General features: G+C 43.3%; 1 protein-coding gene across 3 annotated transcripts; it reads right to left on the reverse strand.

Annotated features, from left to right (window-relative positions):
- Positions 1-28,668: 28,668 nt before the first annotated feature.
- YTHDF3 (YTH N6-methyladenosine RNA binding protein F3) lies at positions 28,669-79,809 on the reverse strand. 3 transcript variants are annotated; one of them, XM_078687245.1, is made up of 6 exons: positions 79,427-79,809; positions 79,149-79,176; positions 76,656-76,721; positions 76,230-76,315; positions 53,313-54,896; positions 28,669-29,588 (listed from the first exon to the last, which is right to left on the reverse strand). In XM_078687245.1, exons 1-6 carry the CDS (start codon positions 79,448-79,450, stop codon positions 29,565-29,567), a joined length of 1,812 nt encoding a protein of 603 aa, XP_078543371.1. In that variant the 5' UTR covers positions 79,451-79,809; the 3' UTR covers positions 28,669-29,564. The 3 variants fall into 3 exon arrangements, with proteins under 3 accessions (XP_078543371.1, XP_078543373.1, XP_078543372.1); XM_078687247.1 differs by having other exon boundaries at positions 79,134-79,176; positions 79,427-79,673; XM_078687246.1 differs by lacking the exon at positions 76,656-76,721 and having other exon boundaries at positions 79,427-79,734.
- Positions 79,810-144,179: the final 64,370 nt, after the last annotated feature.

Below are 144,179 nucleotides of genomic sequence, written 5' to 3' on the forward strand. Positions count from 1 at the left end.
TGTTGACGACCTCTACCACCCTGTCGCTTCTGGAAGGGCCGCCTGTACTGCTGCTGCTGCTGCTGCTGTTGATGTTGTCCAGCAGACTGCCCCCTTCCACGACCCTGCGACCCAAACCGACGTTGGTACTGTCGGAAGGGTTTCTTTTCCTTGGGCTTCTCCAAGCCCACTGCCGTCAGGGTCTCCGCTTCGGCCTTCATCCTGGCCATCTCATCATCCGCGTGTTTCCCGAAGAGGGTATCTCCGGAAAACGGGAGATTCGCCATGCGTTGCTGTGCTTCCGGTTTCAATGACGTCAACCTGAGCCAAGCATGGCGTCTCTGGTGAATCCCGTGGCAATATCCGTGCGCGGACAGCAATGATATGTCCGCTGCGGCGCCGATGGCCTGATTAGAGACCAGCATCCCCTCCTTGACGATCTCCACAAAGTCCTCCTTGCGGTCTCGAGGGACGAGGTCTGCGAACTGCTCCATCGATTCCCACAGGGACCGGTCGTAACGTCCCAGCAAAGCCGAGTCACTGGCGGCCTTCATGGACGAGGCGGATGTCCCACACGCCTTGCGACCAGCAGAATCGATCCACCGGCTCTCCTTGTCCGGAGGCACCGTGGACGCAGGGGAGGTGGCATGAAGCTTCCGAGCAGCAGTCACGATGACTGAATCCGGTACCGGGTCCTTCCTCAAGAAGGCTGGGTCTGAGTCCGGAGCCCTGTACTTTTTTAGGATCCTGGAAGGCACAGATTTCACCGTTGCCGGCGTCAGGAATAGCTGTTCGGCGGGCTCAAGGAGCCCCGGCACCAGAGGTAACAGGGGGCGAGACAAGTGCCTTTTGCGTAAAGTCTCAAATATCACCGAGGTAGAAGCCGTAGGTGCTTCAACCTCAATGCCCAACTTCGCCGCACCACGCAGGAGAACCTCCTGAAATGTGCTTATATCGTCTATCGGAGACACCCTAGTCTCCGGCGAATCGGACAGCGTGGGCGAGTAGGAACGGGTCCCAGATGGAGAACGTGACCTGGACCGACGTCTCTTGTGATGACGCCTGGATCGTGAGGAAGATCCACGGCCACTCCTTGATCTGTCCCGTCTCCCCGAGCGAGACCTCGACCTCTTGGGCCTCGGACGCTCCTTCGGCCTCCCAGGGTCAGGAGCTCTAGGCTTCTTAGGAGTCTTCTTCGGAGGCGTCGGAAACTTAGGCATCGACACCGCCCTCGGTGGGATCGGGGGTGGAGGAGCAACCGGACGCGGGTCCCGCGGAGCCGGCTTCGGAGGTGGGGTAGGGGCCTTCGGAGGAGGACCCTTCGGCACAGCAGGCCGCGGAGGAGGTGTAGACGGCTTCATCGGAGTATCCACCCCGGAATGCGCCGGACCCGGCGAGCCACCATCTCTTCCAGAGCGTGGGGAGCCCCCCACAGTCCCGGGCCTGTCCTTAGGACCTCCAGACGTTGAAGACCGGTGTCCAGACGACGACCGATGTCCCCTCGACGTCGAACGGTCCTTCGGCGTCGACCGAATCACACTTCTCGACGTCGAACCGTGTCTCCGTCTCGACGTCGACCCCGACCAGATCGACGAGCCACGAAACCTCGACGACGGGCGATGGTGCCTCGACGGCGACCTCGACCTCTTCGCCGGCCTCGACGTCGACTTCTTGGATCGCTTCGACGTCGACCCTTTGGACCTTCTCGACGTCGACCTCTCTGACCTTCTCGACGTCGATCTCCTTGACCGTCTCGACGTCGGTCTTTTGGAAGGCTTCGACGTCGACCTCTTCGGCGCCGGAGACGCCTTCCGTCTCGACGGCGACCTCGACGACGAGGATCCCCTCGACGACGATGTCCTCGACGGCGAACGGCGGTGTCGCCTCGACGGCGAGCGCCGACGCCGGGCCCTCCGATGTCCACATGGGAAGAGGGAAGGCAGAGAATACAGACCTCATGGGAGTCTGACCTGGCCTTCTTTCTTGAGCACTCAGGGCATTTATCGAATAATGCAGGCATTATGGACAAAAAAAGAGTGCAGAAACACAGAAAGAAAGTCACCAAAGTACTTTAAAAGTACCAAAATCCGAAATCAGTGTAAAACACCAACAAAAACCCTTGAAAAGGGAGAGCTCAATGCTCCAGGGTCCTGCTTGCAGGAGCCGGAAAAAAGAACTGAGGCTAAGTTGGACCTGCTATGCATTCTGGGATACTGAGAGAAGGTTCTGGAAGGTTCCTTAAAGGCACAGTATCCTAATTAAGCCACATAATGGCAGCCTATGGGGCTTGTCTGTCCAGGTTCTTCTCTCTATCATTCCTGAGGGATTTTGCTGTTAAGCAAGGGAAATCTGTACAGGCTTTGCAGTTTTGTGGATTTTATGGTGGAATTTCTAGTTGAAGTACTGGACAGTGTAGCCTTTTGGCTGCATTATCTGTCTTTAAATTCTCTCTTAAGTGTCTATGCATTTTCTGCATTTTTTGACACTGTAAGAGATTATTTTTGATTGCTCCGGGGTCCACGCACATGGGCGGGACTATTCACTAGATTATGACTATACACAGAGATCCCCTACTACAGAACTCAATTATACTCTCTAAATTAATTGATAATAACCCAAACTCATGTTGCCACTTAGTCTCCCAAACCGAGAGATCATCCTCAGTCTTCTCTATGTGCAACTGATATAGAGACCCCATTTTAGACCTTTGTTTATTGCCTCCAGGAATTCAATCCGATTACATATGATCAGGTTTTGGGTTATTTTCTGTTCAAAAAAACTTGGAGCCTGAAGGAATTTAAAAAAATCTAAACGGGGTAATTTATATCTTGACTGCAAAAAATCAAAAGAAACTACCTGATTCCCCTAAAAAAAGATCTCCCACCTTGCAGATTCCGGCTCGATACCATATGGCCATGACCTGGTCTCTAAATACTTCTGGAAGTAGCAGGAAGTTATTTAAAGGGGTATAGAAGTTTAAATTAGAACTTATACCAATTCTCCTCTTAATCTTCCTCCATATTTCAAAGGCGGTCGAGACAACTTTAAACTTTGTTTTGTTGTAATAACTGGGTTCAATTATACGAACTAAGCATTGCCGTGCCTCTGCGCCCAGCAGCATCTCATATATAGACGGGATGGCAAAGTTTTCTGTGGGATCATCCTGTAAAAATAAAATACCCATGTGTTGCATAATAGCGATCCAATGATATAACCGAAAATTATGAACACCCCATCCACCTCTTGATCTAGGTAACATACACCATTTAAGAGCTCTCCTTGATCGTCGATAGCTCCATAAAAACCTAGAGCACATTCTTTCAATTCGAGAAAAAAATAAGGTTGGAATAAATAAAGGAATAGTCCGAAATGTATATAAGAATTTTGGAAAAATAAGCATTTTTAAAACATTACAACGCCCATAAAGTGATAAATGCAGATTATTAATCCTTTCTAATGTCTTGTTTGCCGAAGCAATAATTGGATCCAAATTTAGACGCACAACATCTTCAACCTTGGCGGAAATTTTAATACCTAAATAAGTTGCCTCGGATTCGAAAGTCATGTCACTGGGGCGACCGGCTTCCGAGTGTATCAGTTGGGTCTTAGCAACATTTAATTTATACCCCGAATATCTCCCAAATGTCTCAGCTGCTTCAATAATTCTAAGTAAAGCCGAGCGAATATCAGAGGTAGCAATCGCAATGTCATCCGTGTACGCCAGCACCTTGTACGCCCTATTATGTATCTCCACTGGTTTTATTGCGGAGTTAGATTCTAAGCGATTTATGAAGGGTTCGATATAAAGAGCAAATAGCAAGGGGGAGCAGGGGCATCCTTGTTTCGTCCCCCTTGCTATTGCAATGTTCCCCGACAGCCTACCTGATATACGTATAGTAGCAGCCCTTGGCTGAGCATATAATGTCTGTACAGAGGTGATAAATTCTGGTGGAAATCCCTTCCATGCTAGAACTGCCCACAGGAACTTCCATGAAACCCTGTCAAATGCTTTTTCTGCATCTAACAGGGCCACTGCAACAGGGGAATAAGTAGCCTGTGACCAGTCTAGCATGGAAACAATCCTTCTAACATGATCTGTCGTGTCTCTATGTTTAATGAACCCATGTTGTCTCCCTGACACCAAGCTTGGCATGAGATCATTGAGCCTATTGGCAAGTAACTTTGAGTAAATCTTACTATCCGTGTTTAGTAACGAGATTGGTCTATAAGATTCCATTTCAGTATCTTTTTTTCCCTTTTTTTTTATTGCATCAGACCAAGAATCAGGGGAATGACCTAAAAAGGCTTGTTGGCACACCTCTAATAATTCAGTTTTAAGTATTTTCCTAAAAGTTCGATAAAATTCAAGAGGAATATTGTTGGGACCCCTAGCTTTGCCGGTGGCCAAACCTAATAAGGCCAACTCAACTTCTTCCCATACTATAGGAGCAGATAACGCTTTTTGTTTGTCCAGAAGTTTATAGGAATCTAAATCCTTCAAAAACTCTCGTTCATCCTGTACAGGCGACTCTGCCACAGTCGCACTGTAGAAAGATTGGTAAAAACTTTGAAAGGCTTCGAGGACGCCGTCCTTCGTTTCCTGCAGCACTCCGTTTAGATCAGTACTTTTTGCAATATCATTAAAAACTGCTTTCTGTCTTAATCTTTTAGCCAGGGTTCTATCGGTTTTTTCACTGAATTCGTATGAGTCTTCCTTATGCTGCACATATTTCAGTGCTATTTGATCAGCGATATTAGCATGAGCTAGCACCCTCTTAATAGTAAGATCTCTCTGGGCATTAGCTGGATCCAGACCCTGTCCGATTGCTTCCGCTAGGTTCCGCTCAGCTAATATAACCAAAGCAAAATCCTTTTTATGTTTGGCCCATATCTTTTTCCGTTTAATACTCGAATAATTAAGGGTTTCTCTCCTCACTACAGATTTAAAAGCGTCCCAGGCCACATCATTTGAAGTTGTTCCATTGTTGAATTCGAAAAATTCCTGAATTATTTTGGTCATAACTTGATGGTACTCCTCGTCCAATAACAAATTTTTCTCAAATGACCAAGCTTGGTTGCACACTTTTAGCTGGGGACATAAAGTAAGGTTAATTATTAAAGGATTATGGTCAGAGACAATTTTAGGCTAGATCTATCATGCCTACCAATGATGAAGGGAGAAAAAAAATAATCGAGTTGGACAAATTTAGTATGAGGGGAGGAAAAGAAAGTAAAGCCTGGGTCGTTAGCATGTAATACATTCCAAGCGTCATAGTCCATGGTCTAAGCACAGTCCACATAGTGACGAAAAAATCTGTTTCTTAAACACCTGAATATGCTATATTCTTCCTTGTGTCAATCTGGGCATCCATATGGATGTTAAAATCACCGCACATCTCCAGCGGTTGAGGCCATTGTGCTAATTCTGTGTTCAGATAATTCATAAATTCAGCATCATCCAGATTTGGACCATATACGTTACAAAGAGTAAACTTATAGGAACCAAACTTAAATTCACTTAGTACCCAGCGGCCCCATTTATCTTCTGAGCTTTTTAAACAGACGCCCAGACCCCGTTTCATAAGAATAGCCACCCCTCTCTTAATCCTGGTTTGTTTAGAACAAACTACCAGCTCTAACCCTAAACTTTTCAAACAACCCCTATTAGCCCATGAAATATGAGTTTCCTGCAAACATAGTAGATCAATATGTAGCAACTGAACAATTCTAGCTAATACATGCCTTTTTTTTTGGGATCGTTAAGACCACATACATTCAGAGTACATATCTTCAGTTTCCTATCCATTTCCCAAAAAAGTACAAGCCAGAGAATTGGTAAATATAGTCGCTTGAGATTTTGTAAATCCAATCATGATTTAACATCTTCTGAACACAAAGAACCAATTTGAACTGTGTCTTAACTGCTGCTGTTTTTTCACCACCCCCACACCAACACCCTACACCCAACACCGTGATTCTACCCCCCCCACCCCTCACCCACAACCCTTCCCAATCTACCCAACCCAGCCCACCCATCCCACCATGAGGCCCTGGGGTTATCAGTCTCTGTAAAATACGGAATGCCGTAACCCCCCACCCCCGGGGCAGGAAAGAAAATACTATCCTTATAGGTATATGTACAAGACTTAGACCCCTAGATGGAGAAAAACAGTGACTACCGTATACAGAGAGAGCATTCAACTAGCGTTAGTGCTGCTACTGATACCAGCTAAGGTCATCTCTTTTTATAGCGACCCCAAGAATTCTTTAGCATCAATCTCTGAGAAGAAAAATTTAGTCTGTCCCCTTATAGTAACTCTGAGCTTTGCAGGATTATGCAAAAAGACAATGGCCCCTTTATTCTGAAAGCCAGGTATGAGCTGACGGAGATGCCAACGTTTGGAGACTGTTGCCTGGCAAAAGTCTGGCCTGACGAAGAAGTTTCAATCTTTAGCCACCCCCTTTTTATCTGGCCTAGCAAGTGAATATATAGCTTCTCTCGCAAAAAAGTTATTGAAGCAGACTAAAATTGCTCTTGGACGGTCTTCCTCCCCTTGCCGGGGCTTCCTCACTGCAAACGGAAACCTATGGGCTCTTTGACCAGTCCCAAAGAGTCAAATCTGGAAAAGCTTCCGTAAGAAGTTCACCTACAAATTTCCGAACAGCAGACCCCTCTTTCTTCTCCAGAATACCTAAGAAGCGCATGTTGTTTCTGCGTGCCTGATTCTCCAGTTCGGATAGTTTAAAACAAAGATCATCACGATGCGCTTTGATGGTGGCCAGCTCCAATTTCTGTGCCGCTGCCTCGTCCTCAAGTGCTGAAATTCTAGCACCCGCTTCTGTACCTCTAACGGCTGTATCAGAGCAGATTTTTTCCACACGACGGACGGCATTCTTTACTTTGCTACATGTAGCCTGCATACGCATGTTTTCAGCTTTAATTTCATCCCTATGGTTCATCATAGTGTTGTAAATTGTAGATAAAGTAATCTCTTGGGGTAGGTTTGTGTCATTTAAGTACTTCTCATGATCAGGCCTCACTGTTTCAGATAGCGCAGTTTCTATTACTGGCATCCCCTTGGTGTTCTCTAAAATTGAGTCCTTCAATTTAGATTTGTTGTGTTGGGACCCTTTCTTCTTGACTCTTTTGATCGTGGAAGCACTAGCATGTGGTGAATCCAGGTTTGACATTATTTCATTATCTGTACCACTCCCCTCACCATAATCAAGCCACTCTTTACTTAAAATGCTGCATTTCAATGACAATTCTGCTGCATTCCCCATTGGACCATGACAAGTTGTTTAAAATTCAGCCAGTCGTGGAACATTTGTCTGCCAGGTTTCCAGAGGTTTATACTCCTGGAAAAAATAAAGCCATTGATGAGTCCTTGATCTTGTATAATGGGCAGCTGCTGTTCAGACAGTTCATTCTGAGCAAACGTGCTTGCTATGGCATCAAGCTGTACATGCTGTGTGAGAGATTGACTATGTGTACAGCTTGAGAGTGTATCCAGGGAAGGACACAACTCTTAACCCTGTACATTGCCCGCCCACGCTAGGGGTCACAGGAAAGATCGTATGGGAGCTTGTCCAGCCACTCTTTCGCAAAGTTATAACATTTATGTGGACAATTTCTCCACAGAAGAAGAGCTGTTCAGTGAGCTCTACAATTCGTTGCCGACGCAGAGGATTCCCACAGGAGCTTGCTTGCAAGAAGCTCCAGAAATCCCAGAGCACTGCGTTGCGTTCCAAAGAACTGCTCACAGTCAAGTTCTCAGATAGGCGTGACGAGTACGTTCTCACTATAATTCATGCTGAGAGCACTTCCCCTGTCACAGTTTGGGGTCAGATGGCCGAAGTCCACAAGCCCACCTGTATACTTGATTACAAGTACATGGGAGGAAAGGACAAGTACAACCAGGTTCTTCAGCCATACAATGCAAGTCGTAAAACTCGCACTTGGTATAAGAAACTGTTTACTCACCTGATCCAGATAGCAATATACAATGCGTATGTTGTTTATCGTTAGACCTCATGTCTTTCCTTGACTTTCAGTGGTCTGTGATTGAAAGTCTCACTGCTAAAGAAGCGGCAGCCTCCACTTCGTGTGTTCTGGAGGATGTGGCAAGCCTGCAGTAGCGTCACTTTGCTCCTTTTTTGGGTGTTGCAGGAATGTTATCAGCAACCATGTTGTCGTTGTAAAGTGTGCTCGATAAAGGGTAAGAGGCAGGAGACTCATGTTTACTGCCCCCAGTGCCAAAGTAAGCCTGCCTTCTGTTTTCCTACTTGCTTTATGTTGTATCATTCCAAAGCAAAATACTGGGAAATTGACTGAGGTGGAGCTGCCAATAGGTAAACCTTTCAATTGGTGTGAATTGATACCACTCTCTGTGGGCCACTCATTCACTAGGCAAGCAGCTGCAGAATATTTGTTCCTCTACTTCAGGAAATCATGGACTTAACACCTGTTTCTGCTTTCAGAACGTGGAAGTTGTGCTGTTCACTAATTGACAAGTGCATTATAGTCCCATGCAGCACATACTGATGGACAGAACATGCGCACGCTGTCACTGAGTACCCCTTTTGGCAGAAAGTTAAAGGCTTGACTGGATTTTGTAGTGCTGGTTAGGGAACTTATGTATACTACACAAGGACCACGCCGATTGTCATTGAGAACCGTAGTACTTGTATTAAATCAAACAAATATCCAATGGGACTTATTCACCAACATTTCTACTTGTTTTGAAAGTGTGCAAACTCAGTTATTAACTTATATCAGAACCATGTTATTGTAAAGGGGTACAAGACAATACCTTGTATGATTGTTTTCACATCTTAAATAGTGTCCTGTACCCTTTCTCAATAACAGTGTATGATGCAAGCTAGTAATTAAGTTTTCACACTGTCAAAGAAAAAGTGCAAGTGAATGAGACCCATATGACAGTTGTTTGGCTTATTACTTTAGGGAACTTAGGCAATATATCCCTGCATGTTTGCCTTATTTTCAAAGGTAGATATGCTCGCTCAGTTTGAGATATGGCCTACTGGGATACTCTAACACCCCAACCCCAAACTTGCATCCACAAGCTGGAAGGAGTTGAATTTAGCACAGTGAGAGCATTGATGGCACGTGACAGAAATGTGTTCCCAAGCTTCAAGTAGCTAGAGATGGAAGGCATTAGTATAGGGTCACTTGACAATTAGGCTTAGTCAGGAATCTGATGAGGAAAGACACACAAACGGGTGAGAGCAGTTAACAGTATGGGCACTTTCCGAAGGAATATTGCAAAGGCAGGTATTAAAGATAGTACAGATACACGTCATGACTTCATCTTCACCCATGGCTTCAAATCCATTGCTGACACTCTTGCACTGAATTTACTATAGGGTCAATGTTGCTTGCCATGTTCATCCTCGATTAGAACTTAGTAAATGTTCAGTTTGTTGTATGATAAGTGCATTACAGTCACTGCACATAACACCCACGTTTCACATTTAGCCTTTCATAGTTTATGATGTTCTCTTTCGAAAGCTTTAGAAAATTTCCAGCAGGTTTGCCTTCGTTTCAAAGGTAGATTTGCTTTCTCAGCTCGAGGAATGGCTTTGCTGCATACTCAGGAACCCCCTCCCCCCAAACTTGCATCCACAAAGTTGAAGGAGTTGGATTTAGCACAGTGAGTGCACTATAGGCGTATGAAAGACGTCTTCCTGAGCCCCATGTGGCTGTCCTGGTAGCCATTAGTAAAGATTCACTCAGCATGCGTTTGGTAACGTTCAGGAATAAGGAGTAGTGTGGCTCACTGGTTAGAGGCGGCAGACCCGGGAGCAGAAGTCGGCCCGGGACCAGGGTTCAATTCCCGACGCGGCAGGGTCGTGGGCTTGGGTCAGCGGACTCGATAATTCTCGCTTCGGTGCTTACTCTAATCAGCGGTTCCACTCGGCAACTCTGGGCATTAGCTTGCCTAATCTCCACAACGGCCCCATCAATTCCGGGGATGCCTGGCTCCACCATGGGGACTCCCAGTAGGGACCATCCCACAGGGAAAGCCAGGACGGGTTCCCCAGAGTTACACAGCGCCAGGAAACCTACGGACGGGTAGCAGTGCGCTTTACAAGCTCAAAATACATACATGACAGGTGGTTATAATGTAGTCAAACTTGTTAGGTCTTGTGGTGTATGAATGTGATGGGCCCTTGTATGGCAGCGGTATGTTTATGTGAGTGCAAGTGATCTGGTTGATTGGGCCCGTGGCTTGCGGTATGGAAGTCTTGTGTGTGGTATGTGAATGGACAATAAAGCGTTTGGTGCTGTGAAGTGGGTTTATGGTTCACCTTCAGAAGGCTTGGCTTCAATCTTTATATTCTTTGATAAGTATTTGTGCTCTGAAGCCAGAGTTTCTGGAGGTGCTAAAACCAAACAGTGTAAGTGGTGGATTAACTTTATCAAATTAGTCAAATTTATATTTGTGGCGGATTAATGCCTTTTTGTAAGACTTTTTTTGTCAATATTGGTAGCCGAGGACTTTGTGCGCTAGCTCAGTCATCAACTAGGCAAACCTTCACATTTTTGAGTAGTAGGTAACGAGGGAAGTACATGGGTGAATGGCGTACGTGGCTTTCTGACTTCTCTGCAAACCTCAAATTTCTTAAATTTAAGTGATGAAAGTTCAGGAATCTGCTAAGACTTACAAACTTCCATCTACCTAGCTCTTCCCCAGGTCTTCTGATAAAAATGGTACCTCACTCGTGTGGGTGGCCTAAGTACCAGCGATAGGTAAGGGCCCAAAATGTATTGAGGAGACATCAAAATTGCCCATCACAAATTGACCTGGTTTTGCATGGGGGTGGGGCATCTGGGTTTTTGACCCAGGCTTGCGGCCATCTAGGGAAACCTACCAAACCCCCACAAGACACCCGGGGGAGTCCAGGGAGTTATGGCTTGCGTGGATACCCCAACATTTTCTTACCAGAAATCCCTTGCAAACCTCAAATTTAGCTAGCAATAAGCACACTTTTTCCACACATTTACTGTGTGGGTTCAATGCGCCGGCACAAATGTCCTACCCCACAGCATTCCCCTTGGCCTCCCAATTAAAATTATACCTCATTTGTGTGGGTGGGCCAAGGACCTGTGACCAGGAAGAGCAAAAAATATAGGGATTAAGGGTGTATATATAGCACAGCAAATTCTAAGTGCTACATGTTTTTAAAAAAATACGAATCTAGACGATTCTGCATTGGACAGCCACACAAGTGAAGTATCATTTTACTTGGGAGACCAAAAGGAATGCTGGGTGGTAGGACATTTGTGCCAGCACGGTGACCCCACACAAACATTTGTGCCAAGAGTGATCTTTTCAGCTAAATGAGCTTTGCAGGAGATTTTGGGTAAGAAAACATTGGGGAATTCCCGTAAACCCTACCTCCCTGTACTCCCCCGGGTGTCTGATTTTCAGAAATGTGTGGGTTTTGTAGGTTTCCCTAGATGACTGCCGAGCACAGGGCCAAAAATCCAGGCGACTGCTTGCAAAACCAGGTTGTTTTGTTATAGGCAATTTTGATGTCTCCTCAATAGGTTTTGGGCCTTTGCCTGTCGTGGGTACTTGGGCCACCCACATGAGTGACATACCATTTTTAGCGAGAGACCTGGGGGAACGCCGGGTGGTTGGAAATTTGTCTCAGCTCAGTGATACCACAAATTTGAGACAAAGGTGATTTTTTTCAGCTAAATTTGAGGTTTGCAGGGGATTTTGGGTAGGGCATTTGTATCAGCCCAGTGTTCCCACACAAACATTTTAGAAAATGGAGATTTTTTTTTCAGCTAAATTTGAGGTTTGCAGGAGATTCTGGGTAGGAAACCGTTGGGAGGTCCACACAAGCCATACCTCCCTGTACTCTCCCGGGCGTCTAGTTTTCAGAAACGTATAGGTTTGCTAGGTTTCCCTCTGTTCCGGCAGAGCTAGGGTTCAAAATCCATAGTCTGGCAGTTTACAAAAAAAAAAGGGTCTATTTCGACTGTAAAAATGTGGAGTCTCCATGTTGCGTTTTGTGCAGTTTCCTGTCTCGGACACTAGGCCTACCCACACAAGTGAGGGACCTTTTTTATCAAGACACTTTGGGGAATGCAGGGTTGGTGAAAGTTTGTGGATCCACACAGAATCCAGAACTTTCCAGCACAGAAATGTGAGGAAAATCTAGGGTTATTGGACAAAATTTGAGGTTTGCAAGGTATTGTGGGTAACAGAACCTGGTGAGAGCCAGACAAGATTCCCCTGGGTGTCTAGTTTTAAAACATGCTAGGTTTCCCTACGTGCCCGTAGAGCTAGGGTTTGAAATCTACAGCTAGGCACACTGCAAAAAAAAAAAAGGGTGAATTTTCACGGGAAAAAAACCGATGTGCTCTCATTGCATTTTGGGCTGTGTCTTGTCGTGGGCACTGTGCCTACACACACACACACAAGGGAGGTACCATTTTTACCTGGAGACTTACAGAACCACAGAATAGCAGAAGAAGTGTTTTTGCCAAGTGACTTTCAATGCATTTATCCCTTGCAAATGTAAGGCACGGTAAAAAAAAGAATTTTTAAAAATGGCCTCTAATTCACATGCATATATAGGTACCCACATATACTGAGTTGTGCAAATAAAAACTGCTTCAAAAATCCATATGTTCCCATTTCAGAAATACATACCTTTCCTTGATATCTATTTTTCACACTTTATTTTACCAAGTGAATTGCTGTATAGCCAAGTACACAATGAAAAACCATAGCAAGGTGCAGCTCAGTTATTGGCGCTGGGCAATTGGCTCTGGGCACTTAGGATTCTTGGTGAACCTACAAGTCCTATATATCCTTGCAACCATAAGTATCCAGTGGACATAACAGTATACTGCTTGTAAAAATCTGTCATACTTTGAAGAAGTTACAGTTGAAAATGCAGACACAAATAGCAGGATTTTTTTGTCTTTTTTTTTAGTCTCAGCCCCACCCCCAGGCCAGCAGACCTAGGACTGGTGATTGGTTTCCCAGCTCAAAGCAAATCTGAGCCCTCCTCTCTCACCTGCCCAGGCCCCTAAGACTTTGCTGGGTGCACCCAAAATCATTCTCCTCCATCTTGTGAGCCGCAGCCTACATGTGCCCCAGATTTCAGTGAGCAGAGTCCAGGAAGTGGTAAGGAGTCAAACTAGTGCTGCCGCTTCCCTCAAAAACGATTTTCTCTACCTGTGTTTGCTTCAGCTTTTCTTGTTTTAAATTTCTTTAACAGTCTTTGCCTGTGGTTGTTTCAGGTTAAAATTGTAGTTTTAACCTGCCTGTGATTGCATTATTTATCAACTGTTTTGTGTTTAAATGTGTGGTTTGTCCTGCCCGTGACTACTTCCATTTAACCTGTTGAATTGTGGGATTTGCAGTCCAAACTCTGTAGTTTTCCCCTCATTCCCCATGATTACCATTTTTTCCCTCCAAATTTCTCCTTTGCTCTATGCCAAGACCTGTATCTTAAGCAGTGCACCCCTAGCCCCCATTTTGTATTAACAAATCAGAGGGAACCCCCCCCCAGCACCAGGGATATTCTACATCAGAGGGTGCTCTGAGACAGCAGTAATCTGCTGTGTGCTGTTTGAACTGTTTTTAATAGGGACTGTGCACTTTGTTTTTTAGCCAGGAGAGGGAGTCAAGATAAAGGACAGGTCTGTTAGGCCCTTACCTGCAGAAGTCCAAAGTGTGGATTGAGCCAGTATGTCTCCTAGGATTATACAAGTCAGCTATTAAAAAAGCTAAGAAAAGGTACTATTCAGACAAAATTAAAAAAGCTAAATGTGCAACTAAAGAATTCTATAAAATACTCATTGAATTTCGCAAATCAAATTGCCTAGAAGAACTCGTCCTGTTACTCAAGATTTCACAGACAAACTGGCAAATTATACGGACAAAGCAGACACATTGGACTGGCACTTAAAACAGAAACAAAGCACCAGCACTAACCCTTGTACAAAACAACAATCCAAGCCTCTCCGTTCCTTTCAACACATTTCACACGATGAATGTATGGACCTGGTCAAAGCAAGCAGGCCTGCCAGCAGCCCTTCTGACCACTGTCCACCACAAACTTTCCAGACATTTCTTTTAACAACCTCTGCTGCCACTCCAGTAAGAAAAATCATTGATTCCTTAACTACTGGAATATTCGAAGAAGAACTAAAAAAAATCACACATACACCCTTTGCTGAAGAAAACAAACTTGGACCCGCTGAACCCTGACAACTACAGACCCATAAAAAAACAATGGACATTTCCTGGGCGAACCAGTAGAAAGAGTGAGGGTTCGCCCAGATATCCCAATTTATTGGAGAGAATGACATACTTTCAGACATCCAAACAGGATTCTATCCAGGAAGAGGCACTGAATCTGCCCTCCTTGCCATCTGGGATGACCTTAAGAACACAGTAGACCGCAACGGTTTTGTAGCGCTACTCCTCTTGGACCTCTCGGCTGCCTTTGACACGGTTGACCATGACACTCTGAAATAAAGACTCTATGAAATAAAGACTCTATGAAGCCGGCATAGAGGGAACTGCTCTAGAATGGATTGCGTCCTACCTTTGAAATAGAACTAATGTCATCCATACCCCACTTTTCTCGTCCAAACCATACTCCACAATAGCAGGGGTCAGTCAAGGCTCAGACATCTCACCCATGCTTTTCAACATCTACATGAAGTCATTACCTGAACTGATCAATCAATTTCCCCTCACGTTCATTGGAAAACCCTAATTTTCAGTTGTCTCAGAGCCGTGGATCAGTGGAGGACTTGGGAGCCATTTCAAATTGAATGCTTCCAAAACGGAAACTCAAGCATGGCGATTGGAAACATCATGACCCACTTGCCGCCTGGCCTGATGAATTGGGATCACCACCTAAAGTATCGAAGGAAGTAAGAAACCTCGGATTGCCCATGGACTCCAAGCGGTCTATGAATGCCCAAGTGGACAAACTAGCAAGATCAAGCTTGGTCACTATAAAATGCTGCAACACATTTTCCCTCATTTGGGATTTCCACACAAAGTCCAAGCTAACATCTTCCTTGTTCTGGCCAAACTCGATTACGCCAATAGCCTCTACCAGGGATCACCTTTAACAACCATGAAAAGACTACAACGGATTCAGAACTCAGCTGCCAGACTACTCTTGCATATGAAACCGCAAGACCACATCTCACCTGCCTTGAAAGCCCTACATTGGTTACTGCTTGCCAGAAGATCCACGTTCAAGCTACTTTGTATCACTCACAAAGCAATACATGAAGGGGACCACTCTTCTTAAGGAACAAAATCAGCAAACACATTCAACGAAGGAACCTCCGCTCTAAAGGGGCATCTCATCTCAAAATTCCAAGATACAAGAAAATACGTGGCACATCCTTTTCTGTTCAAGCAGCCAAACTACGGAACTTTTTACCCCCAACAGAAGATCCACCAACAACCACCTTATCTTCAGTAAACTACAATTGGCTCTTCCCCACATAAGCACCATAGGCAAACAGAAATGTACAGCATATCCCTATCTATATATTCATTTATTCTCACTATAGATATGTATTTATCTTTGTGTATTGCTTTGTATATACATGTAGAATAATTATGTTGATTAAAAAAAAATCATCTTTGATCTACATGTACTTGCTTCCATTGTGCATCTATGTAACTTCCATGTACTTTGATGTGTTACATTTCTCCTGAAAAAGCAAATCCAATGCACTACCCTATTTCTCATCCTGTACCTCTATCAATATCTGTAATCTACATATACTTACGTCCTTTATGCATCTATATACTTATGTATCTATATATTTATCACGTTCTTCTAATGTGGCATTTCCAAGGCACTACCCTGTTTCTCAACCTATGCTTCTCTCAATATATCTCCTAGCCCAACTTTGACTCAAACTACTTTCTACTAATGTTTCCAATGCACTACCCCATCTCTCAACCTATACATCTACTCTCCTTTATACCAAACCCCATACCACTATGATCCCCAAAATAACCCTTACTAGACTCTCTCCTACTCTACACCTCATTGCATCGTCTGACACCTCTTTTACTATACCGATCCCTCAAAACAAATCTCAAAACTCTTCCCTCAGACTCGTCTCCGCCAAAAACACTTTTTACTCATCCACAAGCCTCCTCCTACTGCTATGACCTAAAAAAAAAAAATAAAAAAAAAAAAGTATTCCTTCACTACATCCCTCCACCATCCTTTTTAATCAAAATACCAGACTAACATGTTCACTTCTCAAATTACATATTCCACTACACTAACACCACTAATCCTTTATGGGTTCCAGAGTAGTGTGCTACTAGCCAATAAAGCGTTTCAACACCCCATCAGGGTTACAAGCGCTATATGCATGCAAACCTTTTTCCCCCTTTTCTACCCCTCCCCAATAAAAATAACTGTATAACGTTCACCATTCAAATTAATTTTATGCTTTACCGTACTAATTCTATGTCAGGGTTCGGATGATAGTCTATTTAGACGACATCCTGTTGATGGCACAATGTCACAGGAAATTAAACCTTCAACTTCGGCAGACAGTGTCCCTGCTCCAGGGGCTGGGTCTTGTCGTAAACGAAGAAAAGTCAGTTCTCTCTCCTTCTCAGACAGTAGTGTTTCTCGGATTTACCGTGGACTCCCAGAGTCTCCTTTCCAGGAAGATGGGAAAGATTTGCCACATTTTGCGCCAGACGATCTCGAGATCCCACACATCTCTCCGCCAGATTGCCCAGGTGGTAGGGTTGCTTTCCTCCTCCATCCAGGCAATCTTCCCGGGCCCCCTCCATTATCGGGCCCTTCAACGCCTCAAGGCGCATCATCTCCGTCGGGAACTGACATACGATCAGGAGGTTCCCCTTTCAGTCGAAGTGGAGGAGGAAATGGCCTGGTGGAACGGTCGGGCAATCTTCGGGCCGGTTCCGTATTTGGTGATAAGAGTCAGACGCCAGCAGGGCCGGTTGGGGCGCCCGTTGTGGGGAGCTTTCCACAGGCGGAGCCTGGTCATCCGAGGAACAGGAGCTGCATATAAACTGCTTAGAACTGTTGGCGGGGTCCTTCGCGGTGCGCTGTTGGACCAAGGATTCAGTTCGCTCCTGCGTCCTGCTCCGGATGGACAATATCTCCGCGGTCTGGTACATCAACCACCTGGGTGGCCCTCGCTCCAAAGCCCTGGCGGATTTGGCGAAGGATTTCTGGGATTACAGTCTGGCACACCACGTGTCAGTGACAGCGGAGTACTTGCCAGGTCAGGCCAACCAGGTCACGGATTGGCACTCCCAACACTTGCGGGACTCCAGTCAGTGGAAGCTGGACATACAGGTCTTCAGGTGGCTGGACAGTCTTTGGGGCCAGTTCTCGGTGGACCTCTTTGCATCTCGTCTGGACCACCAGCTCCCACGTTTTTTCAGCTAGAGGCTGGACCCTCTCATGGAGGCCACGGATGCCTTTCTCAAGGACTGGAGTCAAGAGAGGTCGTATGCCTTCCCTCCGTTTTCAATGGTGCTGAGGGCGACAGCCCAGCTTCGCCGCCAGCGAGCAGACGTGGTCATGGTGACACCCTTGTGGAGGTCTCAAGTTTGGTTTCCAGTTCTTCTGGAACTCTCTTTGGACTCTCCAATCCTACTCCCCCGGGTTCCGCATCTCCTTCTCAACGCGGACGGGAATCCCCATCCTCTGGTAACGCAGAACTCTTCACCTCAGGGCATGAGGCCTTCAGGCGACGCTGGTCACTCACAGGCCTTTCGGGACCAGCTGAAAACTTCCTTTCCAAGGCCTGGGCCGGCAGCACGGCAAAACGGTACCGCTCAGCTTGGAATAAGTGGTCCCGTTGGTGTCTTTGACGGGGCCTGGATCCCCTGGTCGCGGGCGTCGTTCCAGTATTGAATTTTCTGGCGGAATCTGCTTCGGCCGGCCTAGCCTACCGCACTGTCAACGCGATGCGTTCAGCGATTTCGGCAGCCCAACATCCGGTGGAGGGTGTGCCGATTGGGGAAGACCCCTTTGTTTGTAGGCTACTGAGGGGCATCCGCCTCTTTACCCCCAGAACCGCGGTATTCAATTCTCTGGAATGTCAACCTGGTCTTAAATCTTTTTGTCCTGGCAGCCAAATAAGTACCTGTCCTTGAAGGAGCTGTCAGCGAAGTTGGCTATGCTTTTGTGCCTGGTTTCATGCAGGCGGGTTTCGGATGCGAGAGCTCTGGACGTTTCAGCGAGGGTTTTTTCCCTGGATGGGGTGGTCTTCACGTTGGGGCGCCGCACGAAATGTGCATCAAGGATGATTTCCTATTCGTATTTCGTCGACATCCCCAAACTCTGTGTGGTTCAATGCTTGAAGGAATACGAGGAGTTGACCCTTGAACTTCGTCCTCCGGGCGAACAACAGCTGCGGATTGCGTTGCGAAAGCCGCACAAGGCTGTCTCATCACCCACCATCGCCAGATGGGTACGGTGAATCATGCAGGAAGCAGGTATCCATACGAAACAGTTCAGTGCCCACTCGGCTAGAGGGGCCATGGCTTCTAAGGCCTTCTCGTTGGGAGCCCACTTGGAGGACTTGATGCGTGCTGCGGGCTGGTCCTCGGATTCCACTTTTAAACGGTTCTACTTCAAACCGGTGATGGATATTGCGCAGTTGGTGGTAAGTAAGCTTTGAACTAGCATAATCTGAAGCCTCCGGTCCTGACCGAATCGAAATCTGCCTAGCATAGTAACGGTAAGTTTCAATTCTATTAAGGACACGGAGGCGAGGATTATCCCTCCCTGGCCAGCTGCGGAAGCGATCCCTCCCGTACTACAGTAAGTACTCAGGTTTTCAAATTAGTGATTATGAAATTCGATGTTCTCACAGTCATTCTTTTCTGATGGTGTACATAGGGATATTTGATCTTACACCGCTGATGCGTGTTTTTTGCTAGGAAACAATGGTACAAAACAAGACCAAGTGGTCACAGGAGGGACGTCCTACCTAGTCGTCATGGACATCGGGGAAGGACTATGCTGTGGACTGTCTTGCTGGATATCATGGGACTTGTAGTTTTTTCTGGAAATTTCAGTGATGTTTGAAGCCCTTATCCTTTGTTCTGAGGTTTAGGGCTCACGTTATTAGGCTTTTTGGCTGCTGTGTGTTGTATAAAATAAACAGCGAAGAAGGGAAAAAGCATAATCCTCGCCTCCGTGTCCTTAATAGAATTGAAACTTACCGTTACTATGCTAGGCAAATTTCGATTCAACACTAATCTTTATGGATTAAAGAGTAGTGTGCTACTTGCCAAAAAAGCGCTTCAAAACCCCATCAGGGATAGCAAGTGCTAAAGAAAAACACAAACCTCTTTCCCTCTTCTATCCCGCCACCTACCCTTCTCTATCCAAATAACTGAATAACATGTCCACCACTCAAATGACTTCATATTTCACTATACTAATTTTCAACACTAATCTTTTATGGGTTCGGGAGTAACGTGCTACTCGCCAGAAAAGTGCTTCAACACCCATCAAGGGTAACAGGGGATTCTAACCCACCGCTATCCTGCTCACTCCAAATAACTGACTAATATCCACCCCTCAAATTACTTTTATATTTCACCTTACTAACTCACCACTAATTATTTAGGGATTTTTAAAGTAGCGTGCTTCAACACCCCATCAGAGGTAACAAGCGCTATATAAATACAAACCTTTTTTCCTCTTCTTTCCTTCCGCATCCAAATTACAGACTAACCTATCCACCACTCAATATTTACTTGCATGTTTCACTATACTAATTCAACACTAATCCTATATGGGTCCTGGAGTAGCGTGCTTCTCGCCAAAAAAAGCACTTAGATGCCTCGTCAGGGGTAGTAAGCGCTATACAAATGCAAATACGTTTTAATTTGACTTGTTACTCTGTGTAGGAAAACCTTGAAGGATCTACACAAATGACCCCTTGCTGAATTCAGAATGTTGTCTACATTTAAGAAATGTATAGCTTTCTGGGATCCATTATTGGTTTTACATCAATTCCTAGCACTAACTGAAAGGAGGATGAAAGCAGAAAAGAAATAAAACCGAAAAAAATAGGTTATGGCCCACTAAAATGCCAAAACTGTGTAGAAAATGTTGGTTTTCGAACAAAAGTCTGTCTGTTCCTGAAAGCTGGGAAATTGGTGATTTTATCACTGCAAACGCATTATTGATACCATTTGCAGGGGGGAAAAACAGACGCTTACTTCAGCACTTTTCCCCAATTTTCACCCAAAATTTAGCTATATTTTGGATAATTTCTGGGCCCCCTCCAGGAAAATCCACAAACCCTGGGTACATTTAGAATCCTCAACAACAATAGAAGGGGGCTCCCCGTAGGGTTTCTTAGAGATATAGGCAGGCCAAGGGGGGAAGAACAACTGTAAAGAGAAAATAGAAGGTACCCTGCCAATTATTTATAGAGGTCCCAACTAGAGGATCCTACTGTGATAAGGTGAGGGGGTGAATAGCCCAGAGGCTGAGGCTGCACAGGACAAAACTAAGTCATTCCAAACAAGCTCCACAACATGTTTTGGAAAAATACATATTTTTTTATTTTTTTCTTTCTTAGATATATTCAAAAGACATACATATATAAATTTAAATAGTCAGTGATATTTTGCAAAACATATAAACAAAATTCTTTTCAAGATTAAGACCTGCCCATACTTCAAACAAACTACCACACTCATTCACACAGGGATTTTCCTAACTACGATAGAAACATTCAACTCTCATTCATCCATTCTTATAGTCCTGGCGTAGACAACAATAGATCTTGAATAGGTTGCCTAAAACGGAGGGTTCATCCAGGCAGATGGTATTAATACGGGTCCTGATGCATTTGGAACGGGTTGCCGTATTCCTGGGACAACGTGCCGACGCGCGTTTCGGTGGAAAGCCAATATGGCCGCACCTTCGTCAGGGCCAAGGTAGTATGGTGGGCAGGGATAAGGGATAAAAATCTGTTTAGTTTATTGGGGACGCCTACGCAGTAAGGTCCACCTTCACCATTTCAGGAGGGAGTAAATTCCATTTATTGCCCAAGATTAAAAGAATCCACCCGTAGTCCCTCCTGCAGGGTTAACAGGTTTTATTTTATAGCTTCTTCCTTAGCAGCTGCCTTGCGTCCGGAAGGAGGTAGTTTTGGTGCGTAGTCCTGCACTTTCTAGTCCTTTGCATTCGGTGTCACAGATCGAGTCAAAATAATGCGTCGGGTATTTCTTTAACTTTAAAGTAAATCAAGCCGGGCTTTTAGTTAAGGATTCCACCGACACTGTTCGGAACCATGACGAGTTGCCGCTTCAGTTAGTCCCGTCTAATAGTCGGTCGTTCTCGTAAAAGGGGGTTCCGCCGGCTGCCTTGATTTACTTGATTTATAAATGGAATTTACTCCCTCCTGAAATGGTGAAGGTGGACCTTACTGCGTAGGCGTCCCCAATAAACTAAACAGATTTTTATCCCTTATCCCTGCCCACCATACTACCTTGGCCCTGACGAAGGTGCGGCCATATTGGCTTTCCACCGAAACGCGCGTCGGCACGTTGTCCCAGGAATACGGCAACCCGTTCCAAATACATCAGGACCCGTATTAATACCATCTGCCTGGATGAACCCTCCGTTTTAGGCAACCTATTCAAGATCTATTGTTGTCTACGCCAGGACTATAAGAATGGATGAATGAGAGTTGAATGTTTCTATCGTAGTTAGGAAAATCCCTGTGTGAATGAGTGTGGTAGTTTGTTTGAAGTATGGGCAGGTCTTAATCTTGAAAAGAATTTTGTTTATATGTTTTGCAAAATATCACTGACTATTTAAATTTATATATGTATGTCTTTTGAATATATCTAAGAAAGAAAAAAATAAAAAAATATGTATTTTTCCAAAACATGTTGTGGAGCTTGTTTGGAATTACTTAGTTTTGTCCTGTGCAGACTCAGCCTCTGGGCTATTCACCCCCTCACCTTATCACAGTAGGATCCTCTAGTTGGGACCTCTATAAATAATTGGCAGGGTACCTTCTATTTTCTCTTTACAGATACATTTAGAATCCTCACAATGTTGAACGAAAAGGATGCAAATTTGACGTGGATACCTGATGTGGGCCCTTACAGGGACCCAACTGCAAACAACCCCAAATAGCCAAAAAAGTGCTCAGCACCTTGAGGTGGGGGGGGGGGGGGGGGGGGGGGGGGGAGGGGGAAAGGATTTAAGGCCCAGCAGTTATAGGGTTAAAAAACTCACAAACAGGTAGCTAGTGAATGACTAGGTGTCATAGGACTCAAATTTGCCGAAATAAAATGAATAGCAATATTGCCAAATAGCACCAAGGATAGCTCTGCACAGCAATAGTTCACCCAGGTGCCCTATTTTCAGAAGTGTGTGGCACTATGGTCCAGACAAATACTCTTCACTGGGCACAATAGAACTGTACTAGTTACAACACCATGAGTACGCAGGAGTGCCATTACCTTGTACAATTCAGGAACTAAATCAGGGGCGAGCAAGGTCTGGAAGAATGAGAGCGAGTACTGACATGGTTCAAGCGGGTCATGGATATTGGAAATGAGAATAGGGATAGAAGTGTTGATCACACTCTGCATAAGGATCCCAGTTTGCTCTACATGCTTATCAGCAGTTACATCCAATTGTATGCACTGCATGCCAAGATATAAGCTACATGAAAACATGTTTCCTGCTGATAAGGGGAATGGAGGTTACAGAACTGATGAAGGCAAGTTAAGAGTAAGATGTAGTGATTTGATATAAGATGGAGGGACTTGAAAGCCTTTTTATAGTTTCTTTCCTTAATGGGCGGCCTACTTTTGATACAAATATCTACTTAAAAGGCCTGTAGAACGTGCACAGAGAAGAATTAAATGTTTATGCAGCGGTTAAAAGGAAGCGGCTATCGCGGCGCAAGGCTTGTTCAAGATCTACATTCAGACAGCACATTATGCTAGCTGAGCAACAGGTACTTAGCTACACCATATTTAGATGCAGCAGAGCTTATATGTGAGCTTATATTTCACCGATGTGACTGCTGTTGCAAATCATGTCTCGTCATTTACCGTTACTAGTACATTGCATTAGCTTGTAAATGTAATTTGCACTTGTATAGCTTGTAAAGTTGCAAAATGTCATATGCGTAGGACAAGTGGGTAGCAACAGCCCCACCACCTCAGACCATGCAGGTATAATGCAGTGTTGGCCTCTTCTGATTGGCCTACTGTTCCATACTGGTGTAACTTGCTGAGGCTACTGATGGGCAGTAGCAGCCCCTTTGCTTAATTTCGGTAGATAAGGCCTTAAGCTTGATCTTCTCCCGGATTTGTATTGCATAAATAATGACTCCTTTCCCTTTGTGGTTTTGATGCATAAAAGGTTGTGGAATACTTTTCCTTGTTGGACATTCAGCAGCGTTGCAGTCTGTACCCGTGCTGCACATACACTTGTTTTGTATCTTGTCTTATAATAAATGTTCTCTTATCATATGTGCTGACAGACTGGTATTTCTTGAGTAGGCTTCTACAACTGATCAAAGGGTTTCAGAGTAAACATGGAGTAAGACCTTTCAGGAAATGTTTAAATTTAAACCAAAAAAGGGTTGATCTTACAAACATGTGAGGGTGAATGCATATATAAATCCCTCAATTGGGCCCACTGCAAGGCCATTTTTGGGCCAAAGACAAAAAGTTTGGCCTGCAGTGGATCAAGATAGGCTGTCCCTCACACTAGGCCACAAATGTATCCTAGCATCCAGAATAGATCTGTTAAAGGACACCTTGCACCAAGGATAACATCCACTACCTCAGCTGTCAACGCTCAATATCCATGTATGGAAAGGCAGGTTGCAGAGATTCGGGTGCAGCACCCGCCCCTGTTGCATGGACAAGAGGTTCTACTGTAGCCCATCCGTACAGTAAATAGTCAGACTCAAGATCTCAGGGTCCCACACTCCTCGCCCAATCTGGGACGTGGACACGCTCTAGGCAGTCTTTCCTCCGAACTCGAGGCAGAAGATTCAATGGTGGAAACATGTACAAGAGACCGGTGCCCCATCATGGGCGGATTGCATATCAGTGACCTTACAGAAGGGAACCCCAGTGCTCAATATCAGTGGTGGAAAACAGATAAGCACAACCGCTTCAAGACTATTTGTGAACCCCAGAAAGAAGACACTATTACTGCCAGCCAAAGCCAGCTCAGCTCATCTGCTCTAGCATTCCCAGACAGTAATTAGTCACCAGGAAAATCTGCTCCTAATCAAGCCATCTCAATGTGCAAAGCCTTCAGACACGGGTTCGTTGACCATACCCCTGCCATGCTTGTTTGCAGTACAACATGACAGTTGAGTTGCCCATAAGGACCTGCACCAGCCTCCCCAGATGTTGAGCCCACCCAACACTAGAGCCTGCACATGCCACATGCTGCATGGAACGAGGAGAATGTAGAAAGCTAGGAGCCAGAGAAGCATCTTTACTGATACTCAACTCCAGGATCATATCCTGAATTACCCGAACTCGTGAAAAGTGTCCAGAATAGCCCCTATAAAAGGAATCCTCTATGTAGGGCTCAGGTGGTACTTCTACTCAGATAGAAAACCCCAGGGAAGTCAAGAGAGCTGCTGTCATCCAGGGTTGATTACGACGGACTGCGGCGACCCTGATTTGAGCAGTTAGTTACTGAGGTATGTGAACACATGCATCTCAGCTCTTTGAACACGAGCTGCAACCACCACCACACCTGTAAACACCGAGGGGCAAATGTGATACCAAAAGGCAGTGCAGCAAATTTGAAGGGTTCTAACTTCACCATTAACCACATTAGCATCTGTGGAACTTATAGGACCATTGCTCTGAACAAGACCTCTTTTATGAGTTTGATCATGTAAAGCTTTACTCAGAGTGTCTAAGTGCATATCTAATACGGCTTTGAATAATTGCTGAGACCAAGATCCAAAGGGACACATTGTGGGGGCTTCTGCTCCCCTGGAGCTCAATGCTCCAAAGAAGCAGAGTGCTTCTCGGTTGGATTGCTTACTGGGTGCTCCCAACCTTCCTGGTTTTGTCTGTACCACTTGTACTGCCAACTTCTTTTCCTTCTGGTGTAGCTTGCTAGTATGCCTCCTGGGTGCAGCCCGTATATGGTACCTTGCATTTGAGCTGCAATTTTGTACAGCACCCTCCAAACTTAAACTGCCTCCGTTGTTACAGTCCTCACTCTTTCAGGTGTGACTCTGCTGGACACACCCAAGGCAGAGACTTAGAGCACTGATGCATCCATCTTAGTTGAGAGAAAAACTTGCATGAGCCAATCTTATTACTGCATTATGGAAGTATTCTCCTTTCATGCAATTTCATTTGAATACAGTGGCCTTAGGTAAATATAAACAACTAAAGTCAAGAACACTCTAGATTTAGAAAAGATTTAGCGTGTTAAATCTGTTTTTCACTAAAAGCAGAAACTAGATCACAAAGTAGCAAGCCAGGTCCTCTTATACCTGCCTTGCTCCTGCTGGCACATGTGGCATGCTGTGCTACTGCTAACTAGGTGATGTGCATGCGACAAGGATGATTTATTTTGGAACAGTGGAAAAATACCACAACAAGTCTCCATGGACGTGTGCTGACAGTTCACCATCTATGCACTGGGATAGAAACATATCTGATCTGGTGCTGTCCCTTTCTTATACCCTTTGGGACATTTTCTATGCTAATCAGAAGGTAGGTTGACATGTCTACCATTACACAATGGATATTGTGCTTGTTACATTCTAATGATATGTGGAATGGAATACAAAATACTTTAAACTGCAGTCCATCTAGAATGAAGTGAGCCACAGAAGGTATTTAATATCCAAATTTAAAAATGTACCCAGAAATTTCTACGTATATTTAAAATAGAGGAATGCATTTTATGAACAAATTAATACCATTTACTAATGAGGCACGTGTTTTAATGCTCCTGCACTTGGCCATTATGATTTCATTTAAAACATGATCGGCTGATATTTTTCAATTCAGTTCTCGTTTATACTTCTGAAACAGAACACACTTCTGGGCTGTGAATCAAGACCCATGAATAAAGGGCATTCCAAAATGGTCAAGGTTAACGGACATGAGCACATTCCAACTTAGCATTTGAAATCACTACCAACCATAGGGCATCACTTTCACAGCCTATTCTTTGAACTTGGATGGCCCTTTAAAGTGATTTACATTCAGAAGCTTAGTTATCCAATGAGGAAACATCAGGATAGAAACCGCGGAAGTCAGTTCTATATTCTAAGTTAGATTAAGTTCTTTATGAAATTGACCATACAAGTATCAAGCCTCATACATTTTTAAGAAATAACTGACAACAATGAATGAAGTCCGATGGTAACAGATATTTTATTTAAAGTCTCACAAGGATGCAAAGCACCAAATGGCGAGATTTAGAGCTGTGATACAAAATCTCACCTATCAAACTGCATTTCATTATTAGTAGAAAGAATCAGAAAACAGTCACAGAACTCTGCATTTTCCAAAGTTCTGTACTTTGGAAAGGCAAATAAACCATCATCACATCAATTGCCAATCAAAAGAAAAAGGCCAGAGGGTTTTGCATGGCGGAATACAGAAGAAAAAAAAAATATTATATATATATATATATATATATATATATATATATATATATATATATATATATCTATCCATGAGCCAATTTATCAACAAACAATTTATACTATTAAAGTCGGAGCAGTGCAGCCCCAATTTCCTGAAGACCTATTTATGGGTGTAAGGCTAATTAGCAAAATTGTAAATACACATTTATTCAAAAAAGAACATGACAGGTTCTCCCTTATGGTATACTTGATAATGTTTTATGGAGTAAACACTTTGTAGAGTTGGAGCCAAAATTACAATGGTGATAGGTGGGAGATGACATTTTGAAGCGATGTAAATAAGTAGTTCAGAGAACCCCTACATGAAGTGCTACTACAACGGAATGTCAGACAAACGTGCATCAATTAACATCTTATACATGGAGTGAATATGCATTCTCTAAACACCATGTTTCAATAAGTATCTCATTTAATATATTAAATATAGAAATGTGTTTGCGTAAAGTTATTCTGTTCATCTTATATACCTACATTAATTTCAAATTCATTCATGCCATCACCGGTACCGCAGTTTAAAAAATAGCCAGTCCTCTCCTGAAACATACTTTGATGAGAACCTAAATGATATGTCTTTGCAATATTACATGAAGAAAATTATTAGAATAATACTGTTAAAATGCAATACACTCCATGTATATGAAATAGACATCTTCTCCCGCTGCGTTTAACATATTTATTCCTGAGCTGAATTTGCCAGCTTTGCCTGCATCCATGACTTGGCCATCTATACAGGACTCCAAAAAAACCGATGACAAAGCATGATGGTAGGCATAAGATGTATACATAATGTGGCCAACAGCTTTTTCCAAAAGAGGCATAGCAACAAAGAGGCACAATTGTGTATACTCTGTTCTAAGGTGGTATACTTCACGTTAAATTGTTTGCATGTATAAAAACAAATCCTGAATTCAAAAATGTCCTCTACGTCTATTGTAAGTAAATTTATAAAGTACAAGTTAAATGAAATCCAAGGTCAAAAGACAAATAAAAAGTTTAAAATATGTGCAACATCTTTAATTCCTTTCCTTAACCCTCCGCTTGAACCACTCTACGCAACTAAAAGCTTTACATCTCAAGAATGATACTTCCACAAGTTGCTAGTAAAAAGAAATACAGTTGCTTTAGATGTTATAAAAAAAGTTTGACTTAACTTCTTTCACGTTTAAAAGAAAAAAAGAGAAAGATTTTGAAACTACTTCAAAAAATTACTGTTTGTTTGTTAAACCACTATTGGTACGTAAATGTGCTACAGTAAGTTCCCATAGGTAGAGTTGGTGTGATAAATGTGTGAAGTGGCAGGAATCAGCCATTGCACATGCAGAATGTAAATAGACTTTCAGACAAGGAACGCTGTATTTGAATTGCATTTTTCTTTTACACAGCAACCCTTTTGCTGGCCACTTTGTGAATGAACTAGTTAATTACAAATATACGTCTGTTCTTAAGTTGAACATATAAGCCTAGTTAAATGATGTTTCAACAGCTGTTTCTGGGGCCAATACAGTGCTAAAGAATAAAATCAGGTAATTAAGCTGGCTGGCATGGATCGCACAAAAATGTCAAATGAAAAACTTATGCCCTGTTGCTTTCTATTGAATTTCAAGTGTAGTCTCTGGAAAACTAAAACTTTAAAATATCCAGTTAGAAGCTTTTGGTAGTTAGGTTACATAAGAGGTATAACAAGCCTCAAAACAGGATAAGGCTGGAAACACATGAATCCGCAATTAAGTTAGTTTGGCTGTTGTAATCAAACATTAACATAGCAGACTGCACCAGTTTTGAGGACGGACTTCACTTTTTTTCTTTTGGTTGTGTTCAAAATGTTACACTTTGGTATTCTGCTGTAATGCCAAGTATACCCTTGCTAACAAGATCGATCCCTTTGTCGTGACTATGGGAAGGAGGGTGGGTGTGTTTTGTTTGAGGAAATCAGAAAAGAAGTTGCCAAAGGTCAAATATGCATTTGCTGAACCAGAACCAGGATTTATTTAGGAAGTCGAAACTTAAGAATTATGAATTCACTCTTACTGTATAGCTCATAACAGATATTCATCAGAATTGAAAACCTGTAAAATGATTGTAGAATGATGAATTTAAAAGGTGGAGAGTTTAAAGCAGACTGAGGTTCTTACATTCAAAACTGGGACAAAGTATTAGTGAGAAAACTATGGTTTAGTACACATTACACAAAAGTAGTAATGACGTATGTAGAACGCCGGTGGTACCCACAAAGCTATATATTCTCTTATAGTAAACAGGAATATGAAATAAAAGGAACAATACCAAGTACAATGTTGATTTAATTATGCGGAATAGCAGCTCAAAGCTTTTCAGGGTGTCTACAAAAATTACATGAACATTTCAACACGTGTTTTACTCCAGAGTTAAATATGGCATGATTTTTTGCTTTAATTTGTTTAGTAACTGTTCTAAAATCAAAAGACAAGAATGCACAACAAAGGGAAAACAGATCAAAGCCATGTGAATCTCACGTCATTGAATAATTTTCCTAATCATAATTGTTAGTAAACAAATTCAAAGAGATAATAAATCCTTGCATTGGAGTTTCCTGTGCCTTAGCTAAATATGCATAACTGCAAAAGACAGCGGGTACTGGTAAAAGCTCCAGGAAAGAAAGTGCTTAACAAAGTTAAAGTTCTCAAGTGTGTTTGGTGAGAGAGTACAAGGGCAGACGCATCGATGAGAACCACTACAAGAAAAGTCAATTTTGTGTTAAAGTTTTCAAAGATGTCACTGTAAGCAGAAAAAGCAGTAATAACGTCTTCATGAACATATTAGGCATTGTCAGAGTCTATCATTAGTGTTGTAAGTCGTGCTGGACTATTCCACAGGATTACTGCTTATTTCTGTTTCTGTCCTGCATACAAAAAGAAAACAAATGGTTAGCTAAAAGCAAGGGCAGTAGAAACAAATATATGCAAAAATGCAACAGACTGCACGAGTAAACAGGCAATTACTAAAAGAAAGAGCTTTGCGTGCACAGCATCAACTTATATGATGCAGAAGTTATAATTAAGATCGAGCTACACGTACAGATGCAACACAGAATATCATGTTTTTTGCCAATCCAAATCAAATGGAAGCGTGCTCCTACACTTAGGTATCAGATTAGTGGTTTACCTGAACTAAAAATACAAATCCTTAATGATGGTTTGGACAGACCTTAGTTACCAGTAGTCACTGTCGTCTAATAGATGGTGTGCTAATCTAAATACTCAACATCGAGAGTCCATTAGCACAACGGGTGATCTAATGAAACTATGGGCACGCTTACAAAAAAATATCCTGGCCAAAAGTCAATTTAGTCTTTTCAAATAACTTGACATCCGGAAGTAAAAAATAAAAACAATTAAAAAAAGAAGAACTCGCATCATTCATTACATCTTCATGGAAATTTTCGTTTTTACCCACACATGTGAATATCTTGATTTCATGATGGAACATTATCTAAACCTGAATGATCATGCCCTCAAACTAAATCAACTCCGAAGACTATGATCAATGTTTACCCTGCTTAGACTTCAAAACTGCAGTACAGCTACTTTTTCTTACACCGCTACATGAAGAAAATATAGTGCATTCCAAACATCACTGCTTCGCTAACACCAAATTGCATGCTCCTGCCATGCTCATCACAAGTGACAAAGACCACTTCACTACCTTCCTGTAATGAATGTCACTGGTGTACACATGAAGTGGGGGTGGACCTCGAAAACTGCTGAACTCACTATTTTCTGAGCACTTACCTTTCTCTGGACACTACTACAAATCCAGTGGTTACCTCTGGGTGGAGATTTGCATATTTGAAAACAAAACCCTATGATGATGCACTAGCGGAAAGTAATAGCGGAGAATCAAGCTATACCGCTACTCCATATACGTACGTGCTCCCCTAGCCCCACCATTACCGCTAAATTACAAAATACTTAATGGGATCTTGTTATTGTGATATCTCTCCATATCCTTAGCTTTGCCAAATATAGCAATAGAGCCTGAGCAATCTGTTTCTTAATTTTATTCCAGAGTCGTAGCATGCGGGGGCATTCCATTTGTATATTTACAAGGGTCCCTTCTGATTGCAGCCCCTGAGGCATCTTGTCTCATAACTTCCTAAATTTGACTAATTGTACAACTTGTAGTAGATGCAGTTTAGGATCTTTAATTGCATGAGTTTGAAACCAATCCTATTTGCTACTTCGCTCAGATATCCGCAGGCTTGGTCATAGCCCTCATCTTCCAGCAAACCTTATAATAAAAAAATGCACCCAGGAGGAGCACCAGGCCCAAATGGCATACCAAGACAGATACATAAAGTATCCACACATAAGTGGGCCACTCTGCTGGCCACTTTATTCGAGGCAAACAGAATGGGCGTATGCAAGTGTCCTACTGCAAGAACTGACAACCTGGGTGGAAGATCATAAACTAATACCTTTCACACAAACCGCATTCCAAAAGGGCTGCTACATCGAAAATAATTTGATCTGTCTAGTTCACATGATTGAAAGCACACTCTCGCCCAAAAGGAAAATAGTTATATCTGGGTGTCATTGATTTCTAAAAAGCCTTTGATAGTGTAGTTCGCCCCAAACTTTGGAAAAAGTTAACAAAATGGGGCATCCTGCAACCCCTTCTGAAAGCTCTCATAGCCCTATATACCGACAACTGGGTAAAAATAAGAGTTTCCTCAAGATGGTCAACCACCAATAAAATCATGACTAATAAAGGCCTTCCTTTACGAACTTTTGTTGCGTCCAATTTGGCAGACCCTGAACATCGGGACATGCCAAGAAGCTCTAGAGGAGTGACTGAGCTCAGATGGCTGCCCGCTTTTTAAAATTCATGACTGAGATCAATTTCCTGTTAACAATTTCCTGTTAACAGAGGACGATAACTAAGAACTTTTGCCCCACTAGCTACGAACCACGTGGCTCTCATTAACACCTTTAAAAAAACAAAAAAAGCATCATAGACTGAATTTTTATGTTTTGAATGAATTGCAACAATTTTAATTGTGCAAATGAAATACTTACTTCCAGCAAACCAATATCAAGGAGTGTAGGGAATGAATATCTGTACAGTAAAATAAGTTATCCTGCTTTCTACTTGCTGTAAGATTTGTAAAGCGCTCCGATACCCTTCCATTGTCTAGTTCTCGATATACAAAACTTTATAAATAAATGAACATATTTAAATTCACCAAGATTAGCAAGTAATTAAAAGGCAAAGGGTATCCTCGTGAGATAATCACCTGCAGGGCAAACGTACCCAAGACAGTTGGGCCTCCTCTTACCGATGATTACAAAGAAACACAATCTGCTCTTCTATTCATAAATTAAACCGTAACAGTGCCTATAAAGAAGCAGCTGCATGTTTACCAATTGAACATCTCCTTAATACTTCAGTCTCAAGGAATTTCCACACCCAATGCAAAGTTCAGTTTTTGAAATCTGAAGGAGTGGACATCAAAAAGTTTCAAATGTGTAAGCAATTAGTGACTGCAAGGGCTCCAAGAATTCGTTTCCCCCCTCAGTTCTTGAATATTGCACAACAATTTCGGATGATGGAGCAGGCAGGTTTACATTAAAAGAAACAAAAAAAAACATTTTAACACTCAGGTCAATTTCTTTTCAAGCTATCCACATGGTTGCTATTGAATGAGGGAGAGGTATGATGTGAATTACTACCTTATTTAGGGGTGAAACATGCCCAGTCAGCTTACAAATGTAATTGTTTTCATTAAATGGAAGGGGAAATTAGAATTAAATGTAAATATATCAAAACATAAATCTACGTCTTAGCACAATACGACTACAGAATAAAATATATGGCTTCAAATCATAATCACGTAGAATATTGACAAAGCATGACAGGGAGGCCTTGTATAACAAACGTATAACAGCCCGCTCATTTAATTGCCCATTTCCACTCAAGGGCTCCTCGATACGGGCAGCATTCATGCCTCTTTCCCAGGGAAGGAGCTCTTGGGCAGCAGCCCTCCGGGTGGCAGAACTTTCCTGAACTGAGGTCTCTGTGTACAATATAAATCACTTTAGAACCGTCAGTTCTCTGCTACACAACGTGGCATGGTTGCTCTATTCTCAGTGTGTGTTTGGGGGGGGGGGGGGGGGTTGTTTTTTAGGGGAATGTGATTTCTTTTTTCTGTTTTTCATTCACAGGTGGGAAAGTACATCGTACTTTTTATTGACCAAGTAAATGTATCTAAAAACAAATCCTAAAATGTGTAAACATGTAGCTGTAGACCTACATATGTAACGCGTTTACTTCTATTTTAATGTAAACATGCATTTATATTTCATTCTGTTAGCAGAAACCCATAGGTGGCACTACTGCATCGTAATGCAGTTACATCGTAATGCATTTACCTTGTATACCGCCAATGTCTTTATATATTTGTACACATGAAGGTTATTTAATCCATGCCAGTTGAAATAGATGTAGCCTAAGCAAACATGTTATTTGCAAGAATACGAATTACATTGCTTTCCACAGAGCAAAGGACATATTTCATATCAAGTCAAAGAGGCTTTATTTCGATATACAAAATATCTTAAAAAGCATACGACATAAAAGCATTGATAAAAAAACATTAAAAAGAAAGAAAAGGCCATCCCGCACATATAGAAAGTTTAAGAAACCCACAATATGCATAAATAGCACAATCCTAACTGCGGTACAGTGGGGTAATAAATTAAGACGGTCTGTATATACAGACCTTAATTAAACAATTTGGCAAAGCCAGTTTGACCTAATGCGCCAAGTCCAGCCTAAAAACTTGGCTATGGCACATACATATATCGAACGAGTGTCAGTCTGTAGAATTCTTAGGGCAACAAAACACTGCCTAGTTCCCAAAACCAGAGACACGGGTTTGATCCAGCGTCCACGAGGTGTCTTGTAGGCAGGACATTCGAAGAGCAGGTGAGGAATGGATTCAGGCCTGGTAGGACAAAAGGAAACAGTTTGGTGTGGTGGTTTCCACCGGGAAGTGAACTCCCTTACCGGGAGCATGCCAGTTCTAAATTTAAAAAAAGAGGGCTCTGTCCCAAGGGGTTGTGATAATGTCCAGATAGATCTCGCGCAATGGGACATCTTTAGTCAACAAAAAAGACCTGGATGATCTACACAAGTTGGTATTGGTGTTCCTTTTGGCCGTGATCCAGGACCAGTAAAGCTTTTTGAGTACTATTTTGGGCGGGGCAGACCGCTGGTGCCAGGCCTCTCCCAGCCCTAAGTTCAACAATAGAGCTTTAATGTCTCTAAGCCATTTCACTTTCGCCCAACTGGGGGAATCCAGGATCTCTCGCAAGCCCTCCGCATAGCTGCTAAGTTCCTTCACCATCCAAATGCGAGCCCATAAGAGGGGGCGGAGCCTCGCTTGATCTTCTATAGAGCGACAACCCATGTCCAATTGGAGGGGAATAATAGGAATGGAAGCTTGGAGACACATGAGGTTTCTGAGGAAAGTGTTTTCAGAGATGGTCAACTGACTCATATTCAATGCACCCCAGAGCTCCGCGCCATAAAGCGCAGCGTTGACGCCTCTGACATTGTAGATCTCAAGCACCGTCGCTATTGGCTTCATTGACGAGGCTCTCTGCTCCTTCAACAAAGCCCCCGGTACCCTTTTGTGGCTCAGGAGCATTTTATTCAGATGACTGTCCCAGCTCATTGTGTCCACAAGTCGAATACCCAAGTAATCAAACTCCCTCGTTCTCTCTAAAGGGACAGTGCCCAGCAAGTGTGGTGGACCAAGTTTTTTGGGGGGGTTTAAGATGAGGTATTTAGTTTGACCTGTGTTGATCTTGAGACCCCTAAATGCACAGAATTGCTCAAAGCTAGTTAACAGGCGCTGGAGACCAACAGGGGATTTCGAGAGTAACAGGGTGTCGTCCGCAAATAAGAGTGTAGGTACTAGCCGTCCTGCCAAACGGGGAGCATCAGCCGGGGATGACAAAAGGTGATAGACTACCCCGTTTGCATAGAGTGAAAAAAGGGTGGGGGCCAGTACACACCCTTGGCGGACTCCTCTGTTAACCTCGATGCGACCTGTCTTTTGCCCCTGGGTCCCCCAGCGCACTTGCGCATAGTTGGATTCGTGGAGCCTCATAATCAAAGACAACAGATATTCGGGCATTCCCAATTCTGATAAAACCCTCCACAATTGATTCCGAGGCACAAGATCAAAAGCAGTTCGGAGATCAATGAATGCTAAATACAAGCTGCCTTTCCCCAACAGTACAACCTTCCAGTATATCATAAGTAGTCGCAGTGACTGCTCGATTGTTCCAGTTCCTGCCCTAAACCCGGCTTGAAAGTTAGATAAAATATTATTATCTTCAACCCAGTCTAAGACCCGACCCAGCACAACTTTACCAGCCACTTTTTGGGAAGAGTCGATTAAACTAATAGGCCGGTAGTTGGCTGGGTCATCTCGGCTACCTTTTTTTTTTTTATAAATCGGGACAACCTCGGCGCCCATCCAGGAATCCGGTAGGGCAGCGCCCTCAGCGGATGCATTGAGCAGGGAGGCTATCATAGTTCCCCACTCCTTGGGATTCATGCGGAGCAGGTCCCCCGGCAAGCCATCAGGTCCAGCAGCTTTTCGTGGCACAAGACTATTCACTGCATTCTCTACTTCTTTTGGGGTGAAGATAGTGCCCACACCAAGTAAAGGGCCAAAGGGGATTGGCGAGAGGGCAAAATCCCCCTCCTCCTCCACTGCTACATTGTACAGATTGGAAAAATGCTTGTACCAGGCTACCTCAGGAATTTTACAAGTAAGGAGGGTGTCAATGGGTCTGTGTTTCTCCCTAATGAGATTCCAGAAGCCTCTGGAATTCCTGTCCCCACTGGCTACTTTTAACTCATGCCAAAAGGTGTCCTCCCAGTCCTTTTTTGCAGAAAAAAGGGCAGCTTTATGGAGTTTACGCTTGGATGAGACCTCGGCCCCGTCCCCGCGTTTGACTGCCATAATGACTGCTCTCTTGGCTGATCGACATGCAGGCGAATACCAGCCCAATTTCTTTTTTGCGCACGCTTGCCCATGTGCCCTTCTCTGGTTGCTCGTAACAATGAACATGTCCCCTATGGACCTTGAGGTCTCACAAAATAGGGATGAAATATCCCTTGGACACAGTTTCCCATGTTCTAACTTCAGCATAGCATTGGCCAAAATCCCCCCAATGCTGCTAACCTTTTCGGGGTCGATAATCACCTTATCCCATTTTAAGCGTCTAAGGCAGTTTGCTGGTACCACTTCCCCGGTTTCCCTTAGGGTGATCGTTAAAGGTGCAGCTATAGTGGGTCCATTAGGCCTCCACAAGGGGGTCAGGGATAAGGAGAGGGGGTTGTGGTCGCTGTCGATGGATGCAACAACCATCATGTCAACTAGATGGGCCCAAAGGCTAAAATTAAGAAATATATAATAGATTCTAGAGGTATGTCCCACCCTATTGTAGGTGTGGGCCCCGTTTATATCAGATGTGGTTCTTCCATTCGTCGCCCTTAACCCAAATTCCAGCGTTAGTGCGTTCAATTGCACAACCCTCTGTGACCATCTTTTCACCGGAGGCAAGTTAAGAGAGGGTATGCCTCTCCTTAAGTCCTCTTCGTTTAGATCCAGAATATCATCGGCCGATAGTGGCTCGAAGGTGCAGTTAAAATCACCCATCAAAAGGATGAGTGAGTTAACTGGACACTCTTTCAGTTCAGCCTCTAATTCCGACAAAGTCGGAGAAGTTGAGCTCCCAGTGACCCCTCTGGTGTAGATAATAAAAATTTCCAGAGAGGGGCCTCTCACGGGGCTCCTCACGGAAAGCCTCTGCAAGTCCGGAGTTTTGAGGATATGCTGCTTCACCCGAAGGCCAAGGGAGACATCAACCCACACGAGCAACCCACCCGAGGGCCTGCCTTTACCTGCTACAGGAGGGCAAGCGGATACAAAAAAAAAAAAGAGGTGAAACCTACTCTATGGCGTGGCTCCAGGCACCAAGTTTCTTGAAAGGCACAAATTCCGTATGGCTCAATGAAAGAAATCCAGTCAGGCAAATCTAAGTTGCGACTGAGCCCCGCAACATTCCAACTGACAACTTTCAGGGTAGGATAGAGAGTATCCTGGGCAACCAAGGTATTCAATACAGGCAATCCAGAGCGACAGACACCGGGTACAAGACCCGGAATATCGTTGGATGGCCCCAAGTCTCTCTCGGGGGTCTGCACGTAGCTCAGCCCATCTGGATTGGTGAAATTTAGCAAGGGAACAGTGTTAGGGGAAAACAGGATTGGAAGACTAAAATGGGGAAAATCTCACAGTTCCCCAAAACACCCATCCAATGTGGGCCTACTGTTGGATAAAGTGGTTGCTAACAGTGGATCCTGCCCACTAAGTCAACAACCCCAACCATGGGAGCCTTGTACTTGGGAGAAATTCCGGGTATTGGCACTTGCATCAAGAGTTTCATGGTGAGGGTACCAAGCACCTCTGCCCTCACCATAGGACGACTGGTTTGGCCAGGGAGATGGCAAGGGGCGATAGAAGTATCCCAAGTCTCTAGTCTGAATGCCATGCGGGTCACTATTAGTGGTTTGATTGTAAATAATGCCTGCTGCTCTTCGGTCATTAAAGTTAACCAGTACACAATCTCCTCTAAGATTTTTGTGTCTGTTGCCAACCCACCCCACTCGTCTGACATGGGTAATCCTCCCATCTATATAGTCTGGTAGAGGCCTGTTTTCCCTAAGCCAGAAGATGGTTTTGTTTTTGAGGTCAGAGAAAGACTCGTGTGTCCCTGGGTTAAGGACAGGAACCCCGGTTAGGATCACAACAAATGGCTGGCACCCAGGCGGAAGACTGGCATGAGGGGCCTGCTTGACTTTTCTTACTTGTGCTAGAGGGGGAGGAGCAGACACCTGCTTGGTGGAAGATGATGTGCAAGCTACTCTAGGACTGGCTACAAGGGCGCTACTATCAGTAGGAATGCTACTAGGGGTTCCTGGAGTGCTGGGTTTAGGGGGATTTTTAGCTTTTGGGGCCTGTTGGGAAGATCTAGTAGGGGAGCTCTTGGCATTTGGCTGTGAATGAATTGTTGCAGCTGTAACAATACGTTCCCGCACACCTGCAGAGATAGCAGAAGATGGCCCAGGGAGTTGCCCTCGGTGGCCAGAGTTAGTAGCTGAGGATAAAAAGGAAGGGGTGGACCCTTGGGCAGGAGCACTAGATTCTTTCCCAGGCTTATCCTCATCTCGAAGTTTTGAGTGCAGTTTTATCAGTGATTTGACAGAGAAAAAGTTATCCAACATGTTTTGTTCTAATGAATCAACCCGTTTTGATAACCCCTCAAGTTTGTCAATTATTGGCAAAACCATTGACTTCATTAGGCACTCAATGTTGAGAAGTAAGGGGGGGATCACCCGGAGCAGATTCCTGGGCTGACTTATGGGTGGTTCCAAACACAAAGGGCTGTTGGGTGCTGAACAGCCCCTTATTTGTAACACTCAAGTGATCTTTCCCCTGACAAATACCAATCTTAGTAAGGCCCCCCCTTAGATGCATTTTTTCTTCTGACCTTATATGTTTTTGATACCATTCCCCTGCGCGGGCTGATTGGCCGCTTCCTTTTGCATGAAGTGGCAAGCAGCGCATTCCTAGCCTCACCCGTGGCTGAGGGAACAGGCCTTGTGTCATCCAGTGTGGTTTCCTCTGGTGTCGGTGAAGCATCTACAGAAACAATGGAGGAAGGGACAATATCCACAGCACTAGATGCCAGAGGGTCAAGAGTGGGAGATGTGGCCCTACTATGTGAGATCGTGGACAGCCTATCAAGACTCGCCCTAATCCTGCTAACACGTTCGTCTATGTCAGGAGATGGGGCCACAGTCAGTAGGGAACATGGGGCGTGGCTTGGGGAAGGAACCAGGGCCAAGCTTCCCAAGGATGAGCGCGTATCTACAAGACTGGATGTTTCTTTCGAAAGTCTGCGCTCAGTCAAGGCAATCTCCTTTTCCACGATGGAGAATGCCCGGGTGATGAATTGGTCCATGGTGCCGGTCACTTGGTCCCCTCCACCTTTGCGGGATTTATTAGAACGCGTACCTGTAGCCATTTTGAACTTTTAGTCCTGCAGCCAAGAGGGGTGGCCCGGCCTGGCCTCTTCAGGCCCCTGATGGCCACAGATGGCCCCGCCCTTGTCCCAGGCTTCTCCCGGCACGCAACCGCGCTGCGGGAGTGCGACCCGGATATATACAAAATGTGGCAGCTGGGGGCGGGGCTAACAGGGGGCGCCGAGCAGGTGATCCGGGTCACGCAGGGACTCCTGGTAGAGTGAGTCCCTGCAGCGCAACACCCCTGTAGCAGCTGGATTTCCCCGCCGGGATTACAGGCTTCTTCTTTTAGGCGGCTCCCAGAGTCAAATGCCGCAAAGCGGCACCCGCGAAGCGGGTGCGGAGGCAAAGCCTGTCACAAGTCTGAGCAGGGCTCGTCCCAGTGTCCGAGAGCTTCCTGTAGCTCCGTTTGGTTCAACAATCCCAAGGAACCACCTGGAGAAGGCACTTTTGAATTACTTGCCGGCTGGGGGCGGGGCTAACAGGGGGCGCCGAGCAGGTGATCCGGGTCACGCAGGGACTCCTGCTAGAGCGAGTCCCTGCAGCGCAACACCCCTGTAGCAGCTGGACTTCCCCGCCGGGATTACAGGCTTCTTCTTTTAGGCGGCTCCCAGATCCAAAATGCCGCTTCGCGGCACCCGCAAAGCGGGTGCGGCGAGGTGCGGCGGCAAAGCCTGTCACAAGTCTGAGCAGGGCTGGTCCCAGTGTCCGAGAGCTTCCTGTAGCTCCGTTTGGTTCAACAAACCCAAAACCTATTTCATATCATTATAGAGCTCCCGCTCCTGTTGCCATTTCATTCATATCAGAGGTGTGGCCACGATGATAGGATTCGCAGCACATTTTTACGATAACCGGTAACAAAAAATTATTTCCATTTCTATTCACAGTACGGCAATGTGGATATCCTGGTTAAGTGTCAGTAACAACTTGAGACTATTCCTTTTTATACGACGGACGGTATGGCACTTCATTGAGCAAAGTTTGCAGCATTGCAGCTGCTTTGGCAGAAACGCACTTAAAATTGCAGGCGCAGGCGCTGTACTCTATTTTATCTATCTTCATACTTTAAACAAGCATTGGAAATGCAATAGGCATTATTAAAGTTGGAGCAGTTGGCATTGAAAATGGCAATGTTGTTAGTGCTAGTTATGGAATTGCAATTATACTGAAATACAATCACACGTAATACGTAGGTGTATTAAAAAGTTAAATGATAGATAATGGTGTTGAAGAAGTAGTTAATAAATATTGATGTATGTATTTTGCATCTTTTTTTGAAAATCTTAGGGTTGCAATGGGTATGTAAGTAAAATATGTGTTTGTGACTTTGATTTACAGTTTTCGAAAAAGAAAACACATTTTGCAAGTAAAAGATGTTTGTGTGAGGCGGGTCGCGTGCAGCAGGCGGGTCGCGTGCAGCAGGCGGGTCGCGTGCAGCAGTGTGAGTAATGCAGCAGTGTGAGTAATGCAGCAGTGTGCAGCAGTGTGAGGCGGGCAGCAATGGAGGCGGGCAGCAATGTGCAGCGTGCAGCAGTGTGCGCCGTGCAGCAGTGTGAGCATGAGGGGGTGTGAGGGTGAAGGTGATAAGTGAATCTAAATGACACACATAACAGACATTCCCTCATCTCTCTCTCTCTTTAATACATTCTGTCCTACTTGCAGTACGTGTCAGCATCTGGGAATAACCTTCCCTCAGTGGCGCTCAAGTGGGATCCCAGTGGGTCACCTGTCTTCCTATGAAGTTAGGGTTCAACCGTCGCCCTCAGTGTCACACTGAAGTAGGCATTGGCGCTACCAAAAGAGGCTATGCTTTCAGAAGCCCGGACTCATCTTTAAGGGAGAGATGCAGTAGGTAGTGCTTTAAAACAAGAATTATCCGAGGGTCACATGTTTGAAGTCGGACAGTGCTCAGCTCCAGGCCTCCCAGACTCCGAGATCAGAGCCTACGCTTGAAACATTCAACCCACACAGTCGAGCACACAGCTTCCCTGGAGCACGCATACGGACATTGCATGACGTCACAGGGTGTTACAGCCTTGACTGCCACTGCAATGTTCTCAGTCGAAAGCAATGCACCGCATTAGCATAGTACAATGATGGCGGCAGGCAAGACACACCACAGTGTAAAACAATTAGTAAAAACATACCCATACAGAAGCAAGACGTTTTACTCCACGGATTATGAAACAATCACTTCTGTCGGATCATACACAACAAATATCACGACCGGACACTTATTAAGTGCTATCTCATCTTTTGTATAGCGTACAGTCTCACAAAAACCTCTTTAGACAACAGAGTTAGTTTAAATGGGGTGACACGAATATAATGTTTCGAACGCACCTTTTAGAGCTGCACAAATACATTGGTATGAAAGGTATTCTTATGCGCATTCTCTACAATAATATCGGGAGAATTCCGACCCTGCCCAGTCTTCTACAAATCCAGTCTGCAAAATAACCGAGCGGCAAAGAACACATAGAACAAGCCAGCAACAAAACAAAACGAGGCCTGACACGCAAATCGGATTTCTGGCCGGGAGAAAGGAGAGGCGTGACACGCACGAAGGAAGGAAGGGGCGGAGAAACAACGGAGCGGACTGCCGGAGTCTGGACACAGGGAGGAACAGGACAAGAGGAGTATAACAGACCCGGTGAGGGGGGGCGTCGGGGCACATTGACGGTGCCCGCCCCCCCCAGAGTGATGGAAGCCCTGCGTGTGCCCGGTGAGTGGGGTTGGGAGGGTGTGTGTGCACGTTTGTGTGCGATTGTAAGCCCTGCGTTTGTGTGATTGTAAGCCCTGCGTGTGGGGGGCGGGGGTGAGTGTGTGCGCGTGGAAATGTGTGCGCGCATGCGTGACTTTGCCTGTGTGTGATTGAGAGAGCATGTCAAGGGGAGTTAGGGGATGTGCACGGCGCCGTGCGTGCCCTCGAGGGCAAATCTGAGACAGCGAGGCTCATGCACCAACGCTGTCTCAGATTCCCCCAAACACGCCGACAATAGGTACTTCGCTACGCTCGACCTAAAAACAGACAGCTGGACCAGAGGCGCGTGCCTAGTAAAGATTTTAAATGTGTACCCCCTTTCTGCCATGTCAGAAAGGGGGTACACATGTCTCAAGTTCTGTCTGTGCCCATCTCAACATACATGATGGTCTGTTTATGTTTGTAGCAGTTGTTTAGCACATTGATGTCATCTGCCTATCCCCATGCCCCTCTAAGATATCCTTCTGTCTGGCCCCACCCTAGAGTGCCTCTACAAACAATTGGTTTATTCAGTGTAGTGCTTCGTGATAGTTCTCACTGGTTTACGGGTTGAGTCCTGTTAGGCACTGGTTTAAGGGTTGAGTCCTGTTAGGCACTATGTGCAGAGTTTGCATGGAGTCTTGGTCTGTGTTTTCAGATACAAAGTCAAACGCACAATGCATTAGAACAATGCAAATTGGGCTGAGGATCAGCTGTCACACTAAGAGAGACGGTTCGCACACATACTTCAGAATTGTGACCTGAACCCGCAGCCGTGCTGGTTGCGGAAGAGCGCAGGCAGCCAGACGTAACTTGATGCCGCATAAACGCATTGTACACATTTGGCTGCAACCAAATGTTTGGTTGCAGCGGTGCAAGAAAGCCAGTCGTAGTACATTAGTCAGAGCCTGGGACTACTGTGTGGTATTCAGACCATATCAGTTTGACCAATCAGGCACTTAAAACTGCTGCTGCCTGCGCGGGCTTGTTTTTATAGTAAACATCTCTGCCGGAGTGCTTTAAAGCACTTTACAACAGAAACAGTTTACGTTACACCTTTTTGATGGGCACAGGAAGATTAAGTAATTGGACTAGAATTGTAGAACATTGATCAGATGCAAATAGACTAACTTGATTCCCCCCCTGCATCAAGGTTGGCAGCTCTAGCCTTCAGCCACCTCCAACCCATTAGTAAAGCGCTCTTTTGGCACCTGAGGCATATGGTATTGTACAGTATCACACCCGGTACTATAGGGCACCCCGCAAGTGTCCATACTCCCTACAGAAACAAGCATTTGCAGTGCAATAGGTCTCACATTTACGCGAGTTTGAGCTATTGGCATTGTAAATGGCAATGCCTTTTATTTAGGTTTTGGTTTTTACAACATAAATAAAAGGCATTGTCATTTACAATGCCAATGGCTTAAACGCTCATAAATGCGAGACCTATTGCAATGCAAATGCTTGTTGTGAGCAATAGTATGGGTTACCAAATCGAATAAAAACAAGCCACTCTGCTGTTAGTTTTCAATTCTCTTGGGAATACCTACGTACGTGCTACAGCAATAGTCAAAGTCCATCTTGACCTATTGCTTGGGTTGGTTGACATTACTGTGCATACATGTCTAGTTTATGTGCTTAATGCCCACGTGTCCATATTGGTGTATGACCCATCATCCTACAAATCTTCACTCTTCAGACTACACAAAGTGCTAACTATCCTTTGTAACTTAGGAAGGGTCCCTTTAAATCATCTTCACCTACTAAAGCCAAGTAACACATATTGCTAGACAGGATAATTTGAAAACATGGAAAGAGAAGACACTGAATAAAATATATTGACAGCTGCAAAAATACACAATGGACAGTGTTCACAGAAAACAACCAGAGCCAACTAGAAGACTCTGAAACACAAGGTGTCAATTCGCTCTGAAATATTTAACCAGTGTAGCTATGGACAAGGAAGCAATTGAGTAGCAGGCATGCGATTACTCAAAGTACATTGACAGATTCCAGTCCTGAATACAAATTTAAATCAAACGTAGGAGAGAACATCACTTTAGCACCAGCATCTAACTTCACAAGATGGGGGGGGGACTCTTAGGCAGGTTGAATTACAGGGAGCAACCAGATAAGGTATATATACACTTTAGACCATTTTATTCTTAGCTTGCATGGGTACATGAAGCACATTTAAGTTGGAGGTGTGGCTTTACCGATTAAGTTCTTGAATCCCATTAAGTTGTTAAAAATGACTGCATGAAACTGCAGATAAGAAGCAAGTGTACATATACTTGGGTGTGATCTAAAGCTGAATAGAACAGAACAAGCATTTGCAATGCAATAGGTCTCGCATTTACGCTAGTTTGAGATATTGACATTGTAAATGAAAATGCCTTTTTTGTTTTCGTTTTTAAACACATACATAAAATGCATTGTCCTTTATAATACCAATAGCTCAAACTCGCGTAAATGCGAGACCTAGTGCATTGCAGATGCTTGTTAAGTTTTGGATCCATTTCACAGGGGAACAAAAAATAAAGGAACGGGGGAAGAGAGGGCGAGAACTATTCCTTGAAGTCACAGTTTTCAGTGAGTAAGTGAGGAAGAGCTTGTCATAAAGAGAGGGAATAAGCGGAGGAAAGAGAGGGGCAGCTACCAACGGCAGAGCAGAAGTGGACATTGCCCTTGTCTCCTTCTCTGCCCACCACGCCCGTCCCGAACTGCCAGGAACGCCGAGCCTTCTCTGCAAAGTTTGAATCTGGCGGGAGGCTCAAACATCCTGTGATTCTAGGAAAAACACTCAATTTCCCTGTGCCTAAAAATGAATGTCCGTTTGTAATGCAACTGGTGATCACGTAAAGCGCTTTGATACCTTCGAGTCAAGTACACGCTATATAAAACTGCAAAAATGTGTGGTCCAACCTTTTTTTCTATTTCTGGTTAGCTCCTGGCACCTGGCTTCCACAAGGCTCGTGGCGCTCCGCCCACACACGCCCGTTTAAGCACGCACTTGGGATTGCACGTCCTGTCTGTGATGGGTCCTTGCCCGAGTGGCTCACGCTGTGAGAAACGGTTTGCCACTGCTTGGTTCGTGCACCGCTGAAAGCAGAGGAGCCGCGAGCATGGTGAGGGGCGCGATGTCTATGCAAATGGGGAGTGAGGGACAAGGCCCCCCCATGTGCCTAGCTGGAAGGTTTTGCTCCTATTCCTGGCTGTGATAGCACGCTCCCGTGTGTTTGGTTGGCCAGGTCGGGGTGTGGTGAACATGGTGCTTCGCATGAAGGCTGCATAAGTGGGTCCATGGGTGTAGGGACTGGGGGACTTTTTAAACAAGCATGCCGACAGCCGCCCCATGCCGCTAAATGATAGGAAGTCTCCCGGAGAGGACCACTTAGCTGTAATTCACACGCAGCACGTCTTCCGGAGAGGAGCACTCAAATCTAATTAACGCGCACAAGCTGTTCATGGGAAGCGCGTTCACACACCAGAATCTGCGCGTGCCCCGGCATGTCTCCCTTGGGAGGCATCACGCTGACAATAAGTCTCGCTGGCGAGACCTAAAAAGGAGTTTAAGCCATGTTATGTTATCAGACAACTGCAAAAACAGACACAACTGTGTCCTTTGCCGGAATGCACTGTTCGAATTGGCTCAAATGCCAGGGTGCTATATCCTTATTCTTAAACAAAATTCAACATCCGTATCCAAATATATATACATTCAGTAAACCATCAATGTCTTCATAAAACATTTATTATTCAAATGAAAGCCTATATGGTGTTTCCAAAAAGACTTTACTTGATTTGCTCAAAATTCTTCATTTTTGAGTTTCTTATTAGCAAATCATACCATAGTCACAATTCATTTTCATTGTCAACAAAATGCAAATTGATTTGATAACTCAAAACTCATAATACACGTCATTTTCATGTAGCATGATAAATGTATCAAAACTTGCGACGACTCCCTCCCAATGCATTTCGATGCCGAAGCATCTTCGTCAGGGGAATTATTCTATGAAAAAAATATATACATCTCATGTAAGATAACATTAACTTAACTTCACTTATATCATCACCTTCCTTATTCATGCTTCACATGCTTTATCCATGCCTTGCAAATCAGTATCATGCAAATGATAGTGTTCCAATACAACCAAGCCTACTAGCAACCCAAGCAACATAGTGCAGTTCACGTGGTGTTCCCTATACATGCTATTCAATTTCATGACAAGTGCAACCTTTGTTTACTGTCACCTAAAACGTGATCCCATTGTAACAGACTCCAAACCATTAAGTGTGAAAATTAACAAAAATAACCTGCTCATAACGAAATGTAAATACCTGAAAAGCGTTCTGAAAAAACGACTCTCTCTGCAATAACAAATGTACATGACTAATGAATCTTTTCGTTGTATATATGGCCCATAACCCCTCCTATTACCATTACACCCCCGTGCTTACTTGTAAGTAACGTTGCGCTTGGTGACAGTAAACAAAGGTTGCACTTGTCATGAAATTGAATAGCATGTATAGGGAACACCACGTGAACTGCACTATGTTGCTTGGGTTGCTAGTAGGCTTGGTTGTATTGGAACACTATCATTTGCATGATACTGATTTGCAAGGCATGGATAAAGCATGTGAAGCATGAATAAGGAAGGTGATGATATAAGTGAAGTTAAGTTAATGTTATCTTACATGAGATGTATATATTTTTTTCATAGAATAATTCCCCTGACGAAGATGCTTCGGCATCGAAATGCATTGGGAGGGAGTCGTCGCAAGTTTTGATACATTTATCATGCTACATGAAAATGACGTGTATTATGAGTTTTGAGTTATCAAATCAATTTGCATTTTGTTGACAATGAAAATGAATTGTGACTATGGTATGATTTGCTAATAAGTAAAACTCAAAAATGAAGAATTTTGAACAAATCAAGTAAAGTCTTTTTGGAAACACCATATAGGCTTTCATTTGAATAATAAATGTTTTATGAAGACATTGATGGTTTACTGAATGTATATATATTTGGATACGGATGTTGAATTTTGTTTAAGAATAAGGATATAGCACCCTGGCATTTGAGCCAATTCGAACAGTGCATTCCGGCAAAGGACACAGTTGTGTCTGTTTTTGCAGTTGTATTAGAACCTGACAGGGGTGAGTCAGGAAGCGGGTCTGCACCGATTACCAACAGGTAGATTAGCATTTTGAATCGAAGTGGTGTGCAGGTCACATAATTATTTTTGTATATGTTATCAGACAACCCATGGTTATCAATGCTTTCTCAATGGTCAACCACCGAGGTCTAGGTTTAAACCATATTATCAACAGTGTATTAGAACTGTAACACAAAATGTATGTTTTGTAATGTGTTTCTCTACCAGTGACGAGTCTTTTGATGCACTATTCAATTACACCAGCATTACTAGGATCAAAAGTTCAAATGATTCAATGGTGTTCACACCAGTGACCATATAGTTAAAACAATCCTTTAAGAGGCTGCTTTTGCCCACTGTACCACCAAACCACAACAGAAGGTACAAATCACGGACAAAATTTTATTTTAAGTATCTGGTTAAGGAAACCACATCTTAAGGATAATGAAGAAAAGAGGCAAAAGAGCCAAAGATTAAAACACAAAGCTTTAACAAGCATTGGCAAAGCAAGTTGGTCTGCAATTAACTCCAGATCATCAGTACTGTAAATGTCCTCTGAAAATGGTTGTATAAAACATTTCAAAGACATATCAAAATGGCTGCCTGTGTGATTGGATGCACTAGCAGCAAATTTGGAATCGTTTTTCTAACCATGTTTTACAAAAAAAATGCCAATGTGGCTGCCTGTCCATCCATACACGAGCATATAATGCAGAAATATTAGTGGAGATATTTTTTTATTTTTAATACAAATCCTTATTAGCACCAGATGGAACAAGCATTTGCAATGCAACAGGTCTTGCATCTACAAGAATTTAAGCTATTGGCATTGTAAATGCCAATAGCTTAAACTTGCGTAAATAAGAGACTTATTAGCTTGCAAATGCCTAATTAACTTTAAAACTGAGCGCAGCGCTGCTTTAAGAACACCGCGCTCGGTTTCTTTATTTTTTTTTACTTTAAGACTGAGCGCAGTATCCTTGAAGCGGGCACTAAGCTCCGTGTTTAAGTTAAAAAAAAAAAAAAAGAAACTAAAGCAGGCACAACGCTCACTATAAAAGTTTTAAAAAAAATGTAAATAAACGGAGCGCGTGGTCCCAGAAGTGGATACCATGCTCAACATGCAAGATAAATAAAATTTAAAATAATCACGGTGTCCCTAAAGCAGGCGCCGCGCTCAATATGCAAATCCACCAAAATGCAGTCACCATTGCCCTCATCAGTGCCAATAACAAAAATAGTGCTCACCTCCTAGATAAAGTGACTAACAAGCCCATTTACGAATGAGAAGCCAGCATTTAAGAATGACACAAAGCCAATGACAAATATGGGCGGAGCTGCCAGTGCATACCCTAACACAGCATGCCTCACAGAGCGAGCAGCGTATGCGTGCTGCTGCTAGGCTCGACCTAAATAGTAACATTACACCTACAATAAGCCAATACAATTGGCTTTACCAATGCTTATTTGTTGCATACGATACATAAGCAGCAATTTTGGCTCCAATGTTTAGCATATTGAAATTCTTCAGTTTTGAAATGATGAGACTGAAAGAACTAGAACGGTCTCTTTGAAGTTACATCAAAGGCAGTGAAGGGTGATATTGCTGCAGGTAAGATACATCTTTTTTTTTCGTCCTGAGAGTGAAGGGGAAAATTGGTTAGCCCGATAGGGGCCCCATCTCAGCATCTGACTTTTAAAACTGAGCACCGGCAATACCTGGTCCACTTAAAGCCCTGCACCACACAATAAGCAGAAACTGTACCCCACAAAGCGGTAGCTCACATGTAGGTGCCAGGACGGGCAGAGCGCATCAGCTATCAATGGGTATGTATATACGTGGTATCTGTATATTGCTAACAAAGGCGAAAGGTGATGGGGGTGTTTTCACACTTGTGGCCCAGTGACCCCACGTTGCATTGTCAAGAAATGCAACCATGTTTAACGTACTAAGATTTGAGAGCACTCCGGTGCTTCAAGTGAAACTACAAATCCCAGAATGCAAATTGTACTGGCTAAAAAGCAATCCCTGGCTCAAAAGTGTCATCCACTGCATAAGCCCACTTGGCAGCTTCACCATTTCCTGCTTTCTAGGGTGTTGAATGTTGTGTAGAACGACACTGGCGTCTTCTTAAAGCTATCGCTCACCTCTAATGTCAAGAAGGCTAGGTCATAACATGCATCTAGAGAAGTCTTCGCTGTTTCACGCCCAGTGTTGCTAGTTTAAACCGGCATGTGTTGTTCTGACTCTCTGCACTTCCACAACCCTACATGCCGGGTTTATATTGCCACGCTGGTTATGACCAGTCACCTCTTCCTGTATCTGAAGCCCTTAGAGCCCTATTGGCGTTGCGTGCCTGGACACCACCCACTTTGCAAACTCTGCTCGGAAGCGAAACGGAAACTAACCTCACGTCTTCCTCCTCGGCTGGATCATGGCTACAGAAAACCAGAAGCCGGAGGAGGGATCAGAGGAGGGATGGGGAAATCCTGTGAAAGAGCAGCAGGCAGACTGGAGTTAGGAAATATTCAACTGTGTGCTAAGACCCGGACGAGGAGAAGAGCAGACTATATTTAGATGCCCGGAGTTGCAGACTGTGCGCAGCCCCGGCCCAGCCTGTCCAGCCTGCATGCGTGTAAGGAGCCAGCTTTGGGATCTTTGGCGGAGCCACTGCAGGTACGTGAGACAGAATGGGGATACAGGGTGAGGGTGGGTCTGGGAAGGAACAAACCAGCGCGAGCCTCATGCTGAAAGTTAAAAAATAAAAAAACACGATTGAAGAGGAAGAGGCAGCAGGGGGAGGGGATAGAGGGGGCCTGTGGCTGTTTCCATTGCAGGAGCGAGCAGGAACCATATGTTACAGCTCGCTCCCGCCAACCATGCACGCTGCGTAGGCGAGGCCTAAAAAGGGATGAAAGTGCAAAATACAAAATCATAAAGTATTGAACCAAGTGCCAAACTAGAGAAAGGCCCAATTTCATGGTGTATTTCAGTAACCTTGCTTCACTTTACAGTACTACACCCATCACAAGGCTTAGTCTAAGATGTGGTGGCAAGGAAGTGTTAAATAAAGACATTTTCAACAGGCAAACACCGAAATCCACGGTGGAAGAGCACTGGGAATCTGACTTTGATACGTCTTGGCCTACTTCCCTTTGGGATAAACTTTGGACTAAGCTCCGCAAATCCTCTAGAGCTGCTTCTCTCACACAAACACTTTTTTTCATTTATAATCGACTCCTCTACACACCTTTTCTTCTTCACAAGAGGTTCCCCTTGGTTCCAGATCTCTGCTGGTCCTGCTCCACCCCCAACGCCACGTACTTTCATATGCTTTTTCTCTGTCCCCTTACACACATCTTTTGGACTCAAGCATGGGACCAAATCAATACTATATTTCAAACTTCTATACCTTTCTCTCTTACTGATATCTTCCTTTGCTCACTTTCTTCTTCTTGGGCTGCTGTTGATTCAAATGTTCAAATCATAGACTTGTTACTAGCTGTTGCATTCCAACAGATCACTGTTAATTGGAAAAATTCAACTGCAATTACTTTTAAAGCCTGGTGGTTTAATGTATGCCATAATCATAGACTTGATACTGCATTTGTCTATCCACTTAATCTGGCCCCAAAAAGACATGCCCTGTGGCATCCTATTACCCTTTACCTTGATGTTTGTGCCAAACGCTCTTCTCATTTACCCCCTTTTCAGCAAGAGGTTTCAAAACCTCCTTAAATTACCTTTCGCTCCTTTATTTTCTTTAGAACTTATTTTTCCTCACATAATATTTATTATCTTACCCCCATTTATACAGCCTCATATATCTTACATCTCTAGCCTCACTTACACCTTTTTCTTTTTTTTCTCTCCCCCTCCAATTTTTTATTTTCTGATTTTTATTGTTGTAACTTAATTTACCTTGCTTTTTTGATGATGATAATGTATCTCGTTTCTTTTTCTGTAATAACACCTTTGTTATTCTAATAAACTTTTACTTGAACTTAAAAAGAATAAGAACTTGGAGTATGCTGAAATGTAATCCTTAAAGTTCCCACCCTTGTCCAGCTCATTGGAAATGGCTCTCTGGTTATGTATGTATGTATGTATGTGTCTTGTAAAGCGCACTGCTGCCCTGAGGCGTCGTGTCGCTGTAGACCGCTGGGGAACCCGTCCTGGCTATCCCTGTGAGATGGTCCCTACTGGGTATCTCCAAGGTGAAACCAGGCATCCCCGGCGAATGTGGGGGGCCGTTGCAGAGATGAGGCAAGCTAATGCCCAGAGTTGCCGAGTGTGATCGCTGGTTAGAGTAGGCACCGAGGCGAGAATTATCTAGTCCGCTGACCCTGGTCCACGACCCTGCCGCGTCGGGAATTGAATCCTGGTCCCGGGCCGTTCTCTGCTTCCAGGTCTGCCGCCTCTAACCAGTGAGCCACACCACTCCACCATGAGACCATGAGGGGGATAGATGGATGGAATATACATATACACAGCAATGACTTCACTTCAAACTAACTACCATTGCGAATTTTGCATACAGCAGTTAATATACATCTTTATTCAATTATAGATTAATATGAGGTCTTCATATGCTCTCAAATGAATTCAGATAAGTTTCATTATCCAGACCAGATGTACTGTGTATTGTCCAAAATTGTACATGAGGGGGCTCTACCTGGTTTCAGGTTGACTGCCTCTTTGAAAGGCATCTGTGTTACATGCAGGCTTTGGACCACTATTTCATTTTCATAGACTTGTAAGCTTGGGAACATTTCTCCAAGTGTCCGATTCCAATTGTTAGAGAGACTTAAAACATAAGAAGCCAATGTAGGCTCACAAAAACAACCTGCATGCAACAATTTTAGAAACATAGTAAATAGAAATAATCTGTTCCTTAAACACGCAACAGCAACATGTCAAAAACAAACGAATTTATGAAAAACCATTGCAGAAACCAATGTATGCACTTCAGCGCTGCTGCTGTAAAATATCTATCGGATCTAAAGTCTGAAAATACTGCAAACAAGGGGGCAGGCAGGTAAAAACTCAAAAGTAACAAGAGTTTTGTGAAGGGTTGTTCATGGCAGAGTGGTTCTTTAAAGGTGGGAGATATGTGATGTTAAACTACACTGGTATAAAGATAAGGACTTTTAGCTAATGTCAAATAAAGAGTAGACAAACAAAAAAACAACGAAAGTTTGAGAACTAAAACTAGCATAAAACATCTAGAGACAAGTTTGGAGATTACTCAATGGAGCAGAAAAAAAATGACATGCTTTCTCTATAAATCAATATATGCTCACTGGCTATATTTGCGCTCTACAAGTATCACTGTATACATAAAGCATAGTATCTAGTGAAATGTGTTATTGAATCCTACGCGTTAAAAACCATATGACCGGTGTCACCAAAAAATGTGGTTTCCATTTCACTCCAAGAGCAGACCCCACACTTTGGCACTACTGTCTTCCAAAATCAAAGACTCCCAGTGCTCACGGGTCAAACGGCTTAACCAATAGTCACAGTACTTGTAAAAGGCACCAGTGTATGAAGACTACATTGAAAGCTATATAACAACAAGCACTTGCAAATCCTATGAGTGAGCTACTGGCTTTGTCAATCGGGTGGGGGTGGAGAAATGGAGGGCATGTGAAGAACTTGCACCTCCTATAGTATACACAAGCCAAAACAGGTAACAATTCCACCTCCTTCCAAAACGTCTCACAAAAGAAAATGGTACAAATTAAAAAAATCTCAGACCACTTTAACAGGCTAGAAAAACTAGAAACAAGACTTGAGACGGATAGAAGTTGAATAATTGCTAACCAGACAATTTCCATAAAGAATAAAATCGGTGGCAATGGAAGGGTGATGAAGTGATTCACAAGCTAAAAAAGCTGAACATGAATTGGACTTAACTGTAATTAAACTACACATCTACGGTTTCAGCCTCAGCATGACCTTACTTGGATTACAAACTATACAGTACTCGAGACAACTGAAAACTGAATTTTGAGGGAAGAATGTCCTATTGGTCTAAACAACCTAATAATCTAAACGTGTGTTACAATATGGATAGTCTAGCGATGAGCAATCAACTGCTTGAGGAGGGTACCTGAATTCTAGTACCAACATGAAATGAGACCAGGCAGATGGGCAGCACTGTACATGAGCTCCAGTGAGTAGTTTACCCGTTTTACTTTTCTTAACTGACAATCTGATAAATAGAGTTGCACATTAATTATAAATTGCCTAAAACTAAACAGAAAAGGAAAAACTAGCACTACTCATATAGGTAAAAAAACTAAAGATGCACTGCAGTTCACACATTGGGATCCCGTGGAAAATCAAATAAAGCGTTTGGTAAGCGCTCATAAAGTGCTCACGTACTAAATTTAACTCGTCTGAGCACTTCATTTTATGAATAGTAATAAATATGCTAGAAACTATGCCTCCTGCTCCTATTTTAATGTAGATGGGCACAACTGTTATCACCATTATATAAGACAGAGGAACATAACTCACAAGAACAGTGGTAACATGCTTACCCTGCGCATGGCTTCCTCCTCTTCTTGACGCTTTTCATAATGTGCAAAGTCATCAAAAATTGAGGTGGTATGCTTGAAAGTAGCAATTATTTTGAGCACTTGCTTGGCTTTCTCTAGTGGTACTTCTTGGGTGTCCCTTGAATTGGTAACTGGTTTGTTGTCATTGTTCTCCAAGCGAATGTGCCTTAGTTGGTTATTGGGAACATCCTTAACAAAGACCCACTTAACCTCAAACTTGCCCTTCCACTTATCCTGAGACCAGACCCCTGCATATGCATTGTAGTCCACAACAGACTTCATCTCTGCCACACCACAAAAATGTCCACTGCCATTTACACTGAAAAGTAAATAGAGTGGGCCTTTTGCATTCAGGGAGCGGAAGGCAGCATCCAAACGCTTATTTCCATGCTCAGTACTACACCAGATGGAGTATTTGATAGACCGGTGAATATCATCCTCGGAGTAGCTTTTAATTATAAAGACACGTCCATTTTTCAAATTCCAATCAAAGTCTTTTGGGTTATAGTTGTTTATTGCCCTTAGTTTCTCCAATACTGGATGCACTTCAAGATTCGATGAGGACCCAACGGAGACAACACCCAAACCGAAGTTCTCGTTTCCATTTCCATTGTTCTGGTTAAAGCCCATTCCTCTGTTCCGAGGAGCCACCCAACGACTTTGAAGTGGCTGAACCTGATGAGCAGGTGGAGCCTGCTGCAAAGAGACTGGATGCTGCTGTGACTGCGGTGTCTGAGACTGGTGTTGAGACAGCTGGCCTTGCATTATTGTTGGGGACTGAATTAGTGGCTGAGGCTGCTGGATTAGTGCCTGAGGTGGCAGAACCGTCTGAGAAGAGGGTTTTGCCACCGACCCTTTATCGTCCCAAGTTCCAATATTCATGTTATGTTTTATAGGAGGCGGGGGTACTGCAGAACCACCAATACCCACATTGCCCTTCAGTTTCAGCTTTGGCTGAGGTTTAGCAGGTTTTCTAGCAATAGCTGCCCAAGAAGTTGGTTTAGGCGCAGAACTGCTAACGGGGGGTCCATTGTTTGCTGCAATACTGGCCATTCCAGAACTGTTCAACGATGACCCTACAGTTTTTGTCACAGCAGCAGTCATATCTCCTCCAATTTTCAGTCCAGCCATGCCTTGTTCAATACTGTTAATACCAGGCACCTTGCTTAATGCATCACTGCCAAACCCAGCCTGTCCATCAGCTATGGCACGACCAAGAGAACTTGGTGCGTAGCCGTAGCTGCTGCTGTAAGCTGAGCTCGGTGTTGATTGTCCCTGAGATGCACTTGTTCCCCATGTAGAGAAATCTGCATTGCCAGTAAAAAAATTAAATCCATGTTGGCTGAGGAATGGAGGGGTATTTCCCAAAGCACCTGGCTGACTAAACACACTCTCTGGTATATAGTGGTGTTCACCATTACTCATCTGTCCATAGGCTGTTAAATATGGCATAGGTGGGTCCCCTGCAGTTGACCAGGCTGCATTTTCAAGAGAATATGGAAATCCAATAGATGGAGCATAGTAACTAGGCATGTATGGGTCCGACATTGGTGGATAGCTGTTACTCTGGAAAAAAAACACAATCGGCCAATTAAAACTTGATCTCAGTAATTAACATATTTGGATGTGCAGGCACTACTAGACAACACGAGGAATGGGTACAACATTGCTGCTTGATAACCTATAAAGTTGGCAAAGTATTTTCTTAAACTATGTATATACTGTACTTCGAAGATCCACTTAACTAAGCTCATAGCAGTTAAACATTTCATGTTAAACAATAAAGCACAAATATGATGGACAATTAAAAGACACTTAGACTAATAATTAACAAACCAAACTCCCTCAAAGGACATTTTCCTAATGAAGGTTGCATTGGAGCTCAAATTTAAGACACTGACAACTAAAGGTCTATGGTATAGGAGTAATAGTATTTCATGTGTGTGCAGTAGGTAAGGCATGTAAAGAAATTAAGGAGATTTACAGGGAAAGAACCTTTTGCTACAAGTGGTAAAAGCAGAGATTCCATTTGAGCAGCAGTGCTGTGTTGGGGCCTCGCAGAGAAATCATCAAAACATGTTGTATCCAATATTCACATTTTGGTTTTGAAGTACTGTTTTGACAACTAGGGATTAAATGCAGCAGCCACTTGTTGGCTCATCTTGAATCCTTCATGCATTCAGGTAGCTTGTCACAATTTAAAGAAGCAGATTAAAACCTGGGGTTTCACTGACCCCAGGGGATCTTGGACACATACCCAAGAGGTCCTCCCGACATTTTAAAAAAAATGCAAAATTCTATATTTGCTAAAGTATAAAAAAAAATTTAATTTCAACATTTTGAATGGGAATAATTTTGAAATTGGAGCCTAAACATTAAGTTGATATTCTTAGTTTGAATTGGGATCAGCACGAGTATAGAAAACTTTATAGTATGGGCAATTGTTGTCCTCAATTGAAACTGAATCACTGGTATGTGCACCCAGGACCAAAGACGACACACTTTAGCTAATGTCTAGTAGATCACTTCAACTTTTAGAAATAAAACGATCTTTAAAAGTTCCAACATTTCCGTTAAAATGTCTTTTTGCTTATTTTTGTTTGGGAATTAGACACATTTTAGAATGTCTGTATATTTATTTTTTTTCTGAAACAGTTTACTAGTTTTGGTAACATTCAACACAGCTGTCTTTGCTTATTTGATGAACACTGGTCTTTGTATTTGTGTGTATTATGTTGCTGTTCAAATCGTAGAAATTACTTTGGTCCCCATTTTTAATTAGAGATTCAGTGGGGGAAAAGACGTCCCCAGAAGTAGATAAGTTAAGAACCACTGGTTTATAGGAAAGCTCTTTTTGACCAGATCTGAAAATTCATAAATAGTGTTCATTGAATTATTGTCCAATCAGTGCTTTCTCTTTTAAAAAGGATAAGTACTTTTATCACCTTTACAAACACACACAACTAAGCATTGTTACGCTATGTGAATTTGTAGGGTGCAGCTAATCTGCATTAATTTACTAATACATACATCAGGTATATGGAAATACATTTGGTGACACCCACAAGTCACATTTCGCCCCTAGTAGGTGCTGAAACCCCTGATCACGATATGTAAGGAGGCATCATGATTTACAGGACATGGTCACTGGCTTTGTCATGGAGTTCACCACATCATGATGTATATAAATTAAAGGCCCATTGACTTTGTCAGTGTGCCATGTTTATACAAAGCCGGAATATAGGCTTTGTAGGTCGGCCTTTAACAAGCAGAGAGGTGGAGGGTAGGCCACCATATGCCCTCCCCGAAGTATCAAGGTCATAACAAGGAAGAGTTCGGCAGAGAAAAGAACTAAGAAATAGAAGGTAGACTGTTTCTTAATCTTACAGAACCAATTTAAGGTCCAGAGTACGGACGTCACGTGACTTCTGCCAATCTTTGGTGGAAAGCAATCCTTTATGGCAGAGGAAACCTCACACATTTAATAGTGTCATGATTGATCACCCCCTTCCTTTCACCACCCAGGTAGTAGGTCAGTGCCACCAGGGCGGCTCAACCTCCTCGAAGACTTTAAGGTAAGGGAGTTCTTAGATAAAAACTACTGGACAAAGCGGGATCCAAACTAAAAATACATTGGGCTTCCTCAGTATTTAACCTTTATTGGTGAGTACCTCAGGTAGGTCTAAAACAAAAACAAGCTGGTACATGGAGGACAATGGCTCCGACCCATCTCTAATCTGCCAACATGTTTCTGCCCACCAGCTGTAGCCTAACAGGTCTGGGGTATTCTTCAGGGCTTTCGGATCCCTTAACTAACCTTAGAGGCTCTAATAGCCACATTGAAAATGTTTGCTATTATATGTAAACTACCAACAGCCCAGCTCTATTGCATCAAATCCTAAACGGACTATATAGTAGTTTCGATATATCAAAGATGCATTTGAAATTAAGAAAAAAATTAGCTTAGTAAAAATAAAGGTTTCTCCTAGTGAATCGAAAAAATGGCACGTAAAATTAAAAATTGTTGCAACTTGATTAAGGGTATGTACAGGTGTGGAAAATACAGTAAAGAGATGGATTGGAGTAGAGCGTCGAAGACATTTCATCACTTACGAAATATCCATATTTATAAGGTCAAATGAAAAGCTTAAAGGGTGTCCGAAATACCAGCACAAGGTGAAAAATTTTCATTTTGTACTACTTTTAGTATACACAAGACAGAACAGTCTGTAGCAAAGTAAAGTAAATATAACATTAATTGCTGATGCTTCGATGGGACAAAGTCTAAAAATCTTAACTGTAATACTAAAGAACTCCCACTTTCAGGTCTGAGCTTAAACAGTTTTCTGAGTTATAAACATTTGTACAGTTTATTTCATTGTAAGCCACATCTGCATAGTCATAAGTTCATCCCAGAAGTTGTCCAAACCTGTAAGCAAACATCTGGCAGGTACAATTTATGAAGCAATGATTTCTGCACGAAACCGTCCAGCATGCAACAAAATCTAAAATTAATTGAAGACCTGTGCCTCTTACCATTGCTTTATATAAAACCTTTTAAATAAATAAATATCCCTGAAAGACCACACTACCCCTAATAAAAAGAGTTTCACAAAGTCACATTCATATTGGCAAAGTTGGGGCTGTTTTATTTAAGAGAGGTCTATTTACCCCATCATGACTTCTGAGGGGAGTACTGTTAAGCCAATAAGTATGTGGGTGGTGCTGAGCAGGAAATCCTTCTGGGCACGAGGATTATATATTCATATATAAACATGTGTGTTCTGAACGTCAAAACACATCACCAAACTCGCACTCAATTATCAACATTCAAAAAATATTCTTTTATCATCACGTTGCATTTATTTATTCTTTGACTAAGTCCTAGTCCTTTCATTATTTTCTTCATTAATTTGTGATTCAGATTTGAGCCCAATGCAAAAAGAGTTTCACAAAGTCACATTCATATTGGCAAAGTTGGGGCTGTTTTATTTAAGAGGTCTATTTACCCCATCATATGACTTCTGAGGGTAGTAACCTTTACATCTCATAAAAAATATGTTTAAAGAAATTGTCATTTCCACGCTTTGCTAAAAAAAAATATAACAAATCATGAACACTATGCCTCCACATTTAAATCCAAGGCACCAATGTGCAACATACCAAGAGGACCATATCTTAATTACATTCACATTAGTCAAGTGATTGTCATTTCAAATAGCAGCAAGAGGATGGACTGCAACCGATGCAATGAAACTATTTGTAAAGAGACCTCATTGGATTATTTTTTCTGGTGAGAAAGACATCTGACTGAAAGACTCAAGCATGCATTCACAGAAGCAGAAGAGGCTCCACTGTCATAAGGCTTCATACTTTGGGATGGTTGGATGGAAATAGGAGGGAAGAGCGGAAAGAACAGTCTGGTAGTTCAGAGTAGTAAAAGCGATTTGGGCAAGTCAGAGCAGGGGTAAAGGATATTTTGGAAGTGGAATGGAATGAGTCAGAGCGGCAATTTGATGAGGTTTGGAGAGATTGGTTATTTAGTTTTATTGCAGTGGGAGGAAAATATATAAATATGTAGATACAGAGATTTTAACACGATATGTGTATGGAAGAGAAAGAAATATCAGGAGATCTAAAATTGTAGTGGATACAGTGTTCCATATGTACATACATGGATAAATATTTACAAACTCTGTTATGGCACGCCATGTGGGTGGTTCAACTAAGATATAAGAGGGAGAGTTAGCCAGAAATGGTGAGCATAGTATAATCCCACATAAAAGGGCACATTCCTCTAAAAAGTAGCCATTCAGTTCTCTCATTCACAGTAGAATTTCATTCTTAAGGAGACTCGTCCTGCTGCAGCATGGGCGGTGCATTTTACTTCATATAGGACATACTGTTGGAAGTCAGACCAGTTAAGCAGGCTTGATCAGTAATAGTATTCCATTACTGCATGGGAGTAAAGTGTACATTATTTTTCAGCCTTCCTAACCCCATGGCCAGGGAGAACTAAGAATATAAAAGTTCAGTTTCTTGTAACAAGAAAATGATCAGCCAACCATTTTTTTCTGTAACAATTCTGTATCATGGGGAGTGCAAAATTGTCTCACATGGCAGGTACACGTGCCCACTGAACTAGAAAGGTGAGAATATGGCAACATTCATGAGACAGTGAACTTAAGCGCAAGCAGACTAAACAAAAAGTCTCCTGAAGAGCCACAAAAGAAGAAGCATTTGGATTCCAATAGGTCTCGCATTAGGAACGTTTGAGCTATTGGTAATGTAAATGACATTTTTTATTTATGTTTTGTTTTTGAAAAAAGTGAAATTAATAGCGGTGTCATTTACAATGCCAATAGTTATAACTTTCCCAAATTTGACACCTATACAATTTGTAATGCAATATGTTTTGTATTTATGTGAACTACATGTATTGATATTACAAATTTTCATTTTTTACAATACTTAAATAAAAGTTATTGTAATTTATAATGGCAATAGCTTACAGTTTTGTAAATAACTTTTGTGAAGATTATGTTCAGTTTATTTTATTGTGACGAAAATACAAGAACAGAAGTGAAATGTTAACATCTTTGTTACATTTGTAATAAAGCTTGAAACATTGAGAGAAGATATTTGAACCAGGTGTTGAATAGTTGCACAGATTAATGCTGTGGTGGCGCTGAGTGGTGATGGCGAACGAGTGATGCTGTGGCATTCAGTGATGCTGTGGTAGCGCATAGTGATGTTGTAGTGCCCCAGAGTGATGCTGTGGTGGTGCGGAGTGATGCTGTATGCTATCCTATGCTTTGAATTGTGTTGTGCTATGCGGTGTTGTGCTACACTATGCTATGTGTTGTGCTACACTATGCGTTGTGTTGTGCTACACTATGCGTTGTGTTGTGCTACACTATGCGTTGTGTTGTGCTACACTATGCGTTGTGTTGTGCTACACTATGCGTTGTGTTGTGCTACACTATGCGTTGTGTTGTGCTACACTATGCGTTGTGTTGTGCTACACTATGCGTTGTGTTGTGCTACACTATGCGTTGTGTTGTGCTACACTATGCGTTGTGTTGTGCTACACTATGCGTTGTGTTGTGCTACACTATGCGTTGTGTTGTGCTACACTATGCGTTGTGTTGTGCTACACTATGCGTTGTGCTACACTATGCGTTGTGTTGTGCTACACTATGCGTTGCGTTGTGCTACACTATGCGTTGCGTTGTGCTACACTATGCGTTGCGTTGTGCTACACTATGCGTTGTGTTGTGCTACACTATGCGTTGTGTTGTGCTACACTATGCGTTGTGTTGTGCTACACTATGCGTTGTGTTGTGCTACACTATGCGTTGTGTTGTGCTACACTATGCGTTGTGCTACACTATGCGTTGTGTTGTGCTACACTATGCGTTGTGTTGTGTTTTGCTATGTGGGTGAGGGGATGGGTGAGGGGATGGGTGAGGGTGAGATGTAGCATTGCAGCTAGCAAGTCAAGTGTTTCCAAGCGGATTGTCCCTAGAGAGATGGCAACACAGCAACAGCATTTGAGGAGCAAGGCTACTGTACACAAGCATGGTAGGCTTTCACTTTCGTCCAGGAAAAAAATCAAAAAGAAAGGTGCAGAGAACGCTGAACAACACACGGCTTCCCAGCGAAATGGATGCAAAAAAACCCCAAGCTCTCGGTATTGCTGTGGCAGGGGGGGCGGGGGAGCGGGAGCGCATTACTTTGAAGTCTGATGGAGGACGGGGGGGGCGGCTTGGGAGAGGATTGCTTTGAAGTCTGATGCCGAGGCTCAGACAAATGGTGGTGTGTGAGCGGCTTTCTTTGAAGTCTGATGCAGAGGCAGATGGGTTTTGATGTGCACGCGCCTGCCTCACATGAACTGTATGCGATCTGCAGGTTAGGTAGACTTTTCGGACTGCTTACTATAATGTCGCCTATTCAATCCCTAACGGGATAGAATAGTCGAGACCTAAAAAGAGTACCAACAAATTCAAATTGTTTGGATTTCCAGTAGTACGTTCATAGAAAATCAAAATGAGAAATCGAGTAGACAGTTCAATCAAACGTCCCGACACCATGCAGACTTCCTTGCATGCATTTAATTTGAACGTACTTATCTAAGAAAACTCTAGGACAATAGAAAATATATGTATCCAATGCTTGCAGAGGCTTAGATTGTTGGTGGACTTGACTGTCTACAAACGGAAAACAGGTCAACTACATTTGTAGGGTTATATAACAAGATTGTTGGTGGACTTGACTGTCTACAAACGGAAAACAGGTCAACTACATTTGTAGGGTTATATAACAAGAAATGTCAAATTTTTAGGTATCTTATGCCTCAAGCACAAATTAAGCATAGAGGATTCTAGTGTCTTTATAAGAGACCTGGGCTATTTTTCCCTCCTAGGGAAGCTATTCTTCCCACCACCACTCCGTGTAATCTTCCAACCACCCAAAACTACCTATACATTTAACAAAGCACCCAATCATAAAATTGCCTGAATGCGGGCATCAATGGCCACAAAAGAACAATAAAAACTACCACATCAAAGTAATCAAGAAAACACACTAGATTGCAACCTAATTTCAATCATTAGCTTTATAATATTCGTATTGGGTTCACCGATACCCACAGAAAAGATGTCAACTTTTTTTCAAAAGAAGCACTTTGCAAAAGGATTCCTCTTCAAAAAGCTAAACGTCAAGGAGTACCAACTCTTTTACACCTACAACCCGATAAAAGTGAGGGCAGAACGAAATCAATAACATTACTGTAGTCTGACCGCAGCCAAGAAAATGAATGGGAAATTAGTATTCGAGTTCCCAAGATGAATGGAATGCGGGAGAGGGTTAAACGTACCCCACTCAGGCGAGTGGGGTCAGGAGTTTTTTTTCCAGGATATATTTAGCCTCAATTTGGTGATTGGGAATTTCAGAGATAACATCTGGAAACAGCCTTCGAAAATACTTGGTAAGAGAAACGTGCGCTAGTTTACGGTAAACCAGGATTTCTGGTTGGAGTCTGCCAAATGGAATCAGTCATATAAGATTTCCAGAAACCCAGCTGTGGAGCCAGAAGAGCAAATGATAATCCTATTAATTTGCTTACTGTTTCTATGATGGGCTCATTTGGACCATCAAAGCTAAAGAGATAGAACTAGACAGGAAGGATGAGGAGCAGAAGGGACAAGCAAATGATCAGTTTTTCAAGTGCAAACACTAGGAGAAACAAATTATCACCCCTCAGAATGATGAGGGAGTAAGGTGCCCTGGAAGAACTATGTGCAGATGGGTAAAGGTGAAAAACTCCTATGCAAGATTAAGTTTTGTTGTGTATTTAGATCGGCTTCACAAGGCCCAATACTTTCGTGGTTTTCTCTGAGACCATCAGAATGGCTGATATCTATGCAAGGATAAATAAAAAGGTTGCTTGGATATATCAAATAAGGCAGAATATTTAAGGTGCTGTGGAAGCAACAACCTCACTTGGCTTTCCTTTTGGTGTATTCTTAAACGTGTTTAAGTAAAAAAAATACTAGACTGGAACCTTTCACTCCTCTCTCTCATACAACATAACAGCAATTATTCACCCCTCCATGTGGGGAAAGAAAACAGTTTGCATTGTTGAATCTGTTAAATCCACAATACTGTTAAAATCTGCTCATTACGCGCTATGCGCCAAATATCACAGCCTCTAGTTCCTCCTAATTTTGATTGCCCACAAGCAAAAATCATGAAATTGGCAGATCCTACTGCAGCCATAGCAATATACCAATAGAGCTAAATACATTACCCCATAAAATATACATTCAAATATACCTATTAAACAAATTTCTGGGTGCAGCGGTGCCACAAACATACAGTTCGGGTATAAAATCTAGATAGTCATACAATGCATGGGGTAAGGGACAAAGACGCGAGACATGGTCTCTAAAGTATTATTCTTCGTCCATTACCGTATTACGATGCTATCTCACTCCTGAAGAGAAAGGATTTTATTAAGTGACAGTTGAACTGTGGGTCATCAATATACTGTTTAGGATATACAGACTAGATAAATTATACAATGCATAGGATAACTAAAAAGGAGACATGGAACATAGTCTTTAAAGTGCTGTTGTGCTTCACCACTAGCCACGTGTTAATGCTTTCTCATACTTAATTAAAAATGTTACCAAATGACAGTTAAGCTGTGGGTCATTCGGGTCAAGACATTTTAGTATAGTAGTTCTACAGGGACGCGCTTGCAGACTTACCGCAACGCCGTGAGGGGAACGGCTGTCCTTGGGCCTCGCTCTGCCAGGCCGTGAGGGGAACGGCTCCCTCTGCAGCACCAGCGCCGTGAGGGGAACGGCATCGCGACTACCAGCATTTCCGCCTACAACTCCCAGCAGTCTCCAGGGGAGCTACATCAGTCCTGCGCGAGCTCCAGCACTAAAATCGCTCGCCCCCATGCATCGCGGGCGGCGCCGGGCTAGCCCGGGCAAAGGGCGGGCTCTGTGGCCATCCGGGGCCGACCGAGGCCGGGCAGGGCCCGGTTCCTCCGCGAACCAAGACACGTGAATCCATCAAGAACTTGGGTAAGAACTCGTAAAATCTGGACTTCACAATGGACTTCTATTTTTAGATTGTAGTATAACGGATTTTCTTTTGCCGTCTAAAGCCAAACTTTGACTGGTTGCTAAGACGAGTAACGCGCCCTATCAACTATGGAGAAACGCAAGAGCACCGTGGGCACCTTAGACGCATACCTTCTGAGAGTCGAATCTCCAATTAACCAGGAGATTCAATTACCTGAACGTAGGCTCTCCATCGATCCCTCACAACTTCCATCTACCAGGAAGGATGATCCTACTAGTGCCTTATCATTGACCAACACTCCCTCCCTAATTTTCTCTCCTTCGCCTGTGGAATCTCCTCTAATTAACCACCTGAATTAATAGCAAGTCAGACCAATAATCCCACACCAAGAGGGAAGGGCCCCCAAACTCTGGGCCAAACAAAACACACTCGAGTCTTGGGCCCAAAACAGAAGGGGGGTAAGCTGCTCAAAGAGTGTAAGAGCCTAGTGGGAGCAGGTTCTCGTACTCTGGGAACCCAAATAGACGAAGACCAGTTGGCTCATCTACTGATAACCCCAAAGCAACCCTACATAAGCTAGGGAAACACATGGAAACTATTGTAATAAATATCTTAGAACAAAAAATTGGGGAAATTGTATCTTTATTGTCTTCCTCCTTTTATGATAAAATTGTTCTCAGAGAAAAAGATGGCTGAAATGAATGCAGATGTTGGCTTAAATAAAGTCCGACTAGTAGCGTCCATCCTGCCCCAATCTGTGAATAACATTGCACCATCGTTAAGGGACCCCCCTGACCAAATTAACAAAGCAGTTCGGCCCGGTCCTCACAGGGTAACGCAACTAGAGAAGCAAAATCCAACTGCCAGGGGTACTATTCCAAAGGTTACTAACAGCGAGGAGATCGCCACTGACCAGGGACAGATAAAGGCTCCACTTAACGCTCCAAACATTAAGGCTCAACCAAATGCAGATTGTCTAAATCTTCCACCTGCATCATGCCCTTATGTTATGGTCCTTACAGGTGATCCACCCCTAAAACAAGAAGTCTCCGAATCCTGGCTCTCTCTTAGGAATAAAGTTGGGATTGGTTAGTAAAATTCAAACGTTTTCACCCTCAAAACACTAACCAAATTCTTATGGTACGGAGGGTGGGATGGGTTGGGTCTTCCCAAAAAAGCATCCAGGGTGATTGTATAGTCATCAAGTTTAATACCCCAAGAACTGTTTGCTCTCTTTTAGCCTACAAGGAGGAAAAACTGACGCCATCTACTGCAATCCTCTGTTCCACTTGGCTTTTTTTATAGACCGGCCACCAATCTTACCACCAAATTTAACGGTTCCATTATAATGCAGAAAATATTCAAACTCGTCACTAATAGAGGAGGTGGACTGACAACTAACACTCCCAATAAGCTGTCCCTCCTCTAATTGTGAGAAAGCAATTAGGAGTTAAACGGCCGTTACACTCAGACCTCTCCCAAGACAACCTATCCCTGGTAACCTCTCCCCCTCCCCCTTTTCACCTAGCTACGCTCCCTAGATCACAGGCTCAGGAGTCGATACCATCTAACTATGATCAGAACATAATTCACCCAAGAGTTTATGATGCAAACCATTCAGAAATAGCTGTGGTCTACTCAAGTACAGCTTCTCCCCTTAAAGAGAGAATTCACCCTAATCCTTCTCCTCACACTGTGGCTGAACCCCCGGGAGGGTCTGCTATTAGTGTAATATTTTGGAAAATTGCCTGTCTTCGATCAAAGACTAATCATGAAAAGTGGATAACATTTGTGCGGTGTTATGACATCCTCTCTTCAGGAGACATGGGCAGTATCATATATCCATTTAAACGGCTACAAAACATTACTTTCCCCGGCACTCACCTCACCCTCCGGGCGAGCAAAAGGTGGTTTAGTAGTCTATGTTTCTAACCTAACTCAAGATTTAGAAACCAGCTCCCTAAAAAAATGAGAACTACCAAATAATCGTAATAAAAGCAAATAAACAAGCTCACATTCTGGTAGTAAATTTTCATAACAACCTACAGGAATCAAAACTTGTCGATACCCTGAAGGAAATCGCCATTTCCTCCTAGACTATATCAACAGCAACCAGGGGAAAGATCCCACAATTATATGGGGAGGTGATTTTAATCTATCACTGTGAAAAAAATAATATTACCTGCGGTTATCTGGACCGTCAAGAGAACATCACTAATTTTCCTCCCTCCTTAATAGGTGGGTATATGAATGAGACAATGTCACTCCTCCAACTGGCCTTTGCCAATGAGCTGCTAACACCTACCGTTCGCCTAAGTCCTACCTATAATGGAAGAGGAGCGTCAACCTGCATGGACTTCATCCTTATGGCAACTAGCGCAATTAATCTTATCACTAATTTTAGCACGCACAATTGTGTATATAGTGACCATTTCCCTATTTCGATCAGCATGCAAATGCTAGGGGGCAGGGCAAAAGAGAAAACGCTCTACCAGGATGAAAATCTCACCATGAACAGGCTAAATGGTTATGCAATAAAATGGACTAGTATTGACCCTGAAATAATAACCGAAAAGATTGTTAAAACGTCCAAGGAAGCTCTTAATTATTGCCTGGCCGAGAGTTTGTCTCCTCAGGAGATCATAGACAACTTCAAAAGAATAACCAAAACTGTTAATGAAGCCCCTACCATCATTCCAAAAGGGAAAAGAAAACTTACATCTAGCTGGTTTAACTCATCTTGTTCCAAGGCTTACTCTGCTCTCAAAGCAGCCATCAAAAAATCCCCTAGAGACAGGGTTGAAGTTATCCACTTAAGGAAATATCACAAAACACTCGCTCATCGAAGGAAAGAATTAAAAGATGAACACTGGGTCGCCTTGCATAATAGCTGTAAAGCTAGAGATAACATAGCCTTTTGGGGGGGTAATCAATTCAACATTTCTTTCAGGCCCAAGAGAAAGTGGTAACATTGAAGTTACAATTACTGAAGGTGAATGGATAGCCTATTTCTCCCAAATGTTCAGTCTTACGAACCCTGATATACTAACCCCTGGTAATTGTGGGCAAAGGCCTGAAGACATAAGCGCGCTCCCTAGCTTTAGACTTCACTTTGGCTGAAGTTGAGCTAGCTTTGAAGGCAAGTAGAGGAGGGAAGGCCCCGGGACCGGATGGGGTTACCGTGGCTCTATATAAATTTAAAATAGCTCTATGGGCACCCCTATTACTTAGGGTCCTGGGAGCCACCGGTAAGGTTGGACTCCTGGACTCTTGGTCGGAGTCCATATTGGTCCCGGTTTTTAAAAAGGGAAACCATAACAACCCAACGTGCTACCACCCCATCTCTTTACTTGATTCATTGGGAAAGGTGGTGGGCCGAATTCTTCTAGACCGATTGCAGCGCTGGACGGAAGATATCATATCTGACCTCCAGTACGGCTTCAGGGAGGGTCTCGGTACCATCGAGCAGGTCCTAAACCTGGTGCTACTCAGAGGCAAGTATGTGGATGTTAAGGGGGGCAGACTATGCATGGCATACGTTGATCTTACAGCAGCATTCGACTGCGTGGGCCATGCAAAAATCAGGAACATTCTGATAAAAATGGGGGTTAATGGGCTTTTGATTAATTATCTCAGAGAAATCTACTCAAACGCAACAGCAAGAGTAAGATATGGCCTGGGATACCAGCTATCCTCAGCTTTTAAGGTGGAGCAGGGAGTAAGACAGGGCTGTGTACTGGCTCCCTTCCTCTTTACATTATATACAAATGGCTTGGAGTCAGCCATGCTGGAGGGATGACAGGATCTTCCATTAGCCCAGACCTCCCAATCCCCGCACTTCTCTACGCAGATGACGCAGTTATCATCGCCCGCACCCCCCTAGAACTGCAACGCTCCTTAAATCGATATAACGCATTCATGTCACAGTTGGACTTAAAAATTAATATAAAAAAAGACCTTTATAATGACCTCTGGTAAGAAACTAAGGGAAACGACATCTACCTAAGGAGCTCTAAGATTGTTCACACTTCAACCTACCCATATCTGGGAGTGGTCATAGATGAAAAGGGCACATGGAAAAGAGCAATTGAGGTCAGAAAGATGCAGGTCCTAAAAGCCACAAAGGCCCTAGTAGCATTCACACAGAGGTTTGGGAAAAGACCGCCCAAGGAGATGCTCGAAATCTACTGTGCTAAATGTGTTAGTAAAGCTATCTATGGGGCTGGGGTGTGGGGACATGTGCAACCCAAATATATTCAAAAAGTAGAAAACAGTTTAAGATTCTTACTCGCGGTGCCGCAATCCATGTCCACATACAGCTGCCACTTAGAACTGGGAGTACCCTACATCTCAGACATCATTCGGATGCAACCAGTCCTGCTATGGCATCGTATCTGGACATCTAATAAATGAATGCTCACACAAGAAATTGTTACAGATTGTTTAAAGTTAGAACACGTTCAAAAGATTCAATGGCTAAAATTTGTTGAGAAGTTCTTTTGTGATTTGGGACTGCAGAACTACTACTACAATCCTCGGGAAATGGCTACGATCTCACGAAAATTATTAAGGACTGAGTGCTTAAAACATCTAGCTGACCTCAGACGGTCTGCTGAGGCGCATAAAATCTCTGTACAGCACTCGTCAATTCAAACAACTGACGCGATTGAGCCCTATTTAACTCTGAAGCTATCCAGTTTTGAAATCTTTTTACTGATTAGATTTAGATTAAACAACTTGTAACTTTCCCAGTACCAAACGATTGGTCTAAGCACCTAACTCATTGCCCGTGTGATGGTATCTCAGCGCAGTCTCTCCGCCATGGAACCCTTTTTTGTAAATTTTATTCAGAACCTAGAAAGCGCTGGCTCATACCATTACTGAAACTGCTGGGTTTTCGTCAATGCCGCCCCGCATTTCTGCTTCTCCAATCATTGGAATCAGACTATATAGCGATAAATAAGGCAAGATTTTTAAAATGTTGTATCCGGCATCGAACTAATTTGTAGCCAGAGCTAAGTTCGGTTATATTTAATAAACACCGGTGCATGATGATTTTAACTTATAAAAGGACTCATTTTAAGAAAATAGCCCAATATTGTGTATTGGGCTGCTATATACGACATAGTTGGAAAACTTCTAATGCACTTTATTTGGTCACTGAAGGGAGTACCCAGATATATTTCTAAATTTCAGATTTTATAATCTTGCAGTACACTTAAGAAATTTGTGAAACTTGCCTCACTTTAAGGTATTCTATAACCGAAAGATTGCACATTGCTACTAGAAACTAATGCACTTTTCTGCCATATTTTGCACATGACTGTCTTTGCTAAGAATATTTGCTACTTTTGTAATTTATCAGAATTCCAAACTGTTTTAGACCCTTAAATTGTTCCTCCTGCAGGTAGGTCATTGCGAACTTTGCACATTGTTGAGCCGAGACCAATAGTCCTTTCTGCTCTATTTGGCACATGACTTTCTTGCTAAGAATATCCATCATCTATGCAACTTATTTTTAGATCCATTTTACACAGAGTTAATATCTCGCATTGTCCAAAATACAGAGGATTTGCTTTTTAACAATCTTTTTATTATGAACATGGCAACATTACTAATAATTATGTATTTGTGATGATTTTTAACATGTATATCTTGTAACTGCTTATATGGTCGTGCACTGCATACCGAATAAAGCTTTTTATATATAACTGATACAGGTACGAATGCCTCTTGCATTAAGTAAATTATTTAGCAGTTGGTGACGGTGTACCCTTGGCGCTGGGCAGATGCATATTAAGTAAGTAAAGTCCTGTATCAGAGCTCTACAAAGCCTGCATGACTTTGGGCCCGATACCTCTAGTTTGACAGGTGTGCATTAGTTAGCAGAATAACAAAATCATATTGCCAACTACTTTGTCTTTAGATAAGTAGAGAAAGACAGACTCGGATATGTTGCTGGTTGCAGTTTTGTATACGTTTGCAAGACCATCCATGCATGGGCTTTCTTGCTTAGCCTGGCTTTGCCCTCCATTAATGAATGATGCTTTCCCACCTTAAGTATTTGTTGAAAAGAAGTAAATGGTAGGTTCCGCTGTCAAAGTCTACCGTCTTGGTGAGCTTTAAAAAAGATTGTAGATACTTCGTGTAGGCGGAATGGGGATCGCTTTGTAGTGCCTTCCAGAGCGCATCGTTAATCTGGTTTCCTCGGTTAGAGCCCAAATTCTAACCAAACCTGTGCCGGTGAGGAGTTACAGGGTAAGAATACAGTTTTGTAAAACCTTGTTTGCAGGCTGTCCAGGATCGCCACCTGTTTCCCGTGCTGAATTTCGCTTCCGTATGCTATAGTCGGTAGAAGTTTTGCTTGAATTACAGCCAAAAGTGGAGTGAACAATGGGTCTTTGCCTAATATTGGCTTTCTGCTCAATATCAAAGCGTCAATCTCCCTTTTTCAATATGGTCTCATACTGCTTATGAAGCGTTAATCGAATGTCCATTGTATCCCTAGGTATTTGTAATTGCTAGCCACTTCGTTTTATGTTGCTAATTGTTTGGGGATGCGACAGCTTACGATCATGGCTTTAGTTTTTGTTGCGTTTATTTCGAAGAAGTTCGCAAATTTCCCAGTTTATTGATTGCTCTTTGCAGGCCAATTCTTGTTTAACTTAGGAGCACTATATCATCAGCGTAGGATAGGTGTGTAATAGGCAGTGTGCCAAAGTGTGGAGGATGAGAGTTGGCCTCATCTAGCCTTGGCGATAGGTCCGCCATGAGGAGGTTGAACAAATGAGGCGCTAGGACACAGTATTGCTTTAGGCCCTCACTTGTATAGATTTTCCTGGGAAGCCTCTTTCCATCGGCTATTATAACTTGCTTCCACTTGTTGGTATACAGCTGCATTATTTTAACTTGCATCCACATGTTGGTACAATAGGTCTCAGTAGAGTTGAGCAGTCAATATTAAATCCTAGAAAAAGTTGTAGGTTTGAAACTCCGATACAGTAAAAGAGTAATCACACAATTTCAATGTTGAATCACAGCTCTTTTACAACAAAAAAAGATCTTTGTTTACATGCAAGAAATAAAGTGTAAAAAAATAAGAACGAAGAAAACCAAAAGTTTCTAGCACCCTGTAGGCGGAGGTACGCGGTTTAATTGTTTGATAGTTCATGTACTTCCTAGAAGCAGCTTATGTCCTGGTGAGTATGAGATGACTTGAACTTTTTTCTGGCTTCAAACAGGCCCAGGTCCTGGACGTCTCTAGTGCAGAGACAATCAATCGAGTATAAGGTCTACTTTTGGGACCGAGTATTAGTTTGGTTATGAATTTTTTTTTTTTTAATGAAATTGCAGTGGGGAAAATACTTTCAATGCTGAATTACGAGGGCATAACTGGACATAAAAACTAAAATATAAAATCAGCAAATTTCATAAAGGTCAGAAGATTCAGGGGTTCTATAGATGGCAATCAAGCTTTCCAGACTTTCCACGTACAAATATTAAGTCATTTTTAGGCCTGGCAGGCCTTTTAGCTATTTAAGACCAGGGGCTGTGGAATTTAATAAAATATCTATTTGTAAATGGAACAGGCTGCTTCATAAATCTACCGGTCATGTTAAATAAAATAGAACTTGTCACTTTGGTTTCAAGTAATGGGGGCAAAAATGAGGGCAGCAATCTCAATATATAAGAGCTCTGATTATAGCCTTTCTGATTAGGACACAGCTCATGCTATAGTAGGGTTTGAATACTAGCAACTCCCTTATTTTGCCACCTTTCTGCATATCTACATACAGTGGCTGGAGTTGAGGTAAGAAATCGTTCTAGGGTTTAAATACCCTTTTGAGTTCTACGGAACGACCAACTTCCATGTTATGGGGGTTTTCGGCAGCTCTAATCTTTTCCCATATTGAGCATGGTAGGAAACCTATTCCTGACAGTGGCAGAAGTAAGGCTTCTTCAGGGTTTGGGAAAAATGTGCTTGGGAGGGAAAGTGAACTTGTGAAAGCTCAACAGATGTTTGCATGAGCAAATCTGCATATGCAGATTTGCAAGTGCTAACTCACAGTTCAAATATTTTCTAGGAGTATGACTTCCTTGACCACTTCTGTAAATTATTGTGAATTCACAAGTCTTAAATCTGCACTAATGTACCACGAGTGCACTTTTGTGACTTTCTTGAAGAATTGGGCCCCTAATTAGATCTAGCGTTAACCAAGACCAGTTGTTTTTTATTACAATGAGTGAGAGCATTCTGCTCTTTCACGAGGAGCATATCGGCAAACCAAGTAGTTTTGCTCAGCACCAGGAACACGGTGGCAAAGTGTGCTTTTTTAGACCAAAAAATACTTTTGTTTGTTATAATAGTGATGGCCCGGCAGCTTACACACCAATAAAGTTTTACAAAAACTATGTCAAGACATACACTGACAAAACCAAACAGCTGACCACCATTAGCTTTGCCTATGCTGGTTTGTGTTCATGTTTCCTATAAACTTGTGGAAACTGGTTACACCAATGTTCCATTATGATACCTTTTTGTAAACACCAGCATGCATTAACACATAAATGACAAAATGAAATGGGGGCAGCAGATCACATAGGCAAATTTAAAACTAACCAAGGCAAGCGGGGGGGATCTTAAAAGTTCTTAGGAGTTGTGCCGTAAAGGTTATAGGCCCTCCTGTAGAAATGTATAAAGTTCAAGCAAGGGGAGCCACTTTGTACGGAGCTGAACTTTGGGGCTACTGTCAGACCAAAACTCTGACTGTGACTGAAAACAATTTTTAAGGCAACTCTTGGGCCTCCCTCAAAGTACCCCCCTAATCCCCTTAAGGATGGACCTGGGTATTCTCCCCATGGCTGATTTGATCGCCTTTCACCCACTCCTCTATTGGCGACGGCTATGGAGTACCCCAGAGCTGGTTAACTACAGAGAGGAACTAAAATCAGCTATGCACATTTTGGGGACGGGGAAAATCCCTTGGCTGTCCTATATTAGGGAAGAATTCAGTAAAATATGGAGAAATGATCTGTGGTCTTCACCTGAGGAGTCATGTCATGCTACTTTCACACAGTCACTAACCTCTGCTTTGAAAGAACACCGTTTGATGTGTATCATTCGGTCAACGAGTCACCTAGTCTAACCTCCAGGTTTTTAGATGTTAAATTCCACTATACCTTGGAGCCGGCCTTAGACCTTATTCAACCATTTGCAGTCAATAAATTGTTTCTTCAATTCAGACATGGGACGCTCCCCCTTTATGCGTATACTAATAACTGGGTGGGTGCCAATAAATTATGTCCTGGGTGCAATGTGACAGAAGAGACGGATACCCATTTGATCTTTTTTTGTCCTGCATACAAGGGGGCTAGATGTAAATGGGTTCTCCCCCTTTGCAGGAACTTAGAAATACGAAACTACAGCGAGGTCTTTAGGATTACTAAAGTACGACACACATCCGGTTTTTGTTGCTGCTATAATAAAATTTCTATTTGCAATGTGGTGCAAATGCAGATGTTTAGTGAGAAGTTAGGGTTGAGACTTGAAATGGTGCTTGATGTAATTAAGATCCATTTCCCTGATTTTAAATGCTACTAATTGATGTTTACTTTTTAACTTTGTTTTTTAGTTTATATTTTTTTATGGATTATGCCTTATGCTGACATTTTCCAATATGCTCCTAAAAACTGTTCTTAACTGTTACATTTGCTTATGCCTAAAGTACTGTACGGGTTTATAATATGAGGAGGCAAGACCCTCTCTTTATTGCCACCTCTTTGTCACCTGGGGTTTATATGTAAATAGTGTTACTATCTGCTCATTTATCAATTTACTTCATTTTTTAGCGTGTTTCATGATGTTGAATTTACATTGTTATATTATTGTGCTTTTTATCGCAGCAATTGCCGAAATAAAGTTTCTTTGAATTGATTAACACATTTTACTAAATGACGCTTCAAAGAAATAGTGCTTAAAATTTCACAATAGTTAAGGGGTTGGTTAAGCAGCAGGTGTTCAAAGTTGGGAGAAAATGCCGTTGGCTATATGTTCTACCTGCTAAAGGTGAACGTAAACTACGGATTAACAAGCCATGTTTGGTATTCAGGCATCCAGTCAAGATTTGACTATAGGTGCAATTCTGGGAACAAACTTTGGATTTCCAAGTGTTGGCTGCAATGGATATTAAGGAACGGCAATGTTAACCCAGCTACACACAGAACATAGGCAGTTCACAATGCAAAACTTAACACACTAGTGAATAACTGATGATGGTGGCAAAACGCAAGTGACAGCGCAAATCTGACCTGGCACCAAGAAAAAGTGATGGGGCAAATCCGACCAAGTACAACAATTTTCCTGACATACGGTGAGCAATCTTGGAAAAAAAACTAGGAGTTTGCTTCCACTGGCATAGTAGTCATTTCCAACATATCACTACGGCCATCTGATGCCTTGGCCTGTGAGTTTCTTGTAACCAGTTTGTTTTCATCCATCAAAGCACTTGCCCATTATTCATGCACCACGTAACTCACTAATCCATGTCATCTGCCCATCCAATGATTGCTCATTCTCACTATCAACTACCCATCCTTGCACTTCTAAGCAAAAAACAGCAGGGCCTACATGCAAGGTTTGTTTTAAAAAGACATAATTATCACTTAATTTGTATCATAATGGCGGGTTTTTCTAGGTCTTTGAAAGAATCCGTTCACACAAGTGAAAGGCTGGCCAGCCAGTGAAGCCATCAATAGCAGTCTGCAAAAGCAGTGGAAAATCAAATTACTCCGCTACCAAAAATCTAGTGTGGCAGAGGCATGCGACGGGTAATAACGGGCAAGTGGGGTTAAGTCAAGGGGTTTGGGTTAAGAAAGATAGAGCAAGAGGAGCGGAGGTAGAAAATATGATATCGAAGGAAAGCATGACGTTTAAGCAAGCAGGAGGTGATTGGGAGTGATAGAAGGCAGATATATAGACAAACATAGGTTGAGAACACAAAGAAGAGGCAGGAGGAAAAAAAAGGTGTGAACGGGTGGGAAAGGTACAACAAAACTGAATAGGAGAAATAGACTTGTATAAAGAGTTAAGTCAGGAGGGAGGAAAAAATAGTGGAACAGCAGAAAGAGGGGTAGTGGGTAGGATAAACAGGCATGTATGAACAGACACACAGAAGGGCAGGGATAATAGCATATGCAATGCGGAGGATAAAAAAAGGAAAGCATGCCATTGATTAAACAGAGGGAAGCAAAAGCTTCAAAAACGTTAACGCTATTTAAATTCGAACTGAAACGTGAATATACTAAGAAAAAAAAACACGTTACACACTAATAATCCCAAGCGATGTACTGCTATTGATCAGGACTTAATATTTGGTGCTACTTAGGCTGTTCAATTTATTCGTGGTCTGTAAGCAGAGGAGACAATGTTTAGTCTATATTAGGTAATATGAACTATAATTACGGTCAGCTTCAGTACTATATCATGCATGACAATTCCAGCAGCTAAACCATTACCCTAAATTACGACATACAAACACAAACACTTCTGTGGCTATTCAGTCTTTAACCCTAAATTATAAAGTGATCCATGCTACATTGGAAACTCAAAATTCATGTACAAGCTATACTTTACTGACAAGGATTCCGAACTCTAGCATAACTAACCCTTTGCTAAATTAGGGTCTCCTTCTATTGTGCCCTTCTTCTGAGACCCCCAAATCCATACATATTCTTAATATCCAGTCGCACTAGACATGCTTGTTTGCAGCAAGCACATCTGGAAAAAACAGTGTAATACATACATGTGTACTAAAACGTAGTATTGTGTCTGCAGCTAGGAAAGCCACCGATGCATTTTACAGCTGCAGGAGAACTATCCAAGCCAAGCTATCATGGGTTAGTATTTGTTAGGTATGAAAATAATGGTGGACGTGGTGCTTGTAATTAGAGTACTTAAAATTAGGAGTACTGTAGAGTTGGGGATAAAGTTATTTAGCAAGCAGCAGGTACAAAGTCGAGCAAACTAATCTTATTCAGTGACTTTTTGAAGTTTATCCAAATATAAATGTAACAGTTATAGAAAAATGGACACAGCCGTTTAATGCTCTTGGCAGTAAATAGCCACTAAACTCAAACTCCAAATAAAATAGAGCAATGCTTTAATAAGAGTACCAGACATTGTTGATAATTAAGTTATATTTAAAGGAGAACATTGTACGGATAAGCAAGCAGTTGTGTAGCTTTACAAAGCTGTGCATTGTTGCAAAACATTACCCTACTTCTCCAATTTTGCCTACTCACCTGATTTGTCTGGCTACTTAGGTATGGCTCATACTCATCGTCATTTACTGCATCCTTAGGATGCATGGAACCATTCTGCACTGAAACTGAAAAGCATATATCAGTTACGCTCAAATACAAACAATATTGTGAAATTACTGTTCTTACAGTCAGTTACTAATTTTCTGCAGTGGTTCAACTAGAATTAGTAAACAGTATTCTTTTCTAATAAGGATCATAAGAAACAAATTACGTTTCGGTAATGTGTGTTAACAGAGGGGAAACAAAGATCTGTCTGTTATAAATGTATGTAAAGTGTGTGCGAAAAACCTTTAAACATTAGCTTTCCTTTCTTAAATGACATTTGAGACATCACAAAATAGTCACTTTTTATATGTGCTATACATTAATTTCTCCCAATGCTGAGAGCCCACCAGAAACACTCACTTGGCATAATGTCACAATGTAGGAGTGGGCCACAGACTTGATTTTTCCTGTAATCGCAGGAAAAAACTAAAAAGAAAAATAAATAAATTGTAAGTTCAGTTCTGTGTAGTGGGCAACCATAAGCTCGTCAGGAACAAAGCTATGACCTCACACCTACAGTGAGCCATACGCAAACGCTTGAGAGAACACTGACTTAGAGTCGAGATACTGCTACAGTTCCCACTGTCTGCCAAATACTTATTCAATATTGACCACAGGGTATTAAACAGCTACCCTCGAACACAGACAACTAACAAACTCCACGACCAGTCAAGATTTATATTGCTCCAGTCTTCAAAGAGAATATGTGTACGACTGTTGCCTACAGTAAGACATAAAATCAGTGTTTCAATAAGTTCACATTTAATATTTTTAAGGCTTTGCTCTGGAATGTATGTACCACTGCTGACTGAATAGACGATGCTATGCAGATTTTATTTGTCGAAATTTAACACCAGAACACATCTCTAGAATGGTACATGAAAAAGGTTAAATATCATTTCAAGTAGGTATGTAGCAATCACAATGAACTTAGCTTGAGGTGAATGTTTGAAACACATATGGGCTCAAGATCACCTTGTTCTGAGGGGAAACAACCTTTACAACGCAACTTTTACAACGCACCACCATTACAACGAAACTTTTACAACGCAACCTCATTACATCGCATGCCATTACATCGCATGCCATTACATCGCATGCCATTACATCGCATGCCATTACATCGCATGCCATTACATCGCATGCCATTACAACGCATGCCATTACAACGCAACCCATTACAACGCAACCCATTACAACGCAACCCATTACAACGCAACCCATTACAACGCAACCCATTACAACGCAACCCATTACAACGCAACCCATTACAACGCAACCCATTACAACGCAACCCATTACAACGCAACCCATTACAACGCAACCCATTACAACGCAGTCATTACAACGCAGTCATTACAACGCAGTCATTACAACGCATACCATTACCATCCAACACTTACCCTACTGTTGCACCCCCTGGAGGCCATTACATCGCATGCCATTACATCGCAACCCATTACAACGCAGTCATTACAACGCAGTCATTACAACGCAGTCATTACAACGCAGTCATTACAACGCAGTCATTACAACGCAGTCATTACAACGCAGTCATTACAACGCAGTCATTACAACGCAGTCATTACAACGCAGTCATTACAACGCAGTCATTACAACGCAGTCATTACAACGCACACCATTACCATCCAACACTTACCCTACTGTTGCACCCCCTGGAGTTAGAATAGTAATTTTTACCCCTACACTATCCAATACTTACCATACATGCAATGTAATGTTATGCGTTGTAATGGAATGCGTTGTAAAGGTAGTTTTAAAAAATTCGTAGTAAAGGCATGCGTTGTAATGGATGTTGCGTTGTAAAAAAATGCGTTGTAAAGTGATACAACCTGTTCTGAGATATAGTCCCAAGCAGAAAATACACTCCTTTTCTTTAGGAATATATGAAACATTTCCCATAAAAAGACTCACTGGTTGGTAGTACATTGTGGAGCGTATCTAAGGGATGGGAGGAGTGGATATGACGCCTTTCTAGCCGAGTATAAAGCAAATTAAACCAGAGTTTTATGTACCACAGCGGACAGAGCATTGATGCATTTCTTCTACGCGAATGAACAGTCTTAATAGAAAGTAATGCAGACTAAGTGACAAGCAATTCCAGAAAAGTGCACAAGAAATAAAATCGAGTCGGTCCCCGCCTTTTCATCACCGCACCAACACACTTGAGTTATGAAAATAATTTACCAGGTCATTTCTTTAAAGACGACCACTTTTTTCAACGTATTAGGCACTCGAATATAATATTTAAATCAGAAAACAAGAGTCTCGAGGCATACTTCCCAAATATGTGGATTAAATAAATGCATTAACTGCTCAATTCCATGGACTTGCCTTAATGTGCTTTCATCAAAAGCGTGAGAGCACTTAAAGAGAAGTAAACAAACGCCAGGTAGCAGTGTATGAAAATGCCCATGAGGCAGGCGCAGTCAATTGTAGTCTTATTTTTTATGCACACTTGACTAACGGTTGGGCCAGAGAATATCGTTCATTTTCAGGAATAACCAAGTAGCTTTGGGACCGGGAACGAGGTGTGGGTTAACAATTCAAATCTGGCAGCAATCCATTTGTTATCCGTGGCCGAGTGGAAACCACACCTTTTGGGAATAACAATTTTCAATCATAATTAAACACAGCTGCCAAGGACCCGGGAAACTTGGCAGCTCCTTAAAGAGTGCTTGAAAACCCCTTCACATATTTTTAAAGGTTACAGTAGTTCAAAACAAGGATGACAACACTCATGGGTCATTTTACAAACCCATAAATCAATACACAGACAAAGTGAAGTGACAAAATATCATACGGTTGTAAAATTACCTTAGTAGAGCTTACCTTTGTTTCCCTGTTGTCCTTTAGGCCTCTGTGAAGGCATGAAGAAAAAAAAAAGGATAACATCAAGTCAAATATGTTAGCTGGGAGATGGCAAAAATGAATACCCCTCTGCAGAAAATAACTCCATCCCCAAATACTGATAAAATGCTCCGGCAATAATCCACCCTCCCTCCTCAGATGTACACAGTAAACACAATTCGCCCACGCAAGAGGCTCAGAGGCGCAGGTCTCCTCCCAACGTATCACTCGGGGGAGGCCGCTGCCGGCTCACCGGTTACCTGTTCCACGCTGGTGGCAGACATGCTTCCCGGGCTCAGAGGCCCGGGGCAGGGGGGGGGGGCGGCCGGCTCTGCCTCGCGGGGGGCGCGCGGCGGCCTGTGGCTGCCCTAGATCCAGACGTCCGGGAACTGCGGACACTCCTTTCGCCGCTGGGTCCCCCTCACTCTCTACAGCTTCGCCTGCCCCCTCCCCACTCTCCTCCACAATGGCGGACGGTACGAACGATTCCACTTCCGCTCCTGGGCCGCCTGACCTTCCGACGCTGACGTCAATGGCGACCCGGTCTCCTGTCACATGATCCGGAAGTAACGACGAGACGGAGACGGGTCCGTCGCGGAAGTGGGCACGGCTTGTTGCGAGATGTCACCGTAAACCCCACCCCGAGGCTCCGCACATTGTATAGTTTGGCACCATAACTGTTTATTATTGGCTAGCAGGGGCATACTTGAAGAAGTGAAACGCCGCCCCCTACAACTTTACATTTGCTGTAAGGCGGGGCCGCGCCCCTTTCGTTGCATGACATGCACTGAAGGGAGGGAATATCAGCTTGCCCAGTTTATTGCGCCGGGTGCAAACATGTCGTTTGTTGCCAGCTTTCTGGTACCACTCAACTGCTGACTTCCCGGGCAGCCATGACACACATCAAGCTGTGTAGCGTCGCCATGGGTTAGTTTGTGTCTGGGAAAAACCAGAACGTTTTTAGATTAAGTTCAGTAATAGTATCGCTACAAACGGTTTGTGAAAACTATCACTTGTGTTGCATTCTGAAATGTTTCAATGATACCATGAATACAGAGATATGGTTAATTGGAGGTTTATTATTAAACACCTCATCCATCAGCTACCAGGGAGCAACTGACTGACGAAAACTTTCATTTATGAAACATTCCAAGTTCCAAGGAACTTGTACAAACAGGAAGACATGTGGAAACACCACACGTCTCCATTCTTATAACAAAAGTAAATACTTTACAGTCTAAGCAATCATAAAGTTACATATAAAAATCTTCCTGTACAGGATTACCAGTAAATGAAAAGTGAAACACAAATTCACATATATGTTTACTTTACATAGTCTTTCAGATATCCAGGTAAATTTTTTTCCCCGAGTACTAATCCTCAGATGAGAATTGGCCGGATCACCTAATTGATCAGCTACTCTTTGACCAAACTCTTCATTCGAAGAATTTTTTTTTAGAATGGTAACAGTTAAAATTCCAAATTTTTCCATTTTCTAATTTTACAGAATTACTAAAACATTTAATGACACGCATGGGCGCAGTATATTTAGACCAAGATAAAGATCCTACAGGAGCTTTTACCCTCACCATATCACCTATATTGACAGAAATGTCTTTGACTCTTTTTCTTTCATCATAATTAAATTTCTTTTTTAATTGTAGTTTTTCCTCTCTACGTCTCCATGGACCAATGCTATTATCTTTAACACCTTTACCCCAAGTCATCCAACCAGGGCATAAACTTGTATTTGGAGTTCTACCTTTAAACAATTCAAAAGGTGTCTTGTGTGTAGACATGTGCGGAGAGAATCTATGAGCCAAAATACATTTCTGTAATTCTTCCTTCCAATTCAATGCATTTACTCTTGAGAGCTGAATATTTTCCTTTATTACTCTATTAAATCTCTCTGCAGCTTCATTTGATTCAGGATGATACACTGAGGATCTTTTGTGTACAATACCACAAGATAACAAAAATTCTGACATAACAGAACAAAACTGTGTCCATTATCCGATAAAAGTGTTTCAGGAAATCCTTCTCCCATAAATATATCTTTCAAAAAAGAAATTACACACGAAGATGTGACCTCTGAAACAGAAGACATCTAAACCCATCTAGAATATAAATCAATGAGATAGGGAGTACAATGTTCACCACTAAGAGGACCCACAATGTCAATGGCAATATCTTCCAATGGTCCATTAGGTAGATTACGACATACCATGAGAGGAGTACGAGGAGTGAGAATTTTATCACTTAGTCTGCATTGTAAACATTCTCTCACTTCACGTTCAATTTCAAGATCCATTCCAGGCCACCAAAATGGAGTTCTAAGTCTTTCTTTGGTTTTCACAATGCCTAAATGACCCTGATGAGCTTCTTCAACCAGTCTGATTCTAAGTGAATCTGGAGGAATTAATTTAGTACCTCTTAACAAAATATCATTCTCAACAGATAATTCATCCGCCACTAAGTGCCACACTGTAGACAAAGATTTATCAAAAGAGGATTTGTTTAAAACCATATCAATGACTTTACTAATTTCACTATCATTTTTAAGAACATTCTTCCACTCTTCTTCCTGTATGACCCCTGAGGTGACATCACACACACTAACCTCATCCTCTAAAATTTCTTCCTCAAACTTTTCTTCAGTAACATCACAAACCAAACGTGAAAGACAATCTGCAGTCAAGTTATCAACACCACGGATATGTTCAACAGTAAAACTGAAATCTTGCAAACCAATGACCCATTTCCTTATCCGTGAGGAAATAAAATCCAAACCTTTTATTTGTAAAAATTTCCTTTAATAGCTTATGATCTGAGCAAACTTTGAAATGCAAACCCCATAGAACATTTTAATATTTTTAAAGAGCCAAAAAAATAGCCAAGGCCTCTTTTTCGATTACTGAATAATTGATTACTCCACCCCTTAAACGTCTAGATGCACTCGCAATCAATTTTTCTTGTCCACCTCGATTTTGTTTTAATATGAGCTTGCATCAGTTACAACAAAAGTTTCATCAGTTGGGATAAAAGCTTGTAAATCAGGAGCATTTTCAAGATCTTTTTTAATTTCAACAAAGTTATTCTGATAATCCTCTGACCAGTTAAATTCCTTATTATTCCCTAGTAAATTTCTCATGTTCGATTTACTTGCTACATGTTTTACACATTTTCCATAATACTCCACCATTCCTAAGAAGGAAACAACCTCCTCTTTATTCTTTGGAGAAGTTACATTTTGAATGGTAGTTACTAAATCTTTTTTAGGAACAACTCCTGAGGCAGATATACAATGTCCCAAATAATTTACCTCATGTACTGAAAATTTGCATTTCTCACATTTTAAAATAAGACCTGCACACTCCAATCTCTTTAAGACTGATCTCAGAGTTTTGTCATGTTCTTCTTGATTACTTCCAAAAATAAGTAAATCATCTTGATAACATTTCACAGATTTTATTCCTTTTAAAATTGAAGCCATCACCCTTTGAAAAACCGACGCGACAGAAACAAGACCAAACGGCATCCTTCTATATTTAAATGCAACCATGGGTGTGATAAAAGCCGTCAGATCTTGAGACTCTCGCGTCAGTTCAATTTGATGATATGCTTGTGTAAGATCTAGGGGTCGATTCCGATCCTGGAAAAAAAACGTCCGTACGATTTGTATCCTGAGCCCTCTCCGTACGAATCGTAAACATGCCGTACGACCCGACGAGTACGATCCGGACCGGGGTATGAGGACGTGATTCGTACGGTCCACGTCCATCAGGTAAGGGCGATTCGTACGGTAAAGCACACTATCACATACACAGCGTACGGTCCGTACACCCCATGATCGCGGGGGTACAGTCAGTACCCGCAGGGTGTACGCACCGTACACCCAGCGAACATGGGGTACGGTGCGTACACCCCATGATCACGGGGTATGGTGCGTACACCCCATGATCGCGGGGTACGGTGCGTACACCCCATGATCGCAGGGGTACGCACCGTACCCCTGCGATCATGGGGTGTACGCACCGTACCCGGGACGGGGGGCATTCCGTACCTGTTTTGAGGCGAACTCTGCTTTTACAGCTGTTTTCAGCTCCCGTAGAAAAAGGGTTGTACGGTGCGTACCCGACACAAATCGTACTTGCTGGGTCAGAAAAACCAGCCGTGAACCATACGGATGTCACGTACAGCAGGTTCCGAGGGAGATTCGTACGGGATTTGAGTCGCACGGTCTTGTACGATTCGTACGGAGTCCAGCTTCTGGTACGAATCGTACTTCGTCGTACGTACGGGGGACGTTGCAGGATACGATTCGTACGGGAAAAATGCTCCAAACGGCTATTCGGAGTGGTTTTTCCCGAATCGAAATCGACCCCCTAGTGTTGTAAGAACCTTAGCATCACCTAAAGAGGACAACAATTCATCAATATTGCGAAGAGGAAATTTGTCAACAATTACTTCTTTGTTCAGAGATCTTAAATCACAACAATGCCTAATCTCTCCATTAGGTTTGTTGGCAATAACAACTGGCGCCAACCATTCTGATGCCTCTACAGAAGTAATAATACCCTGTTTTTGTAGTTTCTCTAGTTCCTGTTCAACTTTTCCTTGTACAGCAGTAGGACTTCTCCTTACTTTGGCTACAACAGGTTCAGCATTATTTTTTAATTTAATACAATGTTTATAACCTTTGAGGCACCCTAATTCTTTTTTGAAAAGTTGAGGAAATTCACTTTCAAAATTATTACTTTCATATTTCATTTCTTGAATATGTACCTGTGGATCAGAATTTGGATTTAACATGACTCCTAATAAACGTTGATGTGGCCAGCCAATTAAGCTGTCACCAATATTAGAAACATATATTTTTCCAACAATCATTTTCTTTTCCATTTCGATACAAGCATTAAAATATCCAAACATACTTATAGGATGTCCACCATAGCCACCTGCATTTACATCCATTCTATACAATGTGTTCTTCTTTTGAAACCACTTTGTATAAGTTTCTTTTGAAATAATTGAGATATGTGAGCACTAGTCAAATTTCATATCTAATTCGGTACCATCAATCTTTACTTTACCTACAGGATGATCATTAGATTTCCTATCTTTAACTTGACATATGACTTCTTTTATATCTCTATTAGTTACTTTCTTTTCTTTGGACTTACAATATTTTATGTAATGTCCTTTCTTCCCACAACCATGACACGCACAACTCAAAGCAGGACAATTCTTTGTGTTTGCTTTATGTCCTGATTTTCCACATCTAAAACACACAATAGTTGTATTAGATGAAACTTCTTTACTTGAATCCTTCAAAGGAATCTTCACATTTTTTACTTGACTATTTCTTGTACCTCGTCAACTACAGGTTGACTTTTAACCTTGTCAACTTTTGTTCATTTACACATTTTAACATGTGTTCTACTTTTTTCGCAATTCCTACTACTTCTTCTAATGGTGGTTTATCTTGGAGCCAAAGTTCCTCTCTGATTTTGTCTTCCCTACACTTGAGAACAAATTGGTCATGAATTCTTTCTTCAATGGCAGCTCCAAATTTACAACTAGAAGCCAACTTTCTCAACGCAGTTAAAAATTCTTCAACAGATTCCTCTTTACCTTGCTCCCTTAATCCAAAATGGTATCTCTGCATTATAGTGCTAACATGTGGTAAATAATGCTTGTCTAATTGTAATAAACAGATCTCATATTCATCTAAACATCTTTGCTCCTGTGCAGATAACAATGGTACATTTTCCAAAACTTCTTTCCCTTCACCTCCTAAACAATGTAATAAAAGCGAACATTTTCTTTCTGCACTTAAATTTGTTCCGCACACTTTTGCATAGTGTGCAAAAATGTTCTTCCATTTACTCCACTTAACAGAGGGTTCACCTGGATGACTCAAAAAAAATGGCGGTGCAGTAACATTTTGCATATTGAAATTGTTTTCTAGTCTTCAACTCTATTTATAATATTATTTTCACTACCCTTTGTATTTACCAAACAGGCTTACTTCTTGATAGGTGTGTCATCGATATATTATCACTTAAATGCTGGCACACTGGATAAACTAATAAAGATACACAACATTTTTTAAATTTTGAAACCACAGGAAAAACATTTTAACCTCTAAAAATGTAAATATAATGAATTTTCTTAAATGTTATATTACTAGAATATTATTTCAAATTTAAAATATTCAGATGTGGAAACAATTCGACAATGTTGAGATTTGCTACCTAAATTAAACACTATTTTTTTTACTTCCATATAGTCACAAACCTCTTTTTTAAAAAAATGTTACTAAGCTGTAACACTTAATTATTTACTTCTCTTTACATCACTCAAATGTTTAGAAATATAAACAAGGCTTTCTGTGCTTCCTATAGTCCTATAGTCTTTAAAATGTCTTCCGGTAGTTTCTCTTAATGTAATATCCAGCGTTCTAGTGGTTCTTGGAAATGTTCCTTTGAAGAAAATAAGACACTTCCTGTAGCCCTTCTTTAATTGTCTCTTTTTGCTGAATATACAACAACAACACGTGAATATCGTAAGTAATATTGAAATTACTTGTTTAAATTCATCTAAATCAGTCTTTGAATTCTCTTTAATCGTGAAGATTTACTTCGCGTTTCACACGCAGCAAGCTTTGTATGTTTTATATCACCAAGCTCATAATAACTGTTTTTTCTTCTTGGCGCGCTCACACACAGCTTAGCTGAAGGCTGAACACACTTATCGCTGGAGTCATATTTCACCCTCGAGTTTGACTAGACTCATACAGCTGATAGGTGTTTATGTTTACTTTAATACTAAAAACACGCTTTACTGATCGTGTTTAGTTTAAGGCTGACATCAATTTCACCTTCGCGCTAACCTTGACACACAGGACTGAATCCGTTTACTTTGAAGTTTCTATTTAGATATCTATTACTGCTTCACTCCTTCTTCACACCTGACTAGACGCGCAGAGTTGAGTTTGTTTATTTTAAGAACTGCAGTTAGGAATTCATTTCTGTTGTGTGCCGTCCTTCACGCACAAATTTACTGCCTCGCGCCTTTCATCACGCACATCGTATTCACATTACTGCCTCGTGCCGTCCTTCATGCACACATTTACTATCTCGCGCCTTTCATTGCGCACATCGTATTTACTTTTCAAATGTCAACAGATTATTTTGCGCATAGTAATATCCCTTAAAATAAATCTCACGCAAATTTGGCATTACTTTTCCTGCTTCTTATTCAATTTGATTTTGAGCCTTTAATTCTTCACACATGTAATGTTCACAGTGCCTTTCAATTCTTCGCCCAAATCAAAAGCCACTTAAAATATGGATTACTTTAAATACTTTCAAGTTATCTAAATAAACTCTTGTACAGTACCTTGCAGAGCCAATACCTCCCCGCAGTTTCTTTCATGCCAAAACCAAGACTGAGTGTAATAAAATAAATACTCCTCACTGCTCCTTATCCATCTTCTTCTTTAGCACGATGTTGAGGTGTTAAACCTCTTTTCCTTCGTTTCCTCGCCCATCGCCAATGAAATGTTTCAATGATACCATGAATACAGAGATATGGTTAAGTTGAGGTTTATTATTAAACACCTCATCCATCAGCTACCAGGGAGCAACTGACTGACGAGAACCTTCATTTATGAAACGTTCCAAGTTCCTAGGAACTTTTACAAACAGGAAGACATGTGGAAACCACACATTCTGTCTTCTTTTATGGGGATACATACAATGTTTTGGGAATTCATCTTGTTCCTTTACATTTTAAATTTTGAACTTACAAAAATGCATATGTTTTGCTGCTTCCTCATGTTATGTTAACAGAAAGTCAACTAAAATGTGTTAAATGTAAATATTCATTGACTTAGTCACTGTAAAGTCGTGGGCTCTAGGTCCACATACTTTGTAAATGATGGGTGTAGACATAGAGTATATGGTACTTAGAAGTGGCCACATGCATTCAGGCTCTTTTATTGACAGGTTCACCTGACGGTGACGCCTGCGTTGGAAGAGTGTATCGGCCAGCCCTTACGGGAGAGGCTGGTAAACACTAGGCTATGTCCAGCAGGACTCAACATTCTTCCCAAATTTTATTAAAAACAAAAAGAACAAAACTCACACCTGTGGGAAGGAATGAAAAATAACTAAAATAAACTAAGGCTTACAGCTTCTAGAGGCAGTCTGCAGGACAGTGGTGGACAGGTGCAGCTGGGAGCACCCAGGCATCTTGGCATGCATCCATAGATTAACCAGGTATTTCTGGACACAAACCCGATACTGATGAAGTCTGGACCCTTCGGCATTGTGTAAGTTGAGTGACAGTCCAACTGTGTGATGTTGACCAGTCCAGTGTGCTCTTGCTGTGATGCAATTGGTGTTTTACAGTTCAAACATTGAGCATCGGTAGAGTCAGGGCACGAGTCGGGGGTACATGGCGTCAACCAACTATTTTCACAGGCTGGACGGCATCCACCCTGCAAAGAAGTTGGGCCTCACATAAATATGTTGAACTTGTCCCAGTGTAATTTTCAGACACCGGGACACATTCAGCAGCTCCTGCTCGTTGTCTGCTTTCCATTTCCCAGCAGCAACGTGCAGGCAGAGAATTTGAGGGCGGGGGAGGTTCACCTCTGCCTGTGCTAAAGATGAAGGAATGTAAGACAAATGGTCCAAGACAAAGAACATAAAAATTCAACAAATCATTCACAAAGAATTTGAACAGCCGTTACTTCATACAAAACGGTTTAATCAGTTCTGTATTTTTCTGTACATTAGATATTATTCATATTACACGGTTCATTGCAACTAAGACACAATGTCAATTAGCATAGGTGCCCACATTCACAACGGGAAAAGGGGGAGTGAAGGTGAAGTGAGGGAAAGATAGGATCGCATAACAGTGAAAGTCATTCAGTGACACAAAATATTACAAATTTTGAAGAAACAATACACATGGTCCCCTGGATCACCAAGGACCAAGAAACAAAAAGCGCTCAAAAAGAGTCAGACTGTTAAATGTAGCAACATAGATCCAAAATCCCTGATAACCGTCAATGTTCTGCTTGGGAAAGGGGATTTGGTCGTATTAAATAAAGTCGACGTTTCGACCCGTAAAAAGGTAGGTATTTGGTCCTTACACGGTGGGTCTTCTTCAGGACAGTATAAAGTTGTGGGCGGGCAACCTCCTACAAGGTAGAGAAATGTTTTCATTATTCAGTAAACACCAAATATGTTAATTAATAAACATAAACTGTGGATCAATTGAAAGGGTAACTAGAACTATTAAAAAACGTGTTGTCGAGAAAATACTCCGAGTTGGAATATAGAGTCAGGGGTGGATGGATTATCGAGATAGATCAAAAAGAATCTGCATATAATCTATTTCCAGGATTATGCCAGGAAAAAAGAAGAAAAAGAGGAAAACAACTCTGGATTACTCAAAAAGAGTGGAAGGTACCGTCTCATATACCAAAAACGGGGCTCTCACCCTTAGATTAAATGTATAGACAAAAAGTTGCTTACCACAATGGTACAGTGGTAGCTGTACAACGTCAACATGCACGGATTGGTATCACATCTAAAATCACAATCAAAATATCCTGTCTGGGTCTAGAGATAAAAAGAAGCAATTTTGAGCCAAAATATTTACAAACCAAGTTAATAAGCTCAACGATACTCAACAGGACGATGCTTACCACTTGTCCTATGATCAGACAGCCGAAAGATATAGAAGACAAAGGTTCTTAGGTTACGGAGTCGTACCTTGATGGAGGGTAGTAATTACCTCCAAATTGGAGCCTAAAGGTATCAAATAAAATAAAAATAAAAATAAAAATAGGCATTACATAACCAAACGGGGGTCAATTGTCCACGTCATAGTTAACGCTAAAGGCCAAATAAATGAAGAAGGGTATTCATTATTCTTAACAAACTATCAGGTCATAAAAATGGCCCAGGTCAGTGTCATTGTGGAAGGGGTAAAGCTAGATATAATAATAAAGAGCAATTTACCATTAATTGTCAAATTTGGTCAGAATAGCGCTGTAGTTCATAAGTAAAATCCTCATTCGAAAGATATTGGGTAAGTTGTGTTGTTTGATCCTAAGAAAATACGAAACAACAAGCATTGGTATGTCAGCCTTAAAGGTTCAAAAAACTGAAAGGACTCAATAACACACGTGTGTAAGATACAGCACATACCTAAGTGCAAAATGTATTTGCAGAAATTGGCCAGACTGCCGCCATCAAATGGAAAAACGATCGTTTCACTTCATGTCGATTTCCAACGCGGACACGGGGACTGATGGCTGAGTAAATGTCAAATTAGTGCCCCTAGGGAATATTAGAAAAACGGCCCCAGTGAGCATTCTCGCCGTCCCATCCCTTATTGATACTGTCTTTTAAGCACAATATAATACAAAAAACCGAGCCGTTTACCTGTAGGGTGAATCTCCAAAAACTCCGGTAGCCACAATCTCGGCAGTGAAACCAGCCGCGATTGCTATGCGTTACTTCCTGGTTAGGTGGTAGCAGTGGGCGGAGTCCCGTTCCCACGAGCCTCCGAGATGGAGGAAAGACTAACCAAGTAGTCCAAACCATTATTAGGACTACAGCAAAGGAAAACATCGCTCGCACCCAAAAGGGCGTCCGTGAAAAAAGAGAATGCGCAACCGGTTAGGCAATCCGACCCACCAAAATGGTCCAAGAGCAAATTAGATTCCGTATAGATAAATGCCTCATCTTGGGTACTTTTAGCATGCTTGAAAAATATATATATATAGTTAGTTCCTTACATTCCACAAATAATTGGAATTAAATAATTAACATCAACATAAACACACATTACCCAACATAGTTATATCCCTGCCTCCTGTTCCATAGTTTTATAGCATACCCGCGTATAGCGTGACATACATCACAGAGGGAGTTACTAACTTAGTATTAGCGGATGGGTACACCTGTCCCATGGAGTAATATAGACTCATGTTTTTCATATGATACAAGGCTCAGGATCAGTATGGACAAAGATTATCTATCTGGTTGGATAAGTAGACAATAAATGGAATAATGAGTGCACCTGTCTCGCAGGATGGTGTAAACTCACACGTTCATGCATAAAGTGATGGAATGGGTTATTAGTGAATGCATCTTTCTCACAGGAGGATGTCATATATATTATATGTCCTTCCCATTAATAATTATACTTCATGCCTAGGGCCTGTAACCGTGAGTTAATAGTGAGTGCACCTTTCTCGCAGGAAGGTGTAAACTCATACACATTATATGCATATTTGATTGACAGTTATACTTGGTGTATAGGATTTGTAACAGGTCACAGTGTGGAACCACAATACTGATTCAGAAAAAACACATTCAGAGGTTAGCTAGTTGCGCAAAGCTACTTTCAGATTCATTGAGACCCTCTGCAACGGAGTTGAAGATATATATCCATTTCATCTCTCTGGTATTTAAGATGCTGGATAGATTGCCACCCCTAGGGCCCAGTGTTATGTGTTCCAAAACCGCCCATTTTAGTGTTTCTGGCAGGTGATTATATTTCTCACAGTGTTCAACAAGGGGAGCCCCCACCACCTTACACCTAATTCTACTGCAATGAGAAAGGAATCTGGTTTTCACACACTGTTGGGTTTGGCCGACATATATTAAGTCGCAGGGACAGATGATCCCATAGATCACGTTTTTCGTGTTACAGTTTGTGTGGTCCTTAAATGCCTGTCGGTGGTTCTTAAAGACAAATTCCTTAGACTGAATAGTAGACGGGCAAGCTTTACATTTGCCACACCTGAAATGTCCCACGACTGGCGATTGATTCCAACACGATGCCAAAGTCGGTTCAGGAGGATTTTCCAAAAAAGATGACACAACATAGTCTTTCACATTCCTTGCCTTTTTGAAAGCATGCATGGGTACACAGGTGATCTCTAGATCTTCAGCGATGAGCCCCCAATGTTTGTTGATCAACTTTTTAATGGCATTGCTTTTTGTAGAGAAAGTTGTAACACAAATCATGCGTTTCTCAGATTGGGCTGTGCGTGTGCTAGGTTCCAACAATGTATCTCGATGGCAAAACCAGGCTCTCTTCTTGGCCCTTTAGATGAGACGTTTGGGATAGCCTCTCTCTAGGAGTCGTTCCATTAGTATTCCTGATTGTAGCATGTAATCATCTTTTTTGCTGCAATTCCTTCGCACTCGAAGGAACTGTCCGTAAGGCAAATTATCTCGAAGACTCCTGGGGAAGTGGCTTGAATATTGGAGCAAGGAGTTCCGTTCAGATGGTTTTTGGAACAAGGTGGTGAATAGAAGACCAGCCTCTACAGCGATGGTAATGTCAAGGAAGTCAATTTTGCTCTTACTTGATTGTATCGTAAACTGGATGTCTGCAGTTCGTTGGTTCAGCCAGGTATGGAAACATATTAATTCAGTCTCATCTCCTTTCCAGATCAACAGCACATCATAAGTCCTATCGTTCATCTCGTCGTTTATCTACAGACTAAGGGCGTGGCGATGGGGGCAGCCTTCGCCCCGGACCTGGCGATCCTTTTCATGTCCTTCTATGAGAATACCTTCATCACATGTGAACGCAATCCCTTTCGAGATCATATACGACTCTGGGTACGCTACATCGATGATGTGCTGTTGATCTGGAAAGGAGATGAGACTGAATTAATATGTTTCCATACCTGGCTGAACCAACGAACTGCAGACATCCAGTTTACGATACAATCAAGTAAGAGCAAAATTGACTTCCTTGACATTACCATCGCTGTAGAGGCTGGTCTTCTATTCACCACCTTGTTCCAAAAACCATCTGAACGGAACTCCTTGCTCCAATATTCAAGCCACCACCCCAGGAGTCTTCGAGATAATTTGCCTTACGGACAGTTCCTTCGAGTGCGAAGGAATTGCAGCAAAAAAGATGATTACATGCTACAATCAGGAATACTAATGGAACGACTCCTAGAGAGAGGCTATCCCAAACGTCTCATCAAAAGGGCCAAGAAGAGAGCCTGGTTTTGCCATCGAGATACATTGTTGGAACCTAGCACACGCACAGCCCAATCTGAGAAACGCATGATTTGTGTTACAACTTTCTCTACAAAAAGCAATGCCATTAAAAAGTTGATCAACAAACATTGGGGGCTCATCGCTGAAGATCTAGAGATCACCTGTGTACCCATGCATGCTTTCAAAAAGGCAAGGAATGTGAAAGACTATGTTGTGTCATCTTTTTTGGAAAATCCTCCTGAACCGACTTTGGCATCGTGTTGGAATCAATCGCCAGTCGTGGGACATTTCAGGTGTGGCAAATGTAAAGCTTGCCCGTCTACTATTCAGTCTAAGGAATTTGTCTTTAAGAACCACCGACATGCATATAAGGACCACACAAACTGTAACACGAAAAACGTGATCTATGGGATCATCTGTCCCTGCGACTTAATATATGTCGGCCAAACCCAACAGTGTGTGAAAACCAGATTCCTTTCTCATTGCAGTAGAATTAGGTGTAAGGTGGTGGGGGCTCCCCTTGTTGAACACTGTGAGAAATATAATCACCTGCCAGAAACACTAAAATGGGCGGTTTTGGAACACATAACACTGGGCCCTAGGGGTGGCAATCTATCCAGCATCTTAAATACCAGAGAGATGAAATGGATATATATCTTCAACTCCGTTGCAGAGGGTCTCAATGAATCTGAAAGTAGCTTTGCGCAACTAGCTAACCTCTGAATGTGTTTTTTCTGAATCAGTATTGTGGTTCCACACTGTGACCTGTTACAAATCCTATACACCAAGTATAACTGTCAATCAAATATGCATATAATGTGTATGAGTTTACACCTTCCTGCGAGAAAGGTGCACTCACTATTAACTCACGGTTACAGGCCCTAGGCATGAAGTATAATTATTAATGGGAAGGACATATAATATATATGACATCCTCCTGTGAGAAAGATGCATTCACTAATAACCCATTCCATCACTTTATGCATGAACGTGTGAGTTTACACCATCCTGCGAGACAGGTGCACTCATTATTCCATTTATTGTCTACTTATCCAACCAGATAGATAATCTTTGTCCATACTGATCCTGAGCCTTGTATCATATGAAAAACATGAGTCTATATTACTCCATGGGACAGGTGTACCCATCCGCTAATACCAAGTTAGTAACTCCCTCTGTGATGTATGTCACGCTATACGCGGGTATGCTATAAAACTATGGAACAGGAGGCAGGGATATAACTATGTTGGGTAATGTGTGTTTATGTTGATGTTAATTATTTAATTCCAATTATTTGTGGAATGTAAGGAACTAACTATATATATATATTTTTCAAGCATGCTAAAAGTACCCAAGATGAGGCATTTATCTATACGGAATCTAATTTGCTCTTGGACCATTTTGGTGGGTCGGATTGCCTAACCGGTTGCGCATTCTCTTTTTTCACGGACGCCCTTTTGGGTGCGAGCGATGTTTTCCTTTGCTGTAGTCCTAATAATGGTTTGGACTACTTGGTTAGTCTTTCCTCCATCTCGGAGGCTCGTGGGAACGGGACTCCGCCCACTGCTACCACCTAACCAGGAAGTAACGCATAGCAATCGCGGCTGGTTTCACTGCCGAGATTGTGGCTACCGGAGTTTTTGGAGATTCACCCTACAGGTAAACGGCTCGGTTTTTTGTATTATATTGTGCTTAAAAGACAGTATCAATATGGGATGGGACGGCGAGAATGCTCACTGGGGCCGTTTTTCTAATATTCCCTAGGGGCACTAATTTGACATTTACTCAGCCATCAGTCCCCGTGTCCGCGTTGGAAATCGACATGAAGTGAAACGATCGTTTTTCCATTTGATGGCGGCAGTCTGGCCAATTTCTGCAAATACATTTTGCACTTAGGTATGTGCTGTATCTTACACACGTGTGTTATTGAGTCCTTTCAGTTTTTTGAACCTTTAAGGCTGACATACCAATGCTTGTTGTTTCGTATTTTCTTAGGATCAAACAACACAACTTACCCAATATCTTTCGAATGAGGATTTTACTTATGAACTACAGCGCTATTCTGACCAAATTTGACAATTAATGGTAAATTGCTCTTTATTATTATATCTAGCTTTACCCCTTCCACAATGACACTGACCTGGGCCATTTTTATGACCTGATAGTTTGTTAAGAATAATGAATACCCTTCTTCATTTATTTGGCCTTTAGCGTTAACTATGACGTGGACAATTGACCCCCGTTTGGTTATGTAATGCCTATTTTTATTTTTATTTTTATTTTATTTGATACCTTTAGGCTCCAATTTGGAGGTAATTACTACCCTCCATCAAGGTACGACTCCGTAACCTAAGAACCTTTGTCTTCTATATCTTTCGGCTGTCTGATCATAGGACAAGTGGTAAGCATCGTCCTGTTGAGTATCGTTGAGCTTATTAACTTGGTTTGTAAATATTTTGGCTCAAAATTGCTTCTTTTTATCTCTAGACCCAGACAGGATATTTTGATTGTGGTTTTAGATGTGATACCAATCCGTGCATGTTGACGTTGTACAGCTACCACTGTACCATTGTGGTAAGCAACTTTTTGTCTATACATTTAATCTAAGGGTGAGAGCCCCGTTTTTGGTATATGAGACGGTACCTTCCACTCTTTTTGAGTAATCCAGAGTTGTTTTCCTCTTTTTCTTCTTTTTTCCTGGCATAATCCTGGAAATAGATTATATGCAGATTCTTTTTCATCTATCTCGATAATCCATCCACCCCTGACTCTATATTCCAACTCGGAGTATTTTCTCGACAACACGTTTTTTAATAGTTCTAGTTACCCTTTCAATTGATCCACCGTTTATGTTTATTAATTAACATATTTGGTGTTTACTGAATAATGAAAACATTTCTCTACCTTGTAGGAGGTTGCCCGCCCACAACTTTATACTGTCCTGAAGAAGACCCACCGTGTAAGGACCAAATACCTACCTTTTTACGGGTCGAAACGTCGACTTTATTTAATACGACCAAATCCCCTTTCCCAAGCAGAACATTGACGGTTATCAGGGATTTTGGATCTATGTTGCTACATTTAACAGTCTGACTCTTTTTGAGCGCTTTTTGTTTCTTGGTCCTTGGTGATCCAGGGGACCATGTGTATTGTTTCTTCAAAATTTGTAATATTTTGTGTCACTGAATGACTTTCACTGTTATGCGATCCTATCTTTCCCTCACTTCACCTTCACTCCCCCTTTTCCCGTTGTGAATGTGGGCACCTATGCTAATTGACATTGTGTCTTAGTTGCAATGAACCGTGTAATATGAATAATATCTAATGTACAGAAAAATACAGAACTGATTAAACCGTTTTGTATGAAGTAACGGCTGTTCAAATTCTTTGTGAATGATTTGTTGAATTTTTATGTTCTTTGTCTTGGACCATTTGTCTTACATTCCTATAGCTACCCAGGTCCTATTGACATTTTGGGTTTAACCCTGTTATTCATAATCTGTGCTAAAGATGAAAGCAGAAGTTAAGGGGCCAGGATGGCCTCCTTTTGATATAGTATTGGACTGGAGGTGGCCTGGAATCTCACACTTACACACAAATGCAACAGAGAGGAAACAAAAGCACACAGCTTGTTATCTCTTCACAGGTACTTAAGAGATGCATTCTTTTTTACTTCGTTCAGCCCCTGTATATAACTGCAGTGTTAGAGCGCTGTACATAGCATACACATTATCTATTCAAAATAAATTACATGAGTGTGCAAATCTATGTATAAGATGGGTTACATGAGACAGTCAGGGTTACAAGATGTAGAAGTCAAACACCCTTCATAGCTCACTGTGGTCTACTAGAAGGATTACAATTTATGAATTGCAAGTAACAAAAGGATCTCTGTGTTCAAAGCAGTAATTCACTTACCTATCCACATAAAATAAAAATCTGTCATCTGCATGTTACATGATGTGCTTTGCAGGAGACAACTTTTTTTTAACATACTTTATTGCATTTTAAGGTGGGATATGTTATAACATACACATATCAGAGCACTATTGCGTAATTAAGTGGTACATTTATGCTCACAACATTGTATAAGATGCACACCATGTATGCTGTGCAACGATGAATAACAAACCCAAAGAAGGTAGCAACAAAATAGAGGTTCCACAATCTCCAAATGCCCGTTCCCCCACCCCCAAGAACAGTGGGTGATTATGTTTTGCCGGAGACAACCTAATCTTCTATACTTCTTTGATTCAAATTTGGGACTACACTAAATACAGATCTCTCCAATAAATGTGTTAACCTCCAGAGTTAGCTCGCCATTATTATTATTCCCTGAGATTTACTAGGCTCCTCTGCAGCAGATGCCTTAACCCCATAAAATATTTTAAAATGCAGACTTTGCAACCAGTGAAGCAGAACAGATCTACTTCCATGCTTTTCCTTGTTGCCAATTACTTTGTGGCAGGGTTTTAAAAAAAATTTATTAGGTGAGGCCCAGATTCTGCTCCAGGATTGCGCCACTATCTCGGCACAACCCAGACTCCAAATCTCATTTTTTCAATATCATAATGCACTTAAATTTACTCATGATACACCTGATAAACATATGTGTGAGATCTTAGTATCTGATGTCACTTCTTGTGATGTCACTTCCAGTGAGGTCACTTACTGTGATGTCACGTGGAATGCCACGCGTCGTGAAGTCATGTGCTGTGATGGCACGCATCATCGCTCTTTGATTTGTCCATCTGCGTCCAGCTCCCTATCAGACATGGCTCTTGTTTCACTTGATTCAATAGACAACTACCTGGAATTCGACTGCTGCAATGCCCATACAATTAAATACCCACCCAATCTAACCAAAAAGGCCTCCAAGAACTTCAAACACGGACGTCTCAATCTGCACCCAGAAACCTTAATCTGTGACCCCTACTACTGTGCATCTAAAGGAACCATAATAAATGATCTCATCTTCTACACACAAAAAAAGAGCCCAATGGAGGAAAGCCATCTACTTGACGCTCTTGATCTCTACATCCAGGAAAACTTCACACAGCCTAAGACTATGCGTTGCTCCCTCACCCACCTTCAGTGCAAAAATAACCATCTCCATTTATAATAATGGGATCATCCTCATCCAGTCATCAGATCGTAACCTAGATCTATTCAACAAATTCTTCCCCATCATCAAACATGCAGTATCTTATAAAGACTCAGCCTCCTCTCTAGATCATCCAGGGTCTATACACGACCGGCAGGCACCCCAAATATTGTCCTTGCCCAGGCCAGCACCATTAAACAGCCACTCTTATCCCCTACACACCCCACCATAGCAATCAGCCCACACAATACCAACTCTTCCATACCCCCTGATGGACCAGAGTCTTTCCCATCAAATCACCACACCAATAGGCGCCCACAAATCACTGCGACAATGGCCACCAAGTCACACAACGAAGAAAATATCTTCTCCACTCTCACCCCACCCCGATTTCAGAATACAAGCCTAAAACCGTCTCCAGCCATACCTTCCCTTACCCTCACTCTCAGACCAGCATCAACCCAATTACACAATACAGAGCACTCCCCTACCTCCAGGCCCCCTGCCCCAAACCACGCCACATGCTCCCATGACTCAATAGAATCTACACTTGACAAAATTACACAAGACCTATACCGACTTGTCTGCCCCTCAGTGACTAATAAATATCACATCAGAGCTGGCCTATAACGGACGGCCAAAAAGGACTCCAGAAAGTAATAAGGACATCCATCCACAACCCAACAGATCCCACTCAAGCCTACCACAAACAGGCACTCCTTACAACAGGTTGGCAACCATCTCACCACGCCCTCTCACAAGATGGCAATCTATACCCTACCACAATGCCCCCACGAGGCCTGTCAGGCTTAAGGATTCGCTATTGGACAATGATATACACTCCCTTCTCCTCACATATAATCCTGCACACCACAAAAACCCAGACATCCTGACTCCTATACTAACAATTGCCTCGAACCCCGTAGCGGAGGTACTGAGGAAGAAATCTTAGACTACCTAACTTATATAAAGTTGCCATGGTTAACTAACGAACATGCATCATGAATTCCTGATGCGACCCCTAGAGAGGGAACAAAATACTTTGGCTCTGTTGGGCATGAAATCGGGTGCCGCGCCGGGTTTAGACGGCCTAACAGTCGCTCTCTACAAGGGGTACTTGGACCTGTTGTTGCCGCACTTAGCCACTCTCTTTGATGACGTGTGTGTCGGGCACTATGCCACCTTCGATGAGAGAGGCGATCATTGTAGCCATACTGAAACCAGGCAAGCCCCCTGAGGAATGTGCATCCTATCGCCCGCTTTCCTTGTTTAACGTCGATACAAAAATCTTCGCGAAGATACTGGCCAACAGGCTGGTCCCTTTGATCCCGACGCTTGTTGCCCCAGAGCAGGCGGCGTTTGTTCCGGGTCGAAATCTGACCTACAATTTGCATACAGTGTTCGGAGCGGTTCAGCACACTAAGCCGGAAATCTCAGCAGTGGCAGTATTTCTCGACATGGAAAAAGCCTTTGACTCTGTCGAATGGCCCTGTAGGAGACAGGTGTTGATGTGGATGGGCCTGGGGGAAGTCTTTCTGCAGCTTATAGGTGTATTGTACAACGCGCCCACAGCCAGGATCAAAATTGGTAATCTGGTGACTAATGCTATACATATCACTAGGGGCACACGACAGGGCTGCCCATTGTCACCGATACTATATGCTCTGATGGCAGAACCTTTAGCTTGTGCACTTCAAGAATACCATAGGTATAAGGGTGTATGCTTCCCGGGTTATGAACTTGTCGTCTCTACATACGCGGATGATACGCCCCTATATATCCGTGATCCAGAGCGCAACCTTTCCCCTGTTCTGCGCGAAGTGGTTCGCTTTGGTGCAGTGTCTAGATTACAAGTAAATTGGCTGAAGTCTATTATATTTCCCCTTACCCCTGCCATGACGCAATTTGAGCTTGACTACCCATTGCAGCGGTCGACAGACTCGGTTCGATACCTAGGTATCTAGGTGCACTCGGACTCTGAGATCGTATTTAGGAAAAACTACGGTTTAGTGATTAGTAAATTGGAAGACGAGGTGGAAGGCTGGATTTGACTACCTTTATCCTGGAAGGGCAGAATTTCTATAATGAAAATGGTGGTACTCCCTCGCTTTCTGTTTCTTTTCTCTAACATCCCATTGGTACTCCCAGCCGCATTCTTCAAAAGGCTCACAACATTGATGATTAAATTAGCTTGGGCTGGCAAGCAACCACAGGTCAAATGGCAAATCCTTACCTTATTACATGGGGTGCTCGGGCCCCTGATTTGTACTTATACTATAGGGCGGTGCCAAGAGCATAGGCTTACTACTGGATGCATGGTTCACCGGACACCCCACACTTACGCATAGAGAGGGTGGTAGCCTCCCCTCACCCATTGCCTGCTCTGCTTCCCCCCCCCAGACTGTAGACTCAATCAACGCTACTACGGATGCCTGGCACCCTCTTCTAAAATTACAGGCAGTAGCCATACTGTATTCCCCCCTTGCTCTACTAGACTGGTGCCACTGGTTGCCCCCATGTAAGGATATGGAAGTTGTGAAAGCGCTCAACTCAATAGAGATCCCGATTATAGGGAACTTATTTGACTGTGGCACAGCGCGAAGCTGAGAGGACTTGGTGACTGGAGATGCAACGCCCACCCTTCTTACCAAATTTCAATTCCACAGAACTCGGCATGCACTGTTACAAATATTGGGGGATGACTTAGCGGAAACAACGGAACTGACTTCCTTGTCATTCGTCATCAAAACTGACGACCCGATACGTATAGTATCTAAAATACTATAGATCTATAAATCCTATAGAGAGAGCTACTTCACTAAAGCCCGCTTAGCTTGTCAGAGGAATTTAGATAGGGAAATTGACAACGCAATGTAGACGTACTGCTGCACTAGCACGAAACGTATCTCCCTGAATGGTAGACACCGTCTGATTCACTTTAAATATCTTAATAGGGTCTACTATACTCCAGAGAGGTTGTGCAGATATGGCCTCAGAGAGGAGTAGGGGTGTGAACACAGCGGCAAAAGGCTGGCTGACCTCATGCACCTGGCATGGACCTGCCCGGGGATTGGACTGGTGCTTGTGCCAGAGCCGGCTTTGGCTTTGCTGGGCTATTGCAAACCAATACCTAAAGGGGTACGTAGATTGGTCGACATGGGTCTGCTGTTAGCCAAATGCAGAGTGGCGACATGTTGGTCGAGAGGGGGACTCCTATGATTGCTCAGTGGGCAAACTACATGCTATATTGCGGCACTCAAACGGAGAGCTATAGTGATCTCCCACCTCGCAATAGACCAAAGAACTTCTGGGCCCTGTACAGCACATACAGGGCGACTAAGACAGGGGATGGTGCATCTAATGAGGGGTACAACCAGGACCGGAGGCAACCAGCCTTGAGGTTTAGTGACACAAACACGGCTAAGGTAGTGACAGAGGGAGTAAAGGGTTCCATATAGAAGCACTGTGGAGTGAGTCTATAAGTTACCTTCAGACACTTTTGGGGCTGGCCTTGAAGTGGAGGGGGCGCTCAGGGTCGGATGGGTGGTGCGGTCGAAAGCGAAATGTAATGTGGTTTTACTAGCCTGCTGCTACATTTGGAAACTATGTTGTATGACTATTGTATTCTTCTGGTAATTGCAACTGTCGTACGGATAGAAAAGTGTTCTTTGTTTATTTTGCATAAATCAATAAAGGTTTAAAAAAAACAAAAAAAGAATTGCCTCGAACCCACACAGAGAGCCTAGGCCTAACTCCACAGAAGTAGATAAGTCCAACTTTAATTAAGCAGGCCCCCATTGTACCAACAACCTCAGGAGCCACCAAACCACACCTGAAATGCATGCTTCTAAATTGCAGATCGGTCATGAAACCCGCAGTGGACATTGCTGAACTCTCCTTGCCCACAAGCTTGACCTCTTACTCCTAACAGAAACATGGCTAAATGACTCCTGAGCACCAATCCTAGACATATTAGTCCCACCTAGCTATGACATTATTTGATCAGACAGACCGCATGTACTGGGTGGAGGCATTGCCTGCATACACCACAGTGACCTCGCGGTGAATCAGTTGCAAACCGTTGAGTTATCCGCTTGTGAATACCTTTGCATAAACATTGCGAGTAACAACAAATCACTATGTACACTACATGTGATCTACCACCATCCACGCGACAACCTCTCGTTCATTGAACAAATCATGGAAATCATCACTACCAAAGTAGGACAACACTGCTCCCAGATCTTCCACGCAGACTTCAACCTTCATTGAAACAATACAAATGACCCCTCAGTTACCAGCCTAAAATCCTTTCTAGAGGACCTTAACCTGAACCAAATCTGTGACAACCCTATGCATAACCTGGGTGCGACCCTGGACCTACTCATTGCTAAAGCAAACTCCATTCAACTCGAGTCTATTGTCCCATGAGACTGGACAGATCACCACTGCATCACCTTTCTGAATCAGTTAGGACACATAAACCACAACTTAAGAAACCCAGACAATGGAAAAGGATTATTCACAACATAGACCTTAATGACTTGACATCCCTCAGCAATAATGTTTTGCCTCATCCAGCGGACATGTCTGATGTCAATGACCTTACAAACCACTACAACAACTCCATGGTGACCATTCTTGATACAATTGCACCCTTACAGCTAAAAATACTGTCCACTAGAGACTCCAAACCATGATACAATGGGAGCCTAAATGAAGAAAAGACACAATTTGAGACTTGCCGTACAAGTGTGGAGCTCCTAGCAGTCCCTAGAACACCTCAAGCCCCTGCTATCACTGAGGAACACCTACAATAATCACTTCAGAAACTCCAACGCAAATTTCTTCATGATTCACCTAGACAAAGCCTAAATCTGCCAAGAAAACTGTTCGAAATTATCAAACATCAATCTACTCAAAAACCCAACCCCTGCACAATGGAATCCCTTCCGCTGCCAAACTGCAACATATGCCTCCTTCTTTCTTGAAAAGTCTAAAAAGACTGAAAGTGATCCCCAATCAGCAATTAAGCTCCTCCCGATGATACCCCCGAATAGCCCAGGCCAGCATATGATTGTTCAACATCCAGACCTACATGGAGTCTCCCTTAAAAACAACAAGTCGTGGGACACTTTCAAAACCTTTGATGAAAATGCCATTCCTAATATCTTAACAACACTTAAACCATCAAACCACTTCTGCTACCCTCTACCAGCTAACATCTTCAATGAGATTAAAACCTCTTTACTCCCTCACTGGACTAAGATAGTGAATGCTTCACTACTCCAAGGGGCTTTACCAGACTGCCTAAAATCAGGTCAGGTAACCCCCATTCTAAAAAAAAACACAGCGGATCATACGAACCCCGATAACTTCCGTCCGATCTCCACCATTTCCTCTCTGGCAAAGCTCCTTGAGAATTGTGTACATGACCATCTATTCAATCACATTGATCAGTTCCACCTTATTGACTAATTCCAATTTGGTTTCCGTCCAGGTCATAGCATGGAAACAGTCCTTACCCACAAAGTTGATGACGCACTTAAAATGCTAGATCAGACCAAATCTTGCCTCCTAATCCTCCTAGACCTATCCTCAGCCTTCGACCCAGTCTTAAACATGACAGCCTCCTTGTGCAATTGAACACAGAATGGGATTATCAGGGGTTGCCCTAAATTGGTTTGCCTCATTTCTACACAACAGAACTCAAAGAATTAGGGTTACCAATCCTTGTCCACTACCACTCATGTCACTTTAGGGGTCCCCCAGGGGTCCACCTTATCACCTACTTTTTTATTTGTTTTATTGGTTTCAAAAGTAACAATAGACATTACAGCATATGAGAGGCAGAGCAGACAAGAGAAGCCATCGAGGCAGGTAGGTACATAGATTCTGCAAATCAAACGGACTTCAGGTGATGCTCGATCTGACCATGGTGTAATGCCAGGCTTGCGAATGTCACTTGTGATGAGGTACTGAAATTGCATAAGTAAAAACCCCAACCAAAATTCCCGCCCTAACCCCCAACTCCCTCCCCCTCTCCCACCCCACCCAGTGTGCCAGATCCATGAAACTAACATAGCTGTGATCGTATAGTAGAGGGCGCAATTACCCAGATGAGCTTGGGGGGCCATGTGCATGCTCTGTGAGTCGCAATATGCGGAGGTATCTGGGACATGTGACCTCGTTGAATTCCCTGGATAATAGAGACAGCAATGGAAGCCATACCTTCCGATAAGCAGCCGTGGAATGTGTGAGCGTTGCCTGGATGCGTTCCATGCCCAAAGTAAACCATATTTTATGTAGCCACCCCGTGTGAGTGGGCTTGGTGTTGGAGCCCCAGAGGGACAGAATGTGCTGTGTAGCAGCCTGCATGGCAATCCCCATCTGGCGGCCTCTGGGGGATTTTAGGGGGAAAGTGAGTGCGTTGGGCAGACCCAGGATGGTGTAAGCCGGGAATCTAGGGACTTCAGTGTCAAATGTTGAGTCTATGTCATCCAGGACTGTCTTCCAGTATTCCTGGACTTCTCTGCATTCCCAGAGGAGGTGAGTTAAGGTGCCATGTTCCCCGCATCCTCTCCAGCATAGCGCACTACGTGTGGGGTTACTTTTATGGAGCCGGGCTGGGGTAAGGTGCCAGTATATAGCTCTCTTCGTCGCCGCTTCCCTGCTTGCAGTGTTTCGAGTGGTGTGAGAGGCTCTGTAGTACACAGTGCTCCATTCCTTGGGTGATAGGGCCCGCCCCAGTTCCGCCTCCCATCTTCTTTGACCTGCCGTCTTGCCTGAAGGGGCGGGAGGTGTGAGCATCTTGTAAAGTTCTGTGATAAGATGTTTGTCCGATTCCTTCGTCACAAGCCACTTTTCAAAGACCATCATGGGCCTGCCGACGAGGGGGGCAACATCTGGGTGTGTGAGCCAGTGTCTAATTTGGAAATATTGAAATAAGTGTGGGGAGGCAACGTCGTAGCCCTGAATTATGTCTGATAGGGTAAGGAATCCGTGCAAATCAAAGAAATGGCCGGCAGATAGGTGGTTGACGCCGCGCCATTGCAAGAACGCCCAAGGGTCATTACCAGGCGGGAAGTCAAGATTGTCCAGAACGGGGGTGAGTGGAGAAGGGAAGGTGGTAAGCCCTCTTTTGATCGCCACCGTATCCCAGATCCGCATGATAGTGCGAGTGATGGGGGATCGCAAGAGATAGCGTGGTCTATGCCGCCGGTGCATGAATGGAATTTTCCATAGGGATGTGCGAGCCATTGCCCTATCCTGAAAAAGCCAGCGTTTCTCGGTCTGAACCATTCCACCAGGTATCGAAGCTGTGCAGCCTGAAAGTATTGGAAAAGGTTGGGGATCCAGAGGCCTCCCTCGTCTGTGCTTCTATAGGACAATCGTTTGTGTAGGCGCGCTCGTTTGCCCCCCCATATGAAATGGATCACCTACTCTTTTTAACTTGTTTATGGAGCCTCCAACTGATATTCCAACATTTTCCTATGTACAGTACCACATGTATGCAGACGACACCCAACTATACCTTAAAATCTCCTCCCCTGAGGATATCCGTCTACTCAACATAACTCTCTAAAAAAAAAACTGGCTAACCAGAAACCACCTTAAATTCAACTCGCTCAAAACCGAATTCCTCTTAATTGCCCCACCAAAAAGAACTCCCTGCCCCCTGAAATCAGACTGATCCCTTCAATCACTTCATTAAAAAAAGAAGTCCAACTGCTTTCAATGAACAAATCTCTACCCTGAAACCACAAACTCATTCTCTGGATACTGATCTGACTCTGTTCTCCAACCAGGGCTTGCACGCTTTCTAAGTACTGGTTTATAACTCACTGTCCCACTGCTGATTTGCAACGGACATCGTCAGCATTTATGTTTCTTGGTTATCTATTTCCTACTTATTTAACTAATCTGCAAAGCACTCTGATACCCTCTAGGGTCAAATTTGTGCTATATAAAACTTTCTAAATAAAAAAATAAATAAATGATGTCACTTGCATACTGCCTAAGTTGGTCAGTCCCCCACTTCTTTTTATAGTGCCCTGGGTGGAGTCCATTGTGAACGATTGACAATGGTGGTGATTGATCCTTTGAAGACAGTCTTGGCATGCTGTAGGTGAATTGGCCACTTTATAACGCATGCGTTTAGAACGCATGCCATTAAAACACAGTCATTACAACAAAAGCGTTGTTACATCACATAGCATTACAACGCAAGTCATTACAACGACTTGCTGTACGAGGGCGTTGGATGTTGGAATAGTAAAATATACAATTCCAACTCCAGTCTGTGCAACAGTAGGGAAGATGTTGGATTTTAAATCCAACACCTTCTGCCACCTACAGCAAGTCGTTGTAACACTTCCCTTGTAATGACATGTGATGTAACAGCGCATTTGTTGTAATGACCATGTTGTAATGGCATGCTTTGTTTCGCATGCACGGTAAATGATGTTTCCCGCTGTGACCTGTTGAAATCTCTGTTACGTGGCCTAGCTACATCCTGGAATCCATTAGTGGTGAAAAGTCAAGTCCATCTATCCCGCTTGTGGCAGGCCCCTTGGTCGAGGTGCCACGGGACTGCCCTGGGGCTGCATGTATCTGCATCTGGACAGCTGCACAACCACCTCTGAGCTACTGCCTAGTCACAAGTGCAACGTCAGGGGTGGATGTGTCCTGGTCAAACATGCTCTTGCTACCGGGATCAGGATGCAAGCCAGTTGGGCAGGTGGTCATTAGTTCTTCAGATCATCACTCGTGCTTCTTGTCATGTTGGATGGCAATGGTGCAGGACTCCAGTATTGTTACTTGATGCTCTAAGGGTGGTGGTGATGCACATGGCAAATGATGGAGTGGTTGCCATTAGACGACTGATACAACAGGTGGCAATGTCTTGTATGGAGGAAGGGTGACTGGAGTGACTTTGCAGCCACGTAGCTCGTTGTATACTTGGTGCAGCTCTTCTGCTTTGGCAAGTGCATTTACAAGCAGGGATGTAAGCAGACGGTGACATGTGGCTGGACAGTCACATTGTAAAACATCGGGCAGATTTACAGTTCGCGCATGCAGGTGGTTTATGTTTGGTACTCTCCGAGAGCTGTCTCCTGTGACGTCACTGCACCTCGGCGGCTGGCTTGTGTTAGTAGGTGTACGCAGATCGTGGTATGAGTCTCTGTTCTTGTCCCTTTGTTAATTTCCCCTGCGCACCTGTGGTAGTTTGTTCTTCTGTGTGATAGGATTGTTACACTCCTTTCTCTCCACTCCTTTTCTTTTTCGCAATGTGGCAACATGCCATGCTCTCTTCCTATCTGCTTGTAGTATGATGTGGCTTCCAGCCACATATCTTCTCTGCGCATGCTGCAAAGTGGCGACAGGCCACGTGTTGCATGTCTTTTCTGCACATGTTGCGAAGTGGCGACAGTTCACGTGCTTTCATCTCTTCTCACTGGGACCTCATGCCAACTCAGTCATATCCATTGGACTGCATATCTTCTTCCATCACGGACCACTTGCACGTCTGGTCATGTCTGTAGGACTGTGTATCTTCCCAGGTGGGTCAGTCATTTTGTGGATGGCAGTGGAGGTAGGTGTGTTTTGATGGATCCTGTCTGCAGCCTCTTCCATACCTTTCTTGTCCTCGACAAGGTATTCCAGGTGCAACTCAGATTCGCTGTGGGAGGTATGGGTCTCCTTTCTTTTACAGTGGCGGCAGCATGCTACTAGGGGACTGGTGACTCTCTGTGCCTGTAAGGTGCCGATGCACGACACAGTCTTAAGGCAGTATTGGGGGCACTTCTTGAATAGTCTTGAATAGTCTCTGGCCCACTGTTTGTCGGTGCTGGTGCAGTTAGGGTGAAATGATCTCCTTCCTGCGTTCGAGCCACATGGTACTCCTCCTCTGAGTTCTCCTTCTGTGGGATCTCTTGGGTGGTTCTTTTTTACTAATGATGGTTAATGTCCTTTCCGCCTCTTCTTTGCTCGAGGGTGCAGTGCTTGCTCCTCAAGGCTGCACCACTGTGGTGCTGGGTCCTGTCCAGGTTTGTGCGAGCTTGGCAGGGTTGGTCATTCTGTGTGACACTCTCACTGACAAGCCAAAGGTGGCCAAGTTGTGCTGGGGGTGACCAGCTGGTGTGGCCTCTGTCGTCCATCATGATTTCCCACTCTCCGAGGGCTCACTCTTCCCAGGGCTCCTGTCCTTGCTCTCATATTTCCAGGTGTAGCCCTTTGCACAACTCTGACTTCATGCTCTCAGTCCTTCTTCATGGATACCCTCTTCTGGTGCCTGCTCTCTCTTGTGATGGTGGCTGTTCACCACTAGGGCATATGGTGCTATCTCTTCAAGTGCGGTGGCATCAGACAGCCGCTAGGGGGCACACAGCGTGAACCTCTTTCTTTGGAAAATTCTCCTTGTCATGTGTCCTCTTCTCTCAGACCCACGAACAATCAGCCTTTTCAGGAGACACCGACCTCAGGCTGTACATGCCGATAATCATGGACTTGCAGGGGTGAACACCCACTTCCGCTGCTATACTTCCCTTTTCTCCCTGGATGCTGTCTTTAGTTTCACTCTGTTCACTGTACCCTTGGTAGCTTTCTTGGCAGGGGCAGCTTTGGGCTTCTTGTAGTTTCTTTAAAGGGGTTCACAGTCCCCCCCTCAAACGATAGGCCCCAGGGGCATGTGATGCTCTCTTCTAACAGTCTTTTGATGTGGCTGCTAAGAGCACAGGTTCTAGTGTGCTGTGGGGCCTTTCTCCCTTCTACTGCTTGCTATCTGAGCACATGGCAGCCTCACATGCAGGCAACTCTGCAAGGCCGTCTTTCTCCTCCCTCGTGTGTGCAGAGGGGGGCCGGTGTGTTCTGAGGCTACTACCTCGTCAGTGCTGGGGCAGCACTTTCATCAGTGCTGCATTGTTTTTACCTGCTGCCTGGGGCGGAGCCACTGTAGGTTCTCTTCTTTCAACATGATAATCACCAGGGCCTTGCAGTACACTTTGATACAGCTCAGGGTTCTAGGACCTAGGGAAAATCACTTGGAGATCAAGACTCACTCCAGCAGAAGCCACCAGCAGGGTTCATTGTAGGTCCATTTAGAACTGGTCAGCTGGCCAGTTGCAGGAACGCCTCTTGTAGTTTGCTGTGTCCCTGTAGCTCAAACAGGAGTTCTGCCTTATGACCATCTGAGTCCACTACGGTGTCCTGGGTACAAGAGGGAGAGCAGGGATCTTCTTAGGTCTTAGACAGCAGGTTAAGTCATCATCTGATCTTCCTGGGGCCCAGCAAATATTCTGAAGCGGATAATAGGAATGCCCCATTTATGCCTGGCACCAGGATTTGAGCGGGGCGATGCCTGCCTCTTCCATAACCAATGAGGTAATAGTTCACAGGGATTACCCTACACAGTTGTGCAGCATTTCTTGTGTACCCTTCTTCAACAATCCCACAGTCTGCCTAAATCCTAGATGGTGAAACCATTCTTTCCTTATGCAGAGCCTGTGTTCCCACCCCAGAGGTGTGGCCAGTGAAATGACCAACCTTTCCTCTAGGGTCACTGCACACGAGTTCTTTGGGAATCCCCAACCCAAACTGTGATTGGAATCTGGATAACTGGAGAAATAAAGAATGGGTCTGTGCAGGTGTCATCTTATATCTGCCTGTGACAGGGGAGAGCACTTTGAAGATAATTAGGTCCCTAGGCACTGCCCAAATGGCCGCCCTGAAAGAGGAAAAAAACACCTTCCCAGATCCAAGCTTCTGTCTCCTGATCTGGGAGCAGTTTTCATACCCCATTCAAGGGTTATCACTCAAACGGCTGTAGCGGAGGCTAATGCAAATGCTTCGATAAAGATTGCAGATTGGCCTAGGCCCTCTTTAATCAGTTGTGGGAAAACTGCCACAATGCTATGCTCTGAAGCATCTGTCTCCACAATACATTTCTAGTTGAAGTCTGGACCTTTGAGTACTGGTCTGTACACATGGCTTCCTTCAGGGTGTCAAATGTCTTTTAACACACCTCTGTCTAGATCACATTCCTGGGCTGATTTTGGATGTCAGCTATCAGGCCAGCAACAATGGTTTCATACCCCTTCACAAACCTCTTTTAGTACCCAGTGAGGCCCAGAAATGCTGTTACTTGGGATCCTCCCAGACCAGAAGTATCTTAATCTTGCAGTGGAAAGGCTATGCATGCCCTCAATTGACTTGGTCACGCCAGTACAATATAGAGCCCTGCCATATATGGCCCTTACTGATCTTGATAGCCAGGCCTGCCACTGAAGGGCCTGAAGCACTTCCTTCAGCTTAGTCAGGTGGTCTTCCAAGCTGGAGCTGAAGCCTTCAATGTTGGTCAAGTAGACACCACTTAATTCCTCCAACCCATCTAGAACCCAGTTGACCTACCTTTCGGAAGGTATCAGGGCATTCTTTAAATCAAAGTTCATTACTCGAACTGGAAATGTCCTTCAGGACGAAGAATGCTGACCTCTCCTGTGTACCCTCAGTTAGGGCAATCTGTCAATACCCTAATATCAAGCCATAGGTATTGAGCAACTTGACAGCCCCCAACTTATCAATGAGATCATGTGCTCCGAGTATGGGATGTGCGTAAGTCTAGATGACTGAATTGAATCCCCTGTGATCCACACAGAACCTCAGTTCCGAGGTGGTGCCCAGTCCCTGCCTTTGCTACCATATGTACTAATACCGCTAGGCTGGAAAGGTACTGCAGGAGGACTCAATCACCCCCAGCTCCAACATCTTGGACAACTCATCCTTGTTGCTGACTCTAATGCTGTTGGCGTGTAAGTCCCTTGTGTCAATATCGTCAGTGCACTAGTTGGTGAGCTCTGGGGTTAGTGAGAATAAAATCTCTGGGGTTCGCGCTGGTGTAATACGCTGACGACACCCAGCTTGTGATCTCCTTTTTCAGCACTCCCTCTTCGGATCTGGTCACTTTCAATAAAGGTATGCTGGCGGTCGCGGAATGTATGGCTGCTAACTGTTTGCAGCTGAACACAAACAAGTTTGAAATCCTGCTCGTAGGCAAAGACGCCCTTGCCTGGGGTGTCCACTGGTGGTTCCCTTCCCTTGGGACACCCACCAGTCCCAAGCCGGTGTTCAAGAATCTAGGTGTCTGGGTGGATAGTGCCTTAACCTTTGAAGCACAGGCGAAAGCGGTGGCAGGCACCTATTTTGGGCTTCTACATGGGCTCAAACCCATTCTGGGTTTCTATGCTTACTCCATTGGTCAAGTCATCGTTCAGGCTGTTGTCTTTTCCAGGGTAGACTATTGTAACATCTTTGACTTGGGAGCAAACAAGGCAGTGATTAGATTACTTCAGATGTCTCAAAATGCAGCGGCAAGGTTGCTGTTTTCTCTCCCAAAATACTGCTCTGCTGTGGGTACTGTTTGAAATTGCACTGGCTCCATGTGGACAAGCATATTCAGTTTAAGGCTTTGTGCATTGCCCATAAGATCTTTCTTTCCCAGGGGACCCCCCTTTTGTCCAATTTGCTGATGCCATACCTACCCTCACGGTCCTTGTGCTCAGCTGATCTTAACTTGGCCTGCGTGCCACATGTTAGAAGAGTCAGGCAGTGGCCTGTCTTTCCAGGCTAAAGCGCCGGTCCTTTGTAACACTTTTCCTTTACCTTTGAGGCATATTCAGAACCACTGGTCCTTTAGAAAATTGCTGAATACCTGGTTGTTCTCCATCTAAGTACTCTGTAGGTTTTTTTTTCTCTTTCCTCTGGGTCTCTTACAGTTGGTTCACTTTCGAAACTAGCCCTGGGACGCCCCATTGCTGAAATATGCATGCACTTTACAAATTCTATAACATAACAACATAACATAAAAAAGCACACTTCCCTCTTAACTGACAACACTCCCACTGTTGACCCCCGTCAAATTTGGGATGCAAACTACTCCACATAGTGACCCTCTTGTACCTTGTATGACATGATGTCTTGAAGGGGTTAACTTCCTCCTCCATCTGTTATGGTGAGCATTGTGATCTCAAATCTTTCAACGTTGGTTTCAAAGTGTTGACATGCAGGACCCTTAAGGAGTTCTTTTGTGTCTGGAGGTCCAAGCAGGTGACCACGCTACGTCAAAACCGGTCCTGAATTGCTTTTATTATGGTTCAGTCAGGACTTGGCCTGGCAGTTCGGATTGGACTGTGCCCATTGCAGAAGGGTCAAGACTGATTTGCATATGGCGGGGTCCAAACTGACGTGGCATGGTGTGCAAAATACCAATGGACTGAGATGCGGCCTGTGTTATTACCACTGACTGAGATTAATCCAAGCATTCAACCCATCACTATTTTGTATACTTAAGTGTGGCTCCATAAGTGGGTTGGTTATGCCAAGACGTGGGTCCTGTGCATATTGTGTCACTTGAATTAAGCTATACCTGGCCGATGAGCCCTTGCTAGGGAATAAACAATCCTGTGTTGCTTGCAGTCACTATGGCATGGTGGGGCTGCAGGGCAGCAGGAGCATCGGATGGGTAGCTGGGGGTTGGGGGGTTAAATAAAAAAAAAATTACCTGTCCCATCTTCTTCCTTGTGCTTTGGTCCTCTGCCGTTCTGCTGCTCCCAGCAGTCCCTGAGCAGACTATAAGAGCAGTGTGGGGATTGGCCTGAGTGGGCTGATTTTACGCTCCATTCAGGCACAGGGTGTATGTGCCTTTCCCTATCCCGGTTCTAGAATACTGCTGTGTTAGAGAAACTTAAGTGTGCATGTCTGTTTGGCCAGCCTAGGAGAGCCAGCTAAACAGACATGCACACTTAAAAGCGAACAACATTCCTACTTCTTCCTCCCATGGCCCGGCCCTGCCCTTCCCTACACACGCTGGCTCAGACCCAGCAGCTGAAAACTAAAACAATATTAAAATATCATTTTATTTTTCTGCTGTTTCTGCTGCTGGCTCTATGTCAAGTGCCCCACAAGACTTACCTCTGCTTGTGACGCAATTCCGCAGAGACGACAAGGGCAACCGTCCCTGTACCCACCTGACCCTCGTGGAAGGTAAAACCCAGCAAGGATGAGATGGACGCAGGGAAGGGAGCCAGGGAGTAGAGGCTAAACGATAGCATGGAGCTGGCGGGGTATCCCGGTGTCAGCTGGAAACCAGAAAAGAACCAGATCAGATAAGGAGCCAGATCAGAAAAGAACCACCCCAGAAAGGCACAGACAGACCTAGTATCCCTCTAGGAACTCACCAATGCTTCCGGGAATAGTGGTACCCGGACAAGTTCAGCTCCGGATAAGGATAGCCAAGGTGAGGTGCTCCTGCGCGTTGCACCCAAGCCCAAACCAAAAGAAAGCGCTCCTGCGCAGGTGCAAATGAACCAAGTAAAAACTGGAAAACAAAGCGCTCCTGCGCGTGTAGCAGGGAATAGAACGTAGTCATTCAACATGTGGCATCCCTGGTAAGTAATACAAGCTATTTACAATGCTCCTGTTAGCAGAGCTGTTTCCCATGTAGCGCTCCTGCGCGGTGGGGAACCGAAGTCCTAATGAAACAAAACCAAAACAAGCACTCCTGTGCAAAGGTCCTTTAACCCCCTTCAAGGCGCTCCTGCGCGGCAAGGGTTAATGAAAACAAAACAGGCACAGCCCTGGATAACCCAGGAGGAAAAACAAGCAAGCGCTCCTGAGCAGCGCAGACGTGGCAGCAAAACAGCGCTCCAGCGCGCCGTGACTCTGTAGGTAACTGACGAGTCTCAGCAAGCGCTCCTGCGCGCGTAGCAGACGTGGCAGCAAAACAGCGCTCCAGCGCGGCGTGACTCTGCAGGTAACTGACAAGTCTCAGCAACGGCAAACAATGTCCGCCTCACAGGAGCATCCAGGAAGGATTCGAAGCACAGAGCCGGCGGGAAACGCGATGTTTATGCGATTCCCCCGGAAGTGCTTCTGTTCTCCCAGGTCGCTGCCCAGGACTAGACCGGAAGTGAGTATTCCGGCATTCTGTGTGTGTATCTGCGGGGATGGCCGGAAGCGGCAACCGCCGCGAACCGTGACAGCAGCCCCCTCTAGAACAGAACCCCCCAACACCCCCGGAAATCAGAAAGGAGAGACAGGGCGAGGGCTCAGGGGATGACTCAGATGGAAGGCACGAACGAGAACAGGAGCGTGGCGCACATGGGATAAGGGCTCCCAGGACCGCTCATCGGGACCGTACCCCTTCCAGTCCACCAGGTAGAAGAGCTTGCCGCTGGTACGATGGGACCCCAAGATAGCGCTGACCTCATACTCAACATGGCCCTCCACCACCACCGGAGAAGGAGGAGAGGGAATAGAGCCGCCAGACTGGACTGCATGCAGAAGGGAGACATGGAAGACCGGATGGATTTTCATGTGCGGAGGAAGTGACAGCCTCATGGCCACAGGGTTGACCACCTTCTCAATAACAAAGGGACCCACAAAACGAGGCAACAGCTTCTTGGGTCCGTGCACGTTCAGGTGCCGAATGGAAAGCCGCACCCTATCACCCATGCGGTAAGCGGGTTCCTCCTGCCTGTGAGCGTCAGCATGCGCCTTGTAGGTGTCCTTCGCCTTGGCCAGCTCGAACCGTGCCCGCTGCCAGAGCCCACGCAGTGACTCATGATAAGACCGCACAGTGGGCAGTTGGCTATCCAGAGGTACCTCCCAGGCAGTGGTGCGGGGATGACGTCCTTAGAGGCAAAAGAACGGGCACATGCGGATGGCCGAATGCTTGCTGTTATTGTACGCGTACTCCGCCATCCATAGCACCTCGGACCATTCCTTCTCGACCGTCTGCAGCAAACAGCGGAGGAACTGCTCCATGGGATGTATGACGTTATAACGCATGCATTTACAACGCATGCCATCACAACGCAACTTTTACATCGCAGGTGCCATTACAACGCATGGCATTATAACGCAGGTATTTACAACGCAGGGGCTATTACAACGCATGCCATTACAACGTAAGTATAGGTAAGTATATAATTTAAATTACAAATGTAAATAATTCTAATTTAATTTAATTTAATTTAATTTAATTTAATTTAATTTAATTAATTTAATTTAAATTTAATTTTACTTTATTTTTTACCTTGTACCCTTTTACCCAAAAACCCAAAACTGACTCTGAACCCTAAAAATACCCCTTTACCCAAAAACCCAAAACTGACCCTGAACCCTAAAAATACCCCTTTACCCAAAAACCCATAACTGACCCTAAACCCTTAAAATACCCCTTTACCCAAAAACCCAAAACTGACCCTGAACCCTAAAAATACCCCTTTACCCAAAAACACAAAACTGACCCTGAACCCTAAAAATGCCCCTTTACTCAAAAACCCAAAACTGACCCTGAACCCTAAAAATGCCCCTTTACCCAAAAACTGAAAACTGACCCTGAACCCTAAAAATACCCCTTTACCCAAAAACTGAAAACTGACCCTGAACCCTAAAAATACCCCTTTACCCAAAAACTGAAAACTGACCCTGAACCCTAAAAATACCCCTTTACTCAAAAACTGAAAACTGACCCTGAACCCTAAAAATACCCCTTTACCCAAAAACTGAAAACTGACCCTGAACCCTAAAAATACCCCTTTACCCAAAAACTGAAAACTGACCCTGAACCCTAAAAATACCCCTTAACCCAAAAACTGAAAACTGACCCTGAACCCTAAAAATACCCCTTTACCCAAAAACTGAAAACTGACCCTGAACCCTAAAAATACCCCTTTACCCAAAAACTGAAAACTGACCCTGAACTCTAAAAATACCCCTTTACCCAATAACTAAAAACAGACCCTGAACCCTAAAAATACCCCTTTGCCCAAAAACCCAAATCTCACCCTGAACCCTAAAAATGCCCCTTTACCCTAAAACCCAAAACTGACCCGTAACCCAAAAAATACCCCATTTAAAAAACAAACATATAACATTTTAAATATAATTATATACTTACCAGTACTTACGTTGTAATGGTATGCGTTGTAATAGCACCTGCGTTGTAAATACCTGCGTTGTAAATACCTGCGTTGTAATGGTTTTTGCGTTGTAATGGTTTTTGCGTTGTAAAAGTTCCGTTGTAATGGTAGTGCGTTGTAAAAGTTGCGATGTAATGGTTGTTTCCCGCTCCATGGTGTGGTTTGTCCTTTCGGCCTGACCATCGGTCTGGGGGTGGTACGCTGAGGATAGGCGTACGTCCATCTCGAGTATCCTGCATACCTCCTTCCAGAAGTGGGACACGAATTGCGATCCCCGATCCGTTATGACCACAGACGGAATGCCATGGAGGCGAACCACCTCTTGTACGAAGATCAAGGCCGGTTCGGCCGCCGTGGGCAATTTCGTCAAGGGTACGAAATGCGCCATCTTGGAGAGGTGGTCCACTATGGTGAGAACTGTGGTGTGACCAGTCTTGGTGAGCGGGAGCTCGACCACGAAATCCATGGAGATGGTGTGCCACGGAAACGGCGGTACAGGAATGGAACGCAAAAGGCCAACCGACGGTTCTGATCTGTTCTTGCCTAGCAGACAAACGGCGCAGTTCGTCACATGGTTTTTTGTGTCGGTCACCATCGTTGGCCACCAGAACCGTCTCCGTACGAGATCGAGCGTTTTGTGGTAACCAGGATGGCCGGAGAGGACATGATCATGGCACAGGAAAAGGGCTTTTTTCTGTCCAGGCACCCCTGGAAGGTGCCTCTGTTCTCCTGTATACCGTAACCCGTTCACACATGTCCCGCCTTCTTCATCTTCTGCCAGGACCACTGGATCGGACTGCTTCCTGTCTGGTTCCGCCTGGTTGATGGGATCCATAGATGCGACTATGCCCTGGAAGTGTTTCTCCGGTAATATGGAGACAGGCCCGAGGCCTTCGGCGTCTTCGTCGGATTCAGGTAGTCGCGAAAGCGCATCCGCCTTGGCGTTGTCCTTCCCTGGCCGGAAAGTGATCACAAAGTTGTACTCATTGAAGAACAGGGTCCATCGAAGCTGTCGGGCTGTGAGAGCACGTGCTGATCGTAGAAACTGGAGGTTTCTGTGGTCTGTGTAGATGGTTACTGTGTGTTTGTCGTCCTTCAGGAAGTGGCGCCATTCCTCGAATGCGGTCTTGATGGCTAGGAGCTCCCGATCAGACACGGTGTCATTGCGTTCAGCGGGTTGGAGCTTCTTGGAGTAAAAGGCCACAGGATGCAGCTGTCCTGTGCTGATGCTTCTTTGTGATAGCACTCTACCTATGGCGTCCCTAGAGGCGTCTGCCTCCACTATGAAGGGTTGCTCGGTGTCGGGGTGCACCAGGACCGGGGCTATGGTAAAACGCCTCTTTAGTTCTTGGAAGGCATCGTCTGCTTTTTGGTCCCAACCAAAACGTACCCCTTTGCGCAACAGGCATGTGATGGGGGCCACCATCTCGGAGAACCCTGTGATGAATCGACGGTAGTAGTTGGAAAAACCGAGGAACCTCTGGACCCCTTTTACGGACTCCGGGTAGGCCAAGACAGGATGGCTTCCACTTTCTTGTTGTCCATTTGGATGCCTGCCGGAGTGATGATGTGCCCCAGGAACTCAACAGATGTGACGTGAAAAACGCTCTTCTCCAACTTCACGTACAAACGGTGTTTTTCCAACTGTTGTAGGACGGAACGTACGTGTTGAACGTGCTCTCCGGTGGTCTGTGAGTATATCAAGATGTCGTCTATGTAGACGATACAAAATACGTCGATGAAGTCCCTCAACACTTCATCGATGAAGAACTGGAACGCTGCGGGGGCGTTACAGAGTCCGAAAGGCATGACCTGGTATTCAAACAGACCGAACTTCGTCCGCAAGGCGGTCTTCCATTCGTCTCCCTTCCGGACTCTGACAAGATGGTAAGCACCCCGTAGGTCGAGTTTCGTGTAGATGGAGGCGTTTTTGACCTGGTCCAGGAGATTGGAGATCAACGGTAGCGGGTACCTGTTTTTTACGGTGATGGTGTTCATCGCGTGAAAGTCTATGCAGGTCCTCAGATCCCCTTCCTTTTTTGACACGAAGAAAAGAGGAGAGGAAACCGGAGATCTGGAGTGATGAATAAACCCGTTGTCCAGGTATTCATCCAGATAGGAGCTGAGGTGGATGTTCTCCTTTTCCGTGAGCGAATAAATCCTGCTGCATGGCAACGTGGAGCCGGGGATCAGGTTGATTCGGCAGTCGAATGAGTGGCAGAGTGTTGGCTCCTTTCTTGTCGAACACTTCTGCTAGGTCCAGATATTCCTTTGGTATGGTTCCTTGGGAAACCATCCCCATGCCTAGTACTGGCAACGAGTGTGCTTGTATGGAGCGAGCGCCTGGCAGGTAGTCCTTCGCGTAACAGGTGCTACAGCAGTGTTCCGACTCTAGGTGGATGATTCTGGTCACCCAATCGATGCGGGGATTGTGCTTCACCAACCACCGCAAACCTAAAATCACCTTGAATTGAGGGGCGTCGATGACGTCGAAACTAATGGACTCGGTGTGGTTGTTAGAAAAGGACATAGTCATGTTCTCTGTTCGGTGTCTGATAGGGCCTGAAGTCAGGTCCGTTCCATCAACAGCCTTGACGGGTTCTGGTTGGGCCTTCGTCACTGTGTCAATGCCCAAGGTACGGGAAAACGTTGTATCTATAAAGCAGCCTGTCGCCCTGGAATCCAGCATGGCGGTCACCAACCAAGTCCTGCCCGCCAGATTCCGTATGGACACGTCCATGCCGACGTGATGACTACCGTCGTATACTGCAGGGATCGCTGATGTACAAGACGAAGAACCCAGAGGACGGATCCCCATGTCTACTGGATTGTCTCGTTTCCCGTCTTGTCGCCCTTGCTGATGGGCAACGCATACGGCCTTCTGCCTCGCGGTTTCGATGGTTTCACAGGGCATTCCCTCACGAAGTGTCCGCTTTTGCCACAATGTAGGCACTGGTTTTGCTTCCTCCTTTTTTCCCTTTCTTGACTAGTCAAGGGTGCTCTTATGCCACCGATCTGCATGGGTTCGGACGCTTCACCCTGGGGAGCGGATTCCTCTTTGGCCTTCTCGACGCCCTTGTCTCCAAATGGCAAGAGACGGTTGTCGCTGCCTTTCCCCTTGTCGGTCTTTCTTTCCTGTAGTCGGAAGTTCATTTTCACCACCATGTCGATGAAAGGTCCTATAGCATCTGGCGGGTCGGGATACTGCGAGATAAGATCCTTCAGGTCATCCCGTAACCCCCGATAGAACACCGATACCTTCTTATCCTCAGGCCAGTGGGCCTCGATAACAAGCCTGCTGAACATGGTGATGCAATGGAGCAAGTCTTGGTTGCCTTGTCTCAGGCCGAGCAACTCGTTTTCTGCGGCTTGTACAAAGGTATGGCGAGCGAACATACGCCGCATGGCTTCCTTGAACGTTGGCAGATGGTTAAGCATGGGATCGTCGTTCTCTACCAAGGAAATGGACCACTGAGCAGCATCCCCTCCCATGTAAGACAGTATGTATGCGACCTTGGAGGCATCATCGGGAAAGGCCGCGATCCTAGCCATGAAATGCAGTTGACATTGATGGATGAAAATACCGTACTTAGTACTGTCACCCTAGAAGCGTTCGGGTGGTGCCAACTGCACGAGATGGGGAGTGACAACCTGAATGGCTGTCTCTTGGTTGGTGGCGGCGGAGGACCCCCCAAAGGTAAACGTAGGTTGTCTCAACAGGCCTTCTTGTCTGATTCTAGGACTAGGAGTGGTACCCCAAGGATTGATGACCCCGGCTGCCATTTGGCCCTGTAGGGCCGTTATGTCCTGACGCAAGGCAAGGTTCTCTGTCTGCTTGGCAGCCAGTATGAAGGCGATATCTTGCAGAGTGACCTCCGGGTCAGCCATGTCGTCTGGGCGGAATGGTTATCGTGGGCTTCGAATTCTGTCAAGTGCCCCACAAGACTTACCTCTGCTTGTGACGCAATTCCGAAGAGACGACAAGAGCACCCGTCCCTGTACCCACCTGACCCTCGTGGAAGGTAAAACCCAGCAGGGATGAGATGGACGCAGGGAAGGGAGCCAGGGAGTAGAGGCTAAACGATAGCGTGGAGCTGGCGGGGTATCCCGGTGTCAGCTGGAAACCAGAAAAGAACCAGATCAGATAAGGAGCCAGATCAGAAAAGAACCACCCCACAAAGGCACACACAGACCTAGTATCCCTCTAGGAACTCACCAATGCTTCCGGGAATAGTGGTACCCAGACAAGTTCAGCTCCGGATAAGGATAGCCAAGGTGAGGCGCTCCTGCGCGTTGCACCCAAGCCCAAACCAAAAGAAAGCGCTCCTGCGCAGGTGCAAATGAACCAAGTCAAAACTGGAAAGCAAAGCGCTCCTGCGCGTGTAGCAGGGAATAGAACGTAGTCATTCAACATGTGGCATCCCTGGTAAGTAACACAAGATATTTACAATGCTCCTGTTAGCAGAGCTGTTTCCCATGTAGCGCTCCTGCGCGTTGGGGAACCGAAGTCTTAATGAAACAAAACCAAAACAAGTACTCCTGTGCAAAGGTCCTTTAACCCCCTTCAAGGCGCTCCTGCGCGGCAAGGGTTAATGAAAACAAAACAGGCACAGCCCTGGATAACCCAGGAGGAAAAACAAGCAAGCGCTCCTGAGCAGCGCAGACGTGGCAGCAAAACAGCGCTCCAGCGCGGCGTGACTCTGTAGGTAACTGACGAGTCTCAGCAAGCACTCCTGCGCGCGTAGCAGACGTGGCAGCAAAACAGCGCTCCAGCGCGGCGTGACTCTGCAGGTAACTGACGAGTCTCAGCAACGGCAAACAATGTCCGCCTCACAGGAGCATCCAGGAAGGATTCGAAGGACAGAGCCGGCAGGAAACGCGATGTTTATGCGATTTTTCCCGGAAGTGCTTCTGTGCTCCCAGGTCGCTGCCCAGGACTAGACCGGGACTCAACTTCCGCCCGGAAGTGAGTATTACGGCATTCTGTGTGTGTATCTGCGGGGATGGCCGGAAGCCAGTGGGGTGATGCTCCTATGCCACTGCGGAGGAACCGCCTCTGGTTGCTTTTAATCCAGTTCAGGGAGGGCCTGGCAGTTCTAGCTGGACTATTCCCATTGGAGCAGTGTCCAGACTGATTTGTATTTGACTGGGTCCACACTGAGGTGGCATGGTGTGAAAAATACAGATGAACTGGGATGCGGCCTGGGTAATTACCAGTGACGGAGATAAATTCAAGCATCCCATCCCTAACTTTTTTGTATACCTTAGTGTACTGCCATAAGTGGGACAGGTATGCCTAGACATGGGTCCAGTGCACATTGTGTCACTGAAATCAAGCTATACCTGACTGATGAGCCCTAACTAGGATGTAACAGGCACTGTGTTGTGATTAATTCAAGCATCCAATTCCTCATATTTTTGTATACTTTGGTGTACCACCATAAGTGTGATAGGTATACATAGACATGGGTCGAGTCCACCTTGTTTCACTGGAATCAAGCTACACTAGGGTGTAGCCGGGCCTGGCCTGGCAGTTCAGGTTGGATTGTTCTAATTGCAGCAGGGTCTAGAGTGATTTGCCTATGGCTGTGTCTAAACTGTGGTGGCATGGTGTGCAAAATAACAATAGACTGGGATGCGGAGCGACTAATTACCAGTGGATGAGATTAATTAAAGCATTCCATCCATCACTTATTTGTATACTTTAGTGTTGTCTAGCGCAACTCTGTAAAACAATTGCAGAGAATGTGCTCCCTCAGTTTAAAATTGTACCGCCTGTCATAATCGTTTACTTTGCTGCCCATTCCCAAAGATCCAGTGCTGTCTAGATGAATCCACAAAATCTACCCATGAGTGGTACTGCTTCTGGCTACCCCTAAACCTCAGGTGATACTTCCTGGCTTCAGACCAAACTTACAGATAAGGGCTTCTTTCACGGGGCTGTACTTCACCTAGACAGGTACTTCTTGGATCAGTCAAAGCAATGGACATATGCTTCCACAGACTCGCCCTCCAGTCCTACTCAGGGAGTCTGTTCAAATGTAGTGTTATATCAAATGCTGCAAATCACTTATCTATATCATCCCCCACCATCTAGCTATGTACCAGGTCTGTAAGAATGGGACTTATTTACCTCTCCCACGTGCTTCATTATGTTGCCACCATCATCATTGGACTCAAACGCCCCGTTGAACCTCAAGCCCAACTCTTGTTGTTTTCTCTCAAGGGCCAGCAGGGCCTTTTTATTTATTTATTTATTTTAAATCATCTTTACTAAAGTTTCACAGGATATAATTGATAACAATCATAATTAGCAAATGTACTCTGTGACTTTAGTGAATGAACCACAATAATAAAATGGAAACAATCCCCACATACCCCCGACCATCCCCTACTCTTGTACATCACCTCGTAAACAATTCAGAGAATCTCAGCTGCATTATAGCAATCAGTCTTGGACATCAAATTACATAGCCATATAGGACCCAGTACCCAACCCAACCGTCGGGTACTCCCAATCCAAGTAGGTACATCACACAGCCGGTTCCCCAGGTGGTACACTCAGGGATTTGTTCAAATCAGACAACATGGCCTCCCATGCCCTTAGATCATCTTCCAATTTTTTATCTTTGCGGACATGTTTCATCTGTAATTCCTGAGCAGTTGCCCAAACTGAGACATCCATGAGCCAATCCATGTACCTTGTGGCTCCACCCCCAGTCATTTTATAGCAATTCGACATTTTGCTATCAGCAAAAACAAACACATTTCTACATTTTTATTGGAGCCCCAATAGCACTTGTTGCACCTTACCTGTATGGTTCAACGAGTAACTCTTTTCAGGGTGTCCAACACTGTCTGCCAATAAGTGGATAGAGCCACACAAGACATCATCATATGCATAAAGTCTGCCCCCAAACTTCGCAGCGGGAGCAACCATTCAACCAGGCAGATTATGTAGTATGTAATATTTTTGAGGAGAGATATGTTTGGTGCATGTAACTATATTGTACCAATTTAAATCTGGCATTGGACATGACAGTCCGTACCTTGTGTATCTGCACCCAGTCTTTCTCTGTCAGTGGTTCATCTAGTATTCAATCCCACATGGTCTTGACGTGAAGGAGCATCCCTGGGAGGTCGTCTCATAGTGCCCTATAAATATAAGAGAACAATCTATGGCCCCCACATCTCTAATGGTGTCACAAGGGTGTTGGAGCACGATGGTACAACTGGGAAGGTCGACCAGAGATCTTGCGCTGTAGCAGAGTGTAGGAAACAGGCTTTTTATGTAGTGTATGAATAAAAAATAGAGAGGTACCCCTTAAACTAGTCAAGGGAAATAGGGTTAAACAACCAAGTAAAAGTAACGTTCCCTTGAACTGAACTGTAAATGAAATAACATAAGCAATCCACACTTAAATTAAAAAGATATATGACAAATCTACAACCTAATCAGTAAAAAAATTACAATTTATTATGTATACATACAAAAAAATTCATGTAGTACTTAACAAAGACAATACTAACATTTGAATGAAAACATTTCATGACTAAAAATAACATTCAATTACGACCCGCATAATTGGAACACAAAGGACAGAAACAGTAAGACATAGAAATTGTGCAATACTAATCGTATATTCGAACTCCTGTTGACTAACATCGATGTCGGGTGATCAAATAACAAGTATATCAACGATGACAGAGTCTTGAATTATACATGACAAGAAAGCGTCGATGCGTTTCGGTGGATTTTTCAGATTCTGTCCACCTTTCTCAAGACTTTGTTCAATATCTGTCGTGTTCAGGGGGTCATTAACATATTTTTCCCTTTTTGTGTACGGTTGTCGGAATTATAAAAATTCCCAAATTAAATCAATCAATCTGCGGAGGTGTAACACAGTACACAGGGTCGAATTATTTGACCTTTGAAGGGATCGCAAATGTTGTATCTAGTAGGTGTAAAATAACATCGCCAACCACAGAGCGTTTAAAAACGTCTCGTTGATCTCGTGATAAGCCAGGGTATCACCTATATTTATGGCTGTAAAGGGGTGATATAATTATCAAGGCAGGCCGGGAGAATTGCCGCGAAAGTTGCTCGTCTTTCAATTGTTCGGGATACGGCCGTTTCTTCTCTGTCTCACGTTACAGAGACGGATCGCTGAGGTATAGGGTCCCGGTTCCCAGCTTCTACGTTTAACGTGGCTTTCTTGTCATGTATAATTCAAGAGTCTGTCATCGTTGTTGATATACTTGTTATTTGAGCACCCGACATCGATGTTAGACAACAGAAGTTCGAATATACGATTAGTATTGCACAATTTCTATGTCTTACTGTTTCTGTCCTTTGTGTTCCAATTATGCGGGTCGTAATTGAATGTTATTTTTAGTCATGAAATGTTTTCATTCAAATTTTAGTATTGTCTTTGTTAAGTACTACATGAATTTTATTGTATGTATACATAATAAATTGTAATTTTTTTACTGACTAGGTTGTAGATTTGTCATATATCTTTTAAATTTAAGTGTGGATAGCTTATGTTATTTCATTTACAGTTCAGTTCAAGGGAACGTTACTTTTACTTGGTTTTTATGTAGTGTACCAAAACGAGGTACACTATGTAGAAAGTCCAGACAACCCTTATTGGCTTACAGGGCTTACACTGATTAATCCCAAATGCTCTCTTTTGTGGTAATGGGGGTGAACAGTTTAGGCATAAGCATTTGTTGAACACAGAGTCAATAAATGAGACACACACTCAAGAAGAAACTCAAGACCAATTTTTGAAAAATAACTGGTATTTATATATATATATTAACACCAAGACATTCATAATTGGGTGAATCGTTTCGAGATATCAATTTTTACAGGTAAGTAAAACTTTCATTCAAATGCGTTTTTACGCGGTAATGCTTTCCTATGGAGAAAGAAATATATTCTGCATACAGGTACTTGCAATTGTATTCCGGGAATCTCCTTTAAGACTTAAGATGCTAGAAGGCCAAGGTCTAAAGTACTACTAGCATTATAAATTCACCTTCCCTGGAGTGTCCGGGTGCAGAGGTGCTGGACGGGTTGGTAGCCTTGCATGCTACACCGTAGGCAAAGGGGGGCCCACCTAGAAACAGGCTGCAGAGGGCGACTTGGGGACAAGTCCAGAAGCTCCTAGCTGGGGGCTCAGTTTGTGAGGGTCCGGGAGCATCGTAGCACAGTCACTTGTCATGGACCCGAGCTGGAGTGCTCAGGTGCAGAGGGTTTTGGTCGGCTGGGTCCCTGCTGTCAACAGCACTCGTAATTCTCGGTTAGACCTGCAGAGGGGGGCAAAACAGGACAGTGGGGTGACTCTCGGTGGTGGCCACTGCGATGCTGATGTCCTTCATTAGCTGGTCGATTTTTCGGTGTTGGGAGTCCGGGTTGGACTTCAAACAAGCTTTGGTTGCTGCAAGGGGTCTGGCAACCCGGGTATTGGTGCAGAGTGGCTCTAGTTGGTCCTGGCGTCTTCACACTTGCTGTTGAGATGGATCAGGCCTCCTGGAGCACAGTTACCCACTTCTGGCAGCTGCTGCATTGATGGACCTGTGGTCACCAGAACAGTGAACCGACTTTTGCAGTGGGTGACTGCAGGTTGTAGGGAAATAGCTTTTCCACTTCAAGGGAGATGCTAATGGCGAAGTCCTGAATGTCCTCCAAGCTTTTTGGAGGATGCACAGCTGCAGGACGAGTCGGGTTGCCGCAATTCTCGGAACAGGAGCAGGCATGGTTTGGAGCTAAAGGCCACCATTAGTCCCAGTTCTTGCTTCTTTGGTTCTTCTTGGTCCTTCTTTTTCTTGTGTCAGAAGAATCTGAGTTCCTGGTGTCAGGGGGCCACCTAAATACTGAATCTAGGGGCGTTAAGGGAAGATAAGGGTAGTAGCCAATGGGGTCCCTACACCTCCTATATGACCAATTCCTGTGTGGAGTTGGCACAACCCTGTCCTAGAGTTCCTAATTCCACCAAAAACAAGATGGTAGAATCCTTCTTTCATTGAGAACATCAGCTAGCCTACATTAGGATATGACTGGCCTGGCAGTGCACAACGTCTCCTGCATTGCTTATTTCCTGCATGCCCTGGTGTCAAATGGGCTGCAGGGGTGGCATCTTGTTATATTCTTATCCTCATGTTCTTTAATTTGTGCATTACTTCATTGCTTTCTTTCAAATACTGTACTGCAACCTGTTGCTATGGTGCGTTGTATTCTATATTCTATTGGGGAGTTTGTCTAGAGGACTTCATCCTGAGCAGACGTACTGTGCTGTTTAAGAATACATCAACTTGTGTTATTTTTATAATTTTGACTGGATATCAATTATTTTACAATATTTGGCGACAATGCTACTGGATTGCTACTTTCCAGCACAGGAACAACCAGTTTATTGAACCTACAATCTATTTTGGAATTTCTGTCATTTGGGAATTTTAGTACCCATTCTTTTTCTTCACTTACTTTTTGGACTTTTTTTTGTGATATTTTTTATACTGCAGTTCACCGCCTTTGACTACAAGGAGATTTTTGGCCGCACCGGAAAGTTTCACTCAACCGTAAACTGTTCCACTGTTTCTACTGACTCGGAAAGTGGGGACTGCTGTATCAAGAACTAGGACCTCTGCCTATTCTCCAATAGTAGTAAGTGGCACATTTTATTTCTATTTTTCTTCGTACAGTGTGGGACGTCGGTCCACTGTCTCAAAAGAAAAAGCATTACGAATGTTGAGCTTACCGCCTGCATTTTTCAAAGCTCTGTGCGCTCGCCAGCACTGCGCGTCCTTCATTCTTCTTTGGAATTCTTCGGCTATGAAATTTCCTGACGCTGCCTGATGTTGTGCATGACGCTGTAACACATATGCAGCAGCCATTTTGTTTCTCTTTAATGTTAGGTTTCCATGGTAACCGGAAACCGGATTCTCCACATGTCTTCAGGGCAAATCTTCGTGGGAAACGATTTCCATACATTTTCACCACAAATCTTCGAGGGAAACAATGTTTATTCTAGAAGGTGAATAATTAGGCAGTAATTTGTGTATTTTTAGAAGTAAGTGAAAATACCTTATTTTTCATTTTTAAATTTATTCTCTTCATTTGATTGAGACATTCCACAGCATTCATTAACTTTTTGTTATAAATGAATGACATTTCAGTTTATTTTTATTCTGGAATTTTCTGAGCATTGACATTTCAGTTCATTTGTATTCTGGAATTTTCTGAGCATCATGCAATTCGATCCTCCTTCAAAATTCCTCCAAGAAAAAGGAGAACCTCCCATACCTTGGACGAGGTGGAGAGAGGAGTTTTCAACATACCTCAAAGCCATTAATGGAGACAGGTTCTCTGCTGAAAGATAAAAAAATATTCTTTTACACTCCCTAGGTTCAGAAGGTCAACTTGTTTTCAGAACTCTTCCTCAAGCTGATGGTAGTGGAGATAGAAATGTTTTTGATGATGCTATGGCTTGTATTGTAAATAGATTCAAACCTACATCCGGTGTTGCTTTGAACAGATAGGCAATTATTGGCCTTGTTGCTTTTTGTGATGAACTATATTGAGCAGCATGTTCTTTTGAATTGAAGAGGAACTAGGTTACGCACGTATAAATTGAAAATAGTGCGGTATATTGAATGTTGCAATTTTTGAGCAATTGTTGTATATAAGTGTGTTCATTTTGTCAAATTGATGTTGTCTGAAGGTATTTGTATATGTTTGTATTTAAAGTGTTTTCATGGTATAAACTGTATGTCCTTCTGAGAATAGAAGAGATTTCCTATTTAGAAAATTTTTAAAACAAAAAATAAGAGGTTGAATAAAATAACCTAACCACAAAAAGAATATAGTGTGGTTTTCTGAAAAACAAAAAGTGTGAATCCATTACTCTTCTGTGTATTGTATTATTGAAGAGATAGCATCCTCTGAGTGTGTTTCTCCCATTGTTTTGGCGAGAAAGGCTGATAAAAGTTTGAGACTCTGTGTGGATTTGAGAGCTTTGAATGCTAACCTGGTAATAGATTGTCATCCCCTTCAGAAAATAAATGAAGTTGTGTGTATGCTGAAGGGAGCGAAAGTATTTTCCACATTTGATCTGCGATCAGCATACCATCAGATTGCTTTAACCAATGACTCTAAAGAATTACTGCTTTTCTTACACCGGAGGGTCTTTTCCAATATAAGAGGATGCCTTTTGGATGAGCATCCTTGGCGTCAGTCTTTCAACGTGCCATGCATCACATTTTCAAAGGCCTAGATTCCTTTGAGAAATGCTTCCAGTATGATATTCTTCTTTTTTCTCCCAACAATGATATTCATAAGAAACATGTCATTGAGGTATGCAAGCATCTAGAGTTGCATGGTTTGACTCTTAAGGATAACAAATTGTAATGATGAGAAGTCTACAAGTGATGTAGTATTTAAGAGATGCTTTATTCCAAGATGTATAGAGAGACCCCACCAGGAGCATCCATCATGGTACTCAGCCCAGCCAACTGTGAACTCTCAGGCAGATCACTAACATTCTGATAGATGCATCACATGAACATTCTATTAGAGGTAGAGAAGGACAGCATAGAGAATACCAAGATACTACATTATCCTCTCTTCTTAACGGAAAACAAAAAGTTAAAAACAGCAACGGAGAACAGGAGGAATTGAAAGCAAAAGAATTGAGCAAAAGCGGAAAAAGAAATAGCAAAGAGAAAATACTCATAAAAAGAGACAAAGAAAGAAGAATGGAAAAAAACGTATAAACCATCCTCCCTTCTTACACCATGTAAACCATCTTCTCTTCTTACAAAACTTTAAAAATAAGAAAATAAAGGAATATAATAGAAAAGAGAAGGAACAAAAGAAACTTTTGTTTCAAGAAAAAGGAAGATGAGGAAAAGTAGAGATGAAATCCCATCAAAACACTATTACCTCTAAGCAAAATACAAAACGTAATGCAAGAGATAACAGTGCAAACAGTTGCAATAACAGTGGACGACACGCGCTGGATTTTTAAATAAGAAGAAGACAGTTGAACTGACGATGGCTACAGTGGCTCGATTTTCGCTGAATTTCGCTTAAACAAAAGGCTAAAAATGTACATTAAAAATAATCACCAACACCAAAAATAAGCTTTGACAAGCTGTGGTGATAAGTAGATGAAAGTCATCAAACCACCTCCTTAAATCCACTTATGAAACATGGGACCAGTTCTGCAGCGAAAAGTTTCCTCAGAGCAAAGGGAAACTATAAATGATATGATCTTCAATAAAAAAAAATTACTTTTGCACATGTATCCATACAAGGTCAGACACAATGAAGAAAGTTAATGCCTAATCTCATGTAAAGGCATAACACCAGATGAGCCAGGAGTAAAAACGATTCTGGTTTAACCCTTTAAAGGGCACAGCTCCAATACAGCATAAGGTAGACTCTCCTTGTAAATAGGACAACATGCAGATTTGGCCAATAAAATGCTTATCTTCATGTGAGGATACAGTGTGAGTCCCAAAGTCAAAACAAACTGGCTTACCCAGCGTCAGGGCACAGCTCCAAGTTAAAATTTGTAGACTCACTGTTGCACAGGACGACTGCCAGACTGCTGTGGGCGACCGGTTGTAGGTCACTGGTGGGGTCATGCTGGCAGTTGGGGTATCTTTTCTTGTTGCAGGAGGTCCTTTCATGGTTAGTAGTTACCTTTCTTAAATTTCAAACGGTTTGAAGTACTTCCAGACTTGACAGGTGTAGGTTCTTTCTTAAGATCGTTGCCATAAATGTAATGATGAGAAGTCTACAAGTGATGTAGTATTTAAGAGATGCTTTATTCCAAGATGTATAGAGAAACCCCACCAGGAGCATCCATCATGGTACTCAGCCCAGCCAACTGTGAACTCTCAGGCAGATCACTAACATTCTGATAGGTGCATCACATGAACATTCTATTAGAGGTAGAGAAGGACAGCATAGCGAATACCAAGATACTACACAAATGTAAACATTTTTGTAGTTCTGTTGATTATCTAGGCCACACCCTTACTGGAGATGGAGTTGTACCAAAAAAATCACTTGTTGACGCTATTGTCAAAGCTCCTGCTCCAGACAATAAAGATACACTCTTGTCGTTCGCTGGTTTATGCGAATACTACAGTAAATTTATCAAGGGATTTGCTACAAAAATGGAACCTCTTAGGGAACTCACCAGAAATATATTTTTATTTTTTTGGAAGGACAAACAACAGAAGGCTCTTGAGTTGATCAAAGATGACATTGTAAGAGCACCCACTCTAAAACCTTTTTGTGTAAACAAATGGTGCATTGTAACTGTTGATGCCAGTTTGTACGGTGTAGGTGGAGTTCTATCTCAAAGATGCAGTAAAGATGAGTGGTGTGTTGCATTTGTTTCTCGTACCCTGAGTGACACTGAGAGAAAATATTCTGTTATCAAGAGAGATCTCCTTGGATGTGTATGGAGAATTGAACATTTTCGTAATTTTTTGTGGGGTAACAGATTCCTTTTGAGGAGAGATCACAAACCGTTAGTTTCTATCCTGTTTCTTGGAGGTGGAAGGAATGCTACTGCACGTATTGGGAGACTCATGTCTAAACTTCAGGAGTACAATTTTGCTGTAGAGTATCTTCCTGGTAAAAGTAATGTAACTGCTGACTGTCTTTCCCGGATACCTTACCCTGGTGGTGAGAAACCTGTTATGGGCGATGAAGTTCAGTTTGTAACCCCTTTAGAAGACCATGTTGTAAAATAATTTTCTGCTTTATCTGAAGATGCATGGAAAAACAGAATCTTGGAAGACAAACTCAGTTGAGGAAATATATTTTGGCAGGTTGGCCAAAAGCAAGTGATGTGCCTGTGGAGTTAAGACCTTTTCTACAAGTATCTAATGATCTTGACTTAGAAGGTGATTTTATTTTCAAAGATGGTAAGTATGTTCCACCTGAGCTTATGCAAGAGGAAATTCATACGCTTGCTCACGAAGGCCATCTTGGTATGTCTTCAATGAAGAGGCTGGTAAGATCAAGTTTCTGGTAGTCCAGCATGGATAAAATGGTTGATAGAGTTGTGAGAGAGTGTTCCAGGTGCATTTCCAGTGACAAGATGTTGAGAACTCATTCCGCTCCTTTAATTCCTGTTCCATGGCCAAAGAATCCTTGGCAAAAGTTAGCCTTTGACATTTCTGGTCCGTTTCAGTTTTTACCACAAGATGCTCGCTTTCCTCTTGTATTACTTGATTATCATTCGAAGTGGCCGGAAGTAAGATTTGTCTCACAAACGACTTCTCCGACCATTATAGAATTCCTTAGAGAAGTATTTTCTCGTGAGGGCACTCCGGAAACACTTATCACAGACAATGGTGTGCAGTTGATTTCTCATGATATGGAAGAATTCCTTTGCTTAAGTGGTGTTAAACATTTAACTACTCCACTTTACGAACCACAAGGTAATGGCCAGGTGGAAATATTCAATCGTGTTCTTAAGGAATTCGTGAAATGGGCCAGAAAATCTGGTGGTGAGTGGAAAACAGTTCTGAGGGAAAGATTGTGGTTGTATAGAATTACTCCTCATTCTGCCACTGAACTTAGCCCTTTTCGTCTTCTTAGAGGTAGAGATCCTGTTTCTAAGTTGTGTCCATGGTGGATAAAGAAAAAGTTAACTAAGGTTGTCTCTAATGATTTTCACAGTACTTTTTTAAGACTAAAAGAGTACCAGGATACAATGAAATAATATCATGATGCTAAATGGAATGTTAGAGTACCTTCCTTTGCTGTAGGCGATTTTGTGAGAAAATGCAAACCCATTTTTATTCCAAAAGGTAATTCCAAGTATGGTCCAACTCGCTGAGTTGTCAGAGTCAATCTCAATAGCATTGTGACCAATGATGGAAAAGTATGGAATGTTATGTTTATGTTTATATTTAGGTGATTTGTATTGCGCGCAAATACCCTGAGGTGTCTCGGCGCTTAGGATTGTTAGTAGAACAGACAAACGCTGAAGGGCGGTCATTGATTGAAAAGCCAAGTTTTCAGATGTTTTCGGAAGATGGTGAGGGTGGGACTAGATTTGATGGACAGAGGAAGGGTGTTCCAGAGCTTGGGAGTAGCCACTAGGAAACGTTTGTCTCCCCAGGACGAGGTTCTGGTGCGTGGGACTGGTAAGAGGCAGGTAGAAGATAAACGGAGGGGTCTGTTGGGGGTGTAAATAAGAAAAACATTCCTCAAGAATCGTGGTCCTGAAGTGTGAATGGCTTTGTAGGCAATGCAGAGGGCTTTGAATTTAATTCTACTTCTGACCCGCAGCCAGTGAAGTTGACGTATGGCTGCAGTGGTGGAGTTATATTTAGGAATGGCGAGTAGGACTCTGGCTGCCGCATTTTGAATGGTTTGAAGTTTATTTAAGACCTGTTCTTGTACTTTGAGAAAAAGGGCATTGCAGTAATCCAATTTGGAAAAATTGAGGGTGGTTATGAGGGATGTATGACGTTACAACGCATACTTTTACCACGCCTACCATTACCACGCATTTTTTACAACGCAGGATCCATTACAACGCATACCATTACCACGCATGTATTTACAACGCATATACCTTTACAACGCATTCAATTACAACGTAAGTATTGGTAAGTATATAATATTTTTTAATATTTAATTTAATTAAAATTAATATAATGTAATTTAATTTAATTTAATTTAATTAATTTAATTTAATTTAATTTAATTTAATTAATTTAATTTAATGTAATCAATTTAATTTAATGTAATTTAAATTTAATTATATTTAATTTTTACCCTGTACCCTTTTACCCAAAAACCCAAAACTGACCCTGAACCCAAAAAATACCCCTTTACCCAAAAACCCCAAACTGACCCTGAACCCTAAAAATACCCCTTTATCCAAAAACTCAAAACTGACCCTAAACCCTAAAAATACCCCTTTACCCAAAAACCCAAAACTGACCCTGAACCCTAAAAATACCCCTTTACCCAAAAACCCAAAACTGACCCTGAACCCTAAAAATACCCCTTTACCCAAAAACTGAAAACTGACCCTGAACCCTAAAAATACCCCTTTACCCAAAAACTGAAAACTGACCCTGAACCCTAAAAATACCCCTTTACCCAAAAACTGAAAACTGACCCTGAACCCTAAAAATACCCCTTTACCCAAAAACTGAAAACTAACCCTGAACCCTAAAAATACCCCTTTACCCAAAAACTGAAAACTAACCCTGAACCCTAAAAATACCCCTTTACCCAAAAACTGAAAACTGACCCTGAACCCTAAAAATACCCCTTTACCCAAAAACTGAAAACTGACCCTAAACCCTAAAAATACCCCTTTACCCAACAACTGAAAACTGACCCTGAACCCTAAAAATACCCCTTTGCCCAAAAACTGAAAACTGACCCTAAACCCTAAAAATACCCCTTTACCCAAAAACTGAAAACTGACCCTGAACCCTAAAAATACCCCTTTACCCAAAAACTGAAAACTGACCCTAAACCCTAAAAATACCCCTTTACCCAAAAACTGAAAACTGACCCTAAACCCTAAAAATACCCCTTTACCCAAAAACTGAAAACTGACCCTGAACCCTAAAAATACCCCTTTACCCAAAAACCCAAAACAGACCCTGAACCCTAGAAAATACCCCTTTACCAAAAAACCCAAATAATATTTTTAATAAAATAATATACTTACCAATACTTACGTTGTAATGGTATGCGTTGTAAAAGTACCTGCGTTGTAAATACATGCGTGGTAATGGTATGCGTTGTAATGGATCCTGCGTTGTAAAAAATGCGTGGTAATGGTAGGTCGTGGTAAAAGTTGCGTTGTAAAGGTTGTATACCGGTTATGAGGGTTTTTCCTGCAGATGCTGGTAGATATGGGAGTAACTTCTTAATTTTCCTTAGCATGTAAAAGGAGGAGGAGACCACTGTGTTCACGTGATGATGGAATAGCAGTGTGTCGTCGAACATGACCCCGAGGTTTCTGACCTTGGCAACCGGTTCTGGGGGGGGGGGGCAATTTCGCTTGGCCACCAGGTGGAAGACCATCCAGGGGAAAGGTTGCCAAAGGTCATGACCTCGGTCTTGTCCGAGTTTAATTTTAGGCAGTTATTCGACATGCAGGAGCTTATGGCCAGCATACCCTCCTGGAATCTAGAAGCAACCGCTGCCCCGTCCTTATGCACGGCCAACACCAACTGGGTGTCGTCTGCATAGGTGGTTAAACTCAGCCCATGTGCTTTGATGACCCTCGCCAAGTCCGACACATAAATGTTGAATAGTGTCGGACTCAGCGATGATCCCTGGGGCACCCCGCACGGGAGAGTGAAAAAGGGCGAGTAAAAAGCGCCCAGTTTCACAGACTGGGTGCGGTTAGCCAGGAAGGAAGCAAAAAGGTCCTTAGCCAGGTGGTTAATCCCCAGGGTTGAGACACGGTCGATCAGGGTGGAATGGTCGACCGTGTTAAAGGCGGCGGATAGGTCTAAGAGTATGAGGACCGCCGCCCCACCTTGATCCAGAATTGCCCTGATCTCGTCAGATGCTTTTATCAGTGCGGTTTCTGTACCGTGTCCCTGCCTAAACCCAAATTGGGTGTCGTCCAAGAGTTGATATTGATTAATATATTCAGAGAGCTGATGATTCATAAGGTTTTCAAATATCTTGGCCGGAAAGGGAAGGCAAGCTATGGGTCTGTAATTAGCTGATTCTGAGGGATCAAGGGATGGTTTCTTTAGCAGAGGTTTAATGACTGCTTTTTTCCAAATTTCCGGATAGACACTTGTGAGAAACATGGAGTTACAGATGTCAGTGAGTGGATGGGTGATAACCTCAGGAAGAAGTTTGAATATAGAAGGTGGACACGGGTCTAGGGGAGAGCCTGACCTGATGGAAACGACAAGTTTACTGATTAGTTCATCGGGGACTGGATGAAAGTGTGAAAAAGTAGGTCGGGCAGATATAGGCAGGGGATTGGGGTCAGAACCTTCAGGGTCGGTAAGAGAGGAAAAGGCTGAGTATATATTGGTGACCTTGGTGGAGAAAAATTCAGCTAGGGAATTACAAAGATCTTGTGATGCCGCGATAGAAGGACCTGATGGGGATTGGAGAGGGTGTTGACTAGTTGGAACAGCTTCTAAGTAGAATTTTGGGCGGACTCAATTTGGGATAAATAAAAGGCGCTCCTATGTGTAACAATAGAACGTTTCTAGATAGCTAATGCGTCCTTGTATGTTTGTTTATCCCGGAGACTGTAATGTTTCCGCCATCGTCTCTCAAGATTCCTGCAGTACTGTCTCTGGAGTCTGAGGTCCTCTGTAAACCATCGTGCAGATGGAGTAGTTCGATTAGGGAAGACGGATTTAGTAGGAGCTACCGATTTGAGAGCATCCTGAAGCCAATTCTGGTACATGTTGGATGATAGGCTGAGATTGGGGGAGGCTTCATAAAGGGAAGCGGTGAGGGTATGGGTAAGCAGGGGAATGTCTACATTTTTCCAGTCTCGAGTGATTTGAGGAACATGAGCTTTAGCTTATGGTGGATTGGGATTGTGAGCCTTCATAGTGAAGATAACTGCGGCGTGGTCTGACCATGCCAGGGGGAGGACAGTGAGCAACGATATGTCAGGATTATTGGTGAACAGTCCGTCAAGGGTGTGGCCTGCTTGGTGAGTGGGGCCTTATATTAGCTGATGTAATCCCACCGCTTGTAGGTCAGTGGTGAGTTGGATGGTATCCTTATCATTAGGAGAATCAAGGTGAAAATTGAAATCTCCTAATATGGTGTAATCAGAAGGTCCCACCAAAGGCTCCACCAGTTCATCAATAGCTGAAAGTGAACGCTTGCGAGGACCTGAGGGGCGATATAGGAGTGTGCCTTTGAAGACTTGGTTGTTGTTGAGTGCAATGAGTAAATGAAGGCCTCACAGTCAGAACAATGAAAAGGTTCTATTTTTGTGGGATATAGGGCTTTATGAATGATAGCAAGCCCGCCACCCTTGCCTGTGGGTCTGTCCTGTCTTATCACACAGAAACCATGCGGTATGGCTGAGCAAAAATCCAGACCGGAGGAGGCATCGCCAGAGGTTTCCGTAATGAACAGGATATCAAGATCTTGGCTGTTGCTAAACTCCATAATTTCCAGGTTATGTTTGGGGAGGGAGCGTACATTGATGAGCGCTGAACGATAGGGGGGCCGGAGCATAGACACAGGTGCGTGGGTGGAGAGGAGGGGGAGAGGTAAGATGAAGGTGCAAAAGGGACAAGGTACAGGTGCAGATGTGGGGCAGATAGATAGGGGCAGATGCCGACAATAAGGTCTAGCAGCACTTACATTAATTTCCTTTAGCTGTGATGAGGAATAGCGTAGAGGAGTGCCGTTGGAGTGGGAGGCTCTTTGACCAAGGGGGGAGGCCTTGGGCCCAGTCCAGGCACGGATGGGCGCAGACGGGCTTGCCTTGGGTGCGCCTTGGGCGCGCCCTCGGGGCGCCCGCTGCGCGCGTCCGTTGCCCGTCAGACGGGGCATGAGTTTTATATGCCGGTGGAGGCGAGCAGCTAGACTGCTAACCTCCGTGAAAACCGGAAGTCAAGTAGCGCACTTCCTGCTATGGCGGTCTATCTCTCCACATCAAACTGAAGACTCAGTGGTGGAACAGGGAACACGCCTGACCAACAACACAAAGGTAAATTCTAATCAAAGTACATTTGTGACATAAACATTTTAGTGCAAAAACGAAAATAAAAATGATTTAAAAACCGCTAGGAGCCCTTAAAAAATGAGCCTCCGTCGGCGTATTTTAAAACGAAGATTATGATAGCCTGAGCAGTGCTGATGCGAGACAGTGGCTGGTTCTCAATGCGTGCATTCAGCGTAACGGTGTCCAAAGAATCCAAGGGTTAAGTGAATGTCAGGGGTTTATATGCCGGTGGAGGCGAGCAGCTAGACTGCTAACCTCCGTGAAAACCGGAAGTCGAGTAGCGCACTTCCTGCTATGGCGATCTATCCCTCCACATCAAACTGAAGACTCAGTGGTGGAACAGGGAACACGCCTGACCAACAACACAGAGGTAAATTCTAATCAAAGTACATTTGTAACATAAACATTTTAGTGCAAAAACAAAAATAAAAATGATTTAAAAACCGCTAGGAGCCCTTAAAAAATGAGCCTCCGTCAGCCTATTTTAAAACGAAGATTATGATAGCCTGAGCAGCGCTGATGCGAGACAGTGGCTGGTTCTCAATGCGTGCATTCAGCGTAACGTTGTCCATGTTAGACGTGTTGTGAAATGTCAGAATTACAGCAACCATTTTCCTAGTCATGTTTTAGGTGATCTCTCATCTAATCTTCCTTGTGAAGATTCTGTGGCCTCAAGAGTTAAAATTAGAGGAAGATTCATCAAACCTCCTGTTAAGTTTTCAAACTCTGTTTAAACTGTTACTTGTATAATTTTTTTTATTTTACAGGGGTGAAATGTTTTATATTCGTATCCTCATGTTCTTTAATTCGTGCATTACTTCATTGCTTACTTTCAAATACTGTACTGCAACCTGTTGCTACGGTGCGTTATATTCTATATTCTATTGGGTAGTTGTCTAGAGGACTTCATCCTGAGCAGACGTACTGTGCTGTTTAAGAATAAATCAACTTGTGTTCTTTTTATAATTTTGACTGGATATTAATTATTCTCCACATCTCCTGGTTCTGGAAGCCTTAGAAGTCTTTGGCCTTGGTATACAGATTAACAAGCCAGCCTGATGGAGGAGATGTAAAGACCTCCTGTCATAGCAGGCATTATTTCTGACAACTCAGAGCGTGGGCTCTCACCTCCAGGGGGTCAGAAACTCCTCTGTGGTAGAAGGCTGGAAGATACCAGGCTAGTAGGTTTTCAGGGGGCACCGCTAAGGGACCCTATGCGGTGCATGTTTTAATTACATCCACTACTGGCATCAGTATAGGTTTTTTAAGACCAATTGTTTGATACCAAACACCATAGGTTTCAGTGAAGACATCATGTAGGTGGGGAACTTGTAATGACCAGTGCTCAATACATATACTTAGGATGGCTTCCCTGTTCACTTGTACTATCTTGCAATTGACCTAGACAGCACATGGGCATATCTGGTCATGCAGATATGTCTTCCCATGCAGTACAATGCACCTTGCTATAGAGCTATAAGACCTGCTGTAGGGGTGAATTATATATATTGCATGCAGTGTCTGTGGACATGGCACACAGGGTGTGTGCCTGTAGTGTTATCACATTTATTTGCACCATGTTATGCAGTCTGCAATGGCAGTCTGCATGGTTTTGGTGGTGGGTCCCTTAGGGCGGGACAATACATGCTGAAGTACTTAGGGAACTTCTTTAGTCCCCATGCCCTGAGTACCACTGGTACAATTTACTAGGGACTTAAATGGATGCTAAAGGTCTTGCCAACTGGGGAACAGTTGAACAGTTACCTTGTTTTAGGGAAAGAACAGTGGCAATGGGGACCTGGTTATCAGGAACCCAATGCACTTTAGTCAAAAATGCATTAAGTACCAGGCAAAACGTAGGAGTGACCATGTCAAAAAGGGGCACTTTCCTTCACGGAGATCTTAGCATGCTGTAAATATTGTCCCACTCCCAAAGCAAAGGATTCCATGGCATTATCCAGTGTGACAAATTGCACACATGGATACAGGTCGCCTAAAGTGTTTCATCTCTGCACTGAAATGGACTCTTCTATCTCCAGGAATGGTTGAATGGCCCATAGTGGCATATCTGGGGCATTCTCTTGACTGCACCCTCCCACACCTTTGACACTTGCCAGAAAATATGAGATTTATCAGGAAGAACCCGAGACCCATTCATCAGCAACATAGGCAATGAGCTGTCAGTGTGAAATCCCAGTAGAAGCATCTTCTCCCATGTGTCTTCAGGGTCAAGCCAATGGACTGCGAGTTGCAAATGTGCTGCCATATAATAAAGTTTCACATTGGGAACCTGCATACCTTTACGGCTCCAGGTTTTTTTTCAACATGGATTACCCTATTCAATTCTGTTTATTGGTCCATAACAGGTCAACAATGAGGCTATCAATAGATTTAAAATAGTGTCTAGGAACCATGTATAGAATGCCTTGGAGAGCTTAGAGTATGATCACCTTTACTATGGCAATTCTGCACATTAGACACAGAGGAAAATCCTTCTAGAATCTTATGAATGCATGCAGTCCATCTACCACCCTTCCAATATGAAACTCATAGAACGACTGTTTGGTGTGTGTCAGTCGGATCCCAAAATAGCGTACACCGTCCGACTCCCAGGGAACTCCCACATTCTGAAGTGTCGCAATCGGTGCTCCAGCCAAATTCCTTAGCGGAAACAATTTGGATTTTGTCGGGGTTAATGCAGAGCCTAGAAAATTCCCCGAACTCTTGCATCACATTCAGGAGTATCTGCATAGAATACATCGGCTGTCTCAGATGTATCACGACATCGTGAGCGCTAAGGGATACCACATGAGTGGTCTCCCCGCCTGTGATTTCCCTGGGGCCCATCATCCTGCACAATCTCTCAGCCATTGGCTCCATTGCAAGCGTGAACAGGAGTGGTGGCAGAGGGCACCCCTGCCTGCTCCCTCTATGCAAATATAAAAGTTCTGAATCTTCACCTCCCAATTACACTCTAACACAAAGAGTAGTGTAAAGAAGCCAAACCCACTGTATGTACTTAAGACCCATCCCCACTTCAACACGTGCCAGAGATAGTTTCAATCTGGGAAGTAAAACACCTGTTCGATAACTGACAGTGCCAAAGCATATGCATCATTAAGCAGATGTGGCGCACAATGCATGTGAGAAAGCCTTCTCGGATTATGCAAAGCACTTCTTTTTGGGATGAATCCCAGTGGATCATGTGTATTAAGATTTGGAAATGGGGGAGGATGTATGCTGCTAGTATGCCACTGAGGCTCTTAACATCTACATTTAAAAGTGAATTAGGTCTAGACACAGAGGCCACCATCGGGTCCTTGCCAGACTTTTATACCATCACTAAAAGTGCTTTGCGCAATGTGGACAGAAGACTACCCTTTTGGAGAGCCTCCTCATAGCCCTCTAGAAGTCTATCATCTACCGTAACTGCGTACTTGCGATAAAACTCCACGAACCACTGCCTACTCTTAAAAAATGAAAAGAAACATACTTTTAATTTTTGTTTTAGAAACGCACCCCTTTTCCTTTAAGGAAAACAGGCTACATTTAAAAAAAATACTTTATTTAAAAGCAGTCACAGACATGGTAGTCGGCTGACCCCAGCAGGCCACCATCCCTGTGATTTTTGCGATTCATAGGGGGTCACAAATAGCGACCTACCTCATTAATATTCATGAGGTAGGTCATTTGTGATCCCCTAGGAATCGCAAAAAGTGTTCAACACACTTTCATGCATGCCGTTTTGTGATTTCCTAATTGCAAATCGCATAGATTCGCAATTAGGAAATAGCAAAACGGTTACTTCATGCATCGGGCCCTTTGTCTCTGTGTTAACAAGGCTGGGCAAACACACAGCAAATTAAGCAAGGATTCATTTTTTTGGGTCACAGAGCCGACACTCTGAGGTTGTCCATTGCTGTTTCCAGGGGGGACGTACGATCCTTTAATGCAAACACACCAAGACATTCATGCTTCTTGGGCCATGGAAGGTGCACAGATAAATTTGACTGGGAACTCCCAGCTGCATGTGATGGCAAAATCGCCCTTGCATGCCCTTTACTTTCTACAGTAGCCTGGTACATAACAAAGGATGAAAGTTTAGCAGCTTTATCTGTAATGAGTTTAAAATTGGCGTATCCCATGGGGGTGTGCCAAGCATCTTCTAGTTGCAGTGCTGCGATTGAGTGCTGTAAGGCTGAGAACACAGAGTTCTTTTTCTGAACCTGCCTTTCTATTTCCACCCAACACTTATCTGCCAGTGAGTTTGCTTTGACTGCCCCCGTCCTCCAGCAGAACTTCACCACGGCACCCTGCCTGCATCGACTCTGGTGGAGTAGTCCAAATTCAAGTCTGATTTGGGCTTGCAACATGTACAGTGGAAGTGCAAAGAGTTTTTTTAAAAGGCTCGATTGTAGATTGATTAAAGTTACACCATCTTATCTATCCTTTTGAACAATTCTGAGCCGTAAGATATTGAGGGCATTAATTTGGCTCCCTCATCCTGAATAAGATAGCACGTAGAGGTTTTAAAAGCAAACAGTAGATTATTTGCCAAATCAATCAATCCAGTATTTGTAAAGCACAAATTACTGATGGAGCAAGGCCTCGTATAAAAGAGACTTGCTCGGACGCAATCCTCTCATATAAACCTGTAACAAAGTAATAACAATGTATTGCTATACTAATATGCACCACATTTCATATATTTTATACATAGAGGAAGCTTGCATACATGTTTGACTAACAAGTAACCCGAGTGTGATTAAAGATGGCTGCTAACGCTCGAAACTGTATTGCGAATGCCTCAACTGCATTTGCGCAGAATGACGCCTTTACGCTTGGAGGGAAAATTCTGCTTATGCGCATTAGCATCTAAAATGGCCGCTTGGAAACTCATGTGCTAAGCATCTTCTTTGCTGAAACTAAAATGATTTGTATACTAAATGCAAATGTATGAAGAGTCTTTATAAGTAAATGGGATTAGAGTATAGATAGGTGATATACAGTGAAATCAATTAATTTTGAAATTAATACTTTTTCTTTTGACTTCTATATTAGTTTGTATTTGGGCCTCTGAACGATGCTAAAGTCTGCCACTCACGTGATTTCTCCCACATGGGCAAAAATGACAAGTGCAAAACAGTGACGACAAGTTTTGAAACTTGTCCAAGGACAGTCTCAGTACATGTCCTGGGAACTAGCTGAACATCCTGAAGATTCAATGGACAACTGTGAAATGTATACATTGTTGTTGATAACATTTGCAAATACTGGTGGGAAATAAAGGATGGGAGAACAAATTAATGGGCGGGAACTAAAAACAATGAACTAAAGAAAATTATAAAAAACTTAGCATGGTGTGATGATCATCCCCTTAGCTCGTCCAATCAGAAATAGGAGTTTCAGTCGAAACATTTAGGGGTGGTACATGCCATTAAGAAAGTATAATTTGGGTAGTTAGATTAGTGGCCGTCAGTTGCAGCCAGAACGCTGAGAGACCGAGATGCTGTCCGAATGCTGATTGAATACCCGAAGAAGACGACTTAGAATTTCAGAGCAAAATAGAAATTAGAAGAAGATCGCAGAAGAATCGAGGAGGTAATAGAATTAGAAGAAGATCGTGGAAGAATCGAAGAGTAAGTAAGGGCCCGATTCACAGAACTAACTTAAGACAAAATCCTAAACTTACTACTTTCGGTATTCACAGTAGTTAGGATTTTGTCTTAAGACTGACTGAAGACAGACCTAAGACAGACTTAAGACAGACTTAAGACAAACTTAAGCAAAAATCCTAACTTAAGTCTGTCTTAAGTCTGTCTTAAGTCTGTCTTAAGTCTGTCTTAAGTTTGTCTTAAGTCTGTCTTAAGTCTGTCTTAAGTCTGTCTTAAGTCTGTCTTAAGTTTGTCTTAAGACAAACTTAAGACAAAATCCTAACTTCTGTGAATACCAAAAGTAGTAAGTTTAGGATTTTGTCTTAAGTTAGTTCTGTGAATCGGGCCCTTAGTGTCAGAGAGGGGTGAGACGCAGGCGTAGAATCCAGAAGAGGTCATCTATCCTGTCCTGAACCTGTCCTGAAGGCCATGTCACCTGAACTTTCAAAGGGCCCATTAACTCTTGGCCAGAAGGGTCTGATTTTCATACCATCCTAGGTAAATGTAATCTGTGTTTGTGTCAATGTACTTCTCTCTCTCTCTATCCTCTCCTTTCCTGAGGCACTTGTCATTGTGAAATCTCATTTTATAGAATACTAAAACTGAATATAAGGAACTGACTTCCTAGGATAAACTAGAGTTGACACTGTAATGTGTTTTGCTCATATGATTAATTAGATAAACATTACAAAAAATTCCAGAGCCTGTTAATATTTAATCAATAATAGGGAAAACATGTTGGTCATATCATCAATCACTATTCAACTAAAATAGATCCACTGATTAAAGAGAGGGCTTGGGACCAGTAATAGAATAGAGAATTGAGAAGCAAATGAACATACAACTTAAGCCCTTATAAAATTGACCCCCAGCTGTGTTGACTAGCCTATATGAGTGAGTGTGTTAATGGGCCCAGATGAATATATGTTATTAGATTTTTGCAGGTTGGTAACCAGTGAGGTTCTGTGATTTTCGACTTCGCTTCGTAGTCAGCCGCCATTTTGTGACAGCTGCCATTTTGTGTTGCCCTCACTCAGACGACACGGCAAACATAGTGTTTTTGCCTTTTCAGCTGCTCGTCTCTCCTGTTAAAAAGGAACCCTTTGTCCTTGTTTATGAAACCGATGTCAGGGTCGGGCCGAGTTAGTTAATCCATGTCTAGACTGATTGAGCCTTGTCTTAGTTGACTGTTTGGGTCCCACCATTCTTCTTTTACTTTATCTTATTTGACTGGCCTTCACTATTCTCTCCGTGTATTCTCCTGTTACACAACTATCCTTTGAGGCTCGCAAGTACGTCCTGCCACCTGCAAATTGAATTACATGCACTAGCATTGATTAACTTGAGGGGAGGGGAGGACACGGGGTCTGAAAGAAGGGCGTACACAAGATACTCGATAGCTTGTTTTCGAACTTTTCTCATTTGTCAGTTTTGTATGTTTTGGGAGTAGGCATTGTAAATATGTATGATATATAAGATTGTGCACCACGGAATGAAGTGGCAGTCTCCTAAGAATCTACTTTCTGTAACTTCTTGGACAACTGTGCTTAGCTGCCGCTAATAAACCCGATTTTCTACGCCTAACGGAGTGTCTCGTGTCTCTGTCTGATAAGGCAGGTGAACCCGGAGATTTTAGGCGTGCCCTGCGCCGCTCGGCCCATAAGGCCTAGTTCTCCACCCGCTGGATCCCTACTCATCCCTAATGGTCTCAAGACCTTGGGGGCTGTCGGGGAGGTTAAGTGCCCAGAGTCACATGGTGCTGAGCTGCCACCAGTGATCAAACCATGATGCTCTGGAGTCAGCCGCCATTGCCACTGTGCCACACCTCTCCGTAGGTCGTCTGGATTGTAGATCCACTTTATAGGTTAGATGGGAACCTATATGGACACTGAGGTACTTATAGGTGTTGACCTGTTTGCCATCAGTCCACCAAGTGAATTTAGGCTGCCTGTTACTACCTTGACATTTAAAGGAAAGAACCTTTGTTTTATTATAATTGAGGCTCAGTTGCAAATTGTTGGTGTACCTCAGTAACTGATTTATCAACCGCTGCAGCCCAATTGGTGTTTTGCTGAGGAGGACAATATCGTCAGTATATTGCGTGCTTCTTATTTGTACCATGCCCAACCTGGGAGGATCCCTCTGCACTAGGGCCAGGTGACTGTCGAGGTCGACCATGGGAATATTAAATAAACGGGGTGCAATAATGCACCTTTCTTTTAATCCCATATTTGTGTAGATTTTATTTGTAACTCTTCGGCTACTCCCTACCGTGATTTGTACCCATGTGTTGGAATAGAGGCTGATTATGGCCTCCAACAGTTCACTGGATGTGGCGAATCGCTTGTTCAGCCAGGAGGGTTACCGGCAACAAGTTTGTTAGAATAAATATTCCTGCCCTGAAGCCTGTTTTAGTTTTGGGGATTGTGTTTGAATAGGCCTAATCCTCTAAATCAACAAGCAAATTTGAAGCGTAAATCT

The sequence above is a fragment of the Lissotriton helveticus genome, chromosome 4_1 (assembly GCF_964261635.1).
Source record: "Lissotriton helveticus chromosome 4_1, aLisHel1.1, whole genome shotgun sequence".
Classification (NCBI taxonomy): Eukaryota; Metazoa; Chordata; class Amphibia; order Caudata; family Salamandridae; genus Lissotriton; species Lissotriton helveticus.

What these genes read in the sequence shown, in the direction of transcription:
- YTHDF3 (XM_078687245.1), bottom strand. Translation starts at nt 79,450, where the DNA reads ATGTCTGCCACCAGCGTGGAACAG. An exon ending in ACATTGTGACATTATGCCAA is followed by an intron (nt 76,316 to 76,655) that starts GTGAGTGTTTCT and finishes TATGCTTTTCAG; the next exon opens with TTTCAGTGCAGAATGGTTCC. An exon ending in AGGAGGAAGCCATGCGCAGG is followed by an intron (nt 29,589 to 53,312) that starts GTAAGCATGTTA and finishes TTTTGTATGCAG; the next exon opens with GACAGAAACAGAAATAAGCA.